Raw genomic sequence first — 144,179 nt, forward strand, 5'->3', positions numbered from 1 at the left:
TTTTGAGTATTCTTATTGTTACATGGGAAACAAGGTACTAGTAGATTCAGTAGATTCTCACAAATCCAACAAGACCAAGCATTCATGATATGCACACTCTTAAGGTATGAAATTGGGTTGTTAGTAAAAAATAAAAATAAAAAAAGTAGAAAAGGGGGTGTTCACAATAATAGTAGTGTGGCATTCAGTCAGTGAGTTCATCAATTTTCTGGAACAAACAGGTGTGAATCAGGTAATGTAAGGATGAAGCCAGCACCTGTTGAACATGCTTTTCTCTTTGAAAGCCTGAGGAAAATGGGACGTCCAAGACATTATTCAGAAGAACAGTGTAGTTTGATTAAAAAGTTGATTGGAGAGGGGAAAACTTATACGCAGGTGCAAAAAATTAGAGGTTATTCATCTACAATGATCTCCAGTGCTGTAAAATGGACAAAAAAAAACAGAGACGCGTGGAAGAAAACGGAAAACAACCATCAAAATGGATAGAGGAATAACCAGAATGGCAAAGGCTCACCCATTGATCAGCTCCAGGATGATCAAAGACAGTCTGGAGTTACCTGTAAGTGCTGTAACAGTTAGAAGATGGCTGTGCGAAGGTAATTTATTTGCAAGAATCCCCCGCAAAGTCCCTCTGTTAAATAAAAGACGTGCAGAAGAGGTTACAATTTGCCAAAGAACACATCAACTGGCCTAAGGAGAAATGGAGGAATATTTTGTGGACTGATGAGAGTAAAATTGTTCTTTTTGGATCCAAGGGCCGCAGACAGTTTGTGAGCCTATATCTCGCATACCACGTATCATGGATCAGTTTGTATATGTCAAAATACTTGAAGAGGTCATGTTGCCTTATGCTGAAGCGGACATGCCCTTGAAATGGGTGTTTCAACAAGACAATGACCCCAAGCACACTAGTAACCAAGTAAAATCATGGTTCCAAACCAACAAAATTAATGCCTTGCAGATGTGAAGAAATCATGAAACCTGTGGTTATACAACTAAATACTAGTTTAGTGATTCACAGGATTGCTAAAAAGGCAGTTTGAACATAATAGTTTTGAGTTTGTAGCGTCATCAGCAGATGCTACTATTATTGTGAACACCCCCTGTGTGCATATCATGAATGCTTGGCCTTGTTGGATTTGTGAGAATCTACTGAATCTACTGGTACCTTGTTTCCCATGTAACAATAAGAAATATACTCAAAACCTGGATTAATCTTTTTAGTCACATTGCACTACTATTATTCTGAACACTACTGTAGGTGAGGGTAGTACAAGACATGTACAAGGATATTATGACAGCAGTGAAATGTGCAGTAGGAGTGACTGATTCATTCAAGGTGGAAATGGGATTACACCAAGGATGAAGGATCTTTGGGGGTGATGAGAATGGACAGGATTAGGAATGAACATATCGGGGACAGCTCAATTGGAATGGTTTGAAGACAAAGTCAGAGAGGTGAGATTGAGATGGTTCGGACATGTGAAAGGAGGGACCCAGGGTATATAGGGTGAAGAATGCTGAGGATGGAGCCACCAGGCAGGAGGAGAACAGTGAGGCCAAAGAGGAGGTTTATGGATGTCCTGAAGCAGGACATGCAGGTGGTTGGTGGTTGGCTGAAAGAAGATGATGTGTAACAGCTAGGAAATGACAAAACGCGGATATGTTTACTCTCTGCCCTTGTTCTTGGACATCAAACTGCTTATGCACGCACAGATGTGCCAATACATACAGTGGGGGAAATAAGTATTTGATCCCCTGTCAATTTTGCAGGTTTTCCCACCTACAAAGAATGGAAAGGTCTGTAATTTTTATCGTAGGTACACTTAAACTGTGAGAGACAGAATCTTAAAAAGAAAAATCCAGAAAATCACATTGTATGATTTTTAAATAATTAATTTGTATGTTATTGCATGAAATAAGTATTTGATCCCCTGTCAATTTTGCAGGTTTTCCCACCTACAGAGAATGGAGAGGTCTGTAATTTTTATCGTAGGTACACGTCAACTGTGAGAGACAGAATCTAAAAAAATAAAAGAAAAATCCAGAAAATCACATTGTATGATTTTTAAATAATTAATTTGCATTTTATTGCATGAAATAAGTATTTGTTCGCCTACCAACCAGCAAGAATTCTGGCTCACACAGACCTGTTAATTTTCCATTAAGAAGCCCTCTTATTCTGCACTCTTTTCCTGTATTAATTGGACCTATTTTAGCTTGTTACCTGTATAAAACACACCTGTCCACACACTCAATCGATCAAAGTCCAACCTATCCACCATCGCCAAGACCAAAGAGCTGTCTAAGGACACCAGGGACAAAACTGTAGACCTGCACAAGGCTGGGATGGACTACAGGACAACAGGCAAGCAGCTTGGTGAGAAGACAAAAACTGTTAAAATTATTTATTAGTAAGTGGAACAAACACAAGATGACTGTCAATCTCCCTCCGTCTGGGATTCCATGCAAGATCTCACTTTGTGGGGTAAGAATGATTCTGAGAAAGCTCAGAACTACACAGGAGGACCTGGTCAATGACCTGAAGAGAGCTGGGACCACAGTCACAAAGATTACATTAGTAACACATAATGCTGTCATGGCTTAAAATCCTGCAGGATTTTAATCATGTGCTCAAGCCAGCACATGTTCAGGCTTGTTTGAAGTTCACCAGTGACCATCTGGATGATCCAGAGGAGACATGGTAGAAGGTCATGTGGTCAGATGAGACCAAAATAGCTTTTTGGAATCAACTCCACTTGCCGTGTTTAGAGGATGAGAATAACCCCAAGAAAACCATCCCAACTGTGAAGCATGGGGGTGGAAACATCATACTCTGGGGGTGCTCTTCTGCAAAGGGGACAGGACGACTGCACCGTATTGAAGGGAGGATGGATGGGGTCATGTATTGTGACATTTTGGCAAACAACCTCCTTTCCTCAGTAAGAGCATTGAAGATGGGTCATGGCTGGGTCTTCCAGCATGATAATGACCTCAAACACACAGCCAGGTCAACTAAGGCGGGACTCCATAAGAAGCATTTCAAGGTCCTGGAGTGGCCTGGCCAATCTCCAGACCTGAACTCAATGGAAAATCTTTGGAGGGAGCTGAAACTCCAAACCTGAAATATCTGAAGCTCTGTATGGAGTAATGGACCAAAATCCCTGTTGCAGTGTGTGCAAACTTGGTCAAGAACGACAGGAAACGACTGACCTCTGTAATGGCAGACAAATGTTTCTCTATCAGTTGTTAAGGTCTGTTTTTTGTAGGGGATCAAATACTTATTTCATGCAATAAAATGCAAATTATTTAAAAATCATACAGTGATTTTCTGGATTTTTTTTTTTTTTTTTTAAGATTCTCTCTCTCACAGTTGAAGTGTATCTACAATAAAAATTAAAGACCTCTCCATTCTTTGTAGGTGGGAAAACCTGCAAAATTGACAGGGGATCAAATACTTATTTACCCCACTGTAGGTGGATCCAGGTCAGCTAGCATGTTCTGGTGTTGAATCTACACTACACAACTGTACTGTGTCCTATCTGTGGTCCATCCCCTTGTCCCAAAAGCTGCCATCTACTTTATCTGCTGCAGCAAGGTAATACATGTAGAGCAGCAGATAACAGAATGTTTCCAGAGGAATCCTGCAAATGGTGATACAAACAGCAAATTTGGCACAAATACTCCTTAAGTGACCTTGACACTTACACAAATTTGATCCCTGCACTGCCTCGCAATTCGTCATGCCAGTGCATCCCGCTTTGTCCTTCTTGTTGCCACACTATATAAAATAAAGCCTGTGCCATATCACGTCATTGCCGATGACGCATTTACTCTCAGAACCTGGCTGATGAAACCATTCTCTCATCTCTCCCAGAATCACAGAGAAATTGTCCACAGCTACCTTGTCTCATGCTCATCATGTGGTGGAGAAAGCATTTGGAATCTTTTCTCAAAGGTAATTATTTCTAATATATTTTAATGGATTGGTAAAACAGGAGGAAATCACATCAAAAATAAGGATAGACACCAGCTACTCTTAGGAGGGTGGCTGTTGTCTCCCTTAGAGATAGGATGAGAAGCTCTGTCATCCATGGGGAGCTCGGAGTAGAGCCGCTGCTCCTTCACGTTGAAAGGTGCCAGCTGAGGTGTTCGGGCATCTGTTAAGGATGCCTCCCTAGGGAGGTGTGCCAGGCACGTCCATTTGAGAGGAGACCCCGGGGAAGACCCAGGACTAGGTGGAGAGATTGTATCTCCACACTGGCCTGGGAACGCCTCGAGATCCCCCACTCAGATGTGGTCAGTGTGGCCCGGGAAAGGGAAGTCTGGGGTCCCCTGCTAGAGCTGTTGCCTCTGTGACCCAATCCCCGGTAAGTGGTTGAAGATGAGTGGTCAAACAGTTGCAGTTTCATTCCTTCTTATGAGTAAGATAATGTATCTGTTAAGTTATGTGTATTATAGATGTAACATCTCTTCATAATCTAATTTCAGGTTCAGATACCCTGCGTGCAGTGACACGCAGTGTTTTCGAACAGGTTGCACAATGTTCACAACTAGTTCACGCAATTTATGTGTCACAGTGCTTTTAGACATTACTGTTTTTGGAAAAAATAAATAAATAAAAACAACTACTGGCCACTTGAATTTTCAATAGATGGCCAGGTAGGGGTCAATTGAAGAATTACACAGGTCAAAATTAAAAAATGCTCCAGTTGTATTGAAAACTATACCGCATTATTTGTCTGATCAGAAAGATGCCAGAATTGTAGCCTTTGGACAATTTATGTCTGAATGTTATGGTGCTATGGGGTTAAAAACAGCAAGAACGGTGACAAAGGTTAATTTCAATTTCGACAAGGGTCAAAAGTTAAAGTTGCTCCAGTCCTGGTAAAAAGTGATGCAAATTATTGGTTGAGTTAATAAGGTTTTAAAAAGGAATAGTTTTCCCTGTGTGTCATGCTTAGTTGTCACGTTACAGGGTAACATATGTCACATGTCATGGCCTTTAGTTTGGAGACCAAACATTCAACACAGTGAAAACTTATTTATTAATCCTGTTAGCTCAACCATTAATTTGCACCACTTTTAAATCAGTACATGTAAATCAGAGGTCTCCGTCTGTGTACTGTTAAGTCTGATTTTACTCTTCTGAATTTCTCTTCAGTACTTGTCTGTCTGTATCTGAGGTAAACTGATTGTGATTTGGGGCTGGTGTTTGTTTGACGTTATGCTGCTGTCCATGGTCCTGAACTCAAAGTGGGCACGGCTTTGGTTGGGCTCCAATCGAATGGATTTTGGAAGCTGTAGGTAAATATTGGTGTCTGCAGAAGCAGGAAGCTTCAAACATGTCTATCATTTGTTGTTAAGTTTTGTTTGCTTGGTTTAGACTTAACAATCTGCCAGAAAATAGAAGTCATATCTGCACCCCAGTAAAACTGCTTTGTGCTCAACGTGAGTTATTTTTAATTGCAGGTCTTTTGCAAAAGTCTGAGATCTGTACTGCATATGTTCATTTATTTTCATACCAGAACAGTACTACTTTAAACACCTCACCGCTTTTAATTTGCTAGATCAAGCCAACCAGCACCAATTGTTATTCACATGAACATCTAAACACAAGAAGACAAAACAAGAAATATCTCATCACAGAAGAAAATAAAATAAAAGCTGAAATTGTTGCAGAATTCAGCCAATTTAATTTCAGTCTTTCAGGTTTTCATTCTCTAAGGACAGAGATTTATACTAAGGAGCAGTGAAGTCTTCCCCTCCCCCCAGGATTTTTGGGGTTATTTTTAAACCACGTTATTTAAGCACCTGAATTTCTCTCCACAGACTTCGGGCCTCTGTCCCACCACGTCGAACAGTCAAGCTTTAGGGGATTGTGTCTTCGTCCCTGTTGGCCCTGGTTGGGTGTTTACCTGTACGTGCACTGTGGGATGAGGTAGTAGGTTGTATAGTTTTTAGGGTCACACCCACACTGGGAGATGACTATTCAACCTACTGTCTTTCCCAAAGTGACAAAGGAACGTTCCAGTCCCCTCTCTGCATCTGAAGGCCAGCACACTTTTCAGTCACGTGTTTCAATTTGCTCGTACAAGGTGAGGTAGTAGATTGTGTAGTTGCAGGGTTGTGATATTTGCCCACTTTTGGAGATAACTATACAATCTATTACCTTCCCTGTGGAGTGAATGCTCTTCTGTTTGGAAGTTTTCAGATGCGTCATCAGATCTGTGACTCCCTGTTGTCTTCTGCAGAAAGTGCCGTGTATCCTGCTTTTCTTATCACGTGTTTCACAACCATTCACTGTAGCTTCCTAACAGGTTTCATGTTAAATAAAATAGATATTTCATTTGGAGCAGAGTGGAGTGTTTCTGCAGTGAGATGGTCCGATATATTATATTTTCTTCCATATTATGTTGTGTATTCTGGGGAAGACACTGATTTATTTTCTTTACGGCTGCACGATTTAATTTAAAAAATGATGCTGTGAGTATTATGGCATAATATGCAATTGTGATGTGTTAAGTATATGGTCTGATAATTCTGCTTCTGAAATTATCAAAGCTAAATAAGCAAAACCATTGCAAACTATATTTATAATGTTATGATTACAGCACTTTCAGGTTGGAGTTACAGATTTTAAAGTAGTCCATTCTGCCATTCCCAAACTTAATGTTGTGGCTCACCCAAACTTTAGATTGACACATGGGGCAAGATGAATTATTTCCATCTGCTATATATGTTGTTAAATTAAGTCAGCTAAATAAAGAATGACACCATTTAACCCCCCCCCCCCCCCCCCCCCCCTTTTTTGGGAAACAAGAAGCTTTTTTTGTTGTTTTATTGGTTGTATAAGACGAGCAAAAATAATCCATGGGTTTCAGCCTGTACCTTTTGCAGTCATTGATTGTATTAATTGTATGTTATTAAATGTTCTGAAAAAGTATTAAGTTTTTATTTACATAGATTGATAAGATGTTTCTTATGTATGATCACAATAAATTAAGTAACTAATATTATTATTTTAAAACTTTATTAGAAAATGGACAATTAAAGACTTATTAAAATGTATTTTTGACTTCTCGTGACCATGACTTTTGGACTCAAGGCCACAAATTAAAACGTACATTAAAGTCTGTCTTAAAAAAAAAAAAAAATCTGTTTTCTTGCTCAGACTTGAGGCACTGTGTGTTAGGATGAACCAGCCTTCCTCTGTTACAGCTGTGGTTGGATGTTTACGTACACTCGTCATGAGCATGAATGTCATGATAATTTTGGGCTTTTAATGATGTCTTTGAACTGGTAGGGCTGGTGGTTAAGTGCACTTGTTTCCAGTATAATGTGGAATTGCATCAAGAAGGTGTAAAACTTGTGCTAAGTCAACATGCAGATCCACCATAGATGTGTGTGTGTGTGTGTGTTGGGGGGGGGGCATGGAAGCCACCGAAGGGACTTACTGTATCATTAACGACTTAAAAAAAAAAAAAAGAATTGGGTGCACATTTATTTTGGATCTTCTCTAATCCACACAATCAAAATTATACATACAGGCATGTGTGTGTGTGTGTATATATATATATATATATACACACAAAACAAAAATATAAATGCACCACTTTTGTTTTTGCTCACATTTTTGTTCACATTGTTCACAAATCTGTCTAAATCTCTTAGTGAGCACTTCCTTGCCGAGATAATCCGTCCCACCTCACAGGTGTGGCATATCAAGATGCTGATTAGACAGCATGATTATTTTTCCTTAGGCAGGCCACAATAAAAGGCCACTCTGAAATGTTCAGTTTTATCACACAGCACAAAGCCACAGATGTCAAAAGTTTTGAGGGAGCCTGCAGTTGGCATACTGACTGCAGGAATGTCTACCAGAGCTGTTGCCCACGAATTAAATGTTCATTTCTCTACCATAATGCGTCTCCAAAGGCGTTTCAGAGAATTTGGCAGTACATCCAACCAGCCTCGCAATCGCAGACCACATGTAACCACACCAGCCCAGGACCTACACATCCAGCATGTTCAACTCCAAGATCGTCTGAGACCAGCTACTCTGACAGCTGCTTCAACAATTGATTTGCAGAACCAAAGAATTTCAGCACAAACCATCAGAAACCATCTCAGGGAAGCTCACCTGCATGCTTGGTGTCATCATCGGGGTCTCAACCTGACTGCAATTCGTTGTAACTGACTTGAGTGGGCAAATACTCACATTCAATGTCATCTGGCTGCTAATCAACTCAGTGCGATGGACGTGTATTGCACTGTGTGAGGCAAATGGTGGTCACACCAGATACTGACTGGTTTTTTGACACTCCTCCCTGACAAAGCAAAACTGCATGTTTCAGAGTGGCCTTTTATTGTGGCCAGCCTAAGGCACACCTGTGCAATAATTATGCTGTTGAATCAGCATCTTGGTATGACACACCTGTGAGGTGGGATGGATTATCTCAGTAAAGGAGAAGTGCTCACTAACACATTTTTGTGAACAATATTTGAGAGAAATGGTTCTTTTGTGTATATAGAAAATGTTTTAGATCTTTGAGTTCAGCTCATGAAAAACAAAAGTGTGTTTATATTTTTGTTCAGTGTATGTACCGGTGTGTGTGTGTGTATATATATATATGTGTGTGTGTGTGTGTGTATATATACAGAGTGGGGTAAAAAAGTATACTTCAACTATGAGAGACAAAATGAAAAAAAAAAAAAAAAATCCAGAAAATCACATTGTAGGATTTTTAAAGAATTTATTTGTAAATTATGGTGGAAATAAGTATGGTCACCCACAAACAAGCAAGATTTCTGGCTCTCACAGACCTGTAACTTCTTTAAGAAGTTCTTCTGTCCTCCACCTGTTACATGTATTAACGGCATCTGTTGGAACTCGTTATCTGTATAAAAGACACCTATCCACAGCCTCAAACAGTAAGACTCCAAACTCAACCATGGCCAAGACCAAAGAGCTGTCAAAGGACACCAGGAAGAACATTGTAGACCTGCACCAGGCTGGGAAGAGTGAATCTACAATAGTCAAGCAGGTTGGTGTGAATAAATCAATTGTGGGAGCAATTGTAAGAAAATGGCAGACATACAAGACCATTGATAATCTCCCCCGATCTGGGGCTCCACGCAAGATGTCATCCCGTGGGGTCAAAATGATCCTGAGAACGGTGAACAAAAATCCCAGAACTACATGGAGAGACCTGATGAATGACCTGCAGAGAGTTGAGACCAAAGTAACAAAGCACAGAGGGACCCAAATCCTGCGGTGCCAGGCGTGTCCCCCTGCTTAAGCCAGTACATGTCCAGGGCCATTTGAAATTTGCCAGAGAGCATATGGATGATCCAAAAGAGGATTGGGAGAATATCATGTGGTCACATGAAACCAAAATAGAACTATTTAGTAAAAACTCAACTAGTCATGTTTGGAGGAAGAAGAATGCTGAGTTGCATCCCAAGAACACCATAGCTACTGTGAAGCATGGGGGTGGAAACATCATGCTTTGGGGCTGTTTTTCTGCAAAGGGGACAGGATGACTGTTCTGTGTTAAGGGAAGGATGAACGTGGCCATGTATCATGAGATTTTAAGCCAAAACCTCCTTCCATCAGTGAGAGCATTGAAGATGCAATGTGGCTGGGTCTTCCAGCATGGCAATGATCCCAAACACGCAGCTCAGGCAACGAAGAAGTGGCTCCGTAAAAAGCACTTCAAGGTCCTGGAGTGGCCTAGCCAGTCTCTAGACCTCAACCCCATAGAAAATTTGTTGAGGGAGTTGAAAGTCCATGTTGCCCAGCGACACCCCCAAAACATCACTGCTCTAGAGGAGATCTGCATGGAGGAATGGGCCAAAATACCCCCTACAGTGTGTGCAAACTTGGTGAAGACTTACAGGAAATGTTTGACCTCTGTCATTGCCAACAAAAGTTATGTTACAAAGTATTGAGTTGATCTTTTGTTATTGACCAAATAGTTATTTTCCACCATAATTTACAAATAAAAAAGTAAGTCCCTTCCTTCAGCTGCTCCCTTGTTTGCACTCGGGGTCGCCACAGCAAATCCAAGGTGGATCTGCATGTTGATTTGGCACAGGTTTTACGCCGGATGCTCTTCCTGACGCAACTCTACATTACATGGAGAAATGTGGCAGGGGTGGGATTTGAACCCAGAACCTTCCAAACTGAAACCAAGCGCATTAACCACTTGGCCACCACCCCTGCTTCATAATTTACAAATAAATTCTTTAAAAATCCTACAATGTGATTTCCTTGATTTGTTTTTCTCATTTTGTCTCTCACAGTCGAAGTGTACCTATGACGAAAATTACAGACCTCTCGTTTTTCTAAGTAGGAGAACTTGCACAATCAGGGACTGACTAAATGCTTTTTTTTACCCCACTGTATAAATTCACTTCAATCTTTTGTCAAGGTATGAAAGAAGACCCAAACTGATGATGAGAGACTCAGATGACAGGAAACTGGTTCATATGTTCAGGAACCACCAAGGCTGCCCTACCGTGACTGGAATATCACTGTCACTGTCCACAATGATGCGAGTTTTACATCGTCACCTAAGAGAGTGCTGACCAAGAAGGAAGCCTCTGCTCCAAAATCAACACCTTAAAACTAGACTCAAATTTCCAGCTGCCAATATGGATGCGGTTTTGTGGACAGATGAGTCAAAGATTGAGCTATTTGGCCACAATGACAAGAAGTGCAGTGTGTTTGGAGGATCAAAAGAGAGGCTTTCAAACCTAAGTACACTACCAAACTGTCAAGCATGGTGGTAGCATCATGTTCTGGGGCTGTTTGTTGCCAGTGGTACTGATCTATTGCACAAAGTGGGTGAAATAATGAAGGAGGAGTAATACCTCCAGATTCTTCAATGTCACCTCAGATCAACATCTAGACAGTTGAAACATTGCCACAGTTGGGTGTTCCAACAGGACAATGATTCCAAACACACATCAAAACTGGTTGAGGGTTGGATGAAGCAGGCTAACATTAAGCTTCTGGAATGGCCTTCCCAAAGCCCCGACCCTAGCCCTATTAAGAGTTTATGTACTATGCTTAAAAGCTGGGCCCGTGCGAGGAAACTATCCAAATTAAATGAACTTTACTAATTCTCCTGAGAATAGAGGACAAATACCCAGCAAGAAGCTTATTGGTGGCTCCCAAAGTGTCTGGTTGAAGTGGAGCTTGCTGGGACCCATTTAACCAAATATTAGTGAGGGTGTATGTATATATTTGAGCCTGTCTATACAGTTGTGATCATGCGTGGATTAGAGAAGATCCAAAATAAATTCAAACTTGTGCACCCAGTTCTGGTTTTATACATTAATTCCACCCTGACAAAAGAACAGTTCAAGGACATTATTAAAAGCCCAAAATTACCATGGCATTCATACTCATGATGTGTGTATGTAAACCTTTGATCACTACTGTATATAATGTCGTCGGCTGACGTTGCACTGCAATTGCTCGTGCAGCCCTAAAGTCAGCTATTTTGGAATTGGGATCTGTAGTGATATAAATTCTACAATTAATATTTCTCTGTTGATTGTATTAAAACAAATTATTTTGCATCTTCATGTTGAATTGTTGGGAAACAGTTGCTGAGCATGATCGAAATTAGGGATGTCAGACTTCAATCAAAATGGTTTTTTATTTTTTAGTTTACACACTTTGGTGGAAGAATGCTGCAGAGGTCAGTTGTCTCTTAGGAATGACAGGAACTCAAAGAACGAAAAATGTTACACCTGAGTTATAAGACTTGGTTCTAATGAATTTTTTTTTTTTTTTTCCCCAAATTACTATGTGTCACAAAATGCATTTTGTATGTTAATAAACATGCAAGTGTTTACATTTCTGTGTATTTCTTTTCAGGTGCTGAATGATTTTAGAAGTTTACACTGTTGTGCTAGAAGGTGGCGCCATAGTACTGTAACATGTAGGCCAACAAATCATTCACAATATATGAGTTTAATCAAGGTCAATACAACTGATGACTTCTTTTTTTAAAGAGAGAGAGAGAGAGTTCCTTTAAATTCAAGATGTGACATGAACGTCTACTTTTCCCCTTTTATTTCATAATTTCTCAGGTATTAATTGCAAAATTGGGCAGTGTTTCTGTCAGGAAGTACATCCTGTAAAAAGTTGAATGGAAAAAACAAAACAAAAAAACAAATCAGCTTGTTATCCTCACAAATCAGAAAAAAACATATTTCTTCTGGTCCCTGGCTTGCATTTAAAATGAAACCCCAGCACATGGCCAATCAAATACACACTGGTCTTCCTGTAGAGGGCGCTGCAGGATGTGTTGCTGCAACAGGCTTGGACCAGGTGTCCTTTGAAGTCCTACACTTATTAATTGGTGAGGCAGACATACTTCAGTTGGTGGGCTGTTGGATAAAGTTGCAGGATTTGATCTACTGCAGCCGAGTGCTGATGTGTCCCTGAGCAAGACACTGAATACCTAAAACTTCAGTTTTGGAGCACAGTGTTATCCTCATGAATGTAGGATGAAAAATATGGATCAGTGGTGGTGTTCTCATACAAGTATTTTGACTCTTGTCGTATGGATTAGCAGAACCAGTCTCAGCTTCAGGGTGCCACTCAGTCATTTAGTGGGTCTGTAAGTAACCCTGTTAAAAACGGCATATTCTGCTCTGAAATTTTAGTTTAATAGACTCAGATTAGGACCAGTGAGGCTCCTGTTTTGGGCCATGTGGTGTCTTTGAACCTACAGAATGACCATAACCTGCCAAAACCTGCCAAATCACTTCTGAAGCCTTTCTGTTGATCACATGGTTCTGTTGCTTGTACTATTGTCATGTAGCACATTCAAAAAGTTTTTTAGAATGACGTGTCCAGAGTTGTCTAAATATTTTTAATGCAATTGATTACAAAATACAGTTACTGTTGTGTTTCCAGAAAAGTATTTGATTAAACAAAGTTACTTTTAAAAGTAGTTGCAAATGTAAATACCATTACTTTTAGATTGCAGTTACTTTCCCGTTGTAGACCATGTGAATTGTTCAGCACTAACAGCAATGGGCAGCCAGTTGATAGGTTTATAAACACCTGAATAGATCCTTGTCATTTGATTGGTAGTTTGTACGTCACGTGATATTGATCATTCGTCCCATTTGCCATTGTGCTCCATTTAGTGCACAATTTTGGTTCCATATGATTTGTATCATTGCACACTGACCACTGCGCACGCACATGAGAAGCAATGCCACTTAAGTGTCTAACACAAAAGGAAAAATCATATCCAATACGCCATAAGCTGTCTGGAGACATTTGCAATATCCTCTGGGGGATGTACGTAGCTAAAGTAGAACCACTGTTGGATGAAGCGCTCGACACATTTCTGTCGCGAGCGAAAGCAGAAGTACACAAAGAAGTCAGTGCACGGACTACATCATCAGTCATCAAGTTGACTGAGAACAATTTTGAATTGCATTGGACTGCTATTTAATATTCATGTTGGAGTGTTTGGAACCTGTTGATGCCAAACGACCAGTGACAAAATTTGATATTTTATTAATTTATAAACAAGAGAAAAGGGACTTACATTTTGCTGTGCGTCACTGGGCGCAAAATGTAAGTCCCTTTTCTCTTGTTTATGAAATAATAAAATATCAAATTTTTAGGCGTTATATAAAACAAATAATGAATTTGTTCATTTGTTCAACAGTACAAATATTTCATGCAGTGAAAGATTGAATGTTCAAACATTCTTTCACTTCATGAAATATTTGTACCATTACACTCATAAACATTCATTATTTGTATAATGTTTCCACTACATTCAAAGCTTGATGGAAATAATCATTAGTCACATATGGAAAAAGTATTTGAAAGTAATTGATCCAAAAATAACTTAGCAATTAATTACAATTATTTTCCAGGATTTCAAAGAGTAATCAATAACAAAATGTAATTGAAAAGTAACTGTCATAACAATTACTTCAAAGACAATTACTTTAAGACCCAACTCTGTGTGTTTTCCTTTATCTTATGCTTTTTTTTTTTGTTTTTGTTTTTTGCCATTTTCCCCCTTGAAATGTAAATTTTATGATAGTTTACCTGAAATGATGTGATTGATCGACATGTTGAGAGTTTTCAAAACCATTTGACACAAGTATAACCTGCATTGTGTTTGACACTGCGGAGTCCCACACTGGAATCAAACTCACAACCTCAGGCATGGTAGGCGAAGACACTAATGAGGCTAAAACTCAACACGTACCGTCACTTTTAACCTGGTGTGTCGTCCTTCTAAGACACAGCCTGACCCACAAATATCCCAAATCACCAAATCAGTACAGGGATAAAAAGTGAAGTTTGAGAGCATTTCAAACTTTAGATGCACAGTGCACTTAAAATGCTGATTATGTGAGAACTACTGGCCACACTGTCGCATCATAAAACACTGAAAAATGTTATTTTTGAGGCTCAAGGAGGGACTTTTATGGTCAACAGGCAGAGGCCTCATATAGTCCTATTCATGTCAAAAGTCAAATTACAAACCCAGAGATTAGAAATGGTCACATGCAAGCACAAAATCATCTTCAAAAAATAACTTTTATCAGTTTTTGCCAGAGTCCATCAAATATGGCTATCGGGTATTGCAAAGGCTTTGCGTCTGTCCGTCCTTCTGTCTGTGCTCAGCATAAGTCCAGTCCTGTTACTGCCAGAGTCTTCAAATTCACAGGGAACATTCTTGGGACACAGACCTTGGACAAGTTCAAAGATGGCTAACCTTGACCTATTTTAAGAGGTTAAAAAGTCACATTCTGTTTCATATTTTTATGCTATGAATCATGCAAATCCGTGTTTTTTTTTTTGTTTTTTTTTGAGGGGCAAGGGTGACAGCTAATCAGAGTAGAGCCGCACCGAGACGTCACTGGCTGGTCTCTGGCGCTCCAAAACCGCTTTGTTTATGTTTAAATCTAACATGTTTCTCATATATTATGTAAAAGCTACTAACAAATAAACACTTCTAAAACTGGAAATGCTGTTTTTGAAACCTGGTAACACCTCTGTGATTTACAAGACATCTCGCAGACGTCAGCGTGCACGCTAACTTTCGCGAACTCAAAGCTAACCTCCGCTGTTGTCAAAAGCTCATGTACATGTGCACACACGCATGCCCTTCTGCAGACACCGTTAAAACGTAAAACAAATATTGTTTGATTGATTGATTGAGCTTGTTTTGCAACATAAAGAGGTGAATGCATCAGTGACACACTGATAACGCAGTAAAGCATAAACGCTTATTTCCATTGTGGCCCTTGTGAAATTATCATGTGACAAAATAGAGGGGCTTAATTGAACATGTACAAATTGTAAATAAGACAATAGGACCTTAATAATGAATGTGAATAATAAATGTATAATTTTATATATATATATATATATATATATATATATAGTTTGCACTGGGATACCAATTAAACAACTGCAAATTATAAAGAAGACAATACTCATACAGCTGAGGGTATTTAGCATTGCGTTATATGTTATTGTTATAAATGTAATCCATGTGATCAGTTAAATGACCCCTCAGGGTCACTGTTCAGTTATTTCTCACAGCTTTTAGGAAAACAATATTTCCATGTTTTTAACAGGTTTGAGCTCAGTGACACACTGCATATACAGTAACAGTTCTTTATTTTTGTGTTTTGTTCTTATGTGATGAAATGTTGTGCATGGCTGTTTGTAGGATTATTCAATGTTAAACCAAAATAAATTCCTAAATCTGCTGGATGGGCTCCAAAAGTTGACATTTTCTTCCTTGGCCCCCACCCCAGCCTTTCAACCAAGTTCCAAGAAAACTGTTTCAGTAGTAGTTTTTGTGTCATTGTGCAAACAATCAGACAAACATAACTTCTGGGAAAGTCGAGTCTGGGAGCGTGCGCTGGTACTGCGCTGCACTCCAAGGAACTGCCTTGGCTCCTGGATGGCAACCACCCGCACAGACAACTGGTCTATCCCCACAGCTCTTGATCTGTCTGCTGCAGCCAAGTGAGGTGTTGGCATCCCCTTGGCCTTCTCCTCAACACTCAGGCACCTATGTGCTGGATCATGCACAGAGAAACTGGCCATGGCTGCTTTTTTCCCCTCTCCTTGTTAGCAGAGGTACAAAAAAAGACATGTAGCATTCAAATATCGAAGAACAAGTGAGATTTAGTTTGTTGGCAGAGGAATACACACTTCTGAGTGCCACTGTAGTTTTGTCAGTTTACAACCCTGGCAAAAAATTATGGACTCACCGGAGAGCCCTAATGCTGGACTGCGGTAAACCAGAAAATAAAACATTGCAGTAGTCCAATCTACAACCCCTGGCAAAAATTATGGAATCACCAGCCTCGGAGGATGTTCATTTGTTTAATTTTGTAAAAAAAAAAAGCAGATCACAGACATGACACAAAACTAAAGTAATTTCAAATGGCAACTTTCTGGCTTTAAGAAACACTATAAGAAATCAGGAAAAAAAAAATTGTGGCAGTCAGTAACGGTTACTTTTTTAGACCAAGCAGAGGAAAAAAATATGGAATCACTCAATTCTGAGGAAAAAATTATGGAATCATGAAAAACAAAAGAACGCTCCAACACATCACTAGTATTTTGTTGCACCACCTCTGGCTTTTATAACAGCTTGCAGTCTCTGAGGCATGGACTTAATGAGTGACAAACAGTACTCTTCATCAATCTGGCTCCAACTTTCTCTGATTGCTGTTGCCAGATCAGCTTTGCAGGTTGGAGCCTTGTCATGGACCATTTTCTTCAACTTCCACCAAAGCTTTTCAATTGGATTAAGATCCAGACCATTTGCAGGCCATGACATTGACCCTATGTGTCTTTTTGCAAGGAATGTTTTCACAGTTTTTGCTCTATGTCAAGATGCATTATCATCTTGAAAAATGATTTCATCATCCCCAAACATCCTTTCAATTGATGGGATAAGAAAAGTGTCCAAAATATCAATGTAAACTTGTGCATTTATTGATGATGTAATGACAGCCATCTCCCCAGTGCCTTTACCTGACATGCAGCCCCATATCATCAATGACTGTGGAAATTTACATGTTCTCTTCAGGCAGTCATCTTTATAAATCTCATTGGAACGGCACCAAACAAAAGTTCCAGCATCATCACCTTGCCCAATGCAGATTCGAGATTCATCACTGAATATGACTTTCATCCAGTCATCCACAGTCCATGATTGCTTTTCCTTAGCCCATAACCTTGTTTTTTTTCTGTTTAGGTGTTAATGATGGCTTTCGTTTAGCTTTTCTGTATGTAAATCCCATTTCCTTTAGGCGGTTTCTTACAGTTCGGTCACAGACATTGACTCCAGTTTCCTCCCATTCGTTCCTCATTTGTTTTGTTGTGCATTTTCGATTTTTGAGACATATTGCTTTAAGTTTTCTGTCTTGACACTTTGATGTCTTCCTTGGTCTACCAGTATGTTTGCCTTTAACAACCTTCCCATGTTGTTTGTATTTGGTCCAGAGTTTAGACACAGCTGACTGTAAACAACCAACATCTTTTGCAACACTGCGTGATGATTTACCCTCTTTTAAGAGTTTGATAATCCTCTCCTTTGTTTCAATTGACATCTCTCGTGTTGGAGCCATGATTCATGTCAGTACTTGGTGCAACAGCTCTCCAAGGTGTGATCACTCCTTTTTAGATGCAGACTAATGAGCAGATCTGATTTGATGCAGGTGTTAGTTTTGGGGATGAAAATTTACAGGGTGATTCCATAATTTATTCCTCAGAATTGAGTGAGTCCATATTTTTTTCCCTCTGCTTGGTCTAAAAAAGTAACCGTTACTGACTGCCACAATTATTTTTCCTGATTTCTTATAGTGTTTCTTAAAGCCAGAAAGTTGCCATTTGAAATGACTTTAGTTTTGTGTCATGTCTGTGATCTGCTTTTTTTCGACAAAATTAAACAACGAACATCCTCTGAGGCCAATGATTCCATAATTATTGCCAGGGGTTGTAATATTTGATTTCTCAACATTTATTTGTTGGCTGCCTTGTTTTTGAACAGGGTTGGCAGAGTGACATCACAGTAAAGATCCACATCAGGATGTGCCACAAGTGTTACGCCGGATGGCCTTCCTGACACAACTCCAGCTCTACCCTGAGGAGGGCACACAGGCCCTGACCTTCCTAAGCTGAATCTCAGCCAAGTACTAACCAAGACAGACTCTGTGAGATCAAGCATCCACAGAGCACATCGGCTGTTCTTATGTTTGATACAGTAATTTATTATGTTTTTTCACACACCCCTGTAGGTGACGATAAGAAATCATGCCCTCTTTACAAAAACAGTGTTTAATGTTTATCAGTAACTTCTGCCATTTATGTTCAGGGTTTCCACACTTATGGATCTGGCACAAGTTTTACACCGGCTGCATCTCTAGATACACATGGAGAACAGAACACAGTGGCCTTGAACCACAGACCTTCTTACTGGGAGTCTGGTGTGCTCCCATCAGGTTTATACCACCATTAGTCGTTAGTAGGATTCTAAAATTTAAAAAAAAAATTATTGTAATATAACACAATTAAACTCAGAGAAATTGAATGCACAGAGATCAGATTGATGATCTGCATTTCTACTTGCACCTTCTGCCATCCCAGCGGGATTGCTGCCGTGACACTAGTCTCCAGCCTTGTGTGGTTATGAAGTGGGTGCATGTTGGAGTGACTCCACTCACTGTGGCACTGAGAAATAAGAAACGTGATTTCTTGCATATTCCAGGAGACAGTGTAGTTTTGTTGTTTTTAAAAAGTGGAACGTGGTCACACCTTGAACTTATTGACACTCACCAGCCATTTTATTAGATACGTGTTCCACTGCTCATTAAAATAAATACCTAATCAGTCAGTCGCACAGCAGAAACTCAACCCATGTACATAGGCCTTGGATCATGGTTCAGAGGGTCTACTGAAGTTCAAACAGCATGAAGAAGGAAGGTGATGCAAATCCTGTTGAGCATGCGAAGGTTGTTCTTCCCAAATGGCTTGGTCTGAGTTTTTCAATAACTAGTAAGGCACCAGTAATTTAGTTAACCTCTTGTTACACCAAAGTACTCAGAAGCACATCTGTTAACAAAATTGAACCAGATGGGCTACAGCAGATGAAGACCACACCGGGTGCCACGTCCTATTGGATAAGAAGAGGAAACAGGCGACAGTGGGCACGGGCTCACCAAAACTCTACAATGGAAGACTGAAAGAACTGTTCCCTGGTCTGATGAATCTTGATCTTTGCTGTGACATTCAAATGGTGAGAATTTCGTTAACGTACATGAAAGCATGGATCTGTCCTGACTTGTATCAACACTTCACGTCGGTGCTGATGGTGCAGTGGTGCGGCAACTGTGAGATATTGATATATCAGAATTGTCAATTTTCAGAAGGCAACAGGGGATCTATCCTGGAACTAGCAAGCTGTACTTAATGAAGAGACCAGTGCATGTATATTTAGAACCACTACTTCTTCATATCGAAAGGAACCAGAGTTGTTGGGGGACCTGGTGAGGATGCTCCCTGGTGGTCTCCCTCAGGAGGTCTTCCAGGCACGTCCAACTGGGGAAGACCCAGGATACGCTGGAGGGATTATATTTCCCATATGCCTTGGGAACGCCTTGGGATCCCCAGGGAAGACTTAGAGGACTTGACAGAGGATAGGGAAGTGTGGGAGGAGCTGCTTGGGGTCAACTGCCACCGCAACCCGGACCTGGATAAGCGTCAGAAAATGATTAAATGAATATCACATATATAAATTGTGATCAGCTTGCTCAATCAGAAACATTATTTGTTTTTGCTGCTTTTGGATTCAGGTGCACCTTTACTGTTCCCCTGTACAGTTCTCAAATTGTGGGGTGGAGCCCCCCCCAATAAAAAATCTCTCCCTCCAATAGTACACAGTCCCTAACAAATAAATAAGGAGTTTAAGCATGGACAGTTTTGAGATGGGGTAAAATGACTGGAATAGCTCTGCTCGTTCCCATGTGTGTTAGTTTGACAAGTCGCTGTAATCTGCAGCTTTTCAACAGCAATTTCAGGTGTATTTATTTATTTATTTATATATCTCAGTTCAAACCCCAGTCTGGCCGGACAATCACTACGGATCCTTGGGCAAGGTCCCTAATCCCCTAGATGCTCCCAGTGTGGAGTGCGCCTAAGCATGGCAGCACCCTGACATCAGTGTATCATGTAATCAAGTGTTAAATCAGTTGTGTCAGCTAACTTTAATCCATGTGACAGTTGTCTTGTTAGAAAAAAAAATAAATGTGGAATTTCTGATATTGTATAGAAATTTCTAATCTTTAATCCAGTGGTACGTCTGTCTGCTTTAACACCTCACTTACACTGTTACGACAGAAACACAGATTCATTTTAATCAGTATCACAGACCTTCAATAACACTGCTCATAAAACTCCCCCAAAAATAAATCTGGTGTGAAACAAAAACACTGAATTGTTGATTTGGTGATTTCCTTTGACAGACCTGATGAAAAAGTTACTGCAGTCAGGGCTGCAGCAATTAATTATGAAATTAATCACAAACTATTTTGGGAATCAGTAATTTTGAGTCTGATTTCATGTTCTTAAACATGAGTATTTTCTGGTTTCTTTCCTCTGACAACAAAATGAACATCTTTTGGGTTATGGACAAAACGTTTGAGGACATCATGTTGGACTTTGAGCAACACTGATCAACATTTTTCATCATTTTCTGACATTTTATGGACCAAACAACTTAATGATTAATCTAGAAATCTGAAATAATTGTTAGTTGCAGACATATGCTGGGATTTTCTTTTTGTGCCTCAGGAAGACGCAAAGCTTTATGCAAGATTTCTTTCTTTTTTTTTTACACTTGACTACCATTTAAATTTTTGACATTTTTTACCCTCTCTCTCTCTCTCTCTCTCTCTCTCTCTCTCTCTCTCTCTCTCTCTCTCTCTCTCTCTCTCTCTCTATATATATATATATATATACATTGGGATTTTTTAAAATTGTGAAATAAATACGTTTTATGTCAAAATATTTTAATGCAGGGTTTACTTTTAATGGTTAAAAATTCTGGTTATGATTTACCTTCAAATTAACCAAACGATAGACAATCTGAAAAATAATAAATGTGTGTGTGTGTGTATATATATATATATATATATATATATATATATATATATATATATATATATACAAAAAAAAAGAAAAAGATCCAACCCTGTAGCTGCAGCTTTAACTGTAATAATTAAAAATTCAGAACAGCGGTTTTAGTGTGTGTGCGCGTGCGTGCGCCCGAACAAACGCGGTAGCTCCGCCCCTGCGTGTCCTCCTGTGCAGGACACGCCCTGCTAGAAAAAGGTAGAGGCACGCGCGGTGTCATCACTCACGAGCCGCGCTGTTACCTGGAGCGCCGCGCGAGCGCCCCCATGCTGCGGCACGCGCTGACAGCGGACACTTTCCCAGATGAAACCAGCGCGAGTTTTTTTGTTTCCACGGACTTGGGTTTGTCGCGGCCAGGAGTCTGATTGTGTTTGACAGCCCCACACACCTGGAGGCGACGAAATAAGGCGCCGACATGAGCAGGAAAACACGGAGGTGGCTGTTACATTTCTTCCTGTGCCTCGGAATAGTCTTCGTGAAAATCGGGTGAGTTGTTATTTTTCACCTGCTCGCAACTTAAGCGTCTTCAGTGATAATTATTAACCAGTCCAATGAATGTGGAGAGGGGCGAGTGTTCTGCCTGACACAAGCCACAGCAGCATTTAACAGAAAAAAAAAAAACACGTTTATTTATTTAGTGCTTCAGGCTTCCTTTGGTATGAAAATATCTGTCTCCAAAAACACTTTAGGATCAGCTTCCAGAGTGCTGTGAAAGTTCGACATTAAAAATGTCAAATCTATTTTTTTAAGTGTACAAAACTTTTAGCATCCCTGAATTTTCATTTAAAAAGTGGACAAACATTCATACTATTAGTTTTCCCCCTTCTATTTAATTAAAGAAATTACCCAATTATTAAGTTGTGAGCCTTATTTTTAATTAATAATAAAATAAAGAATTTTATCTCTTTGTGTGCTTCCTGTTACATGACATCACAGAGGTGGTCATGAATAATCACTTAGTGATAAAATGGTTATAAAAAACAAACTGTTCAAAAAACATCAAAAAAGTTGCAGGAGTTCATATATAATTACACAACCTGATGCAAGTAACAGAATATCAAAGGTGGACAGCAGCCACACGTTACATTATTACTTATCTTAATAAATATTATTATAAATATTGATGGTTAAATGTGCCTACAGTTTTTGCGCAGTGCTCTGTATCTGTATCTCCTGGGTTTACAACCCTGCCAGAAAGATAAAGGATTATTCATAACTTTGCTGGCCATATTGGAGTTTTAAACATGTGGTGTGTGTGTGTATGTGTGTGTATATATATATATAAAGAACGTGTCTTGAGGGTCATGCGGATTTGAATACATTGATATACGCTTACAAATATCTGTAGGGAAATGGCATTGCTGACTTTTCACCTCCCTCATAGGGGTCTGTCTTCAGTGGTCGCCCTGGGAGCGAGCATCATTTGCAATAAAATCCCGGGTTTGGCCCCTCGTCAGAGGACAATCTGCCAGAGCCGGCCTGATGCCATCATCGTGATCGGAGAGGGAGTTCAGATGGGAATCAATGAGTGCCAGTTTCAGTTCCGACACGGGCGCTGGAACTGTTCGGCCCTAGGCGAGAGAACAGTTTTTGGAAAAGAGCTGAAAGTGGGTATGTTGCTGTTTGAGTTCAATAAAAAAATATGTAATACACCAATGTTGATGTATTTACTCAGGCACTGTCATAATGTTGATGTACAATTATGTGCAGTATTTAAAAATGTCTTATTTCATATATATATGGTATATGGAGCCCCTACTGATATGGAAAAAAAACCCTATTAATTGTTCCATTTCTGGTATGTTGTCAGCACTAGGAACAGGTGCTATCACAAAATTCCAAAGCAGCTGAAAAACTCATAGTTTGTGTTGACAGGAATCAGAACTGCAAAGTTTTAAGCTTTTCACCCAGAGAGTATTTAAAGGAGTCATGTTGTACAGTTTTTTGAGCACACTAGTAGTACTGCTGCTAGCCACGCCCACATATGAAAGCTTTGGAAAATTGACCACATTCCTGGATTTGGAGAATACTGCTATTCATATCAAACAATTGGCATCATGCAAGAAACTCTTGTACTAATTACAGATGTTTGTAAATGATGTGCACAAAAGTTTTAATAGAACTTCTCACATTTACCAGTTTATCTCATATTTTGAGGGTTTTCTTTTTTTTTCTTTGTTTTTTGGTTTGTCTGTTTGTTTTTGGTAGATTTGATCAAAATAGACGAATGGGCCAGACCTGCAATAGGACTCAATTTTCAATAATTAATTACTTTTGAAGCAGTTTTAGTTTGAAAATGCTACATAAATTGCACCCCATAATTACACTGATGTTATCCTGTTAAAGTCTGTAATTTCAGATGTCATATACAGCTAAATTTGTTCTTATCATTTAACTGTATTATATATGCATATATAAAATGTGCAGCAGGCCAGCCCTAACCAGCATTGGGTGAGGGGGTGGGGGTCACACCGGTGTAGGAGATGTTCAACCATTAATGCCACGTAATATTCCCTTAATGCCGTCAGCAACAGCATGAATTTCACAGCCATTCTTTTCATAGCCAAATCTTCTGTCACAGTGGAATGTACCGAAAAAGTGCTGAGGTCCAGCTCTTCCGCAATTTCTCGGATAGTCACACGATGGTCCCGCATCACCACAGTGTTCACTTTGGAAATGATCTGGTCATTTCAGCATGATGGCTGACCGGAGCGTGGCTCGCTCTCCACCGTTGTGCGGATGTCTTTAAACCGGTTGTACCACTCCTTAATCTGTGTGATGCCCAAAGCATCGTCACCGAAAGCCGTCTGAATCTATCCGAATGGTTTCCACCTGGCTGTCGCCCGGTTTCTGGCAAAATTTGATGCGGCGCTGCTCCAGTCGTTCCGTCTTTTTCCTTGAAATGAAAATCCGCCGAGTGCACAACACACGTCCCACACAAAGGCTGCTTACCAGAAAAAAATGACGCAATCGACAGGCGTGAAAAAGTTCACGCATGCGCACGAAGGTTCAAGGTTTGCTCATGCAAGCACACATGATTCAAATCCATCAGGTTTTTGCAAAAAATAAAAAGGTCCGATACTTTTCTAACAGACCTCGTATTTACACCCAGGCTGTATTTCTGTGGCATAGCTGCTCAATCTGTCCACATCATGTTTTTGACAATGACTGTCATTCTGTACTCCCTATTTTTTGAGACTGTTTTGGAGTACCTGTTCAGGAGTACGTGTGTGTGTGTGTGTGTGTGTGTGTGTGTGTGTGTGTGTGTGTGTGTGTGTGTGTGTGTGTGTGTGTGTGTGTGTGTACATGAGTGCATGCACGTTGTTTTTTAAATGATTCGGCAGATACTGCTCTCTGCCTCCCTGAAAGCACACCTCATGTCGAAAGTTTTATAATATATAAACAGGTGTATATAAGTCCATATAGACTCACCATCTGTTGTTTTAGAGTATCTTTATTATCTAGTTCTTGTGAGTCACAGAGCTGTGTGTGTGTTTAGTTGAGGAGCATTTAGAAAGAGCAAAAAGTGAGTTCTTGTAAGTGGTCAGAAGTTGTGTGACTTGTCATTCACTGAAATGGTTAAAAAAATGTATTTATATTTTCTTGGCTGTGAGTTCTCTACCAGTCATAGAAAGTCCAATAAAAGGTGTTAATTATTTATTGTTGCCAGTAGGATGTTAAAATGCCTATCTACAATTATTTTTGGCATACATGAAAAATAGGTGCCAGGTTTATTCTTTAGTGGAGCGCTTTACGCATGATGCTGTGCACGTGTCTGCTTGTCTGCAAGGTTTAATCTGTTAACACGGATGATTAAGTGAAAATCAGCACGCAACACAGCTGTGATGGGAATGTGATGCTTGCTGTGTGTTTCAAGCCTTATCTTTGACCCTCTCCCATGGCAGACAGTGATCTCCTTGATGTGGCGAGACTTTTTTCAGTTTAATTACAAGTTGAAATTTACTGCCTTATTTCAGTGACAGAGTCCAACCCTCAGTGGGGTGAAATGACAGGTCCCTTAATTCCATTTTTACCCGAGGCCATCAAATATGGCCATCAGGTATTGTGAAGACTTTGCGTCTGTCTGTCTGTCTGTCTGTCTGTCTGTCTCTGTGCTCAGCATAAGTCCAGTCCTATTACTGCCAGAGTCTTCAAATTCACAGGGAACATTCTTGGGTCACATACCTTGTAAAGTTCAAAGATGGCTAACCTTGACCTATTTTAAGGGGTTAAATCTGGTGTGACACGCTTGTATGGGCCCATCACACTCAAAAAGGCATGCAAATTTTAAGAGAATTTGAAGAAGAATCGTTACATCAAAGTGGCATGCAACTGTTGTTGGACTGAATTTAAAAAAACAATGCATGTCATGCGGGCGTGTTTAGCGTGCCTGCAAATATGGACGTTTGTGACATGCATTGTAGAAGTTGAACATGAGCTGTTACACAGTTGAGTTTTGCTTGAAACAGTGTAGTTTCTTTGTGCACAGAGAACTGTGGGACTTTGAAGATGTTTCAATTCCAAACATATTTGTATCTTAAAGATGGATTATAAAATATTTTTGCACAATGTGGCAGGTGTGGCAATTTATAGTGTTTGATTATTTCTCTTGTCTGATACATAGTCTACACTGAAATTAGCAAAAGCAAATCACAAGATAATTTTTCACTGTTCTGATTTTGAACAAAACATTTTTTTTTACAAAAAAAGTCACACCCCATGTTCTGCCTCCTCCATGTGTAAATGAGACCAATGTTGAAATAGTCAGCCCCCCCCCCCCCAAAAAAAGTACAACCTCAACAACAGAACAGCTAAAAAAAAATACAACCTCAACAACAGAACAGCTAAAAAAAAAAGTACAACCTCAACAATAGAACAGCTAAAAAGTGTAGACTCTTTCAGATTAGACCACTGAGTGCACCACGTTTTAACTGATGTGTGAAGTAGCACTGGCACTCTGGTGAGGTGCACTTTCAGCTCTTCTCGCTGTGGGGCCCTCTTTAGGGCCCGCATCTGCAGCGCTTTTCAGGACTTCATATGTTTGGTGAAGAATGAGAAATGTCTCAGCATGGTACAGAAAAAAAAACTGAAAATGTTAAGGAGTTAAGGGATAAGGAGCACTGCTGTTTTTATTTCTCTCTCTCTCTCTCTCTCTCTCTCTCTCTCTCTCTCTCTCTCTCTCTCTCTCTCTCTCTCAGGTAAAGACAGTTGTAAGGAACATAGAAATATGATCCAAAATGTGATTTATTGTTTGTGTGTGTCTTGGCGCACAGCCACATATTTATGACATGTAACACTAGGGAAAAATGTGTAAATTAAAAATAAACCTGAATGATTCATGGAGTTTTATTTCAGGTTTTAACTTTCTGTTGTCATTCTGGGGCTCTCTTTCAGGCCCGTGTCTGCAGCTGTTCACATGGCGGGGCCTTTAGGGCCATTATCTACAGCTCTTCTAAATGCTGTGCCTAGTATCCTGCCCTTGTCTGCAGCTGTTCTTATTGTGGGGCCTTTTTTAGGGCCCATGTCTGCAGCTCTTCTCATTGCTGGGCATTCTTTAGGACCCATGTATGCAGCTATAAGCGAAGTGCGCAACGCATCTGCGCATGCGTGGGTCAGACGGGGGGAAAAAATACCAACTACGAAACTCACACCGCTCTCATTGAATTTTGTATACAGTAGCATTGGCGGACTGTAAAAGTTAAGGCTTACAGGGATTGTTTCAAAGGCTTTAAGCCTTAAGCGATGCATACAATAATGACAGGTGAGCATTGTGCTGTTTTCAAATGCTCGAACGGAATTTATAGGCTTCAAAGTTGGCTGAAAACACACGATTGCAAAGCTCCGCTGAGTCCACCCAAAGATGGAAAGAAGAAATGTGGTCGTAAACCTCCGTTCATTCTACACAATTTCCCCACAGAAAAGAAAGATCCAGATGGACGTAAAAGATGGACTAAAATTGTAAGTTTCTTGCACACATTTATTTTGTCAATATCCTGAAACCATGCTGCCGTTTTCATGCATCAGCTTATGACTGTAATATTGCGCCATTGCGCATAATATTGTAAAATTGACATGGTCTATAAACAAACTGCATGCATGCACATATTGTATGTCTGTCAACTTATCAAAACAAACGTGACACCAAATCTTTATATGTGAGACCCACCTTCATTGTCGTCATTACGAAGCCGGCGGAGTAGCGATTTTCATCCCTGCTTAGTAAATATTCTGCAGTATCCACAGCTTCAGTCTCTGGACTTCGTCTAACCATCCATCAGTTGCCTTCAAGGGGTCAGAAATTTGTTTGTCTTCAACTATCAACAAGGACTGGTCATTTTTGACAGCGGCTCTCTTTTCCTCCTTTGTCGGCACTAACGGTAGTTTCTGTAACAATGCAGCACACGCAAGCACAGCAAGCTCTTCTTTCCGCTTCTGTCCACTGCCATACGTAGTCCTGGTTGTAACAGGCAATCCGCGGAGCATACAAAAATGCTTTAAATTGTCACTTTCCAGCGGTTGAAATGATCCAAATCACAACACTCCTCGCTGCTTTCCACCGTCATAGCTCATGGATTGGTAGCTGAAAACTTTAGGCTACCCATAATGCACCACGTGGCCCGAGATGTGCACTTCGCTTATTCTCATTGTGGGGCCTTCTTTTGGGCTGTGTCTACAGCTCTCATTGTGGGTCCTTCTTTTGGGCCCGTGTCTGCAGCTCTCCTTCTTTTGGGCTGTGTCTACAGCTCTCATTGTGGGGCCTTCTTTTGGGCCCGTGTCTGCACCTCTCCTCATTTTGGTGCCCTCTTTAGGGCCCGTGTCTGCAGCTCTCCTCATTTTGGTGCCCTTTTTTGGGCCCGTGTCTACAGCTCTCCTCATTGTAGGGTCTTCTTTAGGCCCAGTGTCTACAGCTCTCCTCATTGCGGGGACTTCTTTTGGGCCCATGTCTGCACCTCTCCTCATTTTGGTGCCCTCTTTAGGGCCCGTGTCTGCAGCTCTCCTTCTTTTGGGCCCGTGTCTGCAGCTCTCCTCATTGCGGGGACTTCTTTTGGGCCCGTGTCTGCAGCTCTCCTCATTGCGGGGACTTCTTTTGGGCCCGTGTCTGCAGCTCTCCTCATTGCGGGGACTTCTTTTGGGCCCGTGTCTGCACCTCTCCTCATTTTGGTGTCCTCTTTAGGGCCCATGTCTGCAGCTCTCCTTCTTTTGGGCCCGTGTCTGCAGCTCTCCTCATTGCGGGGACTTCTTTTGGGCCCATCTCTGCAGCTCTCATCATTGCGGGGACTTCTTTTGGGCCGGGTCTGCACCTCTCCTCAATTTGGTGCCCTCTTTAGGGCCGGTGTCTGCAGCCCTCTCATTTTGGTGCCCTCTTTTGGGCCCGTGTCTACAGCTCTTCTCATTGCGGGGCCTTATTTTGGGCCCAATGTCTGCAGCTCTCCTAATTTTCGTGCCGTCCTTTGGGCCCGTGTCTGCAGCTCTTCTCATTGTGGGGCCTTATTTTGGGCCCAGTGTCTGCAGCTCTCCTCATTTTGGTGCCCTCTTTTGGGCCCATGTCTATAGCTCTCCTCATTGCGGGGCCTTCTTTTGGGCCCAGTGACTGCAGCTCTCCTCATTGCGGGACCATCTTTTGGGCCCATGTCTGCAGCTCTCCTTATTGCGGGGACTTTCTTTTGGGCCCGTGTCTGCAGCTCTTCTCATTGCGGGACCTTCTTTAGGGCCCATGTCTGCAGCTCTCCTCATTGCGGGGCCTTCTTTAGGCCCAGTGTCTACAGCTCTCCTCATTGCGGGGATGTTTTTAGGCCCCGTGTCTACAGCTCTCCTTATTGCGGGGCCTTCTTTAGGCCCAGTGTCTACAGCTCTCCTCATTGCGGGGACGTTTTTAGGACCCGTGTCTACAGCTCTCCTTATTGCGGGGCCTTCTTTTCGGCCCGTGTCTGCAGCTTTTCTCATTGTTACATGTGATGGTTACTGAAGTGCTATTAATGTTGCTGCCTTACCCCCCCCTTAGCTCAGTCAGAGCACGACTTTTATGCTGTTCTTGTAGTATAATAAAAGGCATTGATGAAACATATCAACACAAGTTGGACTTTTATTCAGATGTTTAACATTGTTGTAAACATTTCATTTTTAAGTTCCTGCACCAGGAGCTCCCTTTGTTGCATGTACGCTGGATAAAAGCACTTTATGTTTTGTTGATTTAGTGAGTTGCTGTTGTGTTATTCTTAGTGTATTTACAGCTTCAGAGCCCCCACACCCAGAAAATAACAAACAAAATAAGTATGTATGGTGAATAGCAGTTTTTAGAAAATTGCTATAAGTGTAAAATGCAGTGAAAATGCCTCTTGAGACTGACGGATGTCTTCACCTCTGCAGCTCGGAGTCAGTGTTTCTGTTTTTGGTAGGAAAAGAAGGCACAGATTTTGATCTGTGTGTGGAACAAGGCTTGAGGCTACACTTGCTCTAGTGACTGTGGAATTAAATGGGGGAATCGCATAACCCACTTGTTTTCCGATGTCTTCTAGTGAGTTCACTCAGTCGTCTTATTCAAAGTTGGCTTTTGGAGCTCGCGAGCTGTGGACTGTGTTGTCATTCAGAGTGGCAGTGAGGATTACTGCTCACATTCTCTTTGAGCCTTTAATTTATGACCATTGCAACACCCCATAATATCAGGATGATCACCGACGCAGTAGATGTAGTAGTAGCGACAATAAACAGAAGTTCTGTCTATTGACACTTTTTTCTGACTTCACCCAACAGTGTGATTAAACATGAACAACAGTTTTTAACACCTGAATATTTTCATAAATCTTACACTTGATCCCAATGATTAAATTAAGAATTCCTCACCTCTACACATTTCAACACACAGTTCCTGCGCTGATCTCCTGATCATCTATTTTCAGCTGAACAGGCTCCACTTTATGTTCATAAAATAGTTTCCCCCTAAAAGACAAAAACCTTCATGTTCAGACAAGTACTTTGTTCTAGGTTTACAAATTTACCTCCAGGTTTTGCAGCTTTGGCAGCGGATGGTTTATGGGGAGTCATTCTTCAGGTACCGCTTCAGGCAAGCACCGGTTTTGAGTGAGAGACAGAGAGTTTTGTCTTCCTCTATCAAAATTTAAAGCTTTCAGTGTTGAAAACTACAGATGCAATCCAAGCTGGGATGGGAATTGTAAAGTTCAGGTAGATTTTGAGGTCAGTTTGAGCTAGACTTGGATCTGCACCGTCTCAATCCATTGTGTTGCTTCAGCAGACCGGAACACTGATAACTGACACAACACATAAATTTAGGATTTTTGTTGGCAGTGATGCAGCAGTTCACTGTATTTTGGCATTAGGATCAAGTTACCACCCACCCACAAAGCTGGTGACTGAAAATGTTCCAGTGGAGGTGTTGGTGTCTTCTTAACTGGCTCCAGAGGAATAGCAAATTTGAAAGATAGTTGCATACAAACAAATAGGTCAAAAATGCCCCAATGTTACAATGTAAAAAACAAACAAAAAAACAACATAACAAACATTTTAAATTTCTTGACGTCTTCAATTCTCCATGTTTGCCTCAAATAATAATGTCACTGGAAATTTTGGGTCTCTTGAGGAGAAATGTGTTTTAGATTTTATGAGCTATGTGGAGAGAAAAACAGACAAATCATCAGTTTGGCCGATGGTTGGAGATCCTACAGTGATTACACTGAAGTTTACTGCAGTCATTTGGAATCAAATACCTCAGACGTTGTGTTTACAGCAGCTGACCTACCAGCTGCCAGCTAACTACAATCTCTACTAGCTATTAGTTGTGTTTTTTATTAATGAGGTGGAGATCATAGCCTTAAGTATGAGGTGCGATGTCTGTACATACGTTGATTGTCATGTAACTTGTCAAAAACATAAGTAGATGATGTGGAATTGCCTCCACTTTTCAAAACTGTGGCGTCCAGTTCAACATAGCCTTGTGGGAGAGCTCACTTCACTTGGGAGTGTGTCACATGATTGGAGCTAGAATATCTCAAATTCTCATTTTATTGTAACTTGGAAAATGCTTTGGCTCAACTCATTTTTGTGGCTCTGTCTCAAAATGTAAGTTGTTCCAGGCCACGTCTGACATTGTCACAGGTTTTCTAAACAGCCATTCAGTAGTAAAACAGCTTGCCTTGCTATGTTAAAGTCATTAATCTGTAACCTTTTATAGGTGTTAGGCCCAAAATTAGTGGAAGCAATTTCAGACTAAGCTGCAAGTTTTACTGACACTGAGACAAATCTTTATCATGGTTATTTCAACTAATTTTCATGAAAAGTTTTTTTATTCCCCCTTTGGAAACTGAAAAACAGTCTACCACTACCCAAAATAACACTATGATGACTATCAAATGTAGTAATGTTCCAAAAATAAAAATGGCAACTAAAGCACACAGTGTGCTGGATGACCCCCTGCCTGCGGCACCAATGACTGTGCGCTCATCTCAGTCATACAGTTTGTTTTTGATGCTACTCTGGTTTTTCTGTTTCCTGTTTCTTCAGCTTTGTTAAACTTTGTAAAAACCTTGCAACTGTGAGAATGACCAAAGCAGTGGATCACCCCTCTAAGTCTGGTCTGCTTTAGGTTTCTTCCTTAAATCATCAGAGGGAGTTTTTCCTTACTGCTGTCGCCTGTGTGCTTACTCTAGGGGTTGGCAAGGTTAGAACTAGCCTTGAGGCAGCTTTGTTGTGATTTGGTGCTGTATAAATGAAATAAAATTAATTGAAATTTAATCTATTTTAAAGACATGTCGAATTAAAGGAGTATTACATTTTTTGTTTAAACTTTCATGTCAAAAATCAGTCAGTAAATACATTAAAGTCATCCTAATGGACTATATCTTACTTATTTAAGGGTTATGCAGCTGGGTGAATAGTCCTTTTTTGTTCCCATAGGTATCTGCTTTCCTTAAATTCATTTTCACTTCATGATTAAAATATTTACCTGGAGCACATGTCACACCAGGGTAGTCCATAAATATGCCATGAGGAAGACTCCCCCCCCCCCCCCCCAAAAAAAAATAAAATAAAATTCAAATGTTAGTGAGCAGAAGCTAATGAGCTGATTAATGTTATTATACAACAAAAACTGAGTAAATTGCTTCTTGTTGCCACTGGACACACTTTGTCCTTTATGCAGAGCTAAATGCGCCATGTTTGCCTTACTACAGTGCATCCAAAAATTATTCACAGTGCTTCACTTTTTCCACATTTTGTTATGTTACAGCCTTATTCCAAAATGGATGAAATTAATTTCCGGACTATAGAGCACACCTGAAATTAGCTGCAACTCCCAATTTTAAGAAGAAAAAATAAACTGTACATAAATAAGCCGCACTTGTCTATAAGCCACAGGTTTCCACGTTGTAACATGAGATATTTACACAGAAAGATGTTAGAAAGATTTTTTACGTTTTAATTAAATACATACCGTAAATGTTTTTTTTCCCCTGAAGTGTTACACGTAAATATTGACGTGCACGTCATCCAGCGCACTTGGTGTCTCTGCTCCACACGGAGAACTGAGTAATTTTAACTTTGTCTGTTTCTAACTTTATGTGGAGTCTGTGGTAAATGAGACATTAATGAGGCGCTGTGACTTTTTCAACTTGCTATGCCAAGACAGAGAACCAGTGTGGAACGGTGGAGGGAAAAGGCTCCGCTAACATGTAATGGTGTGACTCTGGTGCAAAGTGCCGGAGAAGGCCTTTTCTTCATGAAAACGAACAGGTAAGACCTTATATTTACACTGTGTGAATTTACTCCGCATGAGGAGCGCAGCTTTCAGGAAATCAGTTGACGTATTTCGACTTGTGAAAAAGCCTGTAAAAATCCATAAATTAGCCTTTGCCATGAAGATCAAAATTGAACTCAGGTGCATCCTGTTTCCACTGATTATCCTTGCGATTTTTCTCCAGTTTAATTGGAGTCCACCTGGGGTAAATTCAGTTGAGTGGACATGATCTGAAAAGACACACACCTGTCTACATATAAGGTTCCACAGTTGACAGTGCATGTCAGAGTACAAACCAAGTATGAAGTTAAAGGAAATGACTCTAGACCTCTGAGACAGAATTGTCTTGAGGCACAAATCTGGGGATGGGTACAGAAATATTTCTGCTGCTTTGACAGAACCAATGAGCACAGTGGTCTTCATCATCCATACATGGAAGAAGTTCGGATCCACCAGGTCTCTTTCTAGAGCTGGCCGCCCATCTAAACTGAGTAATCGGGGAAGAAGGGCCTAAGTGAAGGAGGTGACCAAGAACCTGATGGTCACTCTGTCAGAGCTCCAGCATTCCTTGGTGGAGAGAGGAGAACATCTCTGCAGCAATCCACTAATCAGGCCTGTATGGTAGAGTGGCCAGACGGAAGCCACTCCTTAGTAAAAGGCACGTGGCAGCCAGCCTGGAGTTTGCCAAAAAGGCACCTGAAGGACTCTCAGACCATGAGAAACAAAATTCTCTGGCCTGATGAGACAAATATTGAGATCTTTCACGTGAATGCCCAGCATCATGTTTGAAAGAAACCAGGCACCATCCCTACAGTGAAGCATGGTGTTGGCAGCATCATGCTGTGGGGATGTTTTTCAGTGGCAGAAACTGGGAGACTAGTCAGGATTGAGGGAAAGATGAATGCAGCGATGTACAGAGACATCCTGGATGAAAACCTGCTCCAGAGCGCTCTTGACCTCAGACTGGGGTGATGGTTCATCTTGCAGCAGGACAATGACCCTCAGCACACAGCCAATATATCAAAGTAGAGGCTTCAGGACAACTCTGTGAATGTCCTTGAGTGGCCCAGCCAGAGCCCAGACCTGAATCTAATTGATCTCTGGAGAGATCTGAAAATGGCTGTGCACCGACGCTCCACATCCAACCTGATGGAGCTTGAGAAGTGCTGCAATGAGGAATGGGCAAAACTGCCCAAAGATAGGCTTTCCGCACCTATCAAATTTAAGAAGACCTGAGGCTGTAATTGCTGTCAAAGGTGCATCAACAAAATATTGAGCAAAGGGTGTGAATACGTATCTACCCGTGATTCCTTAGTTTATTTTTAGTAAATTTGCAAAATAAATAAATAAATAAATAAATAAAAAGTTGTCATTATGGGGTGTTGTGAGTAGAATTTTGAGGGGAAAAATGAATTTAATTTATTTTGGCTGTAATATAACAAAATGTGGAAATGTGAAGCGCTGTGAATACTTTGATGCACTTTAAATGTAAGTAAACATTTTAAAAACTAGTATGCATTTTTAAAACATTGTAGTTCACATTAATTTAGCATAGGTGCTTTCTTCATGGTTTTTTTGGCTGCCCCACAACTGTAAAGAATGGAATTACGGAGGCTTATGAAGATTATTCCATCTTTTTATTCAAAAGCACATGAAGGGTTGTAAAAGGGAAGTAAAAATAAATCAATTTTAAAAAACATGATTTCTAGTATGGAAAATACAATAAAATAAAATCTGCCTTTTTGTTGCTGATCATATCCCACCTTTTTTGTTTTTAATCAAAGTTTGTGAGAACTGGTTTATTACTTTTTGTATGCACCTGTGCAAAAACCATCAGCTAAATGAAATGCAAGCTTCCTTGTCAAACTACCCTACTTAGCACTGTAACATTCGTTAACTTATTGAAAAAAAAATGCTTAAATTAGTTTACATCAGTAATGTTTGAAAACAAATAAAATAAAGCATATATTTTAATAATAATCACTTAGCTTCAGGGATGTGAAATTTCTACAGAATCGCAGATTTCCACAGTTTAGTGGTGTAATAGATCATAGTTGGTCTAGTCGGACCCTCCATCCACCTTGGATTGGAAAGCATTTTGACCATGGATTAATTGCAAAGTTTTCCTAAGTGAGTTTGTGTCACTTGTTTTTAAAGTGATAAGTGTGTTAATTTTGATGCAGTTGTGGGAAAATCACAGTCTTAGTGGAAGAAATACAGCTGTAGGTAAGTGGGGGACTCTGGAATTGTTTAAGTCCAACTGCGGATGGAAAGAGGCACTTTTTGTCTTGAGGTTTTGGTACTGATTAACCTCAGCTTCCTGCCAGAGGGTAGGGTGACAAAAAGTTTGTGTTGTGGGTGGGAGGGATCAGCCACAATCTTCCTTGAGAAGAGCTGAGCGAAAATGGAAAAAGGGTAAGCTGCAAAGTTCCTTTAAAATGTTAAAGGACTGTTGGTCCAGCTATCAAAAATGTGTAAAATCTGCTAAGGCTCTTTATTTTGCTGATATGATTACAGCTAATAGACACAACCCTCGTGTTCTTTTTAACATGGTGAATATGGCTCTTAATGTTCCCCAGCCTGAGAGCATTGAAGCCTCACCTGTGTAGTGTGAAAACTTCTTAAATTTTTTCATCAACAAGATTGTGTCAACTAGGGCCCTTAGTAGCCCTCCATCTGTTGATGTGTTTGATTCTGTCACTTGTAAAGTCGTGTTGTATCAGTTTGAGCCTGTGACACTCTCCTGTTTAGAAAAAGTATTGTGTCAGATGAAGCCTGCTGGCTCACCCAATGATCATGTTCCTCCACGTCTGTTTAAAGAAGTGTTTCCCACAGTGGCTTCCTCTGTCCTACACTGCGTCAATGGAAGCTTGATAAATGGGGTAGTGCCTGCTTGCCTGAAGCATGCGGTTGTTCAACCGTTGATAAAGAAGTCTGGTCTTGATCCTAGTGATCTATCCAACTTTCGCCCTATTTCTAAATTACCATTTTTGTCAAAGGTGTTGGAGAAAATTGTTTTTAATCAGTTGAAAGCTTTTTTAGATGAGCATGAGATCCCTGAGGTCTTTCAATCTGGTTTTAAGAATTTTCATAGTACTGAGTCAGCTTTGATGAGGGTTTTTAATGACATGTTGGTGTCCACTGATTCTGGTCACACTGTTGTTTTGGTGTTGGATCTGACCGCTGCGTTCGACACAGTGGATCATGAGATCCTCCTAGATCACCTTAAGAATGTGGTTGGCATTCAGAGCTATGCTCTAGAATGGTTCAGATCCTACTTAACGGATATGAGTTTTTGTGTAAGACTTGGAGATTTTGTTTCCTCCACAGCTCCTCTGTCATGTGGTGTACCACAAGGGTCCATTGTTGGGCCACTTCTTTTTTCATTGTATTTGTTTCCGCTGGGATCAGTTTTTCATAGATTTGGGGTGTCATTTCACCTTTATGCTGATGACAGTCAAATCTATGTGCCCCTAAAGCGTGAGAATGCTTTTAGTGCCAATCATCTTCTGGAGTGCATTGAGAATATTAAAGACTGGATGTCTGCAAACTTCCTACTCTTTAATGAAAAGAAAACTGAAGTTCTTCTTGTTGGGCCAAGTAAATCAGGTAGTTGTGGTTCAGTAAACCTTGGACCATTGACACAATGTATTAAATCTACGGTTTGCAACCTTGGTGTGAGAATGGATAAAGATTTTAAGCTTGATAAACAAATCAGTGCTGTTGTGAAGGCAAGTTTCTTTCATTTGAGGCAGCTAGCTAAGATTAAGTCCTCACTTTCAAGGCATCACTTGGAGATTTTAATCCATGCTTTTGTTATGACTCGGCTGGATTATTGTAATGCACTGTACGCTGGTATTAGCCAGGCCTCACTTGCACGGCTGCAGCCCGTCTTTTGACTGGATCCCGGAGGTATGACCATGTTTCGCCAATTCTTTTTTCCCTTCACTGGCTGCCTGTTTGCTATCGTATTGATTTTAAAATTTTATTGTTTGTTTTTAAATGTCTTAATGATCTTGCTCCACGGTATCTGTCTGACCTGCTCTTGCCTTATTCCTCATTACGTTCTCTTAGGTCACAAGATCAGTAGTAGTTCCTCAGACAAAGCTCAAACATAGAGGTGATAGAGCTTTTTCTGTTGTTGGTCCCAGATTGTGGAATGACCTGCCTCTCTGTATCAGGCAGGCGGAGTCACCTCTAGTTTTAAAACATTCTTATTTTCTTTGGCTTTTGACTAGAGGGTTGATGATTTTATTGTTTTTAAAAACTTTTATTGTTGCCAGTCTATTTATTTATTGATTTATTTTATGTCATTGTACAGCGCTTTGGTCAACTTTGTTGTTTTTAAATGTGCTCTATAAATAAACTGGATTGGATTGGATTGATTGCTTCAGGGCCCTGGAGGCATACAGGTCTTGTAGGGATGGCAGACTGCAGTCGATCACCTTCTCTGCTGCATGGATGATATGTTGCAGTCTGCTCCTGTCCTTAGCAGTAGCAGCAGCGTATCAGATGGTGATGGAGGAGGAGATGATGGGCTCAGTGATGGCAGTGTAGAAGTTCACCATCATTGTTTTTGGCAGGTTGAACTTCCTCAGCTGCCACAGAAAGTACATCCTCTGTTTGCTCTGTGTTGAGCTGATGTTCTGATGTGATGTTGGTCCCCAGGTAGCAGAAGGACTCTCCAGTGGTGACTGGGGAGTCACACAGGGTGATGGGGCATTCAGGACTGGGTTCCTTCTGAAATCAACATCTCCACTGTCTTGAGGGTGTTAAGCTCTAGATTGTTCTGTCTGCACCAAGACACCAGGTGATCGATCTCCCATCTGTAGGCAGACTTGTCCCCATCAGAGATGAGTCCAATGGGGGTCGTATCGTCTGTGAACTTCAGCAGCTTCACAGACTGGTGATGGGAGGTGCAGCTGTTGGTGTACAGGGAGAAGAGTAGAGGGGAAAGAATGCAGCCTTTGGGGACCCGGTACTGATGTACTGTGTGTTGGAGACAGGCCCTCCCAGCTTCACATGCTGCCTCCTGTTGGACAGGAAGTCAGTGATCCACCTGCAGATGGTGTCGGACACGCCAAGCTGAGTGAGTTTGTCCTACAGCAGGGCCAGGATGATTGCATTGAAAGCAGAGCTGAAGTCCACAAATAGAACCCTGGCGTAGGTTCCTGGGGAGTCCAGTCTAACTTTGAAAACCATCAGCGGACCAGCTAGCTTCCGCTAAATTTAGTTCCGCTAACTTTCAGTCTGCTAACATTTTTTTTGCTGGCATAGTGAGTAAAGCTTAACAGTCAAACATCTGTAAAACCTAAAATCCTACATGTTAATTCCTGTCATGTGTTTTGCAATAAACAGACTGCTCAGTCCTCTCCCAGTAGAAGGGGGCAGGCCGGCTGCCAGCTGTTATTGCAAAGAAGAAAAAAAGTTATTTACTTTCAACATGCTGATACTCCGACAGTGGGCAGGAGACATGAAGCGCAACGCACCTTTCACTCATGGTTTCATTTTAAACCAACTAATTCTGGACAGTTTATCAAAATTAATGGCAACTCTGTCATTTTAACAAAGTTAAAATATGATATTGCACATATTTTTTAAAGTAATACACAAATTCCCGAAAGTTTGAGTGTTAAACAGACACACGTACCGAAAGGCATTGTGGGAAAATTCAAATGATCTGCTCTCATCACTTACTCCTCCCCCTCCCCTCCGTCAAGATGCAAAGAACACTGCCATTTATTGGATGGGAGTGTAAATAGACCAACATATTTGTGAATCTCAAATGCAGTTTTCACTCAGAACGTCTCAATATAAGTGGATCACCGATCACACGCATTGTAAAAACAGACACACAAGTTACAGTAACTTTACAAGGGGTGTCAAAATTGGCTTTTTTTTTTTTTGTTGTTTATTTCAGTTTCACAACAGTATATCATTTTAAAGTACCACATTTCACCCCACTGAGAACATTATATGACCAAAATGTAACTTTTATGCCTTTCATAACATTTTTAAGAGACTGCTGCATGAGACCCTGAAAACCTGTTAATACAAATATTACAAATATTCCATGTCTGCTATGTTTAACCTGTGTGGAACTTCATAAACACAAACCGAATATTAAAGATTTTTTTATGTATTACTCTGGAACAAACAGTGCTGCAAAGGACAATAAGCAGGATGTTAAAGAGCAAAGTTCAGTTTCCTCCAGAATGACATGAACATGGAGCGATCGCAGCTCACAGTGATTCCCCATCCACTGTAATAGTGCATTTACACATAGGCAAGACGTGTTACGAATGTCATATTTGCATCATTCTTGCCACATTCCTGACATTTTTAACGTGACTTAACACATCTGAATACATTTCTTAATAATGCGTGTTGGTGCGTGATATTCATGATTTTTGTGGAGCATTTTTTTGGCTGTCAAAAAATCTTCCACGAATGTCACGCACCACCCTCATTTCACCTCATGTCATGGAGTTCGCAACTGAGCGTGTTGATCTGTCTTGATTAGTGGTGAGACTTAATAGAGCGTGACAGTGTTGTTCTCTGACGTGTGCTAAATTAAACCCTGCCTCACCGCATTCAGTTTCATTGCTGCTGTATGCTGAAGAAGGACAGTGATGCCAAGTCGGCTAAAAGTCTCGTTGCAATGCTCCTCAGTGCGCTCCTGCAGGTGTTCCACCTGCTGCTGTGCCTGATGTTTGGGGAAAACGAGTGAGACGAGAGCTGCGTGGAGCCACCCATCTGGCTCTCGCTGTCTCCCCTTTCTCTCTGTGCCACTCCACGGCACAGAGCCCAACTAAGCATGCAATCACAAAGTTCTTCTGCTGTGGATTTTGAGGAGCAAACTGGAGCGATCTGAATTGTTCAGCAACTGATGGTTGGATGAATATGCTGTGTGTGTGTGGAGACAATTCGCCTCATTCACAGTGTGACAGAACTTAATGCACTGTTACGCGCAGTAGAGTGGAACATTATACTTGACCGTGCGTAATGGTTCCTGATAATTCTCCAGCAACACATGCCATTAATCGTAACGCGTGGTAACAGGTTGCAGCAGTTCCTGAGGACACCTGACACCTCTGCCCCGAGTCATTACATTCGTGATCAGTGGCCAAGAATGTATACTTCATGACATTTGTGACTTGCCATCGTTATGTGTAAACGCAGCTTTAATAGCTGTGAAACAACCTGAGGTTCTCACAGGTTTACATAAATCAAACACAATGAAAACATCTGTAAACTCAGATCATTTGCCCTATTGAGGTTTCAAATCCTGCAAGAGTTCGCCGTTCTACGAGATGTCAGTAACATTGACAACTCCGCTGCACACAGACAACAGCATTAACATTGCAACATAAAACTGTTAGTATGCTGTGCCTAAAACTCTGGTGAATATATTAGCTGGGTTTTTAGATGTTGTTATTGTGTTTGTTTTATGCAAACCTACGAGAAGCTCAGGTTGTCTCGCCGTTATTTTCAATGGGAATCACAGTAAGCTGTGATTGCTTCCTGTTCGTGTCTGGGCGAAAGTGAAGTTTGCTTTTTAATGTCCTGCTTATTGTCCTCTACAACACTGTTTGTTCCAGAGTAATATACATATAAAATGTCTGAAATGTTTTATGGTATGTTGGGATGTTAATACTGTTGTTAGTGTGCAGTGCACCGGTTAAATTGCAGCCTGATCAGACAGTCTCAATGCAAATTCTCTGAAATTTTGTGACATTTTGCAGAATTTGAAACCTCAATACCACACACAAATTACAGTTGGTCTATTCACACTTACATCCAGTAGATAGCAGTGTTCTCTGCATTTTGATGGCTGGGGGAAGAGGAAGTGATGAGAACACATCAATTGAATTTTCCCATAATGCCTTTTGATACGTGTCTGTTTAACACTCAACCTTGAGGAATTAGTGCATTCCTTTAAAAAAATATGTGCAATATCATATTTTCACTTTGTAAAAATTACACAATTGCCATTCATTTCACTAAACTGTCTGGAATTAGTTGGTTTTAAATGAAACCATGAGTGAAAGGTGCTTTGCGCTTCATGTCTCCTGCCAACTGTCTGAGTGGAAGCATGTTGAAAGTAAATGATGCTTCTTTTTTGTAGCAGTGGGCCAGGTGGACAAAGACAGAAGCTCTGGCTTTTTGTTTGTTTTTGGTTTTGTGATTGCCTTTGAATTTACCCAGCAGCACTTGTGATCCTTAAACTTGAAACTGGCTTAGCTGACTTCGTACTCAGTCAGTACTAAAAATTAGCGGTTAGCTGTAACTTCCGCTAAATTTTTTAGTGGTTGATCGGTTTAGTGTTATAAAAATTAACTTTTCAGTTAGCAGCTTAGCAGTTATTGAAGCATTTTAGTTAGCATGGTTAGTTTGGTTTTGGTTAGCTATGCCCACCTTGGGCATTGGAACCGTCTTAAAGGTAATTATTTGTAATATGTATGTTGTAATAGCTTGGTAAAACAGTTGCATGTTCATTCCTTCTTATGACTAGCTGTAAAAGTATGATAGATTTAACATCTCACTATATAAACGTTCAGATGAGCTGCGCTGTGATACGGTGTACTGATGCAGTCGCTCGCACTCATACGCAGTGTTTAATTGTTTGCGCAATGTTCACGTGAATTTCACGTAATCAATGCGAGATGGAGATTTTGAACACTTTAAAATTTTCTTTGCCCGCTTGCACGAAGCCGCACACACTTTACAACGGTTTACAAATTTACTCTCCTGCATGGCAGAGTGCATGCAAGTGCGTGGATCAAAGTCATGCAAGTGTCAGGGAACCTTTAGGTCTTCTTTCGTTTGCTTCCCTGATTGGTCGTGATGCACTTCAAATTAGTAGAAAAATCAGCATGATTCATACATAAGACACTGCGTCAGCCCCGCTCACTTCTTTGCTGCAGCTATCCATTGAATATGTGTTAAAATATGATTGTGATTTAGTAGGATCTTGCAGAAATTCAGACAACCAGGTGGTAAATAGCACTTTCAGAAATTTTCAGAATTTGTATTTACATTTGTTACATATGTTTGATAAAGCAAGAAAAATAGAGTTCTATAGCCTCTCAATGGAATAATAAAGCACTGTTTACCATATCAATGGACAACAAAACGCACAGACCATTTTGTATATATTGTTCAAAATGTACATTTGTGTTTATTGTTTGAACCTTATTGTTGTACAGTCTTTCACACAAGACCTCAAATTACCTTTATAACGTGTCAAAACAGTTGTTTATTATAGTTTGCTGTGTGTTTTGAATAAATGTGTGTGGAAAATTATTTTTCGCTTTATTTTTTCTTTGCCTATTTTTGATTGTAAACCTTTATTACACTTATAAAATGCAACAAAAAACATATACGAGGTCTGTTAGAAAAGTATCCGACCTTTTTATTTTTTCAAAAACTATATGGATTTGAATCATGTGCGCTTGCATCAGCCAAGCTTGAACCTTCGTGCACATGCGTGAGTTTTTTCACACCTGTCGGTTGCGTCATTCGCCTGTGGGCAGGCTTTGAGTGAGCACTGGTCCACCCCCCTTGTTGGAATTCACACGTCGGGACGGAGCCGCTCATGGCGCACAACAAAAAACACCTCTGTGTTGGAAACCATTTGGAAGATTCAGACGGCTTTCGGTGGCTTTTCAGTCGAGTGAGTATCCGAGAAATTGTGTAACAGCTGGGCATGTCACAACATGTCCTGTGTGACTTCTAACACGGAGGTGTTTTTTGTTCTGCGCCATGAGCGGCTCCGTCCTGACGCGCGAATTCCTCCGCACGTCTTTCATTACAGAATCTCCTGTAACTGGAATGTGCCGCAAAAGTGCTGATGTCCACATTTTCTGCGATTTCTCTGGTAGTCACACAACGTCCCGGATCAACACAGCCTTCACTTTGGAAATGATCTGGTCGTTTCAGCCTGTCGATGGCCGCTTGAAGCGCGGCGCACCCTCCGCTGCTGTGGGCCGTCTTTAATCCGGTTGTAATCCTCCTTAATCTGTGTGACACCGATAGAATCTTCACCGAAAGCCATCTGAATTTTCCGAATGGTTTCCACCTGGCTGTCTCACACAGTTTCTGAAAAAATTTTCATGGAGCAAAGCGGCAGTCGCTCAGCCATTTCCCTGACGATGAAAATCCGACGAGGGGGGTGGACCAGTGCTCACTCAAAGCCTGCTCACAGGCAAATGACGCAACTGACAGGCGTGAAAAAACTCACGCATGCACACGAAGGTTCAAGCTTGGCTGATGCAAGCGCACATGATTCAAATCCATATATTTTTTGAAAAAATAAAAAGGTCGGAAACTTTTCTATCAGACCTCGTATATTCTGAAAGCACAGGTTGTCCTGAAAAAAAAGAGACATAAAACTTGATTGTGGGATGCAGAGAGAACTGTTAACAGCAATAATAAAACATTTATGCCAGGAGACTGAACTGTCCAAAAAATGCCCTCGGACCCCAGAGGGTTAAACTCACAGGGAAAAGTAATCTCTATATCATGAATTAAAAGAAATAAAAATCTAAAAGCCAAAATAATGGTGCGAATAAGTAAGTGCCCCCTTTAGTATAGCACATGTAAACCATCACTTTTACATTGTTTTCTTCAGACAAGTCATTGGATGGATACATGAACATTCCCAAGACACTGATTATGTCTTGGACTTTATTTACATGAATTGTGAAGAAACACCAACAGTATGGTACTCTATGGTAAATCTGTGTGGAGTAGACAGCACTCAAAAACTGAGTGACTGTATAAGAAGGAGATTAGAGAGGAAAGTCACCAAGACACCCAGATAACCCTGAAGAAGTTATAGACTTCTGTGGCTGTGATTGAAGAAATTGTGCATAGGTAAATGTGAGGCATCCATGTAAAGCACTTTGACCATTAATGTGCTATATAAATGCAGTCTAATTCAGAATTTAAGGATTACACTTTCAAACTGTAATATTTGCAGTTTAAGTGCATCACAAATACTGTGTTTCATTAACTGTAAATAAACTGAAAAACTGTAGTTTTGTAGCAGCCTGTAGTAACTATAGTATAATGACGATGTGATTCACTTTCAGGTTATTGAACTTCCAGCCATAATTTACAAATATTGTCATAGGCAGTCTGTGAGCAGTCATGGAATGATGCACAAGTTCCAGCATGAAACTGTAAGTTGCAGGAAACCTGACACTGAGCACAGGAGTTTATATGGGTGTTAATTGGTAATTATGATAGTTTTATTGGAGGACTTGTGCAACTCATGTCTTGTGTACAATTTTTCCACATGAGTTCGAACAGGAATGATCTCCTTTTTAATTAAAAAGTTGGTTGTGTTGAAGTGCCCAGATTTATGGAGTGGAAATGCTTTCTGTTCGGCTGTCCATGTAGGGAGGCTGTGCATGTCTCTCGGATTCACCTCCACAGGGTGGATACCCCATGACGGCAGCTGGGAGCAGGGCCAAAACCATTCCTAAACATAACATATTTTATCTGCCAGTGTCTATTAAAATACTTCATTACAAATCGTATGCAATCAACAGAAAGACTCACAAACCAACATTTGGATCCTGTTCAAGACCTCAACTTTCTTTAATAGAACCGCTGGCTTTTCAAGAATTAGTTTTAACAAGAATGTGTCTTTTTTTTCCCCCTCCTAATGGAAACAAATAAATTGTTCTACTCTATTTGCACCTTTGAGAGAGCCACAGACTTTCTTTGTGGTGTTTATCTGTTTAAAGAGAACTTGATTAATGAATTCAGTTTGGCTTGCCTCATATATTTTATGATTTGCTTTGGAGCAGCTATGCCAGGTATGTAAGGAGGTTTGACAGTGCGTGAAATAGTGAAATCTGCTGCTGCTGCAGTTGTTATAAAAATGTGTTTCTTTCTGTTGCAGGCAGTAAGGAGGCTGCATTCACCTACGCCATCATTGCTGCTGGCGTTGCCCATGCAGTGACCGCTGCCTGCACCCAGGGCAGCCTGAGTGGCTGCGGTTGTGACAAGGAAAAGCAGGGATTCTACAACCAGGACAAGGGCTGGAAGTGGGGCGGCTGTTCTGCAGACATCCACTATGGCCTGGGGTTTTCCAAGGTGTTTGTGGATGCACGGGAGATCAAGCAGAATGCCAGGACGCTTATGAACTTGCATAACAATGAAGTGGGACGTAAGGTATGGTTGTGTAATTCTGAAGCCTGTCATTTTTATAAGTGACAAAATCTAGAGGATGAAAAAAAATAAAACAAATTGGGGGAAATAAAGTACTGAAACCAGTAGTGACACTGAATGCAACATTTAAATAAATGTAATCACAGAGGTGCTGTAGTTGGAGCCAGGCACCAAATCTGCTGACTCTGATTTTATTTACTTCACCCATATTGTTTAGTGCTTGCTACATTTTTCAGTGCATTACTGTTAACTGCACATTACAAATGCATTCCGTGCACCAACACAGAATAACAACATTAATAAAAAAAATATTCCTAATTCAGAGCAATTATAAACACTGGCGTACATATAAAAAGTAGAAAGACAAATGACAAAAAGACAAGGGCTTGTATCCTGCAAGTGCTCCAGGCCACTAGGAGGAGTGATGAGCTTACTTTAAGCTTGCATTGACAATGCATGTCATGCTCTTCAATAGCAGACAGTTATTTAGATGTTAAAAGATACGTTTTAGCTTTAAGGAAAAGTGGTAGTAACTCTGGGAGTTTTGTGGAAAAGTGTGGTAATAAGTATTTGATCTTACATCGGCATCAATTTAACCAGCTAACGCTTACTCTAGGCGCGCGTATGATACATCACACTGACAAAGTGAGGAACCTTCGTGTAATTTTTGATCCTCTGTTGTCCTCTGTTGTAGAGATATTACAAGGACTGCTTTCTTCCACCTACAAAATATAGTGAAGATTTGTCCCATCCTGTCTATGCATGACGTCAGTAACATTGGTAGTCGTAAAACAGGAGGCGCCTTCTTTGGAAGCAAGTGCATGAACCACTTTGTGACCACACTGTCTATCTGTCTGCATAAAAAGTAAGTCTCTTCGGCTTTTCCCTTGATTTCATTCAGGGTCACCACAGCAGATCCAAGGTGGGTCTGGATGTTGATTTGGCACAAGTTTTACACCAGTTGCCCTGCCTGGCTCAACTCCACATTACTTGGAGAAATGGGCAGCGGTGGGGCTTGAACCAGGAACCTTCCGCACTGAAACCAAGCACACTAACCACTTGGCCACCATCCCTGCTGTCTGTCTGCATCCATTCAAACAAAAAGCAAAAAAAAAATTGTCATGAAAAAGTCCAGTATTTTTTGTCACTTATTTCAGAAAATATATATAATATATAATATATATTCCACTCACTGCACATAACCTCAACTTCTGAAAAATATGCTCATTTATGCATTCAGTATTTGGTTGTGGCTCCTTTTGAATGACCTACTGTATCAGTTTGGTGTGGTGAAGAGGTGATCAGCCTGTGGCACTGCTGAGGTGTCATGGAAGCCCAGGTTGCTTTGACAGCAGTCTTCAGCTCATCTATATTGTTCAGTTTGGAGTCTCTCATCTTCCTCTTGACAGTATAAAATAATGAATGTTTATGAGTTCAATGGTATAAATATTTCATGAGGTGAAAGCTGGAACATACCATTCAACCAGGCGTGCGCACACATGCAACCTGGTCGGCGCTTCTGCGCGCGTGTACTACCAAAAAGACTATATATATTCTCAGTGCAGCGAGAAAAAAAAAACACACCAGAATGAGTCCAGCTTTTCATTCAACTTCCTGCCAACAGCCTCAAGACAGCACAGTGGATTTTTTTGTATGTGCATGCGCGTGTTGAGTAATGCTGGGTGAAGATGACGAAGAAGAGGAGGAGAACGTTTCCACAGACAGCGGGAGAAGAAGAAAACTAGAAGGGTGGAAATGAGAGTGGGGACTTTGAATGTTGGTAGTATGACTGGTAAAGGGAGAGAGCTGGCTGATATGATGGAGAGGAGAAAGGTAGACATATTGTGTGTGCAAGAGACCAAGTGGAAGGGAAGTAAGAGCAGGAGCATAGGCGGTGGGTACAAGTTGTACCATGGTGAGGACAGGAAGAGAAATGGTGTTGGGGTCATTTTAAAGGAAGAGTATGTTAAGTGTGTTGGAGGTTAAGTGAGTGTCTGACAGGGTGATGAGTGTGAAGTTGGAAATTGAAGGGGTGATGATGAATATCATCAGTGCATATGCCCCACAGGTAGGTTGTGAGATGGCGAAAGAAGATTTCTGAAGTGTATTAGATGAGGTGGTGGAGAGTGTGCCCACGCATGAAAGAGTGGTGATAGGAGCGGACTTCAATGGGCATGTTGGTGAAGGGAACAGAGGTGATGAGGAAGTAATGGGTAGATATGGGATCAAGGATAGGAATGGGGAAGGACAGATGGTAGTTGATTTTGCAAAAAGGATGGAAATGGCTGTCGTGAATACCTACTTTAAGAAAAGGGAGGAGCACAGCCTAACATATAAGAGTGGAGGAAGGTCCACACAGATGGACTACATTCTTTATAGGAGATGCGAGCTAAAAGAAATCAGAGACTATAAGGTGGTGGCAGAAGAGAGTGTCATTAGACAGCATAGGATGGTTGTTTGTAGGATGACTTTAGAGGTAAAGAAGAAGAAGAGAGTGAGAGCTCAACAAAGGATCAGATGGTGGAAGCTGAAGGAGGAAGACTGTTGTGTGAAATTTAGCGAGCAGGTGAGAGAAGCACTGGTTGGAGGGGAAGCAATTTTGGACAACTGGAAATGTAATGCAGATGTGAGGGAGACAGCTAGGACAGTACTGGGTATGACATCTGGACAGTGGAAGGAAAACAAGGAGACTTAGTGCTGGAATGAAGAGGTCCAGGAAAACATAAGGAGAAAGAGGTTGGCAAAAAGTTTTGGGATAGTCGGAGAGATGAAGAAAGTAGACAGGAGTACAAGGAGATGCGGTGTAAGGTGAAAACAGAAGTGGCAAAAGCGAAGGAAAAGGCATATTGCAAGCTGTACAAGAAGTTGAATAGTAAGGAAGGAGAAAAGGACTTGTACCGATTGGCCAGACAAAGGGACAGAGCTGGAAAGGATGTGCAGCAGGTTAGGGTGGTAAAAGACGCGCATGGTAATGTGCTGACAAGTGAAGAGTGTGTGCTGAGAAGGTGGAGGGAATATTTTGAAGAGCTGATGAATAAAGAAAATGAGTGAGAGAAAAGGCTGGATGATGTGGTGAGAGTAAATTAGGAAGTACAAGAGATTAATAAGGAAGAAGTGAGGGCTGCTATGAAGAGGATGAAGAGTGGAAAGGCAGTTGGTCCAGATGACATTCCAGTGGAGGCATGGAAATGTCTAGGAGAGATGGCAGTAGAGTTTCTAACCAGATTGTTTAATAAAATCTTGGAAAGTGAGAGGATGCCTGAGGAGTGGAGACGAAGTGTGCTGGTTCCTATTTTCAAGAACAAGGGTGATGTGCAGAGCTGCAGTAACTACAGAGCCATAATGTTGATCAGCCATAGCATGAAGTTATGGGAAAGAGTAGTAGAAGCTAGGCTTAGAAAACAGGTGAAGATCTGTGAGCAGCAATATGGTTTCATGCCGAGAAAGAGCATTACAGATGCAATGTTTGCTCTGAGAATACTGTTGGAGAAGTACAGAGAAGGCCAGAAAGAGTTACATTGTGTTTGTGGACTTAGAAAAAGCTTATGATAGGGTGCCAAGAGAAGAGCTATGGTATTGTATGAGGAAGTCCGGAGTGGCAGAGAAGTATGTGAGGGTAGTGCAGGACATGTACAAGAATAGTGTGACAGCGGTGAGATGCGCAGTCGGAGTGACAGACTCATTCAAGGTGGAGGTGGGATTACACCAAAGATCAGCTCTGAGTCCTTTCTTGTTTGCAGTGGTGATGGACAGGTTGACGGATGAGATCAGACAGGAGTCCCCATGGACTATGATGTTTGCAGATGACATTGTGATCTGTAGTGAGAGTAGAGAGCAAGTTGAGTCTAGTCTGGAGAGGTGGAGATAAGCTTTGGAGAGAAGGGGAATGAAAGTCAGTAGAAGCAAGACTGAGTACATGTGTGTGAATGGGAGGGAGCCCAGTGGTATAGTGCAGTTACAAGGAGTAGAAGTGGTGAAAGTAGATGAGTTTAAATATTTGGGGTCAGCTATTCAAAGTAATGGAGAGTGTGGTAAAGAGATGAAGAAGAGTGTGCAGGCAGGGTGGAGTGGATGGAGAAAGGTGGCAGGAGTGATTTGTGACCGAAGAATATCAGCAAGAGTGAAGGGGAAAGTTTACAAAACAGTAGTGAGACCAGCTATGTTGTATGGTTTAGAGACAGTGGGACTAACAAAAAGACAGGAGGCAGAGCTGGAGGTGGCAGAGCTGAAGATGTTGAGATTCTCTTTGGGAGTGACAAGAATGCACAAGATTAGGAATGAACGTATCAGAGGGACAGCTCAGGTGGGACGGTTTGGAGACAAAGTCAGAGAGGCGAGATTGAGATGGTTTGGACATGTGCAGAGGAGGGACCCAGGATATATAGGGAAAAGGATGCTGAGGATGGAGCCACCAGGCAGGAGGAGAAGAGGGAGGCCAAAGAGGAGGTTTATGGACGTGCTGAGGGAGGACATGCAGGTGGTTGGTGTGACAGAGGAAGATACAGAGGACAGGGTGAGATGGAAACAAATGATCTGCTGTGGCGACCCCTAACGGGAACAGCCGAAAGACAAAGAAGTGCGCGTGTTGTGTGTGTGTGTGTGTGTGTGTGTGTGTGTGTGTGTGTGTGTGTGTGTGTGTGTGTGTGTGTGTGTGTGCGCGCGCGCACGAGCACATGCACGCGTGTGTGAGCATGTGTGTGCAGAGTACAATGGTACCAAATGTATGGAACCAAATTTGCACTCTAAATGCAATGCAACACAAATGGAATGAATTAATCCATGTCATGTGACAAACAAAGCACCAATCAAATGACAAGGATCCACTCAGCCGTTATATAGTACCCCATAGATTCTACGTGAGGTTTAGGTCAGTTGCCCAGTGGTGGGCACAGCTAACCACAATGCTAGCTTCAATAACCACTAATCCGTTATTGAAAAGTTTTTAAAAACGTTTATAACGCTAAACCGATAAACTGCGAAAAATTTAGCATAAGTTACAGCTAACCGCTAACTTTTATTATCACATATTACAACAAAAATCTGCCCTATTGACTCGGTCGCACATCCAGGAACTGTGCCTGTGAGCTCTTAGCAATGTGCTTAGCAATGCCGGCTGGTGTGAAAACAATTCATAGTGGACAATGTAAGTTGGTGTTAGTTTTTCATTTTCGCCACTGTTTTGTTAGTTTGTTTTTTTTAATGCCTCAGCAATGCAAGGCAGTGGATTGTACCAACAAAGTGAGAAAGAATATTAAAATCCATCATGAAACACCGAGGATTATGTGTCACATCGATCATGCGTTACTTTTGGAGAAATAATCAGCAGCTCGTCCCTCCTGGAGCAGACCACCAATTCACAATGCATACGCAAAATAAATTATATGAAATACATAAATACCTGGTGTGTCTATGAGCTAGGAATAAATATCAGGATATTGAACATCTGGCCATTGTGTGGGATCATTTTTCCATCGTCCTGCTTCATGTTGGTATGATCGAGATGCCAGTCCTGATGCTGCTGCTAATTTGGTTTTATATTGTTCCCGGGCAGTATTATCCAAGCCCTCTGAATAGTTGAAGGCCGCACTAAGGTCCTAACAACAGAAACATAACAAAATTCAAACAAATAATTACTTAAATCTGCAATTCAAGAGCAAATACCACTCCCACATACACAATGTATCTCTATGGTAAAATGTGCCTACAGCCGCGGAGTTCCACACCAGGGACAGACAGACAGCGGAAGTAAACTGGCAGTGACGTGGCCGCGACCAAGTCAATACTCATAAACCAGCCTTCATGAGACACAAGAAAAAAATAGGGCTGATAAATCACACACTTGTCCGATCAATTTTACTGCCCTGGAAACTGTGGCAATAAAATCAGGGTGAGACAAAAAAAGACATTGAAAATACCAGGCTTTGTATCACCCCACTTTTCATCCAATCAGGAGCACCCATTTCTCAGTCCCACCAATGACACACCCCTATTTTGTGTTACCCTGGTGGCAAGTGCAGGATCCTGATACAAGATCCAGATCATTTCTTTCAACCAAGATGTCTGATCAAGGTGAGAGAGCTTTAGCCTCCCTAGCAGGGAGAATTCGACAACTTGAGTCTCATACTGAAGTTGTGAAACATCAAGAAGTTAGTGAAGAGGACACATAACTTTATAGAGAGACATCTGAACATTCCATAATTTACATATCTACACGATTTACCTGCGTTATTCATTCTACACGATTCATGTGTATGATTATTCTTTAACTATTTTGATGATTACATAGATCAGAGCTACTGTGCTATGCTATTTATTATTTGCACAAGTGTTGAATGAACGTTGTTGGTGTAGTGACTAAATGAGTTATTAAATTGAATTGATGCTAATTATATGGTTCTTTTTATTTTTGTTGTAATATGTGATCAATAGCTTATTGCATGTCTTCTCATGTATCATGTATGTCGGGGTGTGAGTCTCCTCTCAATCACTGGTTGGTTGGTTGGTTTATTTATTTGTAAAAACCCTCACACAAGTTGCTGTAATGTGTGCGTTGGTTTTTACAAATAAATGTGTATTTTTATGACATTTTCTTCATTTGAAAAAAAGGCATTTGCAAAAATTGAAAATTCTGTTTAAGTGTAATTCCACGCAAGGAATAGCGACCAACAATCACACGTTGGTCGCTATTCACACTCCCATCCAGTAGATGGCAGTGTTCTATGCATTTTGACGGAGGGTGGGAGTCATTGAGAGGAGACTCATTTCCCATAATGCCTTTTGGCGCGTGTGTCTGTTAACGCTCAAGCCTTCAGAATCAGCGCATTACTATATGTGCGATATTTTCACTTTTTAAAAATGACAGAGTTGTCGTCAATGTTGATAAACTGTCCGGAATTAGTTTTGTTTATACAAGTAAATGAAACCATGAGTGAAAAGTACCTTGCTTTTCATGTCTCCTGCCACACATGAGACGTGTGACAGGAGTGACACTTTGTTTTTTTGTTTTTTTTGTAGCAGCAGCCAACTGCCAGCTTCTGCTGGGGAGGGCTGAGCTCACAGCAGTCTGACTGTTGCAAAACATGCAACAGACAAGAACTAATGTATGATTTTAGGGTTTACAAATGTTTTTGACCGTTAAGCTTTGCGAACTATGCCAGCAAAAAAATATTAGCAGACAGAAGTTAGTGGAACTAAATTTAGCGGAAGCTAATTGGTCCACTGATGGTTTTCAACATTAGCTTTGCTAGTTATCAATTAGTGGGACTGTGCCCACCACTGCAGTTGGCTGGTCATTCAAGTACAGTAATACCATGGTCAGCAAATCAGTTACTGGTAATTTTGGCACTGTGGGCAGGTGCCAAAATTACTGCCGGGCTGGGCAAGATAATCAGCATCTCGATTAACCATGTGAGCAGATGAAGTATGAAGTGCTCTGAAATCCCCCGACAGATGGTTGCATTGAATTTGGACTGAACAATACACGGTGGCAATACATGGTGGCTCTTGATGCACTGAGTCCAGTATCAGTCCACTCATTGGGGTTCTTGAATTGGCTTTCCTTGGCAGTCTTCGCAAGGCTGTGATCTTGCTGTTGCTTGTGTTTTATTTCCGATCACATTACCCTTTCAGTCAACTTTTCATGAATACACTTTGATACAGCACTCTGTGAGCAACAAGCCCTTTTACCCGTGACCTTCTATGGCTTGGTCAGTGGATGTGTTCTGAACAACTGTCAAGTCTGCAGTCTTCCCCATGATTGTGGTTGTGAATGCTGAACCAGACTGAGAGATTCATGGTATTTTAGCTGCATTAATAGTTATCACATGTGAAATGAAATATTCTAATATTTTGAGATACTTTTATTTTTTAAAGCTCTTGGCTGTTGGAAGAATGGTGGCTGAGTGGTTTGCACTGATGCTTCCGAGCAAGAATGACCTGTGATTGCTTTTCGCATCATCCTTTCTGTGTGCAAATTACATGTTTGCTCTGCGTTTACGTGGGATACAATCTGGGTGCTCTGGCTTATTCTCATTTCCAAAGATATGATGGTTAGGTGAATTGGTAACTTTAAATTGTCTGCAGGTGTGCATGCAAGTGTGACTTTGTCTGTCGTGTCCAACCTGAGCACAGCCTGGACTGACTACAAGAAAGCCTATAATTCAGTGCCCCACAGATGGATACTGGAGTACTTGTACTGATACGAGGCTAACTGTGCACTGATAACCTTCATCAGGAACTCAGTGGGACTGTGAAATACATCACAGATACGGATATCAATTCAGAAGTGGAGTAACCATCAGCTACCTCTTGTACGTGGATGACATCAAGCTGTATGCCAAGAATGAGTGAGACATTGACTCACTGATCCATCTCACCAGGATATCGGATGTCATTTGATCTGGATAACTTTGGCCGAATAGTGGCAAATATAGGGAATGTGATCTGGACTGAACTGAGGGGGTGGAGTTGCCAGAATGCAGGACATACAGGATGGCTACAAGTACCTGGGATTCCCACATGCCAGTGGAGAGCATGATGACAATGTAAGAAGGTCAGCCATAGTGAAATATCTCCAGAAGGTAAGACAGGTCCTGAGTAGTCAGCTGAATGGTTGGAATAAGATCTGAGCCAATAATACGTCCACCCTACCAGTCATCAGATACCCAGTTGGAAAAATAAGATTGCCACAGGAGGAGATAGTTGCCAGTGATGTCAAGACACAAAGACTTCTCACAATGAATGGAAGTTTCCACCAAGAGTCCAGCACCCTGAGGCTATATGAGCAACGGAAAGTGGAAGGGTGAGGATTCGTGAATGTCAGAGCCAGAATCCACGATGAGATGAGGAGCATCCATGAATACATCAGAAGGTGCCACAGACAGGTTAAGACAGATGTTAAGGAATGGGAGGAGAAGATATCATGGAAGGCCAAGCCCCTCCATGGAATGTACTGTCAACAGACAGAGGAAATAGCTGACATCAAGAAGTCCTATCACTGGTTAGAAAAGGCTGGCCTAAAGGACAGCACAGAGGCTCTGATCATGGCAGCACAAGAACAAGCTCTAAGCACCAGGTCCATAGAGGCAGGAGTCTTCCACAGCCGACAGGACCAAAGTTTCAGGCTGTGCAAATGTGGCCGAGAGACAGTCCAGCATATATTAGCAGGATACAAGATGTCTCTGTCCAGAAGAGTGCAGTCTGAGGAACAGCTAAAATACTGGGTAATTCCGAGGCTTCTGGGCACATTTAAAACACGGTTTATTGCACATTTAAGATAATTTTTACATACACTCAACAAAAATATAAATGTAACACTTTTGGTTTTGCTCCCATTTTGTATGAGATGAACTCAAAGATCTAAAACTTTTTCCACATACACAATATCACCATTTCCCTCAAATGTTGTTCACAAACCAGTCTAAATCTGTGACAGTGAGCACTTCTCCTTTGCTGAGATAATCCATCCCACCTCACAGCTGTGCCATATCAAGATGCTGATTAGACACCATGATTAGTGCACAGGTGTGCCTTAGACTGCCCACAATAAAAGGCCACTCTGAAAGGTGCAGTTTTATCACACAGCACAATGCCACAGATGTCACAAGATTTGAGGGAGCGTGCAATTGGCATGCTGACAGCAGGAATGTCAACCAGAGCTGTTGCTCATGTATTGAATGTTCATTTCTCTACCATAAGCCGTCTCCAAAGGCGTTTCAGAGAATTTGGCAGTACATCCAACCAGCCTCACAACCGCAGACCACGTGTAACCACACCAGCCCAGGACCTCCACATCCAGCATGTTCACCTCCAAGATCGTCTGAGACCAGCCACTCGGACAGCTGCTGAAACAATCGGTTTGCATAACCAAAGAATTTCTGCACAAACTGTCAGAAACCATCTCAGGGAAGCTCATCTGCATGCTCGTCGTCCTCATCGGGGTCTCGACCTGACTCCAGTTCGTCGTCGTAACTGACTTGAGTGGGCAAATGCTCACATTCGCTGGCGTTTGGCATGTTGGAGAGGTGTTCTCTTTGCGGATGAATCCCGGTTCACACTGTCCAGGGCAGATGGCAGACAGTGTGTGTGGCGTCATGTGGGTGAGCGGTTTTCTGATGTCAATGTTGTGGATCGAGTGGCCCATGGTGGCGGTGGGGTTATGGTATTGGCAGGCGTCTGTTATGGATGAAGAACACAGGTGCATTTTATTGATGGCATTTTGAATGCACAGAGATACCGTGACGAGATCCTGAGGCCCATTGTTGTGCCATACATCCAAGAACATCACCTCATGTTGCAGAAGGATAATGCACGGCCCCATGTTGCAAGGATCTGTACACAATTCTTGGAAGCTGACAATGTCCCAGTTCTTGCATGGCCGGCATACTCACCGGACATGTCACCCATTGAGCATGTTTGGGATGCTCTGGACCGGCGTATATGACAGCGTGTACCAGTTCCTGCCAATATCCAGCAACTTCGCACAGCCGTTGAAGAGGAGTGGACCAACATTCCACAGGCCACAATTGACAACCTGATCAACTCTATGCGAAGATGTGTTGCACTGCATGAGGCAAATGGTGGTCACACCAGATACTGACTGGTATCCCCCCCCCAATAAAACAAAACTGCACCTTTCAGAGTCGCCTTTTACTGTAGAGAGTCTTAGGCACACCTGTGCACTACTCATGGTGTCTAATCAGCATCTTGATATGGCACACCTGTGAGGTGGGATGGATTATCTCAGCAAAGGAGAAGTGCTCACTATCACAGATTTAGACTGGTTTGTGAACAATATTTGAGGGAAATGGTGATATTGTGTATGTGGAAAAAGTTTTAGATCTTTGAGTTCATCTCATACAAAATGGGAGCAAAACCAAAAGTGTTGGGTTTATATTTTTGTTGAGTATATGTCCTTCTAAACTGTTTAATTAACAAGCAAGTGGAAATGTTTGCACCACCTACATCACGGCCAACCAACCCATAATTGTGTGAAAAGGTGGAGCATGGGCAACACGCCCTGACCTGGGTGAGATCAGGGAAACCCAAACATGCCATCAGCTGACAGAGTACTTTCCAAACTAACAAAGCTAACAGCCTAACCGTGGTGTATGTTTCTTATAAAAATATATTTTTGTGGATTTAGTATGACTAAATCCAGGTGAAATTAGGTGGGGTGCGAGTAGTAAAGGTTGTGACCACATTATTGCCTCACTATAAACATGGAACGCTGGAGTTGGTGTGGAATTTTGCTAATGTCAGCAAAGCTAAGATATTTTCTAACATGTTAACATCACTAATATAACTAACACAAAAATTTCACTTGATGGAAATACTGGAGCACAAACTTCTTAGATCAGGGGTGCCCACAATTTTTCAGCTTGTGATCTACTTTTAAAATGACCAATTCAAAATGATCTACCTGGATTGTAAAAGCTAAATGCACATCGGTTCATTAATTAAACAGTGCAGAACTGTAGTAAAAGTTTGTTCCACAACACCCTCTTTGGCTTTCCACAACACCCTCTCACCCTATCGACACAATAGACAATTGTGTTGGTAGCATGACTCAAGCAGAGGGTCACCCCTTTGAGTCTGGTCTGCTTGAGGTTTCTTCCTCAAATCATCAGAGGGAGTTTTTCCTCACCATTGTCGCCTTTGTGCTTGCTCTGGAGGTTGGTAAGGTTAGACCTTACTTGTGTGAAGTGCCTTGAGGCAACTTTGTTGTGACTTGGTGCTATATAAATGAAAAATTATTGAAATTGAAAAATTGACAATACAGGAAATTTTGGGAGATTTTAGGAGTCCATGCTAGTGCACAGGACAGGAGGCCTGCAGTAGAAGACACCCACTCCCATCACTGGATGGAGCAGCACCTTAAATAGAGAGAAAAAACATAATCAGGTGACAGAAAGACAACAAATACAGTATAATTTATCAGCATTTAGCAACAAGAAAAACTGAAGAAATACTAAGGTGAACCCTGGCCACTAGCGCTAAGCTTCACTAAAAGACCCAGACTTACATAAAGTTGAGGGCGCAGCCCACTCTCTTTAATAATAAAATGAATTTAATAGGGTAGAAAACATAGTGCCATACTATGCCAGTATGCTAACCATACAAAAGGGAAAATAAGTGCTTCTTAAGTCTGGGCTTGAAAGTCTCTACAGAATTTGACTGTTTTATTGATGCAGGGAGATCATTCCACAAAGCAGGTGCACGATAAGAGAAAGCTCTTTGATCTGCCGACTTTTTATTCACCCTAGGCACACAAAGTAGTCCTGCACCCTGAGAATGCAGAGCCTGGGCCGGTATGTAGGGTTTGAGTAGGGAGTCTAAGGGCTAGTCCATGAATAATTTTATAGGTTAGTAACAGAACCTTAAAATTGGATCTCACAGTAACAGGAAGCCAGTGAAGAGATGCCAAAATGGGTGTAATGTGGTCAAACTTTCTGCTTCCTGTTAAAACTCTGGCAGCAGCATTTTGAACCAGTTGGAAACCTCGAATGCTGGACTGTGGTAAACCAGAAAATAGAACATTGCAGTAGTCCAATCTAGGATAAACAAATGCATGAATCAGGGTGTCAGCATCAGCCATAGACAGGATGGGATGAATCTTCGTGGGTTATTAGATAATAAACTGACCCTTTTATTTTTTTTAACTATATGGATTTGAATGACGTGCGATTACACCAATCATGCTTGAACCCTCGTGCGCATGCGTGAGTTTTTTCACGCGTGTCGGTGACGTCATTTCCCTGTGGGCAGGCCTTGAGTGAGATGTGGTCCCGCCCTCTCGGCTGAATTCCTTTGTTTCACACGCTGCTCGAGACGGCGCGCGTTGCTTTATCAACATTTTTTCTGGACCTGTGAGGAATATCCGAGTGGACGCTATTCGAGAAATTAAGCTGGTTTTCGGTGAAAAAGTTTAACGGCTGATGAGAGATTATGGGGTGTTTCTGTCGCTGTAAGGACTTCCCATGGAGCGGGACATCCTGCAGCGCTTCCAGGCGCCGTCGTCGGCCTGTTTCGACCTGAAATCATCCTAATTTAAGGCTCTGTTGACCCAGGACGTCGTGAGAGAACAGAGAAGATTCAGAAGAGGCCGGCATGAGCACTTTATGCGGACATTCCACTGTTTAAGGACATTTTTTAATGAAAGACGTGCGCGCAAATTCTCAAAACGGATTGGCCTGTTTTCTAGGGGCAATTCAAAAAAGGAGAAATACTTGAAACAGAGGTTCTGAAACTTGCTGGCAGTTCATGTGTACGAAGTCTATTAGAAAAGTATCCGATCTTATTATTTTTTTCAAAAACCATATGGATTTGAATCACGTGTGATTACATCAGACATGCTTGAACCCTCGTGGGCATGCAAGAGTTTTTTTCACGCCTGTCGGTTACGTCATTCGCCTATGGGCAGTCTTTGAGTGAGGAGTCGCCCACCCTCTCGTCGATTTTTTTCATTGTTTAGGAATGGCTCAGAGACTGCTGCTTTGTTTGATCAAAATTTTTTCAAAACTGTAAGGCACAACTGAGTGGACACCATTCGATAAATTCAGCTGGTTTTCGGTAAAAAATTTTAACGGCTGATGAGAGATTTTGGTCTGGTAGTGTCGCCGTAAGGACGGCCCACGGCGCCTGATGGCGATCTGTGCTTCGAGGTGGCAGCGTCTCGCTGTTTCAAGTTGAAAACTTCCACATTTCAGGCTCTGTTGACCCAGTAAGTCGTCACACAGATTCGCCGAGTCGTCACAGAAACAGCTCGGTGAATCTGTGTGCGCCGCAACAGGAAAAACACCTCCGTGTTGAAAACCATTTGTAAAATTCAGGCGGCTTTTGATGGCTTTCAACAAGTGAGTAACTGAGAAATTGTTTAACAGCTTGGGCATGTTCCAACTTGCCCGTTAAGGTTTCCAACGGAGGTGTTTTTCCTGTCGCGACCCCCCGTGGTCGGGTCTGGCCCGACACGCGACTCTGCCCGCACGTTCTTTCATTACAAAATGTCCATTAACAGTGGAATGTCCGAATAAACTCCTCATGCCGACTTCTTCTGAAAGTTCTCTGTTCTCTGACGACTTCCTGGATCAACAGAGCCTGAAATGTGGAAGTTTTCAACTTGAAACGGCGAGACGCTGCCGCCTCGAAGCGCAGATCGCCGTCAGGCGCCGTGGGCCGTCCTTAAAGCGACAGTTACAGACCAAAATCTCTCATCAGCCGTTAAAATTTTTACCGAAAACCAGCTGAATTTATCGAATGGTATCCACTCAGTTGTGCCTTACAGTTTTGAAAAAATTTTGATCCAACAAAGCAGCAGTCTCTGAGCCATTCCTAAACAATGAAAAAACGACGAGAGGGTGGGCGACTCCTCACTCAAAGACTGCCCACAGGCGAATGACGTAACCGACAGGCGTGAAAAAACTCTCGCATGCCCACGAGGGTTCAAGCATGTCTGATGTAATCACACGTGATTCAAATCCATATGGTTTTTGAAAAAAAAAAATAATAAGGTCGGATACTTTTCTAATAGACCTCGTATATCACAGGTGGAAGAAACCAGGCATAATATCTCTAATGTGGAGGTCAAAGGACAACGTAGGATCAAAAATTACACCAAGGTTCCACGCTTTGTCAGTGTGATGTATCACACACGAGCTTAGGGTAAGCATTAGCTGGTCAAATTGATGCCGATGTCTCACTGCACCAACAACCATCATTTCAGTCAGGGTTTAAAAGTAGGACAGCCAGCTTTTCACTGATGCAAGGCAATCGTCTAAGGATTTTATGTGGATGAGATTACCAGCAGTTATCGGCATGTATAACTGAGTATCATCAGCATAGCAATGAAAGGTAATCCTAAAACGCCACAATATGTGCCCAAGGGGTGCTATATAAAACGAGGAAAGCAGGGGGCCTATGACAGACCCCTGTGGAACCTCAAATTTCATGTCACTAAGGTTAGAGGTAGTGTTATTGTACAAAACGCAGTGAGAACGACTGGTCAGGTATGATGTCAGCCATGCAAGGGCACTCCCAGTAATCCCAAAATGATTCTCCAGCCTATTGAGTAGAATATCAGGTTTGGTTTCCAGCGTATCAAATGCAGCACTAAGATCTAATAGCACCAGAACCGTAGTGGTGTCTGAATCCATTGCAAGCAGAAAATCACGCACTACTTTCGTGAGAGCTGCCCCTGTGGAATGATATTTTCTAAAAGCAGACTGTAGTGGCTCAAAAAGATTATTCTTGGTAAGGCAGTCCATGAGCTGCTGTGAAACCACCTTTTCCAGAATTTTAGAGCAGAATGATAGATTTGATATCAGCCTGTAGTTTTTCAATACACTAGGGTCAAAATTAGATTTCTTAAATAATGGTTTAATCACTGCAGATTTGAAACATTTAGGAACAGATCCAGAGGCTAATGAGATATTAACCCCTTAATGCCCAAATTTATGTAGCTGTATATAAAAAAATGTTTTGTGTGTGTTTTTGCCTTTAAGTAGATGGTAAATAATGTTGAGATTATTAATTTCACTTTTGCACAAAAACTAGATAGTAATATTGGGTATTCTGGTAATGACTTTGTTATAATGTTATAATAATAATGATGGTATGTTGCAAATTTGTGACAACAGGCATACAGGTCAATTTGGTAAGTTGCATATTTGAGTCAGAGATTGTAGCATATATGCGACGATGGGCGTTAAGGGGTTAATAATTTCCAGCACAGTCAGCCCAAGAGTGGGCCACAGGTTCATACACAGTTTTGTTGGTACAGGATCAAATAAGCAGGTTGTGCTTTTTGTAGATGTTACAAGTTTCATCAGCACACCGAGTGAGATACTATCAAATTCTGTAAATCTACGTAATATCTCAGTAATGGCACCCACCTCAATAGCAGGGTGTGGTGACTGGGTTAAGCATGCTGGGATATGTTTAATGTAATATCATCTATTTTCTTTTCGAAGTAATCCATAGTGGCCATAGTGGCAAGTAGACATAGTGTATTTTTGGGTTTACAGTAGTTTATGTCCATTGCTCCTTCTTTTCTTGTCACAACGGGTCACAAACCTTGCTGCTGTGTTTGCACATTGTTGTACTTAACCCAACAGATACAGACGTTTGTGGATGTTGGTCATGCTCTCAAAGTGTTTTTGGGTGTTTGTGATCTGTGGGAAGTATGTGTCCTGATGTCTTGGTAATTATTTATTTTATATATATATATATATATATATATATATATATATATATATATATATATATATACACTCAACAAAAATATAAACGCAACACTTTTGGTTTTGCTCCCATTTTGTATGAGATGAACTCAAAGATCTAAAACTTTTTCCACATACACAATATCACCATTTCCCTCAAATATTTTTCACAAACCAGTCTAAATCTGTGATAGTGTGCACTTCTCCTTTGCTGAGATAATCCATCCCACCTCACAGGTGTGCCATACCAAGATGCTGATTAGACACCATGATTAGTGCACAGGTGTGCCTTAGATTGTCCACAATAAAAGGCCACTCTGAAAGGTGCAATTTTGTTTTATTGGGGGGGATACCAGTCAGTATCTGGTGTGACCACCATTTGCCTCATGCAGTGCAACACATCTCCTTCGCATAGAGTTGATCAGGTTGTCAATTGTGGCCTGTGGAATGTTGGTCCACTCCTCTTCAATGGCTGTGCGAAGTTGCTGGATATTGGCAGGAACTGGTACACGCTGAGCAAAACCAAAAGTGTTGCATTTATATTTTTGTTGAGTGTGTGTGTATGTATATATATATATATATATATATATATATATATATATACAAGGTCTGTTAGAAAAGTATCGTACCTTTTTATTTTTTTCAAAAACTATATGGATTTGATTGATATGTTTTTACGTCAGCCAAGCTTGAACCTTCGTGCGCATGTGTGAGTTTTTCCACGCCTGTCGGTTGCGTCATTCACCTGTGGGCAGGCTTTGAGTGAGCACTGGTCCACCCCTCTCGTCGTTGTTTCATTGCGAGGAAATGGCGGAATGATTTGGGCTTTTTTTCCATCAGAATTTTTTCAGAAACTGTTAGAGACAGGCAGCTGGAAACCATTCGAAAATTTATCTGGCTTTCGGTGAAACTTTTACGGGCTTCACAGAGAATAAGGAGTGTTACTACAGCTTTAAGGACGGCCCACAATGGTGCATGGTGCACCGCGCTCCGAGCCGCCATCGAGAGGCAGAAACCACCACATCATTTCTAAACGGATCGCTGTGTGGAGCTGGGACCATCGTGTGCAATTTCTCTGATTATCACAAGAGCTGGACATCAGCCATTTTCCGGCAGATTTCACTTTTAACAAGAGATTTTGTCATGGAAAGCCGCGCGGAGGCTTCGCGCATCACAACCTTTTCGCTGATGAAGCGAGACAAAGGAACACCTCCGTTTCGGAGTGCCAGAAGACAAGTTGGGACATGTCTATCTCGGCTTTCAGTGGCTTACCAGTCGAGTGAGTATAAGAGAAATTGTGGAGAGCTGGGCTTGTCCCAACTTGTTCAGCCACACTAAGCCACGTAGTGCCATGATAGCGCCATGATAACGCCATGTTGGCGCACGTTTAGGCATAAGTTTGGTCCGAACCTCCAGCCCTCCCACACCTGGTCCCTTTAAAGTGTGGGTTTTCAATTCACAGATTCACAGCAGCATTTAAAGATGTCCCTTCTTTTTTTTTTTTTACGCAGTCCAAAAATAGACACTCCATCACAGTTCCGCAGTTGTGCGCTGTGCGCCAGGCTGCTGTCCACCTGTAATGCACCAGACCAGCTAGACTCGAACCACGGGTTCCTGGAGAGCCGCCTCTGTGCTCCTCGCTGGCTCCGCAGCTCTCTGGCTTTTTGTTTTGTTTTTTTTGTTTGCGGCTTTAAACACACAAAACTTTGTTTGTCCGTTTATTTCTGCAAAATTGCTCTTTTGCGCGCGCGCTGCTGTTGTCCTTTCATGGACAGCCACCTCTCTGCTCTTTCTGGCTTCCGTTCCATCCGTGGCTTGCTGGCTTTATTTTTTCCCTGGCTTTAAGCACAATCATTTTTACAACGTGATTCCACTTTTGACTTTGTGTTCGTCTGTTTATTTCTGCAAAAGCGCTCTTTTGCGCGCAGTGCCGTTCTGCATACAGAATGAGGTGGCCGTTTTATTATATACACCTGTGGATCATTTTCAAAATATATATTTCTTTATTTCTTCCGCAGCTTACAAGTCACCATGATACAACTTGTAACTTTGTGTTATGTCTTCAAAGTCTGTCTTTTGCGCGCTCTCCACCTGTGTTGCCGCACAGCTCCTGCTCTTAGCTGCTCCACTGGAGTTATCTTCCATGGCTTTAAACACACATCCACTTTCACGCAGTCACCCAAATTTTAACTTTGTGTTCGTCCAATATTGACTGAAATATCACTCTTTTGTGAGCTGGCGTTCTGCCTAAATACTCGTTTGAAGCGTGATGAGGAGTCACTACTGCCTCAGTGCGTCAGTGCGCACACACAGTGGAGCTCATGTGATACATTAATTCCAGAAGTGATTACAGGTATTTTCAACATCCAAGGTTTGGCAGAAAATGATTAATCCACTACAAAATAATTATTTTATATAGAGTCCAGTGCACAGAGCAGGTGGAATTTTGTGCGCAAAGAGGAGACCCGCTCCAAAAATAGCCTTTCAGGTCCTGCCTCAGTGTGCACACACAGTGATCCATTAACAAGATATTAAATCAGCATACTTTTACATACAACAGACATTAACATACAGACATACTTTTATAGCAAGGAACTGTTTTATCAAGCTATAAAAAACATTAAAAATTATTACCTTAAGCTGTTCAAAATACATCCCACATGGAGCAGGAAAGAGAGGAAAAAAGTGTCCAGATGAAACAGTCCTCTGTGATGCCAGAAGTGATTAGAAGTGTTTTCAACATCCAAGGTTTGGCAGAAAATGATTAATCCACTACCAAATATATAGAGTCCAGCGCACAGAGCAGGTGCAATTGTGTGCGCAAAAGGAGGAGCCGCTCCAAAAATAGCCTCTCAGGTCCTGCGAAGGTGCCAGGCGCACGGGTAATGGACTTTTTGCAGACTCGTAAGCACCACGCAAATGCCTCTAAGCTGTCGCAGTAACTTGAACACAAACTGCGCCACACTGTTGTTGCTAAATTTTGAACATCTTGAAATTAGCGCCACGCTCAGAGAGGAGCCTCGTTAACTGAAGATAATGCCTCTAAGAGCCACTCTGAGCCACTATAATGCCACGATAGCTCATGAAACAAAAAAACAGGGTACGTGGCTCCTTCTTCACTCCTTCTTCACTCGGTGGAACCGAGGCTTTAGCTTCTAAAACCTAAATATTTATACAGGAGAAGATTGTAGTATACGTATACGTAGTTGTACACTAGTAGTAAAATTAAGTTATAGCTAGTGGGCTAAGCTAAAATATGGTTATTTTATTATAGAAACAGAAGCTATGATGTAATATGTTTAAGGTATCTATCTAAAGTACACCCTGCTAGCTTACTATAGGATATGCTATCTAATGGAAACCCCAAACTTAGATACTATCTGTTGATATCTGTTAAAGAACCCATAAACTGAAGAATCATTAAAAATCTACACCATGTAAAATAAAAGTGCAAATCACAAAAGTAAGCTAACTATAGCTAGATGAGCTGCCGTTAATTAGCCAACCGTACCTTGCTAGCTAATAAGGTTAAACAAAGTCGGTAACTAGCATATAATGTACAGTAGCGTAGTTTAATCCTACAATAACTGTATTAATACATATAACAACAAATGTAAACAAAAGTGTGTATTAATGTTGGCTTCCCAAACAGAACAGAACCGACTATATTGTTAGCTATGATAAACGGTGCTGCAGTCGGCTCGATAAGCTAATGTTAGCTGTTAGGTTTAACTAATTGTATCCCACTCCTCCATTTTATCACTAATATGATAATATTAAAAAAGAACAAGAAAAAGGACGTTTGTATGTATACACAACCATAAAGTGTGCTGAAATGTATATGGAGACATGATATAGTAAGTACCTTAGTGAAAGGATATTGAGGTGGAACCGCTCCCGGCTAAAGAGAGCTTGAGGCTCATGGCTGCAGCGACATGTAGGCCAGATTAGCCTATAACTAGCTCGACGGAGAGGGATTAATTCCAGGTAAGTTATCGGTGACAGTGGTAGGCCTAGTTACCCCTTAGGTAGCAAACTCATCGTAAGAAAATAAAAAGAAAACAAAACCTTAAAAATGAAGACTGATAAAACGATGTTTAATTGGCATCTATATATAAGGCGAATGAGGCCTAGGCAGGTTATTAGATAATTAATAGCTAGTAGGCTAGGTTGTAATTGTTGCTATGTTACTATATAAACAGAAGCTAAGATTTAATATGTTTTAGGTTTTTATCTAAAGTTTATCCTAATTGTTCGGTTATGGCTAGCTACTATAGGCAGACAAATTCCATCTTCTACATGCTTTCTAATGGAAATCCCAAACTTAGATAATATCTCTTGATATCTATTAAAAAATATTTTAAACCGAAGAACCAATTTATCATACAGAAACCATTGTTTAACTAATCTACTAGTAAGTTTATGGTGTCTACTGAAAAACTTTGGTAATTATCACAGATTCGACCAATTCTGACTACTTAATTGGGAGGTGTAAACACCGTATGTAGGTTGTTACTACTCGTATAAGGAAATTTTATATTGTGAAAGTTAAAATCATCCGGTTTGTCAAAAACTGCTGTTCTAAACTGTCTGTCTATAATGCTCAACTCTATATCTAAGTATAAGAGTTTATTGTTTTCTGTAGTCTTTTTAAACTGTAATTTTGATGGATAAATATTTTTAATTTCATTCTCAAAATTAGGGTTATTTAAAGGAAGTAGGTCATCAATGTAACGGAAGGTATTACTAAATGTTTTTGCTGACTGGCTATTTGTTTTAAGTTTATCTTTCATAAATTTATATTCATAATAAAAAAGGAAAAGGTTAGCTAAAAGTGGAGCACAATCTGTTCCCAAAGGTATCCCTATTGTTTGTTTGAAAATTCTGTTGCCAACTTCTATATAGATACGAGGTCTGTCAATAAAGTATAGGTCCTTTTTATTTTTTTCAAAAACTATATGGATTTCATTCATATGTTTTTACGTCACACATGCTTGAACCCTCTGCGCATGCGTGAGTTTTTCCACGCCTGTCGGTGACGTCATTCACCTGTGAGCACTCCTTGTGGGAGTCGTCGTCCAGCCCCTCGTCGGAATTCCTTTGTCTGAGAAGTTGCTGAGAGACTGGCACTTTGTTTGATCAAAATTTTTTCTAAACCTGTGAGACACATCGAAGTGGACACGGTTCGAAAAATTAAGCTGGTTTTCGGAGAAACTTTTAACAGCTGATGAGAGATTTTGAGGTGATACTGTCGCTTTAAGGACTTCCCACGGAGTGAGATGTCGTGCAGCACTCCCAGGCGCCGTCGTCAGCCTGTTTCAAGCTGAAAACCTCCACATTTCAGGCTGTATTGATCCAGGACGTCGTGAGAGAACAGAGAAGTTTCAGAAGAAGTCGGTTTCAGCATTTTATCCGGATATTCCACTGTTAAAGGAGATTTTTTTAATGAAAGACGTGCGGACGGGTCCGCGCGTCGGGACGCAGCCGGCGCGGTGCGGCGGCACAGGAAAAACACCTCCGTGTTGATAACCATTTGTAAAATCCAGGCGGCTTTTGATGGCTTTCAGTGGAGTGAGTATATGAGAAATTGTTTAACAGCTGGACATGTTCCAACTTGTCCTTAAGGCTTCCAACAGAGGTGTTTTTCCTGTGGCGGAGCGTCGCGGCGGCTGCGAGCCGACGCTGCAATCCGCCCACACGTCTTTCATTAAAAAAATCTCCTTTAGCAGTGGAATATCCGGATAAAATGCTGAAACCGACTTCTTCTGAAACTTCTCTGTTCTCACGACGTCCTGGATCAATAGAGCCTGAAATGTGGAGGTTTTCAGCTTGAAACAGGCTGACGACGGCGCCTGGGAGTGCTGCACGACGTCTCGCTCCGTGGGAAGTCCTTAAAGCGACAGTATCACCTCAAAATCTCTCATCAGCCGTTAAAATTTTCTCCGAAAACCAGCTTAATTTTTCGAACCGTGTCCACTTCAATGTGTCTCACAGGTTTAGAAAAAATTTTGATCAAACAAAGCGCCAGTCTCTCAGCAACTTCTCAGACAAAGGAATTCCGACGAGGGGCTGGACGACTCCTCCCACAAGGAGTGCTCACAGGCGAATGACGTCACCGACAAGCGTGGAAAAACTCACGCATGCGCACGAGGGTTCAAGCATGTCTGACGTAAAAACATATGAATGAAATCCATATAGTTTTTGAAAAAAATAAAAAGGACCTATACTTTATTGACGGCCTTCGTATTGTCTACAAGGAATTCTATATGCTCAATCGTGTTTTCTTCAGTTACATTACGATAGCGTGTAGATGTTGTGTTAGACCAGTATGTAGTGCCATCATTTCTAAAAACGATATATTTAGAGCCTCTAATCCTAAAAGCTTCCCTGACTAGTTCACTGATACTATACGTTGGTCATGTCGGATGTTCATATAAAGGGTGGAAAAATCAAAACTATCAAAATGTGTAGCTACTTTTGTTTTGTTTAACTTTTTTAGTTTATTTAAAACCTCTCTGGCATTATCGATAATCCAAAAACAGTTAACTCCAGTGTTCCGAGCTATACCTTCGCAGTACTGTTTGAAATGTTTTGTAACTAATTTAAGGCTAGAGGTTAGCAGTTGGGATAATGGTTTAGTTGTGCATGCACTAGAGGCAGCTGTAAAGCTATGACCTGTCAAATTTTTGTGCATTTTTGGAAGCCTGTAGAAGGATGGTAATTGTTTCATATTGTTTAATGTTATATTTAGTCATACATTCTTGGTGGGTTTTTTACAATATCTTCTATGTGACTATTATAAGACATATATGTTTGTGGGCTAGTCCCATCACTAGTGCTAAGTTCCTTTACAACTACATCAAAGTAATATTTTTTGCAAACTATTAGGATATTGTTGCTGGCTTTATCTGCTGGTACTAAGTTATTTAGGTATGCTAGGCATATCTTGTCTGACAGTACATGTTTTTTTTGTATGGATTATATCTATCTTAATTTGAACTGTTTCTAATACTCTGCTTTCACATTCATCATGTGATTTCTTAGTTTAGTTTTTTTTTTTTTATAAATTTTCAAAAATCTCCAAAATGCTTTTCACATTGTCATTATTATTATTGTGTGTAGAATTTTGAGGAAAAAAAAAATGAATTTCATGTATTTTGGAATAAGGCTTTAACATTAAAAAATGTGGAAAAAGTGCAGCGTTGTGAAGACTTTCTGGATGCAGAGTACTTTATTTACTGACCAAGTCAGTGACATAAAAAAAGGATTGAAGTGTGATTAATTTAGACTTTACAAAATTGACACATTGTACAATTGTGTTCAGAATAATAGTAGTGCTATGTGACTAAAAAGATTAATCCAGGTTTAGCGTATATTTATTATTGTTACATGGGAAACAAGGTACTAGTAGATTCAGTAGATTCTCATAAATCCAACAAGACCAAGCATTCATGATATGCAAACTCTTAAGGCTATTAAATTGGGCTATTAGTAAAAAAAAAAAAAAGTAGAAAAGGGGTGTTCACAATAATCGTAGCATCTGCTGCTGACGCTACAAACTCAAAACTATTATGTTCAAACTGCTTTTTTAGCAATCCTGTGAATCACTAAACTAGTATTTAGTTGTATAACCACAGTTTTTCACGATTTCTTCACATCTGCGAGGCATTAATTTTGTTGGTTGGGACCCAAGATTTTGCTCCCTTACTACTGTGCTTGGGGTCATTGTCTTGTTGAAACACCCATTTCAAAGGCATGTCCTTTTCAGCATAAAGCAACATGACCTCTTCAAGTATTTTGACATATCCAAACTGATCCATGATATCTGGTATGCGATATATAGGCCCAACACCATAGTAGGAGAAACATGCCCATATCATGATGCTTGCACCACCATGCATCACTGTCTTCACTGTGAACTGTGCTTGAATTCAGAGTTTGGGGGTCATCTCACAAACTGTCTGCGGCCCTTGGACCCAAAAAGAACAGTTTTACTCTCATCAGTCCACAAAATATTCCTCCATTTCTCTTTAGGCCAGTTGATGTGTTCTTTGGCAAGTTGTAACCTCTTCTGCACATGTCTTTTATTTAACAGAGGGACTTTGCGGGGGATTCTTGCAAATACATTAGCTTCACACAGGCATCTTCTAACTGTTACAGCACTTACGGGTAACTCCAGATTGTCTTTGATCATCCTGGAGCTGATCAGTGGGTGAGCCTTTGCCATTCTGCTTATTCTTCTATCCATTTTGATGGTTGTTTTCCATTTTCTTCCACGTGTCTCTGTTTTTTTTTTACCATTTTAAAGCATTGGAGATCATTGTGGATGAACAGCCTATAATTTTGTGCACCTGAGTATAAGTTTTCCCTGTTCTTCTGAACAATGTCTTGAATGTCCCATTTTCCTCAGGCTTTCAAAGAGAAAAGCATGTTCAACAGGTGCTGGCTTCATCCTTATATAGGGGACACCTGATTCACACCTGTTTGTTCCACAAAATTGACGAACTCACTGACTGACTGCCACACTACTATTATTGTGAATGCCCCCTTTTCTACTTTTTTTTTTTTTACTAATAGCCCAATTTCATAGCCTTAAGAGTGTGCATATCATGAATGCTTGGTCTTGTTGGATTTGTGAGAATCTACTGGTACCTTGTTTCTCATGTAACAATAAGAAATATACTCAAAACCTGGATTAATCTTTTTAGTCACATAGCACTACTATTATTCTGAACACTACTGTAGGTGCTATAAATAATTAATCTAAATTAACATGTTATTTTGACAGCCATCCTTAAAACGTCTAATTAGATAAAAACAAAACTACTTCTTATTTGTGTTTATTAGCAAATAGCAAACCAGCTTTCAAAGCATGTACTCCCACCTACTGTATTGGTGTGTGTAGAATCCTGGGATTCTTTCTTCTAAGTTGGGGGTTGGCAACTTGTGGATCGGGAGCTGTGGGCGGCCCTTTACCCTCTCCACAGCAGCTTCCTGTAACTTTGGCGAGGCTTTATGTCTGTAAATTTTCTTCTTCTTTATCTTTGTCGTCTTCCCTTGAGCCGAGCCCCTGAGCGTCAGTGTCTTTTAAGTTGAAAAGGTCACAGGTTTTCACACAGAGTGACACTGCATTGTATCTGTAGCATCTTTCCAGGGAATCAAACACACAGCTTGTCCTTATGAATGAGAGAACTTTGTTTTTGGACACATGCTGCCTTTCTGCTGAGGGAGTAGGAATACATCAGTGCAAGTGAGCCAGAGCAAGCGCCAAGCACACAGGGAGGTTTATCCCCCTATTTCACAGAGCACTGTTTCTTCCCGTTTTATCCTAAATAGCAAATCGGGGTACGTTTTGGAGCATCGCAGTAACTCCTTGATCCCTCTTTTGTAAATCTTGAACAAACTTGCTATATGCAGTAGTTAGGGTCATCATCGGTACCAGTTTTGAAATCTGGGTGAAATTTTCCAGATGTTCAAAATTTCATTACGATTCGCCAAATTGGCGCCATTACGCGGTCACTTGTGGGTGTTCGTAGTCTTAACGCCTTCAGTCCTGTTCAAACATCTTTAATCCGTGTAGTCTTAGTGAGTAGAGTTGAAACGTGTTTGATTGTGCTCAATCAGGGGAAAATATTTAAACAAAAGCAGTGTTTGTTGCGATTCTGGATGAGAACACAGCTGGGGGCAGCTTTACTTTTGTTTTCAAGGGTATTGCCACGTATGCACTTTATAAGCCAGCCAGTTGCCAGGTCTGCACTGTTAAAGCCAGCCTGATAGGAGGTGTGCCATTTCATCACGTTTTTGCACTTTTTCTAGATCGTGGGGAATCATAATAGAATGGTGTCCTGTGCAACAGAGGGGTGTTAGGCTGTGGCGTGACATGTCTGGGGGGCTACTGAGAAGTTTTGAGCCTTACCTAGAAAACTTTGGGTGTGGTTCTCCATATTTTGCATTTTGAGAAACCAACATTTTTCGAGAATGTGTTAAGTTTTGGGACATCATTGTGGCTTAGTGGTTAGCACTGTTGCCTCACAGCAAGAAGATTAAGGGATCGATTCTGGCCTTTCTGTGTGGAGTTTGTACGTTCTCCCCATGTTTGTGTGGGTTCCCTTTGGGTGTTCCGGCTTCCTCCCACATCCAAAGTCATGCAGGTTAGGTGAACTGGGAACTTTAAATTGTCTGTAGGTGTCCGTGTGGGTGTGAATGTGCTTGTTTGTCTATATGTGGCCTTGTGATAGACTGGCGTCCTGTCCAGGGTGTACCCCGCCTCATGCCCTATGACTGCTGGGATAGGCTTCAGCCCCCCGTGACCCTTCATTGGAGTAAGCGGTTGAAGGTGAGTGAGTGTGAAGTTTTGACTCACTGGGTGCAATGTTGAGAAATGTTGGTTTCTCAGAATGCAAAAGATGGAGAACCACGCCCTACTTTTTCTATGTCGGGCGCAAAACTTCTCAATCACCCCTCATATCATGACACTCTGTCTCTGTCATTACATACTTCATGTAAGTTTGTACAGTTTATTCCAAATAAATATCTTTTGAAAAGTCACATGAGAAACGTCATCTGCATCATCACTATCCTCTCAGGTGTAATAAGGTACCATCCTTGACTGGGGGAAGTAACCTGTGTTGGATTTGTCTCCTGTCCAGGGGCCGTGATAGACTCATCCACTTCATGCTGTGTAATTCAAGGATAAGCACCAGACACCACTTAGCACTTACAGTAGCAGGAGGGAAGTGATATCATAGTTCCTGGTGGGAGATATGGTAATGTTGTTGTGGTGTACGTGGTCTCGGAGAATGTGATCTCTTATACCTGCTGTTTATGTTGTTGTATCAATTGTACAGTAACCTTCTCCATTGACATGGAGGCATCTTGCATCCTGTTAAGTTCCACCTTTGAGTATGATGGACATCCTTTCTTTTATTTGGATGAAATGGTATTATGAGAATTTATGTGAAGCTATGATGCAAACCGGTATGAAATGGGTAGACACTGGATATTTATTCATCAGATTTTCAAAAGTTTGGTCAGTGAAGATTACACAAATACAATTGGTAAGTCTGGATTGTCTTTTTCGAGAATGTGTGATGTTTTGGGGTAGCACTGTGGCTTAGTGGTTAGCACTGTTGCCTCACAGCAAGAAGGTCATGGGGTCGAGTCCCACCTGGGCCCTTTGTGTGTGGAGTTCGCATGTTCTCCCCGTGTTTGTGTGGGTTCTCGCTGGGTGCTCTGCCTTCCTACTACATCCAAAGACGTGCAGGTTAGGTGAACTGTTAACTTTAAAATTGACCATAGGTGTGCATGCGAGTGTGAATGTGTTTGTCCATATGTGGCCTTCCATGCTCTCACACTATATGACTGCTGGGATAGGCTCCAGCTCCCCATGATCCTTGCATGGATGGATGGATGGATGGATGACTTCTCGTAATCCATTTCTTTTTTTTTTTAAATTGGTCAAACTGTTGGAACATTAAGGTTAGTTAAGTTACAGTTCTTCTCATTTTCCAGTGATGACCTGTGAGAGGAGTGTGAGAACACCCTATATCTGCATGCGGACGACTCCACCTTATACTGTATGATCAGAACAGGTGATGACAGCAGTGCAGCAATTGCAGGCCTCAACTGGGACCCGGATCAAACAAATACAAAGTGGCTTTTGATGCAGCAAAGTGTAAAACCTTAACATTCTCTGGAAAGAGGAATCCAGCAGGGTCAGATCTATTCTTCAGCAACATCAAATTGGCAGAAAATGATGAGCCAGAAGTCCCGGTAGTTACCATTCATGACAAACTCACTTGGACCAAGCACATTTCCAACCTTGCAGCAAGAGCTGGACACCTCAGTGACACCATCCAGACACAGACATCTGCTGGCCGTTATTGCTGTTCTCCACAAGATGCACACCTGACCTGAAGAGAATACTTCCCCAGCTGTATGTGATCAGACGTGCAACTCGCGTATTGATGTCAAGTCATCCACTCACTAAACCACTTTCAAGAACTTCCTCCACAGGCAGTACCTTCATCCACGCTGTGGTCTGTTTCTGGAACAGACTCCCAGATGGCATAGTGAGCGAGATTAGTACAGTTACTTACAGTCTTTATAAACTCTTCATTATTTCATTTCTGCACTGGGATGTCTGGCCCTTTTGGAATATAGTGCTTTGCTGCCTATATCAGTTCATGACCTGATAGTGCCTCTTGTGGCTATTGTTTACCACGGCATGCTATAAAAATAAATAAATAAATAATAAAAACAACAAAAAACTAACAGAAATGTCTTGTGGCACTGTTAGCCAATCCTTATTATTGCATACTGATAAAACATTGCACGAGTACGAATAAATCTGTCTAAAAGTTGCATGTAGGAAGTTGAGTAAATTAATAACTGGAATTTGTGAAGTATATTTGCTTTGAGAGATTTCTTGTCAGTGTCACAGTGACAGGCTTCATACTTGAGGTTTAGTATCGGTGACAATTTGATACAGTGTGTGAATCTTTTAATATGCACTTACTAAAGCGGATACCTCTGTAATTATTGTAGTACGACTTTCATGTTTAATTCAGAATGAAGTCAGCGTGTGTTTTGCGTGCCTACCTTACAATTTCTTGAGAAGAATTAACAATGAAGTATAAGGTGCCACAGGAGGCTTATAAGAGTTCTGTTGTACAAACAATGGCAGCTTCACTGGGATTTCACTTCACTGAACTCTGTGAATTAAATGTTTTCAGGTCTCAGGGCATGACCACACTAAGCTGTATGCATCCAAGGCTTTTGACAATTACCCCACGAGACTCCAGAAAGTCTGAGGGCACACGGGAGCCAAATAATTAAAAAGTTGGGTGAGGCTTCACTTATGCCAACAAGGGTTCCCACTCAGTGAGCAGGAAGGAGGGTTTGTGGATGTCATTCACCAAGAGACAGTGAGGGAATACCCTGGCTGGCTTCCTAGATGTGACGAAGCGTTCCACTCTGAGCCTGAAAAGGCTATTCACCAGTTTATTCTCTAAATGGCTCTATGTGCAGAGTAAAGTTGTCCCTTTAGTTACCACACGCACTTATTAATTAATACATTTGTTCTTACAACAGAACAGCTCAAACACAGTCATGAGAAATGTGCTCAGTGAAGTAATGAAGCACATGTTGAAAACAGAAACCCATGCAACAAGGAAAATGCTGCAAAATGACCCGCCACTTTCACATGCAGTTTTAAGTCAGCAACATCCAGAGCTGCTGTTTAAAGGCTTATTCTCTCAACACCTTCCACACATGTGTACCTGAGCACTGCCAAACAGCAGCTAGATATCTTTCAAGCTTTCACAACAACTCTGTGAGCAAGCCGCTACATAACATTTGGAGGAAAAAAGTGGTCACAAATAAGATCAACAACTGCAAAAGCATGCCAAAAACCAACCTTTTATATATTTTTTTCACTATTTTATGATTTTAATTGCCAATACTGCTTGCACTGGTAGTTGCATCTTTACAGAAGTAGAGATCATGTAATTGAACTGCTGTTGTTGCTTGTTTTTTTATTTTTGGTTGGTTAAGGTCCAGGAGTATGCAAAGGTAGTGTGCATCACAACAGCCATTACACTAGAGAAGCACCCTTGGGCCCGATTGGCAGCCACCCAGACACACCACCGGTCCATCCCCACCTCCTGAAAGTAACCCCTTTGCTTGTTCAAGTTGCTCAGCTCCTCAGGATGGGGCATCTGCATGCTGGTTCATTTTTGGGGAAGTACACCATGTGGGTAATAATTGACTTTTCCATGAGACGTTTTATCTGAGACTCCATGAGTAACTGTTCATTTGGCAAAGTCATTTCAGTGGTGCCCAAAGATTCTGGGGAGAGACTTTGTGCCAAAAATATCTAGTCATTATCTTAAGTCACTCATTAGAATCAGAGTCTTGCAACTGTATAACCTTCGAGATTGGACATTCAGTATCCTGCAAAGGTGTAGGCATCACCAAACACCTTTGTCAAGTGACCTCATGACTCCAATAGCACTTCCCTACTGTTTCTCAATGTTACAGGCCCAACTCCCAGAAACATGGATGCCATTTCTGACACAAGTGAAGCGCTCAGCAATTTTCACACTTTAAACACATACAGGTACACTTTTTATGATTGATCCCAGGAAGTCATTAAAAGCCTGTATTTTAGTCTTGATCCAGAATAGTCAATAACGCAGACAGACACTCAAACTCCTCACTCAACTTTTCAAATGCTGCAATTGTGGAATTTATTGCTTGCACAAAGATTATAACACCATCTGCAAAGACGAGGTTGGTGAAAGACACCTCGTATTAAACCCTCAACTATGACTGAACTTGAGGCCAGACTACCTGATATTTTAGCTTTGAATCTGGAGAATGCTAAATCAGTGGACAGCCTCGCGGATAGTCTAAATTTAACGCTTAAAACTACACTTGATAAGATTGCGCCTCCTCTTTTAAGGTCACACCCTCCCCTAAGGCACAGTCACCTTGCTTCAGTGATTATTTGCGTGACCTCAGGCAGAAGGCTAGAGGTTTGGAACGGAAATGGCGTTATTCCAAATTAGAGGTGTTCCGCCTTGTGTGGCGGGATGCTATTTTAGATTATAAGCATGCACTACTGGCCACGAAGCGGACCTATTACTCGGATTTGATCAGTAAAAACAAACAACTCAAAGTTTTTGTTTGACACGGTCACATTTCTTATTCACGGGCAGCCACCTGTTAGTCGTTCTCCCTTTTCAGCACAGGATTTCTTGGATTATTTTGAGAAGAAAATAGAAGATATTAGGCTGAGCATATCTCAGCATGCCTTGGCCCAGCCATTAAAACCTGCTTTGGAGGTGGGCGCTACCATTGAGGTGTTACCTAGATTGACAGAATTTAATAGTATTTCATTGGGCGTGCTGACGAAACTTGTGGCGTCTACAAAAAGCACAACCTGTTTATTTGATCCCATACCAACAAAATTGTTTAAGGACCTGTGGCCCACTCTTGGGCCGACTGTGCTGGAAATTATTAATCTGTCATTAAACTCTGGATCTGTTCCGAAATGTTTTAAATCAGCAGTGATTAAACCATTACTTAAGAAATCTAATCTTGACCCTAGTGTATTGAAAAATTACAGGCCGATATCAAATCTATCATTCTGTTCCAAAATTTTAGAAAAGGTGGTTTCATGGCAGCTCATAGACCACCTTACTGAGAATGATCTTTTTGAGCCGCTGCAGTCTGCTTTTAGGAAATATCACTCCACAGAGACAGCGCTCACTAAAGTTGTGAATGATCTTCTGCGAGCAATGGACTCAGACACCACTACGGTTTTGGTGTTGTTAGATCTCAGTGCTGCGTTTGATACCGTGGATCATCATATTTTGCTCAGTAGGTTGGAGAATTTTTTTGGGATTACTGGAAGTGCCCTTGCCTGGTTGACGTCATATCTGTCCAGTCGTTCTCAATGTGTCTTGTATAATGGCACTACCTCTGACCTTGCTGACATGAGATTTGGGGTTCCACAGGAATCTGTTTTAGGCCCCTTGCTTTTCTCCCTGTATGTGGCACCCCTTGGGCGTATACTGCGGAGTTTTGGGATTGGCTTTCATTGTTATGCTGATGATACTCAGTTGTACATGCCGATAACTGCGGGAAAGCTCACTCCCATAAAATCCCTGGAGGACTGTCTTCTATCAGTGAGAAGTTGGATGTCTAGTAACTTCCTACTTTTAAACTTCGATAAGACTGAAATGATGGTTCTTGGTCCAGCGAGACATCGGCATCAGTTTGACCAGCTGGCGCTCAGCCTGGGTTCCTGTGTCATATGTCATACGGACAAAATGAGGAACCTTGGGGTAATTTTTGATCCCACGTTGTATTTTGACCTCCACATCAGGGATGTTACTAGGACTGCTTTTTTCCATCTGAGAAATATAGCGAGGATCCACCCCATCCTGTCCATGGCTGATGCTGAGACCCTGATTCATGCTTTTGATTCTTCTAGACTAGATTATTGTAATGTTCTATTATCAGGGTTACCACAGTCCAGCATTAGGGGTCTTCAGCTGGTTCAGAACGCTGCCGCCAGACTTATGACATGTAGCAGAACGTCTGAACATATCACACCCATTTTGGCATCTTTGCACTGGCTCCCTGTCTCTGTGAGAGCAGATTTTAAGGTTTTGTTATTGACTTATAAGGTTGTTCATGGACTGGCGCCATCTTATCTGGGTGATCTGGTGGAACTCTACGTGCCGGCCCGGGCTTTGTGGTCGCAGGATGCGGGACTTCTCTGTGTTCCCAGGGTGAAGAAAAAGTCAGCAGGTCAAAGAGCCTTTTCGTATCGTGCACCCACCCTGTGGAACAGTCTTCCTGGGACCGTGAGGCAGTCTGAGTCTGTGGACATTTTTAAGTCAAGACTCAAAACCTATTTTTAATTCTCATTCTTATTGATAGTTTTTATTTTTATTTGTTTTATTCTTTTACTTCTGTTTTTATTTATGTATTTGAATTTTTTATTCATTTTTAATTATTTATTCAATTTTATGTTGACTTGTTTTATGTAAGGCGCCTTGAGATGGCTTTTGCTGTGATTTGGCACATTATAAGCTAATTAAATTAAATAATTAAATTAAAGCTTCCTCACAAAGAAAGACACCCAAATCATTGGACTCCAGCACGTAACACCCCGCCCATGCAAGCATTATTCAATACAGTAGTGTTCAGAATAATAGTAGTGCTATGTTACTAAAAAGATTAATCCAGGTTTTGAGTATATTTCTTATTGTTACATGGGAAACAAGGTACCAGTAGATTCACTAGATTCTCACAAATCCAACAAGACCAAGCATTCATGATATGCACACTCTTAAGGCTATGAAATTGGGCTATTAGTAAAAAAAAAAAAAAGTAGAAAAGGGGGTGCTCACAATAATAGTAGCATCTGCTGTTGACGCTACAAACTCAAAACTATTATGTTCAAACTGCTTTTTTAGCAATCCTGTGAATCACTAAATTAGTATTTAGTTGTATAACCACAGTTTTTCATGATTTCTTCACATCTGCGAGGCATTAATTTTGTTGGTTTGGAACCAAGATTTTGCTCGTTTAGTGTGCTTGGGGTCATTGTCTTGTTGAAACACCCATTTCAAGGGCATGTCCTCTTCAGCATAAGGCAACATGACCTCTTCAAGTATTTTGACATATCCAAACTGATCCATGATACCTGGTATGCGATATAACACCATAGTAGGAGAAACATGCCCATATCATGATGCTTGCACCACCATGCTTCACTGTCTTCACTGTGAACTGTGGCTTGAATTCAGAGTTTGGGGGTCATCTCACAAACTGTCTGCGGCCCTTGGACCCCAAAAGAACAATTTTACTCTCATCAGTCCACAAAATATTCCTCCATTTCTCTTTAGGCCAGTTGATGTGTTCTTTGGCAAATTGTAACCTCTTCTGCACATGTCTTTTATTTAACAGAGGGACTTTGCGGGGGATTCTTGCAAATAAATTAGCTTCACACAGGTGTCTTCTAACTGTCACAGCACTTACAGGTAACTCCAGATTGTCTTTGATCAACCTGGAGCTGATCAGTGGGTGAGCCTTTGCCATTCTGGTTATTCTTCTATCCGATTTTGATGGTTGTTTTCCATTTTCTTCCACGCGTCTCTGTTTTTTTTTGTCCATTTTAAAGCATTGGAGATCATTGTAGATGAACAGCCTGTAACTTTTTGCACCTGCTTATAAGTTTCCCCCTCTCCAATCAACTTTTTCATCAAACTACGCTGTTCTTCTGAACAATGTCTTGAACGTCCCATTTTCCTCAGGCTTTCAAAGAGAAAAGCATGTTCAACAGGTGCTGGCTTCATCCTTAAATACGGGTCACCTGTTTGTTCCACAGAATTGATGAACTCACTGACTGAATGCCACACTACTATTATTGTGAACACCCCCTTTTCTACTTTTTTTTTAACAAATAGCCCAATTTCATAGCCTTAAGAGTGTGCATATCATGAATGTTTGGTCTTGTTGGATTTGTGAGAATCTACTGAATCTACTGGTACCTTGTTTCCCATGTAACAATAAGAAATATACTCAAAACCTGGATTCATCTTTTTAGTCACATAGCACTACTATTATTCTGAACACTACTGTATGTCCTTCAGTGTTGTAGTTTAATTAAATTTAAAATATTTCAGAGCATCCACTAATACTGTTGTTAGAATCGTCTTCCCCAACATGTCCTGGTCAACCAAGAAAAAAGCATTTTGCCTGGAGGCCTGTTTTGCCAACAAATCATACCATTTGGAGCATAATTTTGAAAGAATCTGACTATTATGCAAAGTAATAAAAGAAAAAGTTGTAAAAAATTGTAATAAATCCTACAAATTATTACAATTTTTATGGGTTCTGTTTTTTTGGGTCACCCTGTACTTTATTAGTTCCTACAGCTGTGACTCTTAACCTTTTGGTTACTTGCACTATTTGTGCTGCAGCATTTTAAAGCTGTATGACTTTCTAAATTTCACAAAATGGACAAAATTTAGTTTCTGCTGAAATCAAAGCATTATAATGTTTTATTTTTATAACATGTTGAGAGAACATATATTTCCTGGCAGAATCCATGGTGAATATTGCCTTTTCCTTCTAATGCCATCATGAAGACTAACTGCAGGAGGAAGCACGTCTATGCGCGCATGAGGTTTTGACATTACCTGTGACCTGACCCACTATCTTGAGCCGCTTTCTCATGGCATGCACCCTGACATCCTTAAGATGTCACGTAAATCACTTCAGAGGTCTTGTCTGGTTTCAACAAAAGCATTTTTAGATTTAGAAATGTTTATTTCTTGCTAACATTTACAAAATATACGAGAAACATACTAGATTGATACAAAAATAAGCTGTTTCTGAGCATTTCCCACCATCTTGGTTTATTTTGTTCAAGCGAGCAGCCAGCTGACATGCTGCCTTTCTTTATTCCAATAGGGAGTCGCCGTGTCCTTCCCAGCATCCTTGCGCAGATAAGCTACCATGTGATCTGTGACGTCACTACCAAATGCTGGTCATGGTGTCTGATTACTTTAATTTCAACCCATCAGGGGTCAAAATTCTAGTTTCCAGACAGCATGAATTTTGATCATATTTGCAATATATTATTATTTATTTATTTATTATTATTATTATTATTATTATCATTATTATCATCATATGAATCCCTTATTTAAATGCTAAGGAATAAAATGATAGTGGTGCCAAAGAATTTTTTTTGTGACTTAAATCTTAAAACCAAAGGCCGTACACCTTTAATAATAGCTGAAGGTTTTGCATTGCTGCTAAATGATTAAAACAGTAAGGTAGCTGGCCCCAGACTGTGGAATGAGCTACCTCTTGAGTTACGTACTATTCCTGACCTAGCACTTTTTAAATCTAAGTTAAAGACTTATTTATTTAAACTGGCTTTTAACACTTAGTGGGGAGGTGACATGTTCTGTTATTTTTATGTTCTTTTTTTTTTATGTGTTGTTTTAAAATTTTATTTTATATGTGTTTTATTTTGTAAATTTGTGTTTTTAATGTTAAGCACTTTGGACACCAGTCGGTGCTGTAAAGCGCTTTATAAATAAATGTTGATTGATTGATTGAGTACATACCATCAGGTATGTACATATTTGGATATTGACACAGTTTTTGTATTTATTCCTGTGCAAGTTGAAATGAAAGCATCAAGATGTTTGTAGCACAGAGTTTCAGCTTTAATTGAATGGGTTTAACAAACGTTTATTTAAGCATCTTGGAATTACAGCCATTTTATACACAGTCCTTCTATTTTCACAGGCCATAAGTAATCAGAAAAAACTAAATGTAAGGATTATTGTTGACACAAATCATCACTTTTGCAGCCAGTTTTCTTTAGACAAGACAAAGGATGGATACAATGAACATTTTCAAGTCTCTGAATATATCTTAGACCGTAGTCGTGTACAGAGACAAAATTATGAATGTTCACTGTCCAAATACCTATGGACCAGCCCTTCTTTCATTCACTGGCTGTGTTTTTGAGGCTCATTTTTCATTTTTAAAATGGCATATAGCTAGCTACAAGCTGTCAGGTGAAATATTGTTGCTGCTCTGAGCTCTCTGGAATGCCTACAATCATTTGGAATGCCTGAAAACTTTTGTCTCAACCTGTTGAACTATTTGTGTTTGACTGTGAACACAGGTTTGTTTCCTGCTCATTATAAAACACATAGAAAGTAGTTAGAAATGATGTGTAACTTCAGACCTACAGTCTCCTCTAAGAGTATTGGAACAGCAAGGCCGATTCCTTTGTTTTTGTTGTTCACTGAAGACATTAGGGTTTAAGATCAAACAATGACTATGAGACAAGAGTTCAGAATTTCATCTTTATTTCCTGGTATTTACATCTAGCTGTGTTAAACAACTAAGGACATACCACCCTTTGCTTGAACCCACTCATTTTTCAAGTGAGCAAAACTATTGGAACCTGTGACTGACAGGTGTTGCCTTTTAGGGTGATTGTTCCAACATTAAATAGCTCTGCATGACTAGTCTAAGTTTGAAAAGACTGCATTTCTTGTTAATAAGGATAAACCAAAATGAAGACCAGAGAGCTGTCTGTGGGAGAAAAGCAAGACATCTTGAAGCTGAGAAAAGAAGAAAAATCAATCAGAGTCATTGGACAAACATTGGGTATAGCCAGCACAACAATTTGGAATGACCTGAAAAAGAAAGTAACTACTGGTGTAAAGAGCAGCAGATATCAAACAGGTTAGCCAAACAACAGCAGATGACAGAAATATTGTAAAAGCTGTGAAAAAACCCCAAAAACATCAGTAAATGGCATCACCAACAACCTTGACAGTGCAGGGGTGAAGGTATCACAATCCGCAGTTCGAAGAAGACTCCGAGAGCAGAAACATGGAGGCCATGATGCAAACCACTCATCAGCAGTAAGAATCGGAAGGTCAGATTAGAATTTGCAAAGGAGTACAGAGATGAGCCGCAAACGTTCTGGAACACAATTTTATGGACTGATGAGACCAAGATTAATCCCTAAAAAAAAAGTGAGGCCAAAGTGTGGAGAAAGAAAGTAACTAACTGCATGTAATCCAAAGCATACAAGCTTGAGCTTGCATGGCTGCTTCTGGAACAGGCTCATTAACATTTACTGATGATGTAACTGATGATGGTTGCAGCAGAATGAATTTAGAAGTGTACAGAAACATTTTGTCTGCTAATTTACAGAGAAATGCATATAAACTGAGGACGTTTATCATGCAGCACGACAATGACCCAATGCACACTGCCAACAAAACAAAGGACTTCATCAGAGGAAAAAAGTGGAAGGTTTGAGACTGGCCAAGTCAATCACCTGACCTTAACCCAGTAGAACATGCATTTCACCTCCTGAAGAGGAGACTGAAGGGAGAACCCCCTGAAACAAACAACAACTGAAGAAAGAAGATGCTGTGAAAGCCTGGAATAGCACCACAGATGAAGAATGCAAGAATGTTTGGTGATGCCCATTGGTCGCAGGCTTGAGACAGTTATTGCAAGCAAGGATTATGCCACCAAATATTAAATGCTGTTATGTCCGCCAAGGACATAATAAAATCATTGGTGTTTATTTATTTATTTGTCTGTCTGTCTGACTGCTTGCAAGATTACGTCAAAACTACTGCACTGATTTTGGCAAAATTTTCACCGCAGATAGATATTAGACCAAGGAAGACTCCATTAAATTTTGGAGGTAATCTGGATCCGCATCTGGATTCTGGATCAAGTTTCACTTTGTATGGGCTTTGAAGGATTACATCAGAACTACTTCAGGGGTTTTCACCAAATTGGCACCACAGATAGATATTTGGGCACGAAACACTCCACTGAATTTTGGAGGTGATCCAGATTGGCGGACATCAGAAACCTCTGATTGCTCTTGTTTCAAAGTGTGCTCAGACCCGGCACCCAAACAAGGCTGGGCACAATTCATGGCAGCTGATTATTAACAAAAATCTGCTTGCTGCCCCCAGCTTTGAAGGATTACTGTTAGCAGGATTATGTCAAAACTACTTCACAGATTCTCACAAAGTTTTCACCACAGATTAAATTTTGGAGGTGATCCAGATCTGGATTCTGGATCAAATTTCACTTTACATAGGCTTTGAAGAATTACATCAAAACTACTTAACGGATTCTCACCAAATTTGCACCACAGATAGATATTAGGCCATGGAAGACATCCACTGAATTTTGGAGTTGATCTGGATCCAGATTAGCGGACATCTTGCTTTACTTTAAGAATATTTTTTTTTCCTTTATTTTGCTCACCTAAAAAATGTTGTGGTCTGATACAAAGGGTGATATGTCCTAAGTTGTGTAACACATCTAAATGTAAATATTGGGAAATAAAAGCTGAAATTCTGACCCTTTCTCTCATATTCATTTTTTAACTTAAACCTAAATGTCTAAAACAAAACAAAGGAGCTGGCCTTGCTGTTCCAGTACTTTTGGAGGGGACTGTATGTAACATTTATGTTTGTGATTATGTGAAGCCAGGTGCAGAGATACATGTTATTTTCTTTATTTTGTTAAGACTGTGCTTATTTGATCACTTTTGCCAGTAGCTCAAACATGAATGTGCAGTTCTTACCTCCACCAAGGATGTATTGGTTTCAGGGCATTTGTCTGTTAGCAGGACAGCTGAAAAAGTATTTAACCGATTTCAGTGAAATTTGGTGAACAAATTATATTCCACAAAATAAGTGATATCTGCTGGAATTAAGTTCCAGAACAATGTTTGTCACATAGCAACATTTAGATCTGTGTTGTGAGAGGATGCTGCTGAAATTTGGAGAGCAGATGGATAATGTCATAAAAAATGAGCGGTTTTATTTTGAATTTGAATCAGAACATCTTGGATCCAAGGTTCAAGGTTCAAGGCTAACTTTATTGTCCCAAGGGAAATTTGTCTTGGGATTGCAATGCTGTGGTTAGAATAGTAAAAACACATACAATCATACAACAACAAGAACAAAAAATACAATTACGGGAACACAGGAATCAGTCAGTTAAAATGACTTATACCATGGTCAGTGAGAATTCCATGTCTAACTGGGGGGTGCATTATTTTCATGTATACGCACACGTAGTTCAGCGAGTTAAGTCACTTGTTATAATCACTCCGCTGTGGTCGTCACCATAGCAAGCGCAAATCATTTGGCACAGATTGGCTGTGTTTTGACAGGTAAATGACAGAAATGCGAAAAAACATGGATTTCCAAGTGAATTTTAATATTTTTGGCCAAAATAAAACGTTTGAGGAATGGAAAGAGGAGAGCAAACGAGAAGAACAGCAAAAGCAACGGCGTAAAGATTTAACATCGGATGAACTGGACAAGAATGAAGGCGGGAAGGAAGAAGAGAACGGTTCTACCCTTGTGGGCTGCCAGAGCACTCCGCATCAAAACAGAGAGTGTAGTTTGTGGACCTGTTGCCAGAGTTGGCCGCAGTTCCATACACCAGACAGGGGCACGGTGCTGGAGTTGGCCACAGCTCCACGAAGCAGAGAGGGGGGCGGAGTAACACCACTCTGCTTCGCGTTGTGGTGTTTTAGACTCCGCGTCGTGCATTCAAACCGTATAATGCACGGCTTCTCATTGTTTAATCCTTACATAGTCTTCAGGGAGACCCCTCAACGTCCAGTATTGCATCTGTAGGTACTATCCAGATTTATTAAAAAGAGTAATAGACAAAGGAACAAAAGAATTTTTAAATCCGTTACTCTTATACCTGACAGCCCGATACTGTTTCCCTGATGGCAAAAGCTCATATTTGCTCAAATCCCACCCCTACCACATTTCTCCATGTAATGTGGAGTTGCGTCAGGAAGGGCATCCGGTGTAAAACTTGTGCCAATTCAACATGCAGATCCACCTTGGATTTGCTGTGGCAACCCCAAGTGCAAACAAGGGAGCAGCCGAAGGGACTTACTTTACTCTTATACCTGACAGCCCGATACTGTTTCCCTGATGGCAAAAGCTCATATTTGCTGAAACGTTTGTGGGAAGGCTCCTTAAGAATGTTTTTAGCTTGCGCCAAGACAGAGGTTTCGAAAATAGTTTTTAAAGAGGGATATTCTCTCTTGCCAGTAATTTTCATGGCGTATCAAACTCGTTTCTCAATTTTGGATTTGCTCTGGACAGTAAGATGGGATCCATGGGATCAGTACAAACTTTTGGCAGCCACTCAATATTTAATGCTTTGCGATCAGGGGAAAAACTTGAACGGCACATGCCATATTGCTAAAACTCATTTGTTATAAATCAGTGGTACAAATGGTACAACTCAAGGCATGCGTGTCAAGTGAACGATCATCCAGTAAAGGCAGTTTGTCTGTCGTCCAGATCTGACCCATTATTTGCTTTTTTCAGAAGGACGTCCACCAAAGCTTTGGTACTTTCGTCTGTCTGAACCTTTCCTCTTTGTTGCAGATGTTGGAAAGGAACGTACGTCTGGAGTGCAAATGTCATGGTGTTTCTGGCTCCTGCACCACAAAGACGTGTTGGACAACGCTCCCAAAGTTCCGTCAGCTGGGATACATCCTCAAGGACAAGTACAATCAGGCTGTGCATGTGGAGCCGGTCCGAGCCAGCCGCAACAAGCGCCCAGCTTTCCTGAAGATCAAGAAACCTCACTCCTATCGTAAACCCACGGACACTGAGCTCGTCTACATTGAGAGGTCGCCCAACTACTGCGAAGCCGACCCTCTGACGGGCAGCATGGGAACGCAGGGTCGCCTGTGCAACCGGACGGCTCAGCAGCCCAACAGCTGTGATCTGATGTGCTGCGGGCGAGGATATAACACGCACCAGTACTCTCGCGTTTGGCAGTGCAACTGTAAGTTCCTGTGGTGTTGCTACGTCAGATGCAACACGTGCAGCGAGAGGACAGAGGTGTATACCTGTAAATAGAAATATTTATTGGATCTGTGCACAAAATATGTGCATACGTGCGCAGATTGTTTCTATATTTCAGAATAAGGGTTCTGTAATACACAGTTTTGTGGAGAGACGCCATCACTGTGATATTTGAGCTCATTGATGTCGACAACCGCTTCCTGCTCCTCGTCTTGATGCCAATGGACATCTGCAGCCACACTGGACGTCACTAAACCGCTGATGAGCTTTTCAAGAGTTGACTGCCTTTTCCTGCCCCCAGCTTCTTTTGGCCGTAGCGCCTCACCTCAAGCAGTTTTTTTTTAAGACTACTAATTTATTTAATGGCAAAACTACTGATTGTTTTTAAGAATTCAGTGTTGAGTAAATGCAGTAATGTATTCAGATGATGTAAATGTCTTGGATTGTATTTTGGAGGGAAAAAAAGCCAGATTTAAAACATTAAACATTTTGGGCCTGATTTACTAAGATCCTATATAACGAATGCAAAATTGCATGAGCATTCCAAACTTTAGTGCATTGGGTTGGTGAAAATTTGGCTTGTGATTTACTAAAATAAGTAATATGACATAGCCATTGTGTGCATGCTTTAAGTGCAAAATTGAATTAAGTCATCCATTAGAAGGTATGCACAAACACAATACAAAAATATCATTTACTGTACATTTTCCAAATCAAAAATGAGTGTGCCTGTCATGAGAAGTGTGCAATGTTTGGCACAAGTCTAAATTTGGCACAATATATTCTCTTCACTGTCACATAATCATAGAGGACAGGATACAGAATGACAAACCTTTATGTATGCCTGCCCACGACTGTCCAAGGAAGGAACTGTCTACAGTCCTGACCACTGCTCTCAGTTCTTGTGCATTGTTGCACACAGCTTTTGTGCCAGACAGACACACAGAGGACTTTATACTTGTATTTCTATTACATAGAAAGACATGATAAATTTCAAATTTAATTTTATGTAACTATTTAAGTTTCATTTAATTCAAAGTAGATCATTATAAATCACTATATAATCATGGTGTTTTTTATGTTAAAAACGATTTAGTGAAAATAAAGAAATGCAGACCCAAACAGCTCACGGAGAATGGCTCAATCAGGTTTATGTGTGTCTGCGCTGATCACAGTACAGTAGCTCAACATGAAAATTAATTTACGGTTGCCATGGAGTTTGCACACATTTTTACACATTTAGTAAATTAGGCCCTTAATGACTGTTTTTAAACCAAGTGAAACACTGGAACTGAAAATGATCACTGATAGTATGTATGAAACCACACACTAGGTCAGAACTGAAGTCAAGAGAATTCAACATTTGGGACGATGCAGCTTGCAGACATTAAACTACTGATTCTCTGTTCTGTGTTTTTGATACTTATTTTTCTGTATCACATCCTGTTTACTGAATCTTAATGCTAATTTGAAACTACAAGGAGGAAACGTTCTTTCAGACATAAATTCTCATTGATGTTGGTTGATAGAATATATTTTGTGAGAGATTATTTTTATAAAATATGGTGTTATTTATTTACTGTCTCTTTATGAAAGAATGATTCCTAAACACTGTTGAACTAATGTGCCTTGTTCTTCACTTGATGAAATACAACAATGTTGTGCTGAAATGTCTGTTACTGTGGTTTATGTCCAGTGAAACATCTCACTTTGGTTTGCTGTAAGTCTTTTCCTTTTCTCTTTAGCTGTAAAGTAGACATGAGGTGACATAAAATCATTTCATACTGTAGGCTTCCAAGCCTAGCATTTATTCATTTATTTATTTTGCCATTATTTGCCTTTCTCACTAGTTTATGTTAGCTAGTGTGGACTCCATAAGCAACCCAAATCTTTTGTTCACAGATGTGATTGAACCAATTACCCTTGACCTCTAAATTAAGAGAAGAAACTCAGCAGTGTGCACAACCATTTCCTACCACAGTGTTGTTTGAGCTACCGTGGGAAGAAAAGCGATAGAAAGGAGAGAGGGGGAGGGAGGGAGAGTGAACCAGCAAGGGGCATGAGAAGTGACTTGTGTAATCCTCTAAAGGTGAGGAAATTTTGGGGACAAAAAAAATATGATCTCACTGAGGGTTGAACCATGATTTTATGACTGACCAATGAAAGGATGATGCAGTGTTGAAATTGCAAATTAAAAGTGGATCTCTCCTGGATTGCAGCCCTCCACCAAAACTGAATGGGTTCTTTCTTGGCTCATGCTGATTATACTCAAAACTTTCAGTGAAATGGAAAAGTTAAAGTTTTGAGTTTCAAGGATTTCTTTTTTTTTTTTTTTTGTAATTTGGATAATTCTAATTTTATAATTAGAATACATAATTATAATTATTTTGTAGTATAATTTATTTGTATTTTTTTGTAAATGCAGTCCATGTATGTACAGTAGTGTTCAGAATAATAGTAGTGCTATGTGACTAAAAAGATTAATCCAGGTTTTGAGTATATTTCTTATTGTTACATGGGAAACAAGGTACCAGTAGATTCAGTAGATTCTCACAAATCCAACAAGACCAAGCATTCATGATATGCACACTCTTAAGGCTATGAAATTGGGCTATTAGTAAAAAAAGTAGAAAAGGGGGTGTTCACAATAATAGCATCTGCTGTTGACGCTACAAACTCAAAACTGTTATGTTCAAACTGCTTTTTTTAGCAATCCTGTGAATCATAACCACAGTTTTTCATGATTTCTTCACATCTGCGAGGCATTAATTTTGTTGGTTTGGAACCAAGATTTTGCTCATTTGCTAGTGTGGGGTCATTGTCTTGTTGAAACACCCATTTCAAGGGCATGTCTTCTTCACCATAAGGCAACATGACCTCTTCAAGTATTTTGACATATCCAAACTGATCCATGATACCAGGTATGCAATATATAGGCCCAACACCATAGTAGGAGAAACATGCCCATATGATGCTTGCACCACCATGCTTCACTGCCTTCACTGTGTACTGTGGCTTGAATTCAGAGTTTGGGGGTCATCTCGCAAACTGTCTGCGGCCCTTGGACCCAAAAAGAACAATTTTACAGATGAACAGCCTATAATTTTTTGCACCTGGGTATAAGTTTTCCCCTCTCCAACTTTTTAATCAAACTACACTGTTCTTCTGAACAATGTCTTGAACGTCCCATTTTCCTCAGGCTTTCAAAGAGAAAAGCATGTTCAACAGGTGCTGGCTTCATCCTTACATAGGGGACACCTGATTCACACCTATTTGTTCCACAAAATTGACAAACTCACTGACTGAATGCCACACTACTATTATTGTGAACACCCCCTTTTCTACTTTTTTTTACTAATAGCCCAATTTCATAGCCTTAAGAGTGTGCATATCATGAATGTTTGGTCTTGTTGGATTTGTGAGAATCTACTGAATCTACTGGTACCTTGTTTCCATTGTAACAATAAGAAATATACTCAAAACCTGGATTAATCTTTTTAGTCACATAGCACTACTATTATTATGATCACTACTGTATGTACTTGTAGTATGGACTTTCAGCTTTAATTCAAAAGGTTTAACAATTATATCTCATTAAGTATTTAGAAATCCATTTTTATACATCCTTCCATTGTCAGAGGAAATAAATAATTGGATGGTTGGCTGCCATCTGGGATTCAAAGATTCAAAGTATTGAATTTGCACTTGACAGGTATTCACTCGAACTCTCAATATGAGGCAAAAGAGGTTTGATGCAGGTGAAGGTCATAATAATTCTAAAATAAATAAACCTATCAGATAGAAACTTTTAAGAGTGGCTGAATCAACAAATTGGTTGAAAATAAGGAATTGACTGGTGAGCTACATGAAACCTAAAAGCCTAGAAAACCATGAAAGGCAACTAAGCTAAAGCTTTGACTTAGGGCTAAAAGTCTGCACTCAAACTTACAAAAACTGTGTCACTAATATACCTCACTGGATTCCTATAATATATTAATTGTCACCTTTACAGCCATCTTTTTAAAATAGTTGTCAGGTGATAGACACAAAAACATTTCTAAATAACCAAGAATGTTTCTTAAAGTTAATTTCAAACAATTAGCATAAACAATCGTAATGCATAGTAAATTTGTGTAGAGCAGCCTAACTTCAAAAACAAACTGGTAGTAAACATGGAAAGCTAATGATGGAAGCTTCCAAGAGCCCAGTGACCACTCTCAGGGAGTTACAATCTTCTGTGAATAGGATTGGATAAACCTATAAACAGAGTACCATAGTTCTGTAGCTTCAGTAGGAGCTACCTTCATGGGTATCACAAAAAAAGGAAGCATGTCCTGGTGCCACAGGTAACCACATGCTATGGAACCACTCTGGGTCCTGATCGACAATTGAGCCATGTCCAGCATCTTGAAAGCAGCCTTGACCAGCCACTGAGGACCTCAACACCGATACACCTGTATGTTGGACTATGCCCACTGAAATGCACCACATGCTCAAAAATGTTGTAGTTGACATTCTCTTACAATGCAAGTGCATGCCTCATCTGAGTTTCACTAAGTAACATTTCGTTTGATGCAAAGTCATTTGAGCAGTTAACAAGGATCCTCCAAAGTATCCAGCTCTGGCCTTATGTCAGGTTAGCATAGAAGTCTCACAGTACAGTGAAATCACGAGAGGCACCAGGACCCCAAAAGACTTGAACTTTTGTTCACCTGCAAAGCATTGCCCAACAACCACATGACTCCATAAGCTCTCCCCAGGCGTCTCTTGATCTCAAAGTTTGAGAACGTAGAGACATGAACATCTATGCTGAGATAAGCAAATGTCTCTACAAGGTCACTGCGTTCACCACATACAGATACGCTTTTGATGACCGAGTCCAAGAAGCCTCTGAAAAGAATAACAAAAGACTTTTTAAAAGAAATATGCAAAAAACAAAAAGAAATAAAAATTTATCCTGAAGTCTTCCCTGTTCCTTCTGTCGGACGACAGCTGAAATTTCAAATCTTTCAGAAAAAGTTGGGATGTATGGAAAATGCAGTGATTTTTACATTTACCTTGACCTCCACTTCACTGTAGATGGTATGAACCCAAGATATTTCATGTTTTATGTGGTCAACTTCATTTTATTTATTAATATACATCCATTCTTGCATTTAAGACCTGCGGCACATTCAAAAAATGTTGGGACAATTTTGGGCTAGTAATGATGTTAAAATAATAATAATAATAATAATAACAATTTTATTAAAAAAAGAAAATCAAAAATTTTCTCAGGCCTTTTTCGAAAAATTTTCCTCAAAGATTTGAAGAAATTTGTGTATTTTTCCCTGTACACAGCATAAAATTATTAAAGGATTGAAGGAACCTGGAGGAATTTCAATACTTAAAGTGCAAGGATGCAAGCGTAAGCGAAACACCTGAGATCTCTGATTCCCTCAGACAGTGCTGCACCAAGAACTGCCATTCATCAATAGCTGACATAACCACATGGACATGGGATTACTTTGGGAAACATTTCTCAAGCACTACAGTGTAGAGTAACATTCACAATTGCCAGTTAAAACTTTAGTGTGCAAAAAGGTTGCCTTATGTTATGTCACACTGAGAGAGGGAGAGGTTAAATATAGGTCTAAACACCGGTGCCAGCTGGTCAGCACAGGCTTTCAGGACACAACCACTGATGCCATCAGGTCTCGCTGTCTTTCTGGTGTTCACTCCTTTAAACATCTTCCACACCTCACGCTGCGTCACAGTGAGCATCTTCTTTCCCTCGGCCGGGAGTGCTACCTAATGTCCGCAGTCAGACTCGAAGCAAGCAAAGAAGCGGTTGAGCTCATCAGCCAGTGAAGCGTTGTCGCACACGGCAGGTGGACATGGCACTTTATAGTCAGTGATGGTGCGTAGTTCTTGCCACAGTGCTCTGGGATTGTTGGTATCCATTTGCCGCTCCAGCCTCGCACCATAACGGCATTTAGCTTCCTTCACAGTCTTCCTGACAGCATAAGTAGCTGCCTTATATGCCGTCATGTCCCCGGTGATGAGCCCTGAGTTGTAGGCAGCAGTGTGGGCTTTCAGAGCATCGCGGACAGTTTTATCCACCCACAGCTTCTGATTCGTGAAAATTCTAATGATGGATCTCGGTATGATGTCCTCTACCAATTTCCCGATAAATCCCACAACCACTTCCATAAACTCATTGATGTCTTCACCTGAGCTGCACAAAAACATGTCCCAGTCACTTATTTCCAACGCACCCCTCAGAGCGGCCTCTGATTGGTCAGTCCACCGTGTCACTTTCCTGTTTCCAGAAGTTCTACTCTTCAGCCATTGTTTGTATTTCGGCATTAGGAAAATGGCACTGTGGTCCGAAAGTCCAAGCAGAGGCAGAGATTTAGCCTTGTATCCATCCTTAAAGGGCGAGTAACAGTGGTCCAAAGTCCCTTCTCCTCTCGTGGGACAGTCAACATGTTTCAACTCCGGTATCACTTTCCGCAAGTTTACACAGTTAAAGTCTCCGGCTACAATGAGGGCTACATCAGGCTGGTTAGCCTGATAGGTTGAGCTAGCCTTGTGTAGTTTGGTGAGAGCAGAGTCCATGTTCGCCTGAGGCGGGATGAAAACAGCACTGATGATAACCGAAGTGAACTCACGAGGGAGGTAAAATGGACGGCACTAGATGGTCAGGAGCTCCAAGTCAGGGGAACAGGACTGCTGGAGGGGCACAACGCCTCAGTCATCGCACCAGTTTTTGTTCACCAGCAGACACACGCCACCTTCTTTAGATTTGCTGGATTCACTCGTTCTATTAAGGCGATGAACTGTGAGGAACTCTGCTGGTTGAATGGCATAGTCCACAATCGAGGGAGTCAGCCATGTCTCGGTGAGGCAGAAAAATTGCAGTCACGAATGTCCATCTGGAATTTAATTCTGGCCCTGAGTTCATCAAGCTTATTTTCCAAAGACTGGACGTTGGCAAGCAAGATGCTAGGCAAAGGTGAGTTGTACACTCTGCTCCTCAGTCTATTCCGAACACCAGCTCGTTTCCATCTGGGCTTCCGCCTTGTGGCTCCTGGGTCTATTGTTGTTGTTGTCAGCGTAATTACAGTCAAATTTGTAGGATCTGCATCTGGCTCATCCTCACAGTTTATTTGCTTGTTGCAAGTCCCAGAACCTCCCTCCCCCTAAACAATTTAATCAAAATCTGTCTGTGCATGTACAAGTTATCTTAAAGGCAGGCAAACAATTCAGGCTATCTGTATATTGCAGTTTAATATTATGGCATATGATAGAAAGCATATTTTATCTTGTGAAATTGATGACAGTAATAATGTCTTATGGCTGCTGTAAAGTTGAGAGACGACAGAAGCTGAAGCATTCATCATTCAGGAAGCCCTCGAGGTAGTGATGGTGTTAAACTGCCGTCATTAAAGAAATGTGTACTTGGCCATGTTTGTGGAAGGTGTTGTGAGTGTCTGCATGGTACAGATACAGACTCGGCACTCAAAGTTTGATGTACTATGGCTGAACAATGCAAAGATCAACTCGAAAATGAAATAAAATAGCCTATTTCAGGTAGTCCCACATTGTCCTTTCTTCTTTGGGAGATAAATACCTTGGCAAGAACAGAGGGAGGGTGTTACATGTATTGACACATTTTACCAATTTTCAAATTTTCATTTGATTAAAATCAGAGTTTTGTAGGTGTGTGCGGTGGGAGTCCGGAGCTGTGGGCTGATGGATTACCCTGACATCTGCCTCATTCAGTCTTTAGCAACGTTGCTACAGCAACCCCAGTGTGCCCCCTAAAATGCGCTTGGTCCCATGGAGAGGCCAGCCTGCCCATTAACAAAACGGTAACCATGCAAAAGCCAGATCAAATTTGGCTGCTGTTTATTTTGCGTAAATGGCCAATGGAGAGAAAGCGGGGAGGGGAGCTTTAGAATTGCAAGGGATGATGTCAAGGTGGATTTCAATCTGAGGAACAGAAAATGTCCCGGAATAATCAGAACAAAACATTCTTGGGCTCAACTTTGCCTCAATAGACTGACGGTTTCTAAAGGCAGCTGGCCAAACAGATGCTCAGTCACTGAGGACTGAACAACATTATCTGAGCGTGTCAGAGAGGCTCTTAGTCATTCCGTAATACTCCCCACCGGGTGATTGGTCCAAACAAGGGACACTGGAACTGCTTGTGTGTCTGTCAGGAGCAAGATCTCAGAAGCTGTTCAGTGGATTTTCTTCATATTTGACTTGTTAAACGGTAAATGGACTGAATTTATATAGCTTTATAGTGATGCCTCACATTTAACTATTCACACTCATATGTCAGGGTGCAGCCACACACTGGGAGCAATTTAGGGATTAAATACGTTGCTTAAGGACCCTAAATCATTTTCCGGACTGATGGGGATTCGAACCAAGGATCCTCACAAGCTCACTTAACCACTTGACCACCACCTCCCCAGTAGTCCCAAACCATGCCCTAATGACCATCATGTCAAAATGCCAATTTGATGTTTTTATATATACATCAAAGTGGCATTTTATTATATAAACATTTTCATTATGTCTGCCAATGAATTTGGGCGGTTATGTTTTTACCCGTGTGTTTGTTTGTTTGTCTGTTATTGAACAGCCTGTAACCCACAATTTTTCATGTATCATTATGAAACTTTTACAGAGGATTCATATCCTGATAGGAAAGAACTGGTTCAATTTTCAAGGTCATAAGTAAAAGGTCAAAATGAGGAAAAATCTTGGAAAATTTTAGAAATCACTATCCTTTAATATTGAGCAAATTTTCAAAAATTCATAACTGTCAAAAAAAGATCACATTTCTTTCATATTTGAGAGCATTAGACAAAGGCTGATCCAGATCTGATTGGGATTACAGATTTTGTGGCCATGTAAATTTAACATTGCAAACCCCATATAATCTATATTTTACATTCTATGTTAAACAAACGTGCCCCAGTCACTCACATATTTGAAAGTGAGGTGCAGACTGGCACTGACTATCACCCGACATAGTTTGATCCAGATGTTATCAAGATTGTGGATTTTGTGGACATTTGAATCTTATATTGAAAAGCCCATTTGGTGTATATTTTGCATTATATCTCAGTCAAAAGTGCCTCAATTACTCTCATTTGTGGCATTGAGGTGCAAACTGGCACTCTCAATGAAAAGACTAAGATTGATCCACATCTGATCTGTATTGTGGATTTAGCACATATTTGATTTTAACATTGAAAAGCCAGTTGGTTAGTGCACTTGGTTTCAGTGCAGAAGGTTCCAGGTTCAAGCCCCACCCCTGCCACATTTCTCTGTGTAATGTGGAGTTGCGTCAGGAAGGGCATCCGGCATAAAACCTGTGCCAATTCAACATGCAGATCCACCTTGGTTTGCTGTGGCGACCCCGAATGCAAAACAAGGGAATAGCCGAAGGGACTTACTTACATTAGACAACTTCTAATTAAAACAGTTTTAAGTATAAAAAGAAAGATGCTTTAGAAATCTTTGTTCGTCTGTAAATTAAAACTGTAACGTATCTGTTGTCGTTTCAGTAGAGCTGATTTCTTGATTAACATGATTATGAACCTTGGACATCTATTTTTAGACAAAGAAAATATCATAAAAAAATAACCCTCAAGTGACCGAGTGGGGTCATGTATGACCTTGGGCATATTTGTGTGCCATTTTTGTAATATTAATTGGAAAAAAGTGTCCTATAATGAATTTGTCAATCTATTTGTCCTGCATTTCTTCATAGAATTTTGCAAGGATTGGTCGATCTGTGTGGCAAGTACAGTTGTACAAAGTTTACATACCCTGGTAGAGTTTTTGATTTTTTTTTTTTTTTTTGGCCATTTTTCAGAGAATATCAATAATAATAACACAAAAACTTTGTTACACTCATGGTTCGTGGTTGTATGAAGCCATTTATTGTCAAACAACTGTCTTTACTCTTTTTAAATCATAATGACAACAGAAACTACCCAAATGACCCTGATAAAAAGTTTATATACCCTGGTGATTTTGGCATGATAACCTGCACACAAGTTGACAAAAACGGGTTTGAATGGCTACTAAAGATAACCATCCTCACCTGCGTGTTGTGTGGGCCGCCAGAAGAGGAGGTACTGCTGGCCCACCACCAGAGGGCGCCCTGCCTGAAGTGCGGGCTTCAGGCAAGAGAGGGCGCTGCCACCACGGACACAGCCGGGGGTGACAGCTGTCACTCATTATCTCTTGACAGCTGTCACCCATCTACACTTCATCATCCCACTCCATAAAGACCGGACGTCATCTCCACCTCGTTGTCGAGATATCGTCTACCTTAGGAGGTACTTTGTTCTCAGCCATTATTTTGTCTACCACAGACAGTGTTTGCTTGTGATATTTTTGCAGTCGGTTTTGTGAGTGCTTGCAGCTGGAGGCTGGGTTTGGACTGACATCTTCACTCCAAACTTTTGATAAGTACACATACTACTGCACGTGCCAGCTTTTCTGTATGAGAGGTGGAGGTGGAATTTCCACCATTGTTTGTACTGGGTGTTCACACACCCACATCTGATTGTCTCTGCTCCTCGCCAGCAGTACCGGATCCGACACGTGGAGACGGTGGCCACCTGGGGTGTTCGGGATTTGGCGGCTCCAGTATTCTCCAGGTTCGGTGGCGGAGGAAATCGTGTAGTTCCGATTCTTCTCAGGACAGATGTCCTCTATCCTCGAGCCTGCCCACACGTCACCCTTGTTAATTGGTTATTGTACACATTCTGTAATCTGCTGTGTTTGGTTGTGCTTTTCACAACAGTAAAGTGTTCATATTTGACTCTTTCATTGTCCGTTCATTTACGCCCCCTGTTGTGGGTCCGTGTTACTACACTTTCACAACACTGCGATCTCTTTGCTTGTAATCAGTGTGTGTATAAAAGGTCAGTGGGTTTCTGGGGTCCTGGCAGACCCTTGCATCTTTCATCCAGTACTGCACTGACGTTTTGTGGTTACTGAGTCTTAAGGAGCAAGGCCAACAGACCTAGAATAGCAAGATTTACAGCTGCAAGCATCAAGACTGATTCTTGATGCCCCGAGTGGGGATTAAAATGATGATGGACAAATATATTAGAGAGTTAATTAAATACAAAGAACCCTAAAACAATCATTTATATGGAAGTATTCCAATATAAAGTCAATGAGGTCATAAATAACCCCACTCTGTCATTTTAGTTGCTAAAATAGTTTGGCTGCTTGAGGGTTAATGTGTACATTTTTAAGTCTGGCAGACTCATTCATTTATATCTGCACTTCAACCAGGAAAAAATACACCATAAATAAATATAAACATTCATTATAAACACAACAGGAAATGATGTAACAATGACTGCAGGGTGTCTGTTAATTTCTCAATGTGACATAAACCTCATGATGACATAATTTTTTCATTTAGTCATTTCAACATTTAATTATGTCTTTGTTGACTATGTAATTGCTTTAAATATTGTAATAAGGACAGAGGAAGTAGTAAAATGTGAATTTGTTTTAGGGGTTGTGAATGCTTTGAAATTGTGCACAATAGGGGCGGAGCTTCTTCTGCCTATGCAAGTCTCTTATTTCTCTTACTGACTGAACTTTGACTTCATGGACATGTTTAATTATTCATTCATTTAATGTTAAAATATAAAAGGAAACAGTTTTTTCAAATACTAAAATAGTTGATCTTTAAAGAGCCTTTGTTTTATTTAGAAGCTGCATTTTGCAGCAGGTGTTGGTTTTCAGAGACGACACATGAGATGGACCCTCGGGACATTTAACTAGATGAAGCTCTACTCTGCAACTTCGACCTCTTGATGAAGTTTTTGGAGACTTTTTTTTTACATTTTGAAGAGCAGAGATGTTCTCTTCTTCCTTCTGGACCTCAGGTTTTGGTGTCCAGCTCCATCACTGGGACAAGTGAAGAAATGTATTTCTTAAAATATAAAGAAACATGAAATAATGCTGCGCTATTTTCTTTTTTAGATCATATTACTCAATAGTTTAAATTCTCTAACAGTATGTTAGTCTCTAACAGCTTCTGAAAAAATTCTGATGGGAAAAAAGTCCAAATCATTCCGTCATTTCCAGACAATGAAAATCCGACGAGGGAGCGGGACCACTCCTTCCACAAGGCGTGCTCACAGGCGAATGACGTCACCGACAGGCGTGGAAAAACTCACGCATGCGCACGAGGGTTCAAGCTTGTCTGACGTAAAAACATATGAATCAAATCCATATAGTTTAAAAAAAAAAATAAAAAGGTCTGTTACTTTATTGACAGACCTCGTATGTGTTTCGCTTTTTCCTGTCATGAATCCAAGATGGCAATTGTCCGGGTTGTTCACTGGGACCTCCAAAAGCCAGATAGTGATGTAGCACAGTGTGTTTATCAATATGATTATGAATAATCTATATTGGAAATTTATACAAATTGTAATCATGGTAGCCTGTGATTTTTTATTTATTTATTTATTTTTGTGGTTGGCGGGTGACTGACTGACTGACTGACTCTAGGGTGGGCCCAACTGCCTCCAAGGGCAGGCAAGGCACCCTATAGCCCGCCCATGCTGCCAGGCCTGCAGGCAATTGTCACCAATCCACCTAACCTACATGTCTTTGGAAGTGGGAAGAAGCCGGAGCACCCGGATGGAACCCACACGAACATACGGAGAACATGCAAACTCCACATAGAAAGTACCAGATAGGAAACAATCACAGGACCTTCCTGATGTGAGGCAACAGTGCTAACCACTAAGCCCAGAATGAGTGAAAGTTTTATTTATTTATTGTTTATTGAACTATCACAACTGTTACTCATCCTGGTTGTGTGCGCTGACAGCACAGAGAGGTATCATCTGAGTATTGACCCTCATCTGGTTTTCATTTTGGTGATTGCCTTCAGATGGTCTTCCACACCCTTGCACACTCTCATTATGATCTCTTGTTATTGTAATCCTTGAAGATTTTTGAATTTTGCTATGGACTCAAAGATTTGTTTGCTTGACATGTATGTAAAACGTTTGCATGTTTGAGACCAGTAGTGGGCCATCAGGGTCAGCAAGGCCTCAAAATACTGTCAAAATGAGAAAATAGATTTTCATTCGTTACTTTTTTTTTAATTGTTCCTTAGAATGTACTTATTGTTTATAGATATTTGTTTATTTATTGTAATGAAATCATTTCTACTCTCTCTGAGCTGTGCAGCTTCCAGATCAGAAAAAAACTTTGCTTTAACCAATCATCATGTTCAATCATCATCAATCATGTTTCCCCCTGCTATGCTGACTCTGGGTAAAAAAATCTACTGTGAGGCCTTTAGAATTTCAAGTTATTCCCTCTGCTGTTAAAACAAATGTGGACCATGTTGTGAAATTACATGTTCAATAACCAGTCACATTTGAAGTTTACTGTGTTGGGTGAGTTCTTCTTACAGCAACATCAGCAGTGCGCGCGGATCAGAGAGCCATTTTTGTGGAATAAATTTAATTTAAAAAATGTTACATAACTGGAACAAAGCTAACACATAATGTAGCCTTTAAGTTCATTTAAATGTTTTCTGGCATTTAGATTTTAGGTGTAGTGAGGATTTTTGGCAAATTTTTACTTAACTCTGTTTCTTAATGCACAATGAAGGAGGAGAAGAAACTAATTTTTTTTTGTGGATTTACTGGAAAACTGTGGACCGAAATACCCTTTTTTAAACTTATTTTTATGAAGAAAGAAAGGTGGACGGACTTTGTTTTCAAGTGATGACCAGCTTTGGTAAGTTGCATTGTATTAGATTTTTATGCATTTTTACTTTCGAAGGATTATTGCTGCTCGTAAGAATGACATCTGTTCTGGCTCCTACAACATCAGTAGTTTCAGGTGCACGCACATGTAATGTCCATCAGCTTGGCTGGAATGTTTATTGTTTAAATCTGGATTGTGTTGTTTGAGTTTATGCCATTTTTGCTGGATTGGTGGTTGTATGAGTAAATGTGGCTGTTATAAGTTTTCTCCCGTTTCTTTGTGTTAACACTTGTGCTTCAGCTCCACAAATGTAATCAGAAAACATTTCTATATTCGCTCTCTCTTTGTGTCTCTTGCTTGCTCCATACAGGCACACAGCCCTGTAAAGGAGCCGTTGGTAATGACAGTGGTTTGGGATATATGCGATGTCCGTTTGTGATGCTTTGTCATGTGATACAGCATTTAAACTGTGGGAGGATGAGTTGAATATCTTGGTGTAGCATGCATGGCCCACCACTGTTGCTGTTTTCATTGATCATTACAAATAAAGTCACGCGCACTTGCATTCAGCATTCCAGTAGTAATTTGCATCGTGAACAGTTGTGCCGGATCTTTCAACAAGACAATGACCCTAAACACTGCTCAAAATCTACTAAGTCATTCATGCAGAGGACCAAGTACAATGTTCTGGAATGGCCATCTCAGTCCCCAGACCTGAATATTATTGAAAATCTGTGGTGTGATTTTAAGCGGGCTGTCCATGCTGGGAAACCAACAAACCTGAGATGTTTTGCAAAGAAGAATGGTCCAAAATACCTTCAACCAGAATCCAGACTCTCATTGGAAGCTATAGGAAGCGTTTAGAGGCTGTTATTTCTGCAAAAGGGGGATCTACTAAATATTGATGTATTATTTTCTATTGGGGTGCTCAAATTTATGCACCTGCCTAATTTTGTTTGAGGAATTGTTGCACACTTTCTGTGGATGCTATAGGCTTCATTTCACTTCTCGGGTGTCACTGTGTTTGTCTGCTATATGGTGTGTTTGGCTGGGGTTGCTGATCCAGGCGGTCAGTGATTTGGGGGAGAGGGTCGTGGAAGTTGCGGGGGTGCCCAAACTTTTACATACAACTGTATTAGGAAATGGAGGGTACTGTGGCCTCAACTTTATCTAAATTCTGGGTCTTTTAGTGAAGCTTAGGGCTAGTGGCCAGCGATCACCTTAGTATTTCTTTTGTTTTTCTTGTTGCTTAATGCTGGCAAATTACACTGTATTTGTTGTCTTTCTGATGCCTGATTATGTTTTTCTCTTTTGTCTCTGTTTGAGGTGTCGCTCCATCCAGAGATGGGTGTGGTATCTGTTTCTGCAATCCTCCTGTCCTGTGCACCGGCAATATTTCCTGTATATTCGTTTTGTAAATTGTTTTGTAATTTGTGTCAGTAGAATGGCCCAAGCAGAGGGTCTCCCCTTTAAGTCTGGTCTGCTTGAGGTTTCTTCCTCAGAGGGAGTTTTTCCCTTACCACTGTCACCTGTGTGCTTGCTCTGGGGGTTAGTAAGGTTAGATCTTACTTGTGTGAAGTGCCTTGAGGCAACTTTGTTGTGATTTCATGCTACATAAAGGAAAATAAATTGAAATTAAAATTGAATTGAACAGCAGGGATGCCCGTAATACGTTGCTTAGTAATGAGTTACTCTAATCTGACCACGTTTTTCAGTAACGACTAATCTAACGCGTTAATCTTTCCAAATCAATCATCAGATTAAAGTTACATCTCCAAGTCACTATGTGTTATTATTATATTGTATTCTTATACAGCATAAATTAGAGTGCCCAATACATTGATTGCTATTGACTGGCTGATCGCAGAGATAGTGCGGGTCAATCGCATTAAAACTGTCCCATGGGCAGGGGGAGGTTGAGTTTGGCTGAACTGTCCACTTTCTGCGAGCTGTTTATCTGCTGTTTTGTGCAGCAGCTCTGAGTTGAAAAACATTTGTCATCTTTTAAAGCGCAGTGAGGGCAGGACACCTCCACTGAGCTTTACAAAGACATTTTTATGTTTTTTTTCTACACTCTGTGCCGCTCTGTGAGTGTCCTCGATCAAAACAGCTGAAGACCCGCAACACATTAATAACAAATACTAATGCTCTTTTTCCAACTAAATGTGCCTAAAGTCTCTTTCTGAGGATTGACATGACATAAAAAAAAAATAAAAAAAAAACGCTGATAAATCTTTCTTACCTGTCAGTACAGTCGTGCTCTCCACATAAATACACGTTATGCATTGTTCCTGCTCAGATGGCAAACCAGGGGCGAATCCAGGCAGAAAGGGGGCGTGGGGAGGGACGCGACTTCCCCAGCACCCCTAGAATAACAGTTCACTTTTGAAGACATTTTTCATACTACTAGTAATACTACTAACTACTTATAATAATAATAATAATAATAAAAGTAATTTCAACAAGTATAAATGTTTAGAAAGAATTTAAATGTTAGACAAATGGTAGAATTTAATTGTTACATTTATAAAGTGTTGTCAACAGTTAAATATGAGGTCAAGAAAGACTCTTTGATTTTATTTTTATAAAACAAGTATTTATGTTCATTGAAGTCAAGAAAGACTTTATTTGATGTTTTACAAAATAAATAAATAAATCAGGAAATAATATTTAAATTCAACTTAAAATGTCTGGACATACATTGTTTACTTTACACTACTGTTAAAAATGTACTTCCAATAAAATGAGTATTGGCAAAACTGGTTATCATTTTCATGTTGAGGTGGCAGGGGGTTGTTGTCGGAAGCTCTGACTAAATGTCGATGGCTCTGACTAAACACTCCTGTTTTACATATTTGTGAATGAAGCTGGACTTGTGTTTAAGATGTGTGTTTGCTGAAGCGTCCTGTATGTGTTTGTGCCTTTATTTTTCTCTGCAGTGCATCTGCCACCTGTCAAACAGGCACATGATGGTAGTCTATGGTTTCAGTTCCATGGCATAGTGTAAAAAGTTACTTCCTGTTCCGTATCCTGGAAATTTTGCTCAGGTGTGGATTTTTCACTCTTTTTTTAATGTCATATTTTTGATTCACGTGTCTTGAAGCCTGTCGGTTCACTGGCCCACTGCAAAGGCTGCTGGGATGCTTTTTCTTCTGCAGGAAAGATTGTTTGTTGCAACGTTGAGTATTTAAGACATTTAATAACTATCATTATGTCAGTACCTTCACAATGAGGACCAATCAGGGTCCAAACAGAAATCTTCTCTGCTGGCAATGACGTTGTAGCCGAGGAATGAGCCAAAAACAACAGGGAACACATACTCCAGAGAACCAGCGTATTATGAAGAATATAATTGCAGGATACATAAATCAAACATTTCATATCACATTCATTCAGCACATCCACAATAAATTATAATCAGTTTTAGAACTGACTGAATAATGGGTGATGTGATATTTGTCAGTTATAACAGATCAAGGTTTCAACATGCCAGATAATGATAAATCTATAGTTCAAATGTAAACCGGTGGTGTATGGTTGTTTAATGTTTTTAGTGTCGAAATGTCTCTGTTATGAAAGAGTAATGCAGCAACACTGTTGGTACAGGTGCTGAGAGTGAAACAAAACCTGAGCACGTTCTTGAGCAGTTTTGAGCAATCTTCTCAGCTTTTTTGTTGGTGAGGGAAGTTATGGTTTAGAGCAGGCAGTGGCGGCTCTACACTGAATTACTCCCCAGGCTTTTTTTTTTTTTTACTGGTGAAAAAGTCCCCACAAAAACCCCACCAAATTTTCCACAAATAGCCATTTTTTTATTATAACAATAAGGTTCACAATCTTCTTCCACCTCCAACATTGCCAAAATACAATGAGGCAATTCTGTACAAAACAGTATAAGGTATTTGAACTTAAATAAATATACACTATTGACGGTTTTAGGGTATCCCAGAATCCTTTGCGGCTCGGGACAGAGGCTTGATAATGGCTCAGCTTAATGCTAACTTTAATACTGAAAATACCATAGACATACTAACGCGTTAGCATCGGTCCCGTTTTTAAGTTAGAAAATACATCACAATGGGGAGAAAGTGTTAAGTCATTACCTATCAAAGTACCCACGTTTCCTGAAAGCAACATCATGTGAGGACTGATTGCTCTGCTGTCACTCACAATTCCACGCCCCTCTCAATCAAAGCCACGCCCTCCCATGCCAGAACGGGGCCAAAAGTTTGAAACTGAAAAAATAAGATCTGAAAGTGAAAAAAAGATCTGAAGGTGAAAAAAATAAATATGAATGAAAATAAATTATTTGAACAAAATAATTACAGAGCTGAATCACAAATATATTTAAAATGAAATTTTTTTTATTTTAATAGTACTTTTTAAATGATTATAAAATTCAAGAACAAACACTGAATTTTCACTTTCAAAATGTATTTTTTCAATTTTTTTTTGTGTTATTTTTAGATTACAAAACTTTTGGCCTGGATTTAGCTCCATACATAACAGGTCGGTTTAACATAAAAAAGGTAAATATTACTCACAGATATATGCTCTTTAGGGTTTTAGTGGGGAAAAATTAAGATAAAGTGAAATAAAACAAAGAACCAACGAAGCAGCAGATCGAAGATCGAAGCACTGCTTCACTGGTTCAAGGTTCAAAGCAAAGCTGTGCTGCAGAAATGGTTGATTATACAGACCCGCTGCAGGGTCTATAATCAATGTAGAGAAATGATCATTTTCCTGACAAACACTCCCAAAAACAAAGGCCACTCTGAAGGCCCAATTAAGGAATCATTAAGCAAAAAGGCCATTGATGGCGATGGATCGAATCATTTCTTAAGGATACCCGAAAAGAACCGGTTCCCGACACACTTCCCTAACAGCAACACGCTTTTTATTTATTTTTTTATAAACTCACATTAAAGACTCATGATTATCTTAGTTAAACACCTAAATACATATATTGGTTGAACTCACCTCCGTAATGACGCAATGTTACAAATAAGTTGCCGCAAATGCTTGTTTACACCAACAAACGAAATCTGGGCCTCCCCAGCGAGAACGTGATAACACGCGAGTTTTGACACTGTAAAGGCGTCAATACACATAAAAGTAGCAAATATATACAATCAGATATATTTAAATGTAATAAGAGCAGAGAACAATAGAAATATTAAGGATAATATAGAATAATAATATAGAAGAAATATAAATGGCACAAACCCTTCATCACACAAATTTTAAAACACACTAAAGAGTATTTAAGTATGACACTATTGCACTAAGAACAGAAAACACAAACTTTATTTGTGTTTTAAACAATATTTACTCAGTAAATATTGCTGAGTAAAATGCACTCTACAGGGGCTACATTTGGTCCCACTCCAAATAGTTAAATTAGCTCTATCACAGTATTAAATAAACTCTATCATGCTGTGAATGACTCTTATTGCAGTTGGAAAAAACTTGATTTGACAAGACGATAGAGCTGATTTCACACTATAATAGAGTTTATTTAACTCCTGTTGGAGTGGGATCCATTGTATTTCCTGTAGAGTGCATTTTACTCAGCAAAATTCACTGTGTAAAACTAAAACCTGACCTTTCTGACCTTCCTTGATGCAAAATCATCAATAACGTCATCATATGAAATCTGCTCCCCTATTGAGTGATTGATACTGATGACGGCAAGTGATGAAGGCCAGTGAGCCTTTCCTGAGACATGGCTGAGTTCAGGTACGACTTGATCAACTTTAGTTTTGAAAAGCTCCTCTCTATTTAAGCCACAGTGACTGGCAGAGTAAGTGCAATCCTGAGAGCAGTCCAGAAGTTCTCAACAGAAGTAGATCTCAACTTGATCCTTCATTCATAAAAGTGATGAGCTCAAGGAGGCTCATGTTTTCTTACTGGAAGGTCAGGGAAGTTCTCGATTTCCTGCACAATCTCTCTACTGTCTAAATCAGAGTGCCCCTCAGAGTCAGTATGGTGCGTAGTGCCTCACATTGCTGTGGCAGCTCCTCATCTGCAAGATTTGGGAAATTTCTCAAAACACCAAATTTGTTTCCCACATTTTCCAATGTGGAAGACCTCTCCTTGATGCTGACGTGGCTGCATCAACAACAACATTGAAGAATCCAACCTCCAACGTTCTAAGTGCATCACTGAAAGGCTCATCATGTGATTCATTTGAGAAGTGGCGCTTTGTGGACCTCAGCCTTTTTTGTTTCAAAACAGCCTCCACATTCATTTCTTCAAAAATGTCTTTAACCGCCATCTGGGCAGTCACAAAGCCACTCGCCCTGTAGATCTGGAGACCTTGTTCAGTCTTTTTCAAAAGACTTGCAGCTAGTTCCACATCAGTGGTGGGCACAGTTCCGCTAATTACCAAAGCTAACTTTTTTGTTAGCGGATTAGCTTTTCAGCTAACTTCAAAAACCATCAGCGAACCAATTAGCTTCCGATAAATTTAGTTCCGATAACTTTTAAACTGTTAATGTTTTTTTTACATAGTTATTAATGGTGAAAAACATTTATAAACCCTGTTGGCTCCTGCCTGCTACATATTTTGCAGCAGTGATGCAGCTGTGCAGATGCTGAAGCGGTACGACCCCACCTCCTCAGACAAAGACTGGGCCTCAGCCGTTATAGCAGGGTCTTTGGTGTTGTCTCTCACCTCAATTAAAGCCTCTCGCATGGCAGCTCCTTGGTACCTCAAAGGCTCGACGCTCTTGACCTTGCTCTCCCACCTTGTTTCTGCCCACATTTTTAAGCTAATGCTCACATGGTCCTTCAGTGACTATGTTTACATGCCGTTAATATTCGTGTTAAGGTCAATATTCCGGTTTCTGAATCATTAGGAATAACCCGTTTACATGCTTAAGCAGACAGAGTTACTCCTGTATACATGGTCAATTGGTATCATTTGGAATATCCCCATCTAAACAGCGATGCACGTCTTCCACCGGTGCTTGATTTGGTCTGGCGTTCGTGCAAATCCTGCTTCGTGTAAAACCCCTCACTACACACTTTTCTCAAACAGGCATTAACATTTTTCTCACTTTTCTCTCCTGCGGGCTGCCTCCGTATCAAAGCAGCGAGCGCAGTCTCTGGACCTGTTGCCAGATTTGGCACAGGTCCGCACAGCAGAGAGGGGGGCAGTGTGAGTGGCCCGCTACGGCGTTTACCGAGCCCGCAGACACGGTAAGCACATTGGAGGCAGTGAGAGCAATCGTGGTGATATGCCGACCGGTGTCAGCGACCGGTGTCAGCGACCGGCTCGCCTAATAAGGACGCAGAACACAATGCGCTGTTTATCTCTGCTTCTGTGGTGTCCGGTGGGTTGCGCGCACCACATAGAAGTAGTTGCTGTACTCAAAAGACCAAGATTCCTTTTGGATAGGACATGCGCAGAACACAAAATAATGTTCCTTTCTATGGGGATATCCCGATGCACGTTTATATGACCTGATATTTGGGTTAGAAAAGGAGTAACCCAGTGGTCTTATTCAGGTTTTTAAAAACCGGAATATGAGCATATTCGGGTTTTTGCGGGTGTTTACATGGCTGTGCGCAACCGGGTTATTGCTAATATTCCAGTTATGAAAGGGTTATCGGCTGCATGTAAACGTAGTCATTGTGGCCCATCTTTGGGTGGAGGCTGAAAATAACATGTAAAGCTTTTACTGGACACCAAAGTAGTTCATGGCATCAACAGATCCCTCAGCAGCATCACACACAACTAAATTCAATGTATGCGCCCCACATGGTACAAACAGAGCTCAGGGATTCTAAGAGCCTCACTTGAACTCCCTTATTTTTGCCTTTCGTATTTTCCCCGTAGTCATATGACTGTCCTCTGCAGTCTTCAAAAGGAATTCCAAACTCCTCAAGTCTCATCAGGATGGTGGATGCCAAGTGCTGGCCTGTGGATTCCTCTGCCTCCAAAAATCCCAGAAAATGGTCTCTGATATGGGGCTTCTCCATCAGTGACATCTAATGACCACTGACAGCTGTTCTGTGTGGCTTATATCTGTCAGTCCAGAATTAATGAAAAAAACTTTGCCTGCTTGATGTCATCCATTATAGCTGATATGATTTTGCTGGTTAACAAATCAATCAGCTCATTCGGCACATGATGGCCCAGGTAGCTGGTGTGACTTTCTGTTCTGCTTTCAACACAGTTAGGGTGATATTTCATAACTGAATCAAACCTGGCCATAAGTTCGACCTCTTTGAGAAAATTCCCATTTGATGGTGTGAACAGTGTTTCTTAAAACTGCCAGTGACTGCACTATAACAGTGAGAGGTGTCAGCACTGCTCTCCATCTCATCCTTTCAGCCTCCAGAAGTGCCATCTCCTGCTTATCAATAGTTTCCCCACTTTTTAACCTCACTGCCAGTTCCTTCCATGCCTTCATGCAGTTGAGGTGTTCTGGACTGTTTTCCTGTGATGTGAGGTAAGTGCTTGCATGTTTCCAATGTTGCCATTCCTGAACTTGTTAAATGAATGTTTTTCTTGGAAAACAATTTGCAGCAGAAGCAAAATAAGCTATTGTTCTCCATGGAATACACCTGCCAAGTTCTTGCCATCTTTTCACCACAAACTAGTGTCTTTTTAAAATACTGGTGGTGGCAACTTCTCCCATCACTCTCATTCTGACGGAAAACAAAGTCAGGTGGCAACTTACTGGGTCCTCTGCGAACCAGCTCAGTCCGAATCCTGTCAGTCAGAGGTGAGGGCCAGTTAGCAGGATCAGTGGACAGAAATATTTTAGAACTGCCCCTGAAATTGTAATTGATATGGACATCAAAAGACCGCAGACTACAATATAACTTTTATACAAAACATCACGAATTGCAAATTTGAATAAACACGCCCTTACATGTTAAATGTCTGTCATTAGACACCATAATATGCATATGTTGTGGACATGAGTGAGCGAAGCTCGTCAGCATCTCACCATGTCATTTAGGTCCTTCAGACTTTATTTTGAGTAAATGCTTCAGAGGAGCATTAGCATGGCTAAAACCTTTCAGCTTCTGGGGGAGCTCTGCCCCCCCATACTCCTTGCCTTTTTAAGCATTTTTCTTTATTTGCCTCTCACATGCCTGGAAAAACTCCTCACTATCTAACCATGTCCTTTAGGTCCTTCAGACTTTTTTCAGTAAAATGGTTCTTGGTAGCATTAGCATGACTAAAACTTTTCAGACCCCCCGCCTTTTTAAGCATTTTCCTTATTTTGCCTTTCAGCTTCTGGAGGAGCTCTGCCCCCATACTCCCCACTTTTTTAAGCATTTTTCTTTTTTTGCTTTTCAGCTGACCCCCCACTTACAGCCCTCTTAACCCCCTGCCACTTTAAGCATTTTTTTTAAATGTAGATGTAAATTAATATTCAAAGTTTTCAGCTAGTTGACAGTAGGGCTGTACAATATGGACAAATTATTGTATCTCAATATTGTCTTGTAAATTGCCATGTAAATGTCACTTATATACATGCTGTCCATATTCTTGAGCTGCTTGGGTGGGTAGGGAGAGTTCCCATGGGATAAAAAAAAAACAACTTTTCAACCTACCATCCCTGGTTCTCAAGACCAGGCACCTAAGTGGCTCTCTCTCTCTCTCTCTCTCTCTCCTCTCTCCTCCTCTCTCCTCCTCTCTCTCTCTCTCTCTCTCTCTCTCTCTCTCTCTCTCTCTCTCTCTCTCTCTCTCTCTCTCTCTCTTGCTCTCTCTCTCTTTTTTAAAGATATTTATGTGTACCTTAGTAAACACTAGTGGAGTTCCACTTTAGATTTGAAATGTATAATAGAAGATATACCTCACTGAATTGTCATATCAATATGATATACGATATGACTATGATTTGACACAAAGTGCAGCAACAGTGAAAATTAAACCTTCTTAAACAAAACAGTGATAATACCACACTCATTTTGCACTCATCATAAGGTTAGGATACTGTGCCCTCCAAAAGTATTGGAACACTTGGAATTTCACACATTTTAATTTGTTTATGCCATTTTAAATACAAGAAATACATACATATATATATATATAAAGAATAAAAATTTCAGAAATTATCTTCCTCAAACTCAAACTTGAAAGCAAATCTCTAAAACTTGATAAAACCTGTAAATAATAATCAGTTTTATTGCCAGTTTTCTTTAGACAAGTCAGGGGATGGAAACATGAACATTTCCAAGTTACTGAATATGTCTTGGACTTTATTTACATCAATTATGAAGAAATACAAGAGTTTCTTTCACCAAAACATCAAATCTAGGCTTTCATCTCAAAAGCACTTTCTGTCAAATTGTAGCAAAATAGAGTTGCAGAAAATGTCTCATATATAGTGCAGCAGATAAGAGAATATTTAGAGTGGAATTCTGCAAATGGTGATACAAACATCAGATTTGGCACAAATAATCCATAGACAACTCTTTAAAAAAACTGATGTGCGGACGCCCCTGGCAGCCTGTTAGGGGTCAATTGAAGAATGACACAGGGGTCAAAATTAAAAGATGCTCCAATCATATTGAAAACTACATCACATTATTTGCCTGATCATAAAGATTCCAAAAAGGTATAGTTTGGACAATCTGTGACTGAATGTTATGGAGTTATGAGGTAAAAGCAGTAAGAGTGGTGACAGAGGTCAGTTTCAGTTTGTACAGGGGTCAAAAGTTAAAGTTGCTCCATTAATTTTGCTCCAGCTGTATTTGTGCTGAATTTGATGCTTGTATCACCATTTGAAGGATTGTTTCAGTCATCTGCTGCACTAATAAGCCAACAGAGCATGAACCGGTCATTTACTCAGGAAGTGTTTCACATTTGAACATTTCCTGTTTTACTGTGGATTTGAAATTTAGCACTTCCTGTTTAGGACACCCTGTACCATGAGTGAGCTTCGCGCTGCTGCATGACGCTTCACTTGTATTAATCTGTCTTTCCGGTAGGAACAATGTGCTCCTTGGTTACTGCCGCAAATTCTATACTTGGCACATTTTTATTTATGACTGGTTAAACTATCATGATGCTTTCTCATGAAATAGAGTTGCAGAAAATGTTCATACAGATGTGACTTTCCATTGGAAAGCGGGCCCAACGTTAACCCAAATGAAAATGACAGATATAAATAAGAACTGAACTTGTAACAGCTTTGTTGCAAAGTAGAATTTCATGGTGAAATTAGATCTTGTCTTTGTTGAGTTAAGACTGAATTATTATTGTTGTAAGCATATAGCAAGCTGTCCCACCATAAATGGCGCCCTGGGTGACGGCCCACATCACCTGTAATAAATATTGTCACTGAGTGCAGGGGTATTCAACTCATTCCAGAAAGGGCCGAGAAGGTGCAGGTTTTCTTTGCTCCCACCCACTCCACCAGGTGATTTCACTGAATAACTGATTCCATCTGCTCAAAGCGATGTCAATCAATGAAACCATCTGGTGGAGTGGGTGGGAGCAAAGAAAAGCTGCACCTTCTCGGCCCTTTCTGGAATCAGTTTGAGACCTCTGCTCTAATTTGATTGCAGACCCTGTGACATGGGCAGGCCTTAGGGTGCCTTGCCCGCCCTTGGAGACAGTTGGGCCCGCCCTGGATGGACGAGCCTGTCAGTCACCTGCCAACCAAAAAATTCCAGGCCACCATGATTACAATTTGTATAAATTTCCAATATAGATGATTCATAATAATATTGATAAATACACTGTGCTCTATCTGACTTTACTAAAATAACTGTGAATGATTCGATGCAGCAGTATTTCTACATTACTATGTGGCTTGAGGGTCCGGTGAACAACCGGGACAATCCACAACAGGAAAAAAGCGAAAACACTCAATATTATTATTATGACTTGCAGACTAAGGGCCCTGTCCTACTGGCATTTAGGAGGATTTGCGGATGGAATGTGCACAAAAGTGGCTCACATCCGCCAAACAACCGCCAATAACCGTGTAACATTCCTGTATGAGTCGGCCGCCATCCGAACACGTCCGTGATCATCCGCAGAGGCACGCATGTCCACAGCAGGATTTTTGAGCGGCTTAGGGATGAGATCCGCATCACTGCCTGAACACATACTGAAGACATACGCAGGACATACACAACCAACGCGCTGCATATCCCCTGTCATCCGCTGATATGCGCAACCACCGACGGGTTGGCGCGGCTTGGCGGTGGACCGGGACAGCGTGCAAAACAGATATGACGCGTGCCCAGCACGGCCACATCACGGTCGCAAATGGTATGTCGCGCATGCAGACAGAGTGGGCACGGATGGAGCGAGTGCATCACGGCCGCTGTGCCCCTCATGGGGGCACCTCTGCGGTCGCCTTCGCTTCTGTTCCCTGTTATATCCGCTTTTCCTCCTCATGTATTCGCTGATCCACCCCGGGACATTTGTCATTTCCGCCCACCTTTGTTGCGGACGCTCAGCTTTTGTCTCCTCATTTCATGCGCAAATCCTCCTAAATGCCAGTGGGACAGGGCCCTTTGAGAAAAACGCAGAAAAATGAGTGATGGACATCAGCCTGTTGGGAGAAGCTTATTTCAGTGACTGTTTGGAGTGAGGCTGGACGGAGCTGGAGCCGCCGATGTTCAGGCCAGAGACCCGGTGTTCTGACGAGATGTCATTCCTGTCGAGAGGCCATCGCTCCGCACAACTGCGCATACTGACCATGTTTTATTGACTAGTTTCCATTAACTAGACGGTGTCTAGTCAATGCAAGTGGTTTTACTCCACTAAGAATTGATTTTACACTATGATGAGTTGATTCCTTCTAACAACACTCAATAAGTGTTTGGGAACTGAGGACACTAATTGTTGAAGCTTTGTCGGTGGAATTCTTTCCCATTCTTGCTTGATGTACGACTTCAGTTGTTCAACAGTCCGGGGTCTCCGTTGTCATATTTTGCGCTTCATAATGTGCCATACATCTTCAATGGGTGACAGGTCTGGACTGCAGGCAGGCCAGTCTAGTACCCGCACTCTTTTACCACAAAGCCACGCTGTTGTAACACGTGCAGAATCTGGCTTGGCATTGTCTTGCTGAAATAAGCAGGGACGTCGCTGAAAAAGACATTGCTTGGATGGCAGCATGTGTTGCTCCAAAACCTGGATGTACCTTTCAGCATTGATGGTGCCATCACAGATGTGTAAGTTGCCCATGCCATGGGCACTAACACACCCCCATACCATCACAGATGCTGGTTTGAACTTTGCACTGTTAACAGTCTGGATGGTCTTTTTCCTCTTTTGACACCACGTCCATGATTTCCAAAAACAATTTGAAACGTGGACTCATCAGACCACAGCACACTTTTCCACTTTGTGTCTGTCCATTTCAAATGAGCTCTGGTCCAGAGAAGGTGGCCGCGTTTCTGGATTTTGTCAATGTATGGCTTTTGTCAATGTATGGCTTTCACTTTTCATGGTAGAGTTTTAACTTGCACTTGTAGATGTAGCGACGAACTGTGTTAACTGACAATGGTTGTCTGACGTGTTCCTGAGCCCACGCGGTAAGATCCATTACCACAATGATGTCGGTTTTTAATGCAGTGCCGCCTGTGGGATCGAAGGTCACGGGCATTCAATGTTGGTTCTCGGCGTTGCTGCTTACGTGTAGAATGTTTCTACGAACGATTCTCTGAATCTTATGATTATATTATGGACTGTAGATGATGGAATCCCCAAATTCCTTGGAATTGAACATGAGAAACATTGTTCTTAAACTGCTGGACTATTTTTTCATGCAGTTGTTCACAAAGTGGTGATCCTCACCCCATCTCTGCTTGTGAAAGGCTGAGCCTTTTGGGGAAGCTCCTTTTATATCCAATCCGGACACTCACCTGTTTCCAATTAACCTGTTCACCTGTGGAATGTTCTAAACAGGTGTTCTTTGAGCATTCATCCACTTACCCAGTCTTTTGTTGCCACTGTCCCAGCTTTTTTGAAATGTGTTGCAGGCATCCATTTCAAAATGAGCAAACATTTGCACAAAAACAAAAAAGTCTATCAGGTTTAACATGAACTATCTTGTCTTTGTGGTGTATTCAATTGAATATAGGTTGAAGAGGATTTACAAATCATTGTATTCGGTTTTTATTTACATTTCACACAACATCCCATCTTCATTTGAATTGGGGTTGTAGTATGGTAAGGGAAGGTTCCATCCTTTTTGCCTCCGATTGGCCAGGAAGGTTCTGCCCTTTTCGCCTCTGATTGGCCAGAAGATTACGCCCGCTTTGTCTCTAATTGGGGCGTAAAACACGCTTGAGCAGCAATAGAAATCTGAGGTAAATGTTTTAAAAGTGGAAAATGTTTTCTAGTAATAAACTGTTAAAAACTGGTTACATTATACATGCTCATGCCTTATTTCCCTTATAGACCGTTGGTGTCTTCCTTAATGATGCCTTGTTGACCCAGTGTATCTTACTACCAGTCACCTCGTTATTACGTCACATCATTAACCCATTTAATCCCAAATTTTCCCAGACATGAAAATATGGAAATCATGTGCCAATTCCCCTTTGAAATGAGCAATTGTTATTTTTTTAAATTTTCATGGAAAACCAGCTGAAAAGGTGGTTGATCACAATAGTGACCGGTGGGATAATGTATTATCAGGGTTTTCCATGTGTAGTTGACACATTTCTCTGTGTTGTCCTCACATATTTCAGCCAGAGATGTTTTGAATAGTTTGTGCTTGATCAGTTCTACATATTTACTTCAAAATATTAAACATCCCCCCCCCCAACTGGGCTTATCCTTATATATTAGAATTGTACTATTACAGTATGTAAGGTCCATTGGGGCTGTGGTGGGGTTATGGGGTGAAGGTGAGACAGTGGTGGTGCTGTAAAGTGTGTAAATACTGGACTATTCTGACATGTTAGGCCCACTGGGGTATGTTTATGATTTTGAGTGTGTTGAATTGAGCTGGGACAAAGTCACAGCAACATTTCTGAGTGAGACATTGCACAGCAAAAAGTGTAAATTCTGGAAAATTTGCCAATCTTGGTGATATGTTTATTTTAACAAACCTTCCTAAGGTTTTGTTTGAGAGCATTGGTGTAACAATTTGATTCTGTCTGTGTCACTATAATACAAACAGCTCTGGTCATGTGACAAATTGCACTACGCACTTGATATTGCACATACTTCATTCAAACCCTTCCATGTCTCCATTTTTGCTCTACATGTACTGATGATTGATTCAGTAACATTTTTAAAGCCTTGAAAGTGTAAAATTTTTTCTGGTCACAATTGTGACCGATGGGTTGAAATGGATTAAAATTGGAGGAGATATTTTACTGCATAGGCCTACATTTGGACCCAGGAATCAAACAAGTCTGCATATGCTTTAATAGGATACTGTTCAATGCTTGAGAGCCAACAGAGTAAACAACAATCCAACATTGTGATTACATTGTCAGTTCACATTTTCATCACAAAACTACCCCAAAAAGCTAAGTCTAATCTAAACACGCTCTAAAATGGCTATGAAAACATAAGCTTGGAATATAAATATAATGGCACGCATTTATCACACTGTGTCAGGAAAGATGAGTTTAAGCTTGCTTTCAGCTTGTTTTCATCTTGGAATATAATACGAGCCATGGAATTAATATACATGCTGTTGGATTAAACTGCACAGTGTTTGGTACCTTCCAGGAGTAAGTGAGGTCATACCGGACTTTTCCATTGTAAATGGGGAGGCCCACGGAATGAACGTGGTGGTGAAGACGAGGGAATATATCTAAAAATGATTCTAACATGACAAGTATGATCAAATGAAGTAGTAATGTGTTAAAATTAAGAGTTGATTAGAAGATGTATTTTACAAATAAGTGAAATTAATGATTATATGAGTTGTTTTTCATAAAGAGTGCAGAGTCAGAGAAAAAGAGGAAGTGAAGAAGATGTCACAAGTGAGGCAAGAAAAGCTGATGTTAAACAACTGATCAAATGATTAAGATGTTGGTAAAATATGAAATGAATAATAAGGAATGAGAATGTTTGTATATGATCATATGAATTGTTTTTATGTAAAAGAGAGTTGTAATGAAATGATTGAATATGATTGATGTGATTTTGAAGAAATGATTTAAAAGAATGAATTCTCAGAAAAGCTCAAGTGTTAACAGAAAAGAGGAACTTGAGAAATAAGTTACTGGTAGGGGCTGCGGGGATTTCCAGTAAAGCAGAAGGAGAAGGGAGGAGGTTTTGAGTCAACAGCAACCCCATGGTAACCAAGATCATCTGAGGACGACTGGAGTCAAGAACATATACAACTTGTTGAAACACCAGGAAACGGGGTTATTCTTCCAGGGAGAGGTGCTGTTGCCACTACTCCCCTGCTACGAGGAGATCACAAGACTTGACCATCTTGTGAGCAGCAATTGGAATCGTGGAGTGAGAGGATTGGAGCCATAAAAGATCATTTGAGAGAGATTTCAACTCCCACTCAGGCCGTCCAGTCACGGAGTAGCAGAATAATGGAGGATAACCACTGGCCTTAAGTCTGAGTGGGGAATGTTCAACGATTTCTCTCTCAAGGAATATCACAGCATACCAGAATGGATTAGATCAACTTTTGGTTAATTGAAGACGGAATAAATTCTTATGTGGATTAACTTCCTGAAGGATTACAATATCACACAAGGATCGTGGTCAGCTAACGACTAATAGCTGATGAAGAGGAAATCAAGTTCATCGAGCTGGGGACCCTAACCTCAAAAACCTCCTTCCCTCACTCCTAGAAAAAATTGTTAAGAAGTCAATCCAGTCCCAGTCAAAGTAAGATCAGTCAGAATTATTGAATTAAAAACAAAAATCTCTGCCAATCATTATTCTAATTATACTTGAATTACTGTTGTGAAATTATCACCATATAACCTATTTTGATTATGTTATTGGCACTTGCAAAACCTGCAATAAATTTCCAAGCATGCAGTTAAAGTGTTAAGGCTCGGACATTGGATTATTGATGCTTCTTAAGGTGTAAAAGTTAAAGTTTATTGGGTGTACAACATCAAAAGGCTCTAAAAGGTTAGTCTGGTTTTTAATGAAAATAACACATCCTGGGGACTCGCTGTACGAGTCACTAAATTTAAAATCTAGCTACATTCCAAGAGCCCTGATCCATAAGAGGAGAGCTGCTGTTAACGGGCGTGGCCGGTTCGTATCCTGGTTCCTGAGAAGGCTATTCGACCGGGGTGCGAGATCAGCTTCAGCGGGGTGGACGTCCGGATGGAGGCAGTGAGCAGCTAGACGAATCTCCTCGCCACCAGCTTGAACAGCCTTTGTGCAGCCCTGCCAGGTAATACCCGTGGAGACACGAAGGTCGGACCCCAGAGACGGAGAGCTGGTTTTTACACAAACACACTCATCGGAGGGTGAGCGTGTGCCGTGTATCTAAAAAGTGGGATCTGACAACTGTTAAGATCGAGATAGATCGATGGATAAACAAGACAACGGCAGTTCCTGAATGTAAGATGACGTTTTACGACCAAATCAAATAGCTAGTCATGGTAGACACTTTCTAGCCAATCAGAGGTGAAAAGTATAGTAGCATAGTAGGGCCTTCCCCTACTATACTATATTTTGCAAATTCTCATCCAGCATACACGTGCCTCAATGTTGAGGATCCTGGTGCCTGGAAAAGGGTGCACCCATGTTTCACCTGGTAGTGGGGCGAATAACATCAGTGTCACAGCAAAATCATGCCAATGCTATTCACCTTATTCAGGAAGTCAGGGTGGGCGGCGCCATTTTGTCAAGCAACTTCCGGTTTGCCACTGCGTCAATGATTAGCGACGTGGGAACGCAGTACACTAGAAGTGTCCGAACATGAGCAGCATTAATTGTTCAGTTTGTAGGTGCCACAACAACTGGAAGAAGAGGAAACTATCACTTTCAGAGCAATGTTTTGAACATGGAAAGCAGAGATCTGAGTGCTGTGGACCAGCATATAACTTGTTCCCTCCTCCATTGAAAGACGAGGATCTCCGGTGCTCGCTAAAGGCGTTGAATTTGAAAAATCCACCCAGATGTCCCTGTCTGTTCTTTTCATTTTATGGAGAAAAAAACCCCACACCACTGGATCTTTACCCAGAGAAATTATTGGACTCAAATGCTCCATTGAAGAAGCCACAGCGGATGCTAGTGAGACAAACGGGTAAGCTGTCTTTGTAGCATTAGCTGCTATCTTATTGACTCATTTTCTGGCATTTGATACAACCAAACACTGCATGAAATAACACCATACGTATATTAACGTTACATAATCTTGGCATTATGGTGATACTACTTGTCGGGTAGTATTTTAACTTGATTGTGCTTTTATACGAGCTTCAGCGGTGCTGTGTGGTGCGAAGCTCATAGTTCCTCATAGCAAAACTGTCCACGCCGAGTGACAACACAAAGTAGTTAAAAATAATCGAGGGCCACTTTTTCATGTCATCTTCCCGCTCTGTTATGACCCGTGGGTGAGCCAGAATCGATCCCTTTGAGCTTTTCAAAAAGGGTTTTGTTTCTATCCATGTCATATCTTACGTTGTTCTGTATTGAAAACACAGCTCACCGGAAGTCCTAATCCAAAATGGAAATGCCTCTGCTGTAAAAGTGGGCGGGGCTGAATAAGGTGAATAAGATGGCACAGATGGTGGCCATCTTGTAAGATGGCCACCAAAATAGCTTTTTCACATTCAAATGCACCTATCACAGGAGATCTGTTTTACAGCATCAGTGAAATCCAAGATGGTGCCTAATTTCAAGATGGCCACCAAGTCAAATTGTAGGTTTTTAGGCATGCTGGATTAATTTTCCAAGTTGCACCAACAATATGACATTGTTACTGGCATAAATTGCCATTTGTCCATGTTGAATTAATTAAATGTTTTAATTAAATACTTAAGTATTTTAGTAGGCCCACAGAAAGCAGTTTCAACCAATAAACACTTTCAAAAGGTGCTGTGGGCGGAACCCATTAATACTAAATGTAAAACATCACTCTAACTTGGCACATAAGCAAAATAAAACATAATGAATACCATAAATAGCAAATAAAATAAAGTATAACTAAATGGAATTTGACATTAATGTAATTTTAATTGATCATACATGAGCATTTCCACACAAAAACTGATTTTTGATACGGCACTTTGAAAGCCATCTTGGAAAATGACCGCCATCTTGAATTTTCTAGTGGCAAATTGACCAGATATGCTAATTAATATAATGAGAATCACCATGCACCAAATCGTACAAGCACCAAATTTTGTGCTTGTACCACCAAATGCATGATTTTTCTTGTCAGATATATGGTTACTTTAGACTGGTGGAGATTCATGGTTGTCTGCCTCAGTGGTTGCATCCAGGACTCTAGTCAGTTCGCGTGATGGATGTGACAGTGAGCAATACCAGCGTATATACTCCCAGACCTGACCTGAAGCTGTGTAGGAGGTTGCCCACTTAGTTTCCTTTGGTGATTCACAGTCTGCTTAATCCCACAGAAGTAAACATCGAGATATGTTTAATTGCACTTTTTCTCCTCTCCCGCAGGCTTTCCTACCACGCGTGTGGTGATCATCTAAAGTCACACTGCATGACAGAGAAGAATTAGTAATGATTCTCCTGCCTCTGTTAGCCTGCAGTTTCTATAGCAGTTTGTGGACTATATGAAGACAACGACGCTGTTATTAGTGAGACCACTGCAGAGCAACAAAATTATGAGCTGTTCACCAGAGCGACCCCCCGCTCCTCTGGGTGTAAAATGTGTGAGGAATGTAATAATGACACATGGCGTACCACTACACTGACAGCACTGGGGAGGTATGTCCCTGTGGCCATGCTGACATCAAGACCAAACACAACCACTTCCTGCTGGAGCAACAGGAAGCTATCATTTTTGCCTTAAATAAAGGATACAAAAACTGACTGAAGTATATAGCGTCATTAAATGATGAGAAAACTCAGACGTCTGAAGGGAGTGGAGGTTGCGCTAATGGTTTATAAAAATCCTGTACCTTGATTTATTTTATGAGTTAAACACTTTTGATTAATCATTATATAGCGACAATAGATACACTTTAATATAAGCACTCTGAGCACTCTGCCAATGAAAAACTTCAGAGGTTGTTATTGGGATATGTATAACCGAGAGTTCTAATCAGGATCAGCAGGTGTGTTTTTTGGTAAACTGATTAAATATATATGACAGCTTGGCGTCCTGTCCAGGGTGTACACTACCTCACGCCCTATAACTGCTGGAACAGGCTCCAGCCCACCGTGACCCCTAATTGGAGTAAGCATGTATAGAAAATGGATGGATGGATAATAATAATAATAATAATAATAATATATATATATATATATAGTGTCTCAAAAAAGTACACAAATGCACAGAAAAAACAATCAATATTATCAGACATTTTATGCATGACCATGTGACAGAAGCATGTTTTCTCTCCCCAATGCACAGTTTTTACTTCAGTCTTTCCTTTTTGATGTTTTAACCCTTTATCTTTTACACCACATGATCAATATTATGTTCTTGTCTGAAGTTTCTGTAAAAACAAATCACCCATTTCCAGTTTTCCAGAGAACCACCAAGCAAATTCAAGCCTCCTTGCCATTTCCTGGGGAATTAGTTTGCTCTGACACTGAATTTTGTAAGGAAAGAGATACAAGTCAGCCTTTAGGATGCGTTGAACAGAACTCGACAATTTCTGTTCTCTGAATTAGGGTCAACTGTGGCATTTTTTCTGGACTTTAATGTCTTGCAGAACAAACTTTAGGGTTCCTGAAATGACAAAAACACCATTATTTCCCAGTAAAACCATTTCTTGGTATTCATATTTCAGAGTACTTTTGAGTACTTTTGGGTACATTTTTTGAGATACCCTATATATGTGGTAAAATGGTAAATGGACTGCATTTTATATAGTGCTTTTCCATCTGTATCAGACACTCAAAGCGCTTTACAATAATGCCTCAGATTCACCCCAATGTCAGGGTGCTGCCATACAAGGCGCTCACACCGGGAGCAACTAGGGGATTAGGCTGGGATTTGAACCAAGGATCCTCTGGTCTCAAGCCCACTGCTTAACCACTAGACCATGCTAATATGAAAATAAATTAAGAGTACAGTACCATTCATTTCAAAGTCATATTCACATGCATTACTACCCGAAAAGAATCGTTGAAGACACACATACAGTAGTGTTCAGAATAATAGTAGTGCTATGTGACTAAAAAGATTAATCCAGGTATATTTGAGTATATTTCTTATTGTTACTGTTATGTGTTGACGCGGGTTGAGGAGCGGACCTGCGTCCGATGGAACCCAGCGCCAAAACAACCAGAAAGCGGTTCCAATAACAAAATAATTGATTTGTGTCACCCTCTGGTGCAAAACAAAGTGTATAAACAAAAGATGCGTCAGTCTGGTGGAGTGAAGGCTGGCACGCTCTCCAGCGTCTAATAGGATCGAAGCCCGACGCTTCTGGACTCACTTTTACCGCCAAACACCCCCCAGGTGGACACGACAAACCGACTCTCTGCGAAGGATAGAAGAGGTGAGGTAAGTCAGCAGTTACAAGCAATATCCTTCAAAAGGCACACACTATCAGCAACACATTCAGGTCTGTATTTAAGCTAAAAGAGCAGCTTCTCACAACAGGTGGAGGATCAGTTGTCCGCTCGCCACAGCAGTGAGAAGCGAGCTGCACAATTCTCATCACAATTCAAATATACTGCATAACAAAATACCAAGTTACTATCAACAAATAGTCAAACAATTAATCACCTCTGATGTGTGCTGACAGCATGTGTCCCTCACCCTTCCTGCTTCACAGGCACGATGTGTCAAACCCAGGCGCGGTCCTCAGTGTCTCACAAACGAACATCACAAGGTCGAGTTCCCGGCAATTCTGCTTGAATAACACATGGCTTAAATGCAGAACGCCATCCAATTATCTGCTTCAGCTGAAAGGCTTTAAGGCTGCACGTGAGCACCATTCACAGGTGCTGCACATAATGTTGATGAGGGTGAAGGCTTCTTCAGCCAGCACCTTCTCCACAGACAAATCAGTTTTCAGACCACCTGGAGAGCAAAGAAAAGAAAAGAACACCAAAATGTCCAGCCACACCCCCCCCCCCCAACACACAACAGTTACATGGGAAACAAGGTACCAGTAGATTCAGTAGATTCTCACAAATCCAACAAGACCAAGCATTCATGATATGCACACTCTTAAGGCTATGAAATTAGGCTATTAGTAAAAAAAAGTAGAAAAGGGGGTGTTCACAATAATAGTAGCATCTGCTGTTGATGCTACAAACTCAAAACTGTTATGTTCAAACTGCTTTTATTGCAATCCTGTGAATCACTAAACTAGTATTTAGTTGTATAACCACAGTTTTTCATGATTTCTTCACATCTGCGAGGCATTAATTTTGTTGGTTTGGAACCATGATTTTGCTCATTTACTAGTGTGCTTGGGGTCATTGTCTTGTTGAAACACCCATTTCAAGGGTATGTCCTCTTCAGCATAAGGCAACATGACCTCTTCAAGTATTTTGACATATCCAAACTGATCTATGATACCTGGCATGCGATATGTAGGCCCAACACCATAGTAGGAGAAACATGCCCATATCATGATGCTTGCACCACCATGCTTCACTGTCTTCACTGTGAACTGTGGCTTGAATTCAGAGTTTGGGGGTCATCTGACAAACTGTCTGCGGCCCTTGGACCCAAAAAGAACAATTTTACTCTCATCAGTCCACAAAATATTCCCCCATTTCTCTTTAGGACAGTTGATGTGTTGTTTGGCAAATTGTAACCTCTTCTGCACGTCTTTTATTTAACAGAGGGACTTTGCGGGGGATTCTTGCAAATACATTAGCTTCACTCAGGTGTCTTCTAACTGTCACAGCACTTACAGGTAACTCCAGACTGTCTTTGATCATCCTGGAGCTGATCAATGGGTGAGCCTTTGCCATTCTGGTTTTTCTTCTATCCATTTTGATGGTTGTTTTCTGTTTTCTGTTTTCTTCCATGCATTGGAGATCATTGTGGATGAATAGCCTATAATTTTTTGCACCTGCATATAAGTTTTCCCCTCTCCAATCAACTTTTTAATCAAACTACGCTGTTCTTCTGAACAATGTCTTGTACGTCCCATTTTCCTCAGGCTTTCAAAGAGAAAAGCATGTTCAACAGGTGCTGGCTTCATCCTTACATAGGGGACACCTGATTCACACCTGTTTGTTCCACAAAACTGACAAACTCACTGACTGAATGCCACACTACTATTATTGTGAACACCCCCTTTTCTACTTTTTTTTTTACTAATAGCCCAATTTCATAGCCTTAAGAGTGTGCATATCATGAATGCTTGGTCTTATTGGATTTGTGAGAATCTACTGAATCTACCGGTACCTTGTTTCCCATGTAACAATAAGAAATATACTCAAAACCTGGATTAATCTTTTTAGTCACATAGCACTACTATTATTCTGAACACTACTGTAGGTAAAAAGTCTAAATGCAATAACCAGTGGTTCATCATGGAAAATCCCAGAGCTTCAAAGAGCTTTCACTGTTGGGGTGATGATGGAAATGTTTAAGATTCCCTTCACCTAACCCAACACTCACGGCACAAAGTGACAAAGTAATCACCTGCCACAGTAAAAACCCACAAAACCAGTCAGTCCTTTTCCTCACAGTGCCGAGACAAAACAGGGAATAATGGAGAGAGGATTTTAACTGTGGAGGAAATTGAGAATTTCGTCAGCAACATAGAGGGCAAGTAAAATACAAATGCACAAATTAATTTTAACAATCAGCATTGGTCTTCATCTTTCCCTTGCTCCCACACACACACACACACACACACACACACACACACACACACACACACATATATATATATATATATATATATATATATATATATATATATATATATATATATATATATGTATGCCTTTAAACAAATATATATATATGTATGCCTTTAAAAAAAAAAAAAAAAAAAAAATATATATATATATATATATATATATATATATATATACCTTAAAGAAAGCTGATAAAATGAGTGAGAATCATGAGATGGATTGTTTCTTCAAGCTTGGTAAAGATCAGCAAAAACATTTTCTGTAAAAATGATCCAACGGTTGAAATATGCATCACCACTTTTAAAGCTTCATACTGGCGTGGTTCAGTTTGCCAGACAGTCATACTGCACCTCGACTGCAGTCGTAATATTCGTATGGCAATTCATACACAATTCAAAGCATTTGGAGAGCGTTCGAGGGGCTGTTCAAATTGTTCGAGCATGTTGAATCCTGGTCGAATGTCTCGACCGTGCCTGCATGCACCTCTCTGTCAAACTAGAGCACAAATAAGCCTGAATGCGGCACAAATGGACATTTGAATTGCATTCGGGCAAATCTGAACTGTATTTGAAATCCTCATAAAGCATTTTTGAGTGCAGTCCACACAGTTGGGTTTATTTGTGTGGCCAGCTCAAATGTAGTGCACATGCACACCAGTGTCGAGCTGCATTCAAAGTGGGGAAAGGCCTCCGGTGATCTCATGGTTGTATATGTCCTATAAAATCAAACTAAACATCCTTTTCTATGTATTTTGACCTGCTGAATTCAAATGTTGTTGGCAAGCTGTATGTTTACCATGGAGCTGTATATAAGAACTAGAGGGCGCAGTAGCGCTGAGACACATGCCGACAAGGAGGCGTGGCCGCCATGTTCAAACCGGGCAAATCAGCGGAGCCGGCGCATTATTTGCCGCTGCAGTTCAATGAGTTGCTCATAGATCGTGATCAAGAAAATGCCTGAAAGTTGCACCTGTTGGCAATGCTACAATTGGAGGAAGAAGGGAGAGAACATTTCCTTCCATAAGTAAGTATTCTGGTTTATTTTTGTAACTTCGTGACTTTTCCACTGTGCAAATTCGGCCTCATTGAACTCCTGTCCTACAGTTGTGAGTTACTCAAAGCTGAATTGATTCAGGACAATACATAAATGGATTTATCATGTGAAACTGATAGGGTCTTTGTGCCCAACATGGATTGTGTGCATCACTATACCAACTGAGCCGTATGTCTGCATAATTTGGAAGCCGGAACAGATCGCATCCGTGTCAACTTTCAACACCGATATTTCAGAATTTGTGGATGGCAGGGTAAGTTTAATACTTCCTTTACTTAATATTCTGTATTTTCATTTACTGGCTGGATATATGCAGGTAAGAACGGTATTTTAAAATGTATTTTGCAAGCTTTTTCCCGTGGCTGTTCACTCGCGTATTTACTTCCGCATTGAATTTTGCCCAGTTTGAAAATGGCAGCTTGCTCTCCATGACAGCAGAATCGCGTTACATAGGTAGCATTGCGACTGCGCTCTGTAGTTCTTATATACTGCTCCATGATGTTTACTCCTTCACCCCTAATTTGCATAAAACAAAATGGCCGCTCATTTCATGAAGTTTTTCAAAAGTCTCCTTTTGTTTTGCATTTAGAAGAGAAATGCAATGAGTTGTTCGGTGTCTTGAGACATGGACCTGTCTTCTAGTTTCCTAATATTTGTCTTGTTGGTAAGCCAGCTGTAACAGGATCTATGCCATTTTAGAGACGTCTCATCCTAATTCAATATCCTCCCAGTTGTGGGTCTGTTCTCCATATCTTTGAGCTTGTGATGGACTCTTGCACTATCCTGCAATGTAGCCCTTCCTTTGTCACTACCCTGAACAAGATTTTCTTTAGTGCAGTCCTGATAAATGATGCAGACATCACCATCCAATGAAGAAACTTGTTTCATGCTGCCTAAGGCCTCCATTTTTCAATTCAAGATAACAGAGATTGTGACCTAAATAAGTATTGAGAACAGTCAAAATGTTTTGTTCACCACTGAAATATGCAACATGAGAAAGTGCTAACAAGGGGAAGTTACTCCACAATTGAAGTGATGAACGCAACTAAACCTAAATGCTACAGAACACAGAGATTCAATTATATTATCTTACTACCGAACACTTTCAAGATTATATGCAAATCAATCTACTGACAAGGACACTGGCAACCTAACACAGTGTATACTCGTATAAAGAGAATCAGCAGACAAAAGACAACACTAATCTAATCTAATGCTACTAAGTATAATATATTATATTACAAAACCAGTACCACAAGATTGGAACTTGTCCACAAAAGCCAACACACTAGAACATGAACATGCACAGATATAGATGAACAAAGTATCTCAGAGTCTACTTAACATGACTGTGAAAGGATGAACCCCACAAATATATCAGGGAACAATGCAGTTTGATTGTCCACGTCTATGCTGTGGCAGCTGCTGCTGCTGTTGAGTCACGGTGGCACCATGTGCCTGGCCACTGGCCAGTGAGGCCTGCCTTCTGGTGTCGAAAGCAGCAGCCCTCTGGTGCTGAAGCTGTATACATTATCTGTGCTGTACTGAGCCTATTATATAAGTTTTCACATAGTATTATCATTATATTGTTCATTTGGGCGTGATTCGGGCTCATTCGGCCTCTAGTGTGATGGATGCAGCATGATCTTGACATATGCAAGCACAACACTTAGCACTAAGCAACTGCAGGAGTTCCTGGATTGGCCCAAATTGTGTTATCAAACTGCCTACAGGACCCCATTCCAGATTTCTCCTTGGGGTGGTCTACCAAAGCCTTACACCCACAAGAAGAACTCATGGTATAGGAGCTATTTAACTCATAGTTGAGGCAGTGATTGTTGTGATGCCAGGCTGTATCCACACACCAGTGAGCCTGCACACCGTACATCTCTGTGGACCATTTTTGCTTTGAGATCCTGTACAGGTCAGCCTAGGGTTGTAGGATTCCCAGATTACAATGTGTTGTCACACGGAGGCACTGAAGAGATTATGCAATGAAAGAACAGAATGCTAGTACAACACTTTTTCTATGCAAAGTAAGATGCAACTCACATAAAACACCACCAACACTACACACATCTTATAATTAGAGTGCCAACAAGGCTTTCCACCTACTTGCTGTTTTCCATCCATTGAATGTCAGAGTAGTTGATCACCCCAATGAGTCTGGTCTGCTTGAAGTTTCTTCATGTTAAATTGATTTTTGCCATGGCACTGCTGAGTACGCTTGCTCATGGAGTGCTTAAGGACTAGACCTTATCTACTCCTGACTGCTTATGTATAGTACTTTGAAATGACTCCTTTTGTGATCTGGCGCAATATAAACAAGAAGCTTTGAACTGGCAATCTCCCTACCAGGTCTGGGCAAAATTCTGCACTGGAAGACCTCATAACTTAAAAAGTAAACATTATCTGGTATACCTAGTGGGTACCCCGGAGTCAAAATTGAGTCAACATTTTGTGTGCCAAGCTCACTGTCTCTGTGAGCCAAAAAAAAAAAAAAATTTTTTTCACTCACTGTCCTCTTGACCTAATTAATACGCTCAATAGATCACTTTTGCTATGGTGGCTGTTCAACACATTCTCAGCTCATTGAGTGTGAGATTGGACTGGATTGTCCACACCAATGGGACTACCCATGTGTCAGGTTTGGTTAGTTTGAGTCAAAGGGCTACTGCAAAAACTGTCCCTCTCAAAATAAGACAGATAATCTGAAATCTAGCCAAATTGTCTTGTTTTAAGCAAAAAAATAAAATAAAATAAAAAATTAAAAAAATCTGCCAATGGGGTAAGAAAAATTTACTTGGTTAGAATTCTTAAAACTAGCAAAACAGGAACTGATTTATTAAATTGTGCCTTAGAACAAGACAGAATTCTTATGTTAAGCTTAGCCTTGGTCTTAAAATAAGGAAAACAATCTTGTTCCTTTGCTTGGATGATTTGAAATCCATTGCCTTTCCTTGTAACTGGTTAAATAAGGCTTGACATCAGCTGAAAAAAAACTTAAGAAAAAGTAAGATGCATTTTCCTAAAATAAGACATTTTTGCTTATGTAAAAAAAATTCTGTTCAGACAAATATTAAGTCAAGTTTTCTTTAAAAAAGTCTTTATTTACTTAGATATCAGTTTTTGCAGTGTAGCTCAGTGGAATAAACAGTTGGGCTACCAATATATACGTAGACCTGAGTTTGATACCTGGTTACACTACCTTCTTCTTCTGCATTGTCTCAGTGCTACAGAATACAGCCCCAATGCCTCAGAGTCTATTTATACAAGTTATTTCTTCCTTAATATGCTTGGGGTAGGTGTGGCTGACACAGCAGAGTGGGTTGACTGACAGTGATTCGATCCCACCTGTGTCAATGTGCTCTGTGCCGGACAGCACTGTGAAGAGAAAGTTTTTGGGTGGTCTATCTTGTAAAAAAAAAAAAAAAAAAAAATTGAGACAAACTGACATTTTCAGATTTTGCAGGTCTAAAACTTCCTTTACTGTTGTTTGGCTTCCCACTTTCATAAATTATGAAATCAGACCCAGTTGTCTGCAACACCAGTCTGAAGTTGTATGTCATAGTATTACACATAATTATACATCAGGTTAGTGCAAGTGGTATTGAAGGCCTGTCCATGACACCGAAGCTACTGCGCATGTCCACAAAGGTACTGTGTCCATGTGCTAATGTGTGTGCTTATAACAACATGTTACTACAATGCCACAATGTATCTGTTAACATTGGAAAAAGTCTTCTGCTGAAGAGTGTGGCATGTCTGTCATGGCTTATGGATGTATATGCATCTCCAGAGGAGATTTAAAGAAGTCAGTGAATAGTAAGTCTAAGAACATGCCCACACCCACACATGCGCGCACGTACACGTACAACACACACACACACACACACACACACACACACACACACACACACACACACACACACACACACACACACACACACACACACACACACACACACACACACACACACACACACACACACACACACACACACACACAATGAAATTGCTCTGTTCCAAAACAGAGAATAATCTGCATTGTATTTTTATTTTAGCCTTTAATTTAACCTGGCTGCAAAGTGACTGCACATCCAGATCCACATTGCAGAGATGATTTAGAAATGATCAAGCAGAAATGACTTATTTCAAGATACAGTAACAAAATAAAAAACAAAGCCCTCTGGAAAAATGAAAGTAAAAGACATGTTACCCCGTTTCTACATAAATTAACTCTGATATGGTCAATGGTAAATCAACTGCATTTCTATATTGCTTTTCCATCTGCATCAGATGCTCAAAGCGCTTTACAATAATGCCTTACATTCACCCCGATGTCAGGATGATCACTCACTTTTGTGGATCACGAGTCACACCATCACAATTTTTTTGAACACTATTACCACAGATAAGCACGATAACATGCCCAGATTGGGTATCTGATTGTTTTTTGAGCCACGAAAGTAAACAGCCAGGTACCAGGAATCGGCAATGGGAGACCTGCCTCAGACATGTTCACTTGGCACTTTTGTCTGGAGTTTTTGAAGATGGAGGCTTGGACTAAAGACAGCAGTTATCACCACACATCAGTGTTTTCAGTATGATCAGCAGCACAGGAGAAATTTCTCCTGCTTTCACGCTGAGCACCGCTGAGTGTGTGACGGAACAATTCCTCTGTAGAATTTGTTCATTCTTGATGGTTTCATCACCTCACAGTTGATTTAGGCTGAGGAATGTGGTGGATCTTCCCGGTGCAGAGAGGGCAGCTGGAGAATCCTGAAAACAGTTGTGACAGTCATGCTAAAATAAGTCTGAGTAATGAACAGCTTGATGACAGATTAACACTGGATCAGTATATCCAAGACAATCGTGCCCTCTTCAAATGCTTTGAATGATGAATGAAGAGTGTTTTAAGCAACTTTTATTTCACAGTTATCGTTCTACATTAAAAGAACCTGTGGCAGTTTCTATCAATCCTGTCGCATGTCGTGATTGCTGATGATTTAGCATGTGCTTCTCTTGAAAAAAAAGGGGAAAAAAAAGAATGTCCAGAATTATTTCATAGATTTCTTTTTCTTGAATTTTTGTTTTTAGCAAAAAGCGTAAAGAACAGTTAGCTAGCATTAGCAGTGACAGCATCTCCTTTTGTGTGTAGGACACAGGAGATTGAAAAAGTTTGAACTTAATTAGGTACACCTTGCTGCTATTGGACCCCCTTTTGCATTCAGAATTCCCTTAATTCATTGTGGCTCAGATTCAGTGCTGAACAATTCTTTCAAGATTTTGATGAATATCATCATGAGAATATCAAACAGTTGCTGCACAATTCTCAGACAAACTTGTTTCAGTTTTGCGGTTCTTACATTCTCAGCACTTTTGCAATACTTTGGCAGCAGGAACACTGATAATGTGAGCTGTGAAGTTTCCGTAGCTTTGGGCAGAGCTCCGCCACGAGTGTCAGTCTTTGAGAGCTTCATCGCTTAAATTCACATCCATTGTTTATGTCTGCTGAGGGCGATGCCCAGTGGAATGTAATATTTGGATCAAGGTTGTACACAAGTTTATAAATCCTTCATCGCTGACTATTGCCAAAAGCCTTGTGCCTTTGAGTGATGCTGTCTTTCATTTTCACCCACAGCCTTGTTGCCTAAAGCAGCTTAGCATTAGCTAATTAGCCAGTAAGCAGTGGTTGCCGTGGTTTCTTCACTAGCTGATCTTGGAAGCTGTGAAAGGTTAAGGAAAGTAAGAGCCAATCTTGGGCAACATAAAAATAATTTATATGTGATCTAGTTTTAAGTTTTTTGATGAAAACACTCCAAGTTGCAGGACAGATGCAATGCTAGCTCGGTGAACTGAAGTTGGCTTTTGGATAGTTTTTCAAAGTTTACCTCCTCCATCCATTTGTACAAAGAGACACATATTTGGCAGGGTTTGAGGGTTACCCTTATTGACATTATTTAGCACATTACTGCCTCTAGCACATAGTCATATTTCAGTGGGTTGAGTAAACAGTAAGGTCTGATGCAGTACAATGTTTGTGCTTCCTCGCCGATCTTCCAGAATAGTTAACAGTAGCAGATATATACACATTAAAATGCCAAACAAAACTGCATAGAATCCTGAGGAACATGAAGGAGGGGCAGCGGTAAGAAGACATCTCAAAAATTAGTTGATGGATAAGGACAAAGGTTTTGGGAGAGATCTGAATCACAGTTTCTTAAGTTTCAAAACATTTCAAAATAGGATTTAATTACACCTGTGCATGATGGCACATGGGGTATTGTTTTCGGTGCTGTGTGTCTCTCTCTCTGTTCTGTGTTTGAACAAAATAGTTCATCTTTTTTGACTGATTTGGACCAATCTATAGGTGAGTGACATTTTACAATTAAGCATTTGGTACCAAGGCTGTACCAAGTCAGCCAAAGGGAAATTCCTTTGCCTTTGCCCTCAAGTCATTTTCAGCATCTGCTAATAGTCTTATTTTACTGTTTACTTTTTGGTGCTTACCAGCATTTTCGATTATATTTCAAGCACATCATTGACAGAATAATCCAACCATCTATGAATCCATCAGGCATACATCCAGACTTTTTTTCTGATAAAGAAAATTTTAGAAAGACTGGACATCTTATTTAACAATTTCATAACGCCCACTTATCAGCTCCCCCACCCCCACCTTATTTTAATGATTTAGACCATTTCTTTCACAGCTCCCTCCCTGAATGGGTTTGTTAACACAAAGCTTTTGTTTTCTTATGCTACCTCCAAGAGACTGACTATAAGATTTCTGAAATCCACTAATTTGCATATAAAGGATCTCCTACAAGACTTACTAATGAAGATTATACCATGGTCAGTGAGAATTCCATGTCTAACTGGTGTGCATTATTTTCGTGTATACGCACATGTAGTTCAGAGAGTTAAGTCACTGTTATAATCACTCCACTCTGGTCGTCACCATAGCAACCAACGCGCAAATCAGTTGGCGCAGATCAGCTGTGTTTTGACAGGTGAAAGACAGAAACATGATAAAACATGGATTTCCAAGTGAATTTTAATATTTTTGGCCAAAATAAAATGTTTAAGGAATGGAAAGAGGAGGAGAGCAAACGAGAAGAACAGCAAAAGCAACGGCGTAAAGATTTAACATTGGACGAACTGGACAAGACTGAAGATGGGAAAGAAGAAGAGAACAGTTCTATCCTTGCGGGCTCCGCATCAAAACAGCGAGCGTAGTTTCTGGACCTGTCGGCCGCAGCTCGACACAGCAGAGAGGGGGGCGGTGTGAGTGGCCCGCTGCGGCGCAAGCCGGCAGACTCGGCAAGCGCATCGGAGACAAAATATCTTGAGACTGTTATAAAATAATCCCAAATACTCACACATTTTTATTAAGTTCTGTTAACTTAAATAAATATTTGTGTGTTAGCTCACTGCGTGGGACCATGGTATAAGCAGATTAAACAACTCCAAGCCGTGCATTATACGGTTTCAATGCACTTCGCGGAGTAACACCACTCCGCGTCGTGCATTTAAACCGTATAATGCATGGCTTCTCGTTGTTTAATCCTTACATAATCATCCAGCTCTGGAAACCTTATTTAATTTCACCATACATCCATACTGACTCAGATATTTACCAGAACTCATAGATTTAAGCAGGTCTCCTGATTTCTGGAACCCAACTGTTTACTTTAGTAGCTAAAAAACTGGAGCATGCTATAGTATATAATCTATAGTAAATTTTGAAAGTGAACAAGAAAATTGTGGCATTGTATCACACTGCGATCCACAAGTGAGTAATCAAATGTAATCCATGCAGATGAGAGTGATATCCATCTTTTATATATATATATATATATATATATATATATATATATATATATATATATATATATATATATATATATATATATATATATATATATATATATATATATATATAAAAACTCTGATAAGACTGAAATGATGGTTCTTGGTCCAGCAAGACATTGGCATCAATTTGATCAGTTAGCACTTAGCCTAGGTTCATGTGTTATACATCATACTGACAAAGTGAGGAACCTTGGGGTAATTTTTGATCCTACATTGTCCTTTGACCTCCACATTAGGGACATTACGAGGACTGCTTTCTTTCATCTAAGAAATATAGCAACGATTTGTCCCATCCTGTCTATGGCTGATGCTGAGACTCTGATTCATGCTTTTGTTTCTTCTAGATTGGACTGTTGTAATGCTTTGTTTTCTGGTTTACCACAGTCCAGCATCAGGGGTCTTCAACTGGTTCAAAATGCTGCTGCCAGATTTCTGACTGATTTCTTCTGTCAAACTGCAACATATAACATCTGTGTCCAACACACATTTATTTATCCATCTTGGTTACTTTTGGTATGTAAGACTCCTTATGTTAAGAAACAGCACAGGCTGTTGTGTGCACATGTGCAACGGTGAGTTCCTGTCCTTTGTTAAACTGACCCCCAGGGAAACAGTGTGTTACAAAGTGAGTTCCACATACTGAAAAAATGTGTGACTTACTGTATACTCCGGTGTGACTGTACAGTTTCTCTTCTTGGCAGATGCGACTTATACTACTGAGCAACTTATACTCTATAAAATACTGTAGTTCTGGTGGTTTCTACAGAAAGTGAGCTTTATTTTGCAGTCATTGTGAAGCAGCTGGTACCAGAATCAGCACCTCCAAATCAGTCACGATGGTACTCGAAAGAAGCTAGAAAATGGGAAAATGGGCAACTCTGGATTGAGATTCAGTTTGTGCTCAAACTGAAAAAGTCCAAGAATCTTGTGGTGGTATTGTTAATGACTGGTGGAAAAATGGAGCGTGAGATTGATAGATTCTGACATTGGCAGTAATAAGAGCATAGCTGAGGACTGTTGTGTTGAAGTATGAGTAAAGCCAGTCTCCCACTGCAGATTTTTGGCAACTGATTGGTTGCTATAGTGATTAAAAAAACAATGGGATATCCAATCCTTGCATGTCATAGTGGCATTGTATAATGTTGCAACCAATTGCAAAAATTCTGAACATGTTCCAAATTATCACGAGTCTTTTACTTGAACTTTACACATGGCTTTGGTTTTTATTTTGCATTTTGAAATAAATATTGGAGCTGCGTTACTTCAGGTTGATGGAATTACTTACAACATTGTAACTATGGTTACTTTTGAGAGGCGGGGATGGATTGTTTGTCTGCCCTGGTGGTGCTATCCAGGACTGTTGCTGACTCTGTGGTGTTGTGGATGCAGTGACACTCGGTACCAGTGTACAGTCCCAGGTTTGACTTCACTTTGGTGAACATCGAAGGAATTACAGCACTATTTTGTACAGTGGCTTGCAAAAGTATTCAGCCCCTTGGTATTTTACACATTTGAATTTGTTTATGTCATTTTCAAATACAAAAAGTAAATCAGGTTTCTCAGTTTAAAATTTCTAAATTATCTTCCTTGGACTCAAACTTAAAGTAAATCTCTACAACTTGATAGAAATTAATTAAGAATTTAAAAGCCAAGATGATGGGTTGCATAATCAGCCCCTTTGGTATAATACAACCCCAATTCCAATGAAGTTGGGACATTGTGTGAAATGTAAATAAAAACAGAATACAATGATTTGCAAATCCTCTTCAACCTATATTCAATTGAATACACCACAAAGACAAGATATTTAATGTTCAAACTGATAAACTTTATTGTTTTGGTGCAAATATTTGCTCATTTTGAAATGGATGCCTGCAACACATTTCAAAAAAGCCAGGACAGTGGTATGTTTACCACTGTGTTACATCACCTTTCCTTCTAACAACACTCAATAAGCGTTTAGGAACTGAGGACACTAATTGTGAGTGTCATGATTCGGTATAAAAGGAGCATCCCCAAAAGGCTCAGCTGTTCACAAGCAAAGATGGGGCGAGAATCACCACTTTGTGAAGAACTGCATGAAAAAATAGTCCAACAGTTTAAGACTAATGTTTCTCAACGTTCAATTGCAAGGAATTTAGGGATTCCATCATCTACAGTCCATAAATTAATCAGAAGATTCAGAGAATCTGGAGAACTTTCTACACGTAAGCGGCAAGGCCAAAAACCAACATTGAATGCCCGTGACCTTCGATCCCTCAGGCGGCACTGCATTAAAAACCAGCATCATTGTGTAAAGGATCTTACCGCGTGGGCTCAGGAACACTTCAGAAAACCATTGTCTGTTAACACAGTCCGTCGCTACATCTACAAGTTAAAACTCTACCATGCAAAGTGAAAGCCACACATCAACAACATCCAGAAACGTCACCACCTTCTCTTAGCCTGAGCTCATTTGAAATGGACAGACACAAAGTGGAAAAGTGTGCTGTGGTCTGATGAGTCCACATTTCAAATTGTTTTTGGAAATCATGGACATCGTGAAAAAGACTATCCAGATTGTTACCAGCACAAAGTTCAAAAGCCAGCATCTGTGATGGTATGGGGGTGTGTTAGTGCCCATGGCATGGGCAACTTACACATCTGCAATTGCACCATCAATGCTGAAAGGTACATCCAGGTTTTGGAGCAACACATGCTGCCATCCAAGCAACATCTTTTTCAGGGACGTCCCTGCTTATTTCAGCAAGACAATGCCAAGCCACATTCTGCATGTGTTACAACAGCGTGGCTTCGTAGTAAAAGAGTACGGGTACTAGACTGGCCTGCCTGCAGTCCAGACCTGTCACCCACTGAAAATGTGTGGCGCATTATGAAGGGAAAAATATGACAACGGAGACCCTGGACTGTTAAACAACTGAAGTCGTACATCAAGCAAGAATGGGAAAGAATTCCACCTACAAAGCTTCAACAATTAGTGTCCTCAGTTCCAAAATGCTTATTGAGTGTTGTTAGAAGGAAAGGTGATGTAACACAGTGGTAAACATACCACTGTCCCAGCTTTTTTGAAACGTGTTGCAGGCATCCATTTCAAAATGAACAAATATTTACACAAAAACAATAAAGTTTATTATAAGTTTGAACATTAAATATCTTGTCTTTGTGGTGTATTCAATTTAATATAGACTGAAGAGGATTTGCAAATTTTTGTATTCTGTTTTTATTTACATTTTACCAAATGTCCCAGCTTCAATGGAATTGGGGTTGTACCTGTAAATAATCAGTTTAATTACCAGTTTTCTTCAGACAAGTCAGGGGATGGATACATGAACATTTCCAAGTCACCGAATATGTCTTCGACTTTATTTACATCAGTTATGAAGAAATACAAACAGTATGGCACTCTATGGTAAATCTGCAAGGAATAGACAGTTCCCAAAAACCGAGTGACTGTGCAAGAAGGAGAAGAGTGAGGAAAGCCACCAAGACACCCAGACAACCCAGGAGAAGTTACAGGCTTCTGTGGCTGTGTTTGGAGAAATTGTGCATAGTGCATGTCTTGCACTTTGTATCCCCAGCTTCATGATGAAGTGGTATAGAGGAGGATTTTCTTAAAAAGAAGACCTGAATCTTCAGCTGCAATTTGCCAGAAGGTACATCTGAGATGCAAGCCTAGATTTAATGTTTTGGTGAAAGAAAATCCTAAGCACAAGTTTTCACATTCTAATTGTAAATAACGGCAGAGCTGTCGGCCAGAGAATCGACAGTGATTACAAGTGCATTTTCCACTGACAGCAAGAGACCACTGCAGCGTTTCAATCTTCCAAGATGGGCAACTCAACACTCCAGGCCACGTGACCAAAATGCCTGTCTATTAATAGGATGTCTATGGTTTTACCATTCAAACTAAATACTGAACCAATTACAATTACTCGTCTCCCAAGTGAAAACTCCTAAAACATCTCAAAATAGGTTGCAGATTTTACTGTAAATACTGAAAAATTGTTTCAGTATCCAAATATTTATGGCTGTAACTGTAAAACAGCCATGCAGAAACCTGAAACTACTCCACATTTAGTCAGTCGATGATCATTTAGATTGATTGGTGATTCCAATCGCTGCTGTAGTAGCATTTCTTCATGTTCCATAATGTTCTTGCAGCAGATTAGCTCAGTGTCAATCAGTATGGCCGGCATCAGTTATTTAATTATCATCCTCTTTCTGACATCACTGGTCTGGCCAGCTGTGTTTTTCTGGGTGGGGGAAGACACCTCTGACCTCATGCTGAACTGCACTCTCAGCTAGAGCAGAAATCTGCTGGTGCAGCCAGCTATCACGGGCTAAGCGGAGGCGGAACATCTTTGCAGATGAGTCGGAAAAAGAAGAGAGCATCCAGAGGAGCTCCGTGGAAAATGTGCATTAGTGAAACCGCCGGTGGTGACGCAAGCCTGCCAGCACACGTGTGGGATACAAAAAACCCACAAAACCTCACCTGTTCCACCGCCTGAACATGGCCTCTCATTCACAAAGGCAACGACACAAATAATCGCTTGTACTGGTGGAAGGTTACGTGAATCCGGGTGAAAAACCCCCTTCTTTTTGTTGACAGTCCAAAAGCTTCAGTATAAATATCAGCTGTCCCTTCTTGAAGAGGCCTCAAGCTGTCTAAACAATGGCAGGGAGGGGGAAGCAACAAGTAACAAGGCAGCCATGGGAACGTATGATCCAAAGGCACACGAGCCACGGCCATGGCCACTCTTTATTTGTCTTATTCCCAAAAATACGAACTCTGATCCCACGTGTATTTGCTTAAGTCTGTGGGGTTGCCAGGTGCAGAGCTTCTACATTGTCTTATTTACACACTCAAAAAAATTAACTTGCTCAGTGAACATAAAAAAAAATTATGTAAAGTATTTCCACCCAAGTAAAATGCGTTAACTTAGCCAGAAACAATTTTTGCTGAGTGACCCAAGTGTAAATTTGTTGGGTCAACATGATGAAGTTGCGTTACTGTTACCGAATTACCATGGTTCAGGCCAACTCGATTTGTAAGGGTAAATGTAACAAAAATGAAAAGTAAGTCCCTTCAACTTCTCCCTTGTTTGCACTCGGGGTCACCACAGCAAATCTAAGGTGGCTCTGCATGTTGAATTGGCACGTTTTACACCAGATGCCCTTCCTGATGCAACTCCACATTACTTGGAGAAACGTGGCAGGGGTGGGGTTTGAACTGGGAACCTTTCGTACTGAAACCAAGTGCACTAACCTCTTGGCCAGCACCCCTGCCCTGTAAGTAGTTACAACTACTTTTAAAATAGTACAGTTACATGTCAACTTAACTTTACTGTGTTGGATCAGCACAATTTATGCAGATCCACCTTGGATTTGCTGTGGCGATCCCGAGCGCAAACAAGCGAGCAGCCAAAGGGACTTACTGTATTTTTGTTACGTTTACCCTTAGAAATGTAATTGGCCTGACCCGTGGAAATTAAGTAAAGCTAACACAAATTCATCATGTTGGCTCAACAAATTTACATTTAGGTCACTCAACAAAATTGTTTGTAGCTATGTTAACACATTTTACTTGGGTGGAAATACTTTCCATAATTTTATTATGCTCACAGAGCAAGTTAAATTTTAAGTTCTTGCCTGTTATGTTAAAACTACATGATTTGAATGTGTTCACCTATAAAACTTTTTTATATCGTAGAAGCTACATGTTAGACTTATGTTCATGTAACATAAAAACCAACAACACCCATGCTGGTTTTTTGAGTGAATGTACACATTCTCACAACCGTCATTAATATTTACACACCATGCAGCGGAGCCGAGGCTGCAATCTGCACATTTAAAAAAATAATTAGAGGTGCCTCATTCAGCACCGAGGGTAAGCCAACACCTGACGTTCAGCTCAGTCTCACGAAAGTTAATCTCCTAATAGCAGGGTGCGATATTAACAGCAGGCATCAGCCACACTTCCAGCCCTGCCTGCTGGCTGTGAGAAGCAAATTGGTCCGCCTGCCCCAGCTATCGTTTCACTGTCCACTTTTATTCTGACAATCCAGAATCACAGAGGATACTGGCATTACGGATGCTCAGAAGGTTTTGATCTGCGTCTCCTTTTTCACTCTGCCAGACAGTGCGAGCGTAGAGATGAAAGGTGCTAAGCGGCACACGTACGGTGTTGTTGTCACCAGGTCATTACCCTGACAGCTGACATGGAACCTGTCTTTAATATTCCACATAGACCAGCAAAATGTTGACTAAGTGCAGCAGTCAGGGCTGCCTCGGCATCCAAACCATGATGTTTGGCACAGACGTGAACTGAGCGCGTTTTTCCCTTCAGAATCCGGTCACTTGTTGAAACTTGCTGTTTTAAAGCAACGCTGCGGAGAGCTCCAAGTTCACAGATCCAACCCCAGGCTAATGTTGGCAGCATGAATGACTAAGCCTTGCAGTCGTCATAATCAGACTAACGTTATAGGGATGTGCCAGTGCAGGACTCTCTAGCTGATCCTCCTAAAGTACAAAATTACCTTTTTATTTATTCAGAACAAGCTTTTCTGGACAGTTTAATACATAAAAAATACCCCCATTGTGATTAAACAACATCACTTTCACTTTATTTACAACCGCAGTCACTGATAGACAGACCAGCCCATCCACTGTGTTGCCATCACCTTTTCACATCTTGCAAACTTTGATGCACTATAACAATCCAAAAGCAACTTTGTTTTAATTATTTAACCCTTTGGGGTCCAAGGTCATTTTCTCACTTTTACCATATTTTCTGGAACTTCCTTTTTAAGTTATTTCCATAGAGTATAATGTCCATGTATTACATATCAAAATGTTCAGAACAGTCTCATCTCTCTGAGTGCTACAGACATATACACTTTTTAAAAGATATAGTTTGGCTCTAAAGCTGAAAATATGAAATATATTTTCAGAAATTCTTCAACTCTTTAGTGAATATACATTTTTCATTCAAGTGGATGGACTGTTTGGGTGTTAGAAAAAGAGCTACCAGTCCTTAGGTCATAAAAGTAGTGTAATACATGAAACACATTTTTAAACAACTAATAATAAATTAAATAATATAAAATATGCACACTGCAGTGCAGCACCACCACCTGATGGGAACTATGTGGCAGAAATTGGGATTCCAAAATAGTATGTACACAGTAAAATCACCAGTGTTAAATTAACACTGACACTGAGACCATATGTTCACTGTCGGTGTTAGTTTTACACTGGTGATTTTACTGTGTATGTAAAATAGTATCACTTACCTGTCTGCTGCTCTTGTCAAATAATTCATGTAATAAGATCCATTATTGATGAAAACTAATATTTAAAAAAGCCCATTGCTGTGTTAAGAAAAAAACAAAAACAAAACTGTACCGTTCATGGAACAAATATCCCTCCATGTTTTTCCACATGATTTCCTTTGTCTGTAAGACTAAATAAAAATAACTGTTCTTTCAGAGTTTATGAGCATTTTGTGGTGTATTCAGTGAGGATCTCCCACTAATAGATGCTGCAGACAGAATGCAGCCTCTTGCAGAGAAAGAGAGGAGACATACTTATGTGCCTTTAGGATTGGCTGTCAATCAAAGTTTGTCTAGAGCAGAGATGCATTTTGCAGCTCAGACTTTGTAGTTTCAGGAAGTGGTTGAATGAAGTCTCTGTGATGTTCTGTCACTGAGCTATTAACAGAAACATAATGGAAAGTTCACTTAAGTGCATTGTTATTGGGTTAATATCCCACACATGTGGCTGCAACCTCCTGGATGATGAGCAGATGATGGACTGATGGTGGATTAGGAGCAGGTGTGGTTGTCAGTGAGAGAGACAGACCTTTTCTGCACAAGTCAGGTGTGGGAGCTGCATGCCGTTGCAACCACCACACCACGGAACTGCTGTGGGTCTTGGATGGCAGCCAATCAGACAGACGTTCAGCTCACTCTGACCTCTCGAAAGTAACCATCTGCTTCAGCCAGGTAAAATGTGGACATCCCCTTGGTCTCCAGATGCTGGAGGCTGGAGGCATTCAGAAAAAAAAAAACCAAAAAACAGTTTGTGTTCATTTTTATTTCTGCTGCTGGTGCCCCACTGACAAGTTACAAATCCTTTAAGATCAGAGAGTGTTGAAGAGTCCTCATTTGTTGTAAAGTCCAGAGTTATGCACATCTACAATATGAGTGTCTTATCTGAGTCATTCTTCATAAAGCTAATAAAAATATGTGTTTGATGAATGTGAGCAGAATAGTTTCCTCACTGAAGTAACGCAAGCATGAAAAACAGACAAGTGAACATAAAGATATCATGTGCCAAGATCCTGCACAGGTGCTCTCAGCAGCATGCAAAGAGATAAACAGTCAGGGTTCCTGTCTGTCCTCACATGGACAATGGACCCTCTAAATGGCCTCCAAGGGAGGAAGTCCAGCCACACCGCAAAATTAAGTGATTTTGGCCAATTGCATCATGACGATAAATGAAATTTGGGACATAAATTGGCTGGTAAATTTAGAGCTTTAGGCTGGTCTCCCTCCCATTGCCATTTTTTGGCCCATTTTATTCCAAATACAAGGTGATCATGAAAGGTAATCGATTGTCAACAGCAGCAGTCATTGTGCAAATGTGTGAATATCTGTGGCATAACAACGCATTACAAAGCTAAAGTGTAAAATGACAGCATTCATGGAGTGCACTTAAATGTGCTACATGGTTGCGTTAAAATTATCAAATGGCTGCTATTTCCAAATAGTGTTAAGATATTTACTGGACATTCAAACTGCGTTTGTTGGTCTGACCAAGGCTTTAATACAGGCTTCTTAAAGCAGTGATTCATGATGAATTCAATCATTCATGTTTTGAAAATGACATCATCTTTTAGAATTTGCAAGCATCACATTGTGCAATGGCAACAGCTAACATTAGCATGGCTGAATAATGCCTTCGTGAGCATGTTATTAGAAATATCTGCTATAATATGGCTTGTTATGCAGTTACAAAGTATCATTTGAGAGGTATGGGCTTCATTTTTTCCATCGTATGAGGTGGCGCACAGAACGCCACTACGCCGAGAGTGCCACCTTAACTGTGGACATGGACACATTTCATTTCATTTATTTATTTTCATTTATATAGCGCGAAATCACAACAAGGTTGCCTCAAGGCGTTTCACACAAGTAAGGTCTAATCTTTCTAACCCCCAGAGCAACAGTGGTAAGGAAAAACTCCCTCTTAAGAAGAAACCTCAAGCAGACCAGACTCAAAGGGGTGACCCTCTGCTAAAGCCATGTTACAAACATAAATTAAAAAACAATTCACAAAACGAACATACAGAAAATGTTGCCAGTGCACAGGGCGGTTTCTGGAACAGACACCACACCCATCTCTGGATGGAGCCACACCTCAAGCAGAGAGAAAAGAAAAAAGCAGAATCAAGCATCAGAAAGACAACAAATACAGTGTAATTTGTCGGCATTAAGCAACAAGAAAAACAGAAGAAATACTAAGGTGATCGCCGGCCACTAGCCCTATGCTTCACTAAAAGACCCAGGGCGGCCTGGTCCGGTTGTAAATAAAATGAATTAAAAGAGTAAAAAGCATAGAAACATACTATGCCAGTATGCTAGCCATATGAAAGGGAAAATAAGTGTGTCTTAAGTCTGGACTTGAAAGTCTCTACAGAATCTGTTTTTTTTTTTATACGGGGAGATCATTCCACAGAACAGGGACACGATAAGAGAAAGCTCTGTGACCCGCAGACTTTTTATTCACCCTAGAGACACTAAGTAATCCTGCACCTTGAGAACGCAAAGCCTGGGCCGGTACATAAGGTTTAATTAGGTCAGCGAGGTAGGGTGGTGCCAGTCCGTGAACAGTTTTATAGGCTAGTAGCAGAACCTTAAAATCTGATCTCAGTGGGACAGGAAGCCAGTGAAGGGATGCCAAAATGGGTGTAATGTGCTCAAACTTTCTGCTTTGTGTCAAAACTCTGGCAGCAGCATTTTGAACCAATTGCAGACCCCTAATGCTGGACTGGTAAACCAGAAAATCAAACATTGCAGTAGCCCAATCTAGAAGAGATAAATGCATGAATCAGGGTCTCAGCATCAGCCATAGACAGGATGGGACGAATCTTCGCTATATTTCGTAGGTGGAAGAAAGCAGTCCTTGTAATATCTCTAATGTGGAGGTCAAAGGACAACGAAGGATCAAAAATTACCCCAAGGTTCCTCACTTTGTCAGTGTGATGTATGATACATGAGCCTAGGCTAAGCGTTAATTGGTCAAATTGATGCAGATGTCTCACTGCACCAAGAACCGCCATTTCAGTCTTATCAGAATTTAAAAGTAGAAAGTTGCTAGACATCCAGTTTCTCACTGATGCAAGGCAATCTTCGAAGGATTTATGTGGATGAGATTACCAGCAGCTATCGGCATGTATGGATGCATACTCACATATATACTGATCAACAAATGAAAGGTCATTTATGTTTATAGATACATCCATTCCTTTATTTAAGGCCTGCAACCCAATCAAAAAACAACATAAAACAGTTGCGATGGGACAGTTTGATCTAAATATAAGGACTAAACCTTTTATAAAATCATTGGCATTTATTTGTTTGTCCATCTGTTAGCAGGATTACATCAAAACTACTGTATGGATTTTGATGAAATTTTCACCACAGATAGCTAATAGGCCATGAAAGACTCCATTAAATGTTTGAGGTGATCCAGATCTGGATTCTGGATCAATATTTTACTTTCTATAGGCTTTGAAGGATTACAAAAAAAAAAACCCTATTTCACGGATTCTCACCAAATTTGCACCACAGATAGATATTAGTCCACGGAAGACACCACTGAATTTTGGAGGTGATCCAGATCCGAATTCTGGATCACAATTTCAGTTTGAACGCTTCACTTTGTTGGGTTTTGAGGATTTCATCAAACTACTTAACAGATTTTCACCAAATTATCATCACACATTGGTGTTATGCCTTGGAAGACTCCGTTAAATTTTGGAGGTGATCTACATCCGGATTCTGGATCAGGATTTCCTTTTGTAGACGTTTAAGGATTACATCAAAACTACCTCAGGGATACGATATCACGATGTAAAACCAAGATCAGGAAGACACAATTTTGTTTCAGCTTGTGAATTAAATATCAGATTGCAACATTTTAATCAGTTGGACCATTTTGGATCAGTGTGCAATTATTGCATTGTGTTGTGGAA

At 40.6% G+C, this 144,179-nt stretch overlaps 1 protein-coding gene across 1 annotated transcript; it reads left to right on the forward strand.

Annotated features, from left to right (window-relative positions):
• The first annotated feature begins 21,442 nt into the window (after positions 1-21,442).
• On the forward strand, positions 21,443-86,762 carry wnt7aa (wingless-type MMTV integration site family, member 7Aa). Its single transcript, XM_034167368.1, has 4 exons — positions 21,443-21,706; positions 22,605-22,831; positions 44,881-45,152; positions 85,882-86,762. Exons 1-4 carry the CDS (start codon positions 21,636-21,638, stop codon positions 86,359-86,361), a joined length of 1,050 nt encoding a protein of 349 aa, XP_034023259.1. The 5' UTR covers positions 21,443-21,635; the 3' UTR covers positions 86,362-86,762.
• The last annotated feature ends 57,417 nt before the right edge of the window (positions 86,763-144,179 follow it).

This window comes from Thalassophryne amazonica, chromosome 3, assembly GCF_902500255.1.
Source record: "Thalassophryne amazonica chromosome 3, fThaAma1.1, whole genome shotgun sequence".
In the NCBI taxonomy this organism is placed as follows: Eukaryota; Metazoa; Chordata; class Actinopteri; order Batrachoidiformes; family Batrachoididae; genus Thalassophryne; species Thalassophryne amazonica.

Excerpts from the sequence above, each read along its gene's own strand:
- wnt7aa (XM_034167368.1), top strand. The coding sequence starts at position 21,636 with ATGAGCAGGAAAACACGGAGGTGGCTGTTACATTTCTTCCTGTGCCTC. Across the intron at positions 21,707-22,604 it reads ATAGTCTTCGTGAAAATCGG|GGGTCTGTCTTCAGTGGTCG; the intron begins GTGAGTTGTTAT and ends CCTCCCTCATAG. Across the intron at positions 22,832-44,880 it reads TGGAAAAGAGCTGAAAGTGG|GCAGTAAGGAGGCTGCATTC; the intron begins GTATGTTGCTGT and ends TTTCTGTTGCAG.